The 120,642-nt window shown below is 35.8% G+C and overlaps 7 protein-coding genes, 1 long non-coding RNA gene and 2 pseudogenes across 12 annotated transcripts; 8 read left to right on the top strand and 2 right to left on the bottom strand.

The window, feature by feature from the left end:
- Positions 1-21,124: 21,124 nt before the first annotated feature.
- LOC148692469 (uncharacterized) lies at positions 21,125-22,127 on the bottom strand (the record flags this gene model as incomplete). Its single annotated transcript, XM_088680950.1, has 1 exon — positions 21,125-22,127. A coding segment is annotated over one exon (657 nt), but the record flags the coding sequence as incomplete, so codon positions are not given.
- A 20,536-nt stretch (positions 22,128-42,663) lies between these two features.
- On the top strand, positions 42,664-45,260 carry LOC137744520 (uncharacterized). Its single transcript, XM_088680994.1, has 7 exons — positions 42,664-43,613; positions 43,733-43,952; positions 44,026-44,102; positions 44,202-44,241; positions 44,396-44,450; positions 44,584-44,653; positions 44,785-45,260. Exons 1-7 carry the CDS (start codon positions 43,011-43,013, stop codon positions 44,989-44,991), a joined length of 1,272 nt encoding a protein of 423 aa, XP_088537120.1. The 5' UTR covers positions 42,664-43,010; the 3' UTR covers positions 44,992-45,260.
- A 10,226-nt stretch (positions 45,261-55,486) lies between these two features.
- LOC137745957 (UBP1-associated protein 2C) lies at positions 55,487-59,992 on the top strand. 4 transcript variants are annotated; one of them, XM_068485987.2, is made up of 7 exons: positions 55,487-55,725; positions 55,962-56,082; positions 56,254-56,397; positions 58,088-58,284; positions 58,399-58,474; positions 59,320-59,612; positions 59,707-59,992. In XM_068485987.2, the coding sequence occupies exons 1-6, from the start codon at positions 55,589-55,591 to the stop codon at positions 59,587-59,589; spliced, it is 945 nt and encodes a 314-aa protein (XP_068342088.2). In that variant the 5' UTR covers positions 55,487-55,588; the 3' UTR covers positions 59,590-59,612; positions 59,707-59,992. The 4 variants fall into 4 exon arrangements, with proteins under 4 accessions (XP_068342088.2, XP_088536859.1, XP_068342089.2 ...); XM_068485988.2 differs by having other exon boundaries at positions 55,491-55,725; positions 59,320-59,623; XM_088680733.1 differs by lacking the exon at positions 55,962-56,082 and having other exon boundaries at positions 55,490-55,725; positions 56,262-56,397; positions 59,320-59,623.
- A 786-nt stretch (positions 59,993-60,778) lies between these two features.
- Positions 60,779-63,176, top strand: LOC137745912 (transcription termination factor MTEF18, mitochondrial). The gene has a single exon (XM_068485945.2). It carries the CDS (start codon positions 61,077-61,079, stop codon positions 62,817-62,819), a length of 1,743 nt encoding a protein of 580 aa, XP_068342046.2. The 5' UTR covers positions 60,779-61,076; the 3' UTR covers positions 62,820-63,176.
- Positions 63,177-64,790: 1,614 nt separating this feature from the next.
- On the top strand, positions 64,791-67,279 carry LOC137746152 (pentatricopeptide repeat-containing protein At2g29760, chloroplastic pseudogene; annotated as a pseudogene). Its single transcript, XR_015954555.1, has one exon. The product of XR_015954555.1 is annotated as a pentatricopeptide repeat-containing protein At2g29760, chloroplastic pseudogene (transcript).
- Positions 67,280-72,335: 5,056 nt separating this feature from the next.
- On the top strand, positions 72,336-75,250 carry LOC148692468 (uncharacterized). Its single transcript, XR_015954272.1, has 2 exons — positions 72,336-72,521; positions 74,967-75,250. It is a non-coding gene; the product is annotated as an uncharacterized LOC148692468 (long non-coding RNA).
- Positions 72,521-74,433, top strand: LOC137746137 (transcription termination factor MTEF18, mitochondrial). Its single transcript, XM_068486217.2, has one exon. The coding sequence runs from the start codon at positions 72,627-72,629 to the stop codon at positions 74,427-74,429; it is 1,803 nt and encodes a 600-aa protein (XP_068342318.2). The 5' UTR covers positions 72,521-72,626; the 3' UTR covers positions 74,430-74,433.
- Positions 75,251-76,627: 1,377 nt separating the features above from the next.
- LOC137745799 (uncharacterized) lies at positions 76,628-78,510 on the top strand. The gene is made up of 2 exons (XM_068485812.2): positions 76,628-76,767; positions 77,704-78,510. Exon 2 carries the CDS (start codon positions 77,818-77,820, stop codon positions 78,229-78,231), a length of 414 nt encoding a protein of 137 aa, XP_068341913.1. The 5' UTR covers positions 76,628-76,767; positions 77,704-77,817; the 3' UTR covers positions 78,232-78,510.
- Positions 78,511-84,218: 5,708 nt separating this feature from the next.
- LOC148692467 (uncharacterized) lies at positions 84,219-84,928 on the bottom strand (annotated as a pseudogene).
- Positions 84,929-116,254: 31,326 nt separating this feature from the next.
- LOC137745607 (squamosa promoter-binding-like protein 9) lies at positions 116,255-118,987 on the top strand. Its single transcript, XM_068485582.2, has 3 exons — positions 116,255-116,868; positions 117,898-118,034; positions 118,173-118,987. Exons 1-3 carry the CDS (start codon positions 116,492-116,494, stop codon positions 118,796-118,798), a joined length of 1,140 nt encoding a protein of 379 aa, XP_068341683.2. The 5' UTR covers positions 116,255-116,491; the 3' UTR covers positions 118,799-118,987.
- Positions 118,988-120,642: the final 1,655 nt, after the last annotated feature.

Raw genomic sequence — 120,642 nt, 5'->3', positions numbered from 1 at the left:
TGTTTATGGGTTAGGTTTATTGGGGTTTGGGTTTTTGTCTCTCCTTGATCAAACTAGTGGAGTTCTATGAAATGTATTTTGTGTTTTTGTCTGTATAGGTGAAGCTCTCTTTTGAAAGTTCATCTAAATAAAACATAAATAAATTGAAAATGGGAAAGATTAGGACGGTTAGGGACATGTTTAAAATGATTTTTGTTTTTCAAATACAGAAATAGACCTTCAAAAGGATCGAATCAACATTTTTTTTTCTTGTTAAAAAGAAGACCAGCTGGTGGTTTCGCCACGGCTGTTCGCTTTTTCGGGACCGAAAAGACTCACAGAGGCTATCAAGATCCATTGGTTGTTGAATAATAAGCGCATTCAAATTATTGGATCTATCATTGAATTTAATAGGCATCAGATTAAATGGTTTATGCCCAAATGCGCAAGAGTTTCTCCCATGTTCATTTTGATGCAATATTTAAGGTATACTTATCATATTAATTTTTTTAGTTTAATTTAAGGATAAAGTTTATTGTTTCTCACTATTCTTTTATTTCTGTGACAACGCACTATAGAGTCCAATAAATATATATAACTTACGTAATCTAAAGAATTTAGGTTGATGAGACTATTCTCCAATATCTACTCATAAAATTTTACTTCAATTAGCTTTTACGGCTACTACTACTAACATATTCTAGATGCCAGTAGCGGAGGGAAGGTGGAGATGGGGTTAAGGATTCAGATTCTCTTCCGTCTTATCTCTCTCCTTGATTGCCCTCCTTTCATTTTGGTCGTTGAAAATTTTTAATTCCCTTTAGGAAACAAGAATTCTACCACCTGTTTAAAGCACAAAATGACGTTAGTTATATGTCGATTTTCTCTTTGATCCTGTATGGAGTTGCTAGTTTCTCCCTGAATTTTAATTTTAGCTGATTATCTTTGCACTTTTATATTTGGCCAATTTCCCTTTTATGTTAGATTTTGGTAATTTTCATCCAATTTTTCATTCATCTTGGTCACCTGCATGACACATGACAATTGTCTGACGACAAAAAGGTTTTTATCCTAATGTGGAAAACATATTATTATTTTTTTTGGCTTAAATGGTAAAATGGTCCTTGTGTTTTAACCATGGGTCAATTTAGTCCCTGTGTTTTCAATTTGGCCAATTTGATCATTGTGTTTATCTTTGTTAATCAATTAAGAACATTTTCATCTAATTTCTATAAAAAATATAAATTATTATAAAATTATTTATTTGATTTAAAATGTTTAAAAATGAAATAAAATTGAAAATTAAAAGAAAAATTATTCTCCTCCTAACTCCCTGACCTCCTCCCTAACATTACCCCCTCTCTTTTGTATGTCACAACCTTGGACATTTTTTAGATTGGAGGCTTTATCTCTTATATGTGTTATTTCTCATTGATTTGCATTTTTCTGTAAAGAAAAAGGGTAATTATATCTCATATAATTTTTCTTATGAATTTTTAAAAATAGATTGAATTAATGTCCTTAATTGGCTAACAGTGCCAAACACGATGACTAAATAAGCCAAATCGAAAACACATGGACTAAATTGGCCATATGGCTATAACACAGGAACCATTTTGACATTTAAGCCTATTTTTTTCTTTGTCTCTTCTGCTAACCCACTCCATACACTTGTTATTTGAATTAGCCATAAAAATCTAATTACCAACTACAAAGTATTGGCTCTGCGCCTAATTTACCAAAACAAAATCGACGATTCTTGCGATAATCAGTTTTGCACTTCGGGTGCCTTAATAAAGTTAACAAAATACACAAAGATATGCAACAGTCTTATACCTAGAGTGCCAAAATCAAAGAAACCTATCAATTCATGGTTCTGCAGCATAATCCTATTAAAAAACTACTTAATCTCAACATCAAAGCCCTTCATTAATAGCAAGCAAGAAAGCCCTCCAACACATCATAGTTAAACTCTCCATGATCTTGCCTTTTTTAGCAACATGTCGGTATTGTGATGCCATTTCATTAGTATTCCTTGTGACTTGATTCACATGACCGTCCCGATTCACAAATTCAAATAAGAAAAGTACGTAATTACTCATCTCAACAAATTCATCACTAGAACTACATTCATATTTCAGCACACTCAAGCATAACTAACTATTCAAAATAAGTGATTGATTTTTTTTTCTTTCCAAATTCAGTCACAATAGCATGATAAAAAAAAATCCCATACACATAATTAGCCCAATAAAGGACACATAGGAGCTCACTCAAATGTTAGCAAACCCAAAGCAACAAATATTAACCTAAATACCAGATTTATTTTTTTAAGACTGATTCTTGTTATTACGTATAGTTTAGAATTTCTTTGTTGCCTAGTTTGAGATGGAGCAGCTCCAGAGTGGTGAGGCGTACCAGTTTTCTACACCAAAATCATTTTTACAGTTACCCTTGCATTTGAACTCGAACCTCTTGCTTTTGAGCTAGACCCTCTAGATGCTCTTGTCCCAACTGTTTGTCCATGACCCTGCATTATTTATGTTCACTTAGCAACTATATATGATAGGTGGAAGAAATATAAGAAGACAGGATCGTTTTGTTTTTGGTTCACGGTCATCATTGTTATTGGTTTAAAGAGGTTTGGGGGTTGTTTTTGCTAACGTGGCATAATCTTTATCTTCGAATCGGTCTGGAAATATTTTGAACGACTATGGATGAAAGGAGGGCAATGGAAATGAAGAGAATAAGAGGAAAGAGAATCTGAATCTGGGGTTAATGGGATCACTTAGTCTCAATAATTCTATACTACATGTAATTTTTATTACTGACCCAATTTCCAATAAGAACTTCAATCAGTTTGGTTCGATTTAGGGTTTTTGTCTTCATGCGTTGCTTTTCTTCTTTAATTTCCATATTTTTCATCCACTATTTTGAAATTAGTGTGTTGTGTTGCTAAATCTAGATGGATGCGAACTACTACTTATTTCTCTAGCTTTTGACATGGATAAATTAGTTACACTTAGGTCTGGTTTGGTACTGAGGTGATTCTGAAAAAAACTGGTATAAAAAAAGCTGGGAGCTGTTTTTGTGTTTGGTAAACATCCAGCTTAAACTTTTTTTTACAGTTTTGGGTGAAAAAAGCCAAAAACAAGAAGTTGCAAAACCCAGCTTTGAAAAACCGGTTTTTTTTCACATTTGTTTTACATAAAAGTTTACCAACACTATAATATTGCTTTTTTTTTCAAAAGCACTTTTACAAAAAAGTTTACCAAACACTCTGCTGCTTTATTTTATAGCTGCTTGTTCTCACAGTACAGCATAAACATCTTTTTTTCAAAGCACAACAATACCAAACCAGCCCTTAATTACCAGTTACAATTATGGAAAGAGTCTCATGTTGTGATTTGTGAACATCAATATATAGTTAAAAAGGATAATTTGGTTGTGTACATTTAGAAAACTAATCTAAATAGATAAAGATGTTATATTTTCAAATAAGAACTCGTTGTAGACAATTATAATGAAATCTATATCTTTATAACGAGCTCATTGTGGTTAAGTCTTGAATCCGGCACTGCTCTTTCTACTGTTGAATTCGATCCATCTATGTGTTTCATACTTGGCCTCTATTTTTAAACCTATTTAGAGAAGAACCGAGTTAATTGATCAGTCGAAAATAAATTAATATACGAAGAATCGTATGGAATCAATCAAAAGAATTTCAAATCTTCCTGACAATCCAGCTAAGGAAAAGCTAGTTAGCTAAAAAAAATAAAAAAATAAAAAAAGACATGCATTTTTATAATTAGGCTTATAGGGTTGGCACTAGGCAGATGATATTCTTAGCCAAATCTAGGATTTTTTCAGGTTCTCACTAGAGGGAGTTGGTTTACATGGGAGAATTCAGCAATATGGCTTAATTAATTGCCCAGTACTTATAATGTTAATTAGTTAACATGAACAAAAAGATCATGAAAGAAATCACAAACTACTGATTTTGTCACCGATTAATGATTGATTTGGAATCATTGTGTGGAATCATTGTGTTGAGTCACATGAGAGTCTAGTTTAATCTTTCTTGCTCTGCAACAATGTCAGAAAACAGTAATAGTCAATTCACCATCACATGCTTAGCGGCTTCTAAGTTCCAACGAAATCTGGAGAAGTTTTTAATGACTATATATTTAAGGGTGTTGCTACAATGTTAAGTAAGTAACATTAGTGCTACGAGTGTTTTAATTATTAGATTAACAATATATTTAACGTTATGTGAGATTTTTAATCTCAGTCATTCATTTCTCATGTACCACTCAATAATAACTACTAAAAATATGTCTATTTTAATGTATTTTTGAAACAACTGTAAGTTTATAACTATTAGAGGTTTTAAGTTTGAATTTTCTTCCTACTATGAAAAAAAATTCTTTAACTGAAAAAATTGTGGAGGGTCACACTAGCCACAAGTCCCGTACTAACTAGAAATTAATATATTTACAGGAATCTTGACTGAAAATTCAAGGTCTAAAATATCCAGCTATATATGTCTCTCCCTTTCAACTTTGGGGTCATATGACCATGTGAGATGTACGTAGTTCCATTTGCCTATCTTTAATTTAATCTGGCTCCGGCAGAAAGTGCCATCAACTAAGAGTTAACCCAAAAGACACTACCACCTATTTACATTGGCTTATTTTTCTTTCATCCATACGTTACCAAAGAAAAAAAAAAAGACAGAAAAGCTTTTACGTATTTAAGCCCCTTTATTTTTGGAGAGAGAGCCCTTAAGCTTTGAAAATTCGTAAACGCACTCTCAGTTTAATGTCTTTTTCTGGGCAAAAAATAGCTTTTACAATCATGGAGAGATTGTTTACTTGGTCAATGTAGCTTTCGGTCATACACAGGCAATGGATTGTAGGCAGAAAGTTTAAATAAATTAAGCAAAAAGTTTTGACAAACCACGTGAAGTAGGCATGTTGCATGCCCTTTTGATATAAACCTACTCCCACACGTTCACTACTTTTAACAAGTACCAATGTATATATATAGTTTCCATATCTCTACTTCACTTGAACAAGTAACTCAATTATGAAGATCGCTTCTCTCTTTGCTTTGATACTCATTGAAATCTTGCTGTGCTCCTCTTTTTGTCTCTGCCATGAAGTACAGATCTTTCCCAGAAGAGAAAAAGAAACCCTATCAAGAAAGCTGCTGTTAATTCCAATGGCTTCTGTTTCTACAAGACCTACTGCTACTCTAAACAATTTGAGTAGCAGTGGAGCCATGAAAGAGACCAAGAAAGCTGTGGAGTCTAGTATGAGGAGGAAGCCACCAAGTGGCTCAAATCCCATCCAGAACAGGTAGCAAAGCATCAGATGCAAATCCAAACAGAGATCTCAAGATGTACAAGAAAAATGGAGAAGTCCATTTTTTTTTTGTTTCATATCATTTATATAATATGTTGAAATTAGTTTGTTAATTTCATGGTACTATTTTTGAAAAATTATGTTTTGTACTGTGTGGTTATGAAGTTTCATTTTAGTATTTAGCTAGCTAGGAGAATTAGAGCAAGAGAGGACAATGTAAGGACTTGTATTGTACATAAACACCTCAGTTAATTAATAGTTTTTGTGTTTGGAACTTACTTCAGGAAGATAAAATCATTAAAGCCTAAAATTCAGTTTTTCTTTGCTTAATTGATTATCCATGATGAACTTTTATTGTGTGCTCCTTTCTTATTACATTTTACAGGAAAATAAAAGTTTCTTTATGTTCTAATATTGCAATTTTCTTCCATGATACGTATCATTGAGTGGTCCGAAAAATAAATGCTTAAATCTTGCATATAAGGATATGATGAATCTTTATTGCAATCGTTAGATCTTGAATAAAACCGGACTGAGTGGGACGTAGTATTGTTTGTTAGGCGCCTAATATTGACCCATAAATAGCAACAAGCATAAACAATAAGAAATTTACCTATTTCTTGAATTATGACGCTTTTGAAATTCTGCAGAAGTGAAGAGATCTCGAAAACCCTATAGAAAGCCAAAACCACAAACGCCCCTCCCCTCTCATATTTTTTGATATTCGTCTTAGTGAATGAAAAATCTTGTGTGAATCAGTCTGAATCATGCTCAGATGTAGGCACTCTGTCACTTCTTTGCTCATCTCACATATCAACCCTTCAATACTCTCCCTCTAGAACCATTTATTTCGACACGAATCAATTGAAATGGAGAGATGATGAACCACATGAACCCTTATTTTCTTGCAGCCCGTTTGAACTATTGAATTTTTGGGATTAAACGCGGTGTTGCCTTGTGGCTTGAAGGCAATGGCAATGCCAATCATTCATTTTGTTATAAGACAACCAGAATGTGAAAAGTAGTGCACGTTGCATTGTCAACTAGCACAATGTTTTTGTGAGCTTGTGCTTGGTCCTTCTAGCCTTTTAGCTACATGCACGTCTTTACAACCCAAAAGTTTTGTGCACACACATGATGTATGGTAAACCATCCATCATCTTTCTAAAATACTTATTGTCTTTACTTTAAAAAAAAAAAATAATAAATAAATAAAAAAAAATCCTTGTCGACCACTAGCTAGAAAGATGAAATGTATATTACTAGATCCGTTTAGAACTTTTTTTTTCCTTTTGATACAACGATCATGCTAGGCCACATAATGAACCCATTACAGAATTATCAAAGAGACGAGCTAAATACCTACTTCCAACGATACCGATACTGTCTCCCATTTGATAATTATTATCTGCACAATCCATCAGGTGTGTAATTTTATCACAAAAGACCTCAGTATTAGTTGAAGTGAGATTATGATATTTAAACGAATAACTAGGTGATCCACCGATTATAGAAGTAGGATCTTTGGCAATTCTTTTCTTTCTTTCTCTTGCGGACGTGGGATTTCAACACCCACCATAATAAGATATCAAATTTAACACCAATATATTATGGGAAATTATGGAATTTCTCTCACTTCAGCTCCTAATAAATCTCACTTATGTGAGTCCCTATTTTGGACTTTGGGGGCGTGGTTGATTTCGTTTATGATTTTACTTTTCTACTACTGTATTTGAGAGATTGTTGACAATATTCATGTATCAATGACGTGGAGATAGCTTAGAGCCGACACAACTGCAGGTAACGGGTGACATTGCAGATTATTCCAGGATTTCATGTTGCATGGAAATTAATATTGATTATGGGGAGAGAGAGAGAGAGAGAGAGAGAGTTTTTAGGGCACATGTGTAAATTAGAAAAATTCTATCCACGTCCAATTCAGACACTCATGTTTTTTCGGACACCCACTTTTTTTCACCTTTTTTTAGACACCTAAAATAATTTGTTAATTTCTCAATTTCTCAAGAATGTCGTTTTACTTAATCAAATTGTTTTCTCTGCACCCCCCATTTTCTGTATTTTATATCATCTCTTTTTTATCCTAGACTTAATCATTTAAAAACTTACATAAGATTTTATGATAGACTACAATTTAGCGGGCCATCATCAGTATGTATGGTGTGCGATTGGTTAGAAGAAATTTACTTCGAATGCAAACAAATTCATCACTTAATGGCATCAGATGCACGTCAATCAGGTCTTCAAGGAAAAGAATAAAAAACTCCATACCAAAAATACTAACATGTTAATTTACAGTTCATGAGAAAAAAGTGACTTGAAAACTCACATACCAGGAACTTTAAATTAACAAAACACATAAATTTTAGGAAGTTTTAACGAAACACTCCCGGTACTGTTCACTTTTAACGAAAATGACATTTTTGCTCTAAAAAGTCAATCATAGTATTATTCATTTACAACACATTTTTGTCATTTTGATTAAAACTCAAAGTTTTCAAACCTTTTTAAATAGTTTTCCTTAAATTTTATACAAGTGCTTGTCATGGGCAATAAAGAACCTCTTATATATATAACGTTTGTTAAAAATTGTGTAAAAAAATGAATCACGGATCACCATCTTTTACTTAATGGGTGCAAGTGTTATTTAACCTTGAGCAAAATTGATGGGTGTCCACATATAAAAACTGGGTGATAACTTTTCCGTCAATTGTGATTGATGCTAAATTAATGAATCACATATAGGCCCATTAGGGGAGACAAGAAAATGACTTTGTTTTTTTAATTCAGGCCCATTAAGGGCAGCAAGAAAAAGAGGTTTTTGTTGTGGGCCATTAGAGTTTTGTTGTATATGTTAAGGAAGTGTTAGTTTTGCCAATTTATACTACGATCTAGTAGTATTATTATTCACTTATAAGTGAGAGGTTTTAGGTTCAATTCACCAAAGGTGAATTTGAACTACATTATTATGGCTAGCCATTGCGAGGCTTAGCCCACTCCCCCACTCCCTTAGTGTAGGTAACAACATCGCAACCCCTCATACAAGGGTTTTCGGAGCATCTGACTAAAGATTAAGTCTAAATGAACCAGCCACTCATAACTATGGTTTAGTGGTATTTTTCTTCACTTGGAAGTAAAAGGTTTTAGGTTCGAATCTTGTGAATGGCAAATTCGATACCAAATTAGATTACCCATTGTGTGACTTAGCCGAACTCTCCAATTACGTGATTTGTGGTTGGCAGCTTTTGTTTAGCCTTTGTGGTACATTTGGTACTTCAGAAACCAAGCTCGGCATGACAGAGTTAGAAGTTAGAACTAATGTCGATTATGTTTTTAAGCTTATTGTTGATCAAACCCATTTTCTATCAGAATTGGGGTCTGGTGGTATGAATAATGAAGTTTGAGATTTGTCTGTGTTGAAGATGTTTGGTGCTACATGTAGGCCTCGTAGAGCTCACATTATTTTGGAGGTGCGGTGGCTTCCTCCTATCATGGTTGGTTAATTTGGAGGGGCGTTGGCATCCTTCTATCATGGTTGGGTAAAATATTGATGATGCTTGGAAGCAGAGTTCTGTCGTGTCGGTTATGGTGGTGAGTTTCGAGATTTCAAAGGCCAGTTCCTTGACGCTTTTTCCCAAATCCATTTCGGTCTTCTCATCTCACAATTACAGGGAAGGGAATCAAGTAGCTGATACTCTTGCGAACCATGGATCCTCTTCTACTGATTTTTGTTTGGTGGGACTCTCCTTCTACTTTAATTTTACCGTATTTTCATCGAGACTATGTGGGTCTTCCAAGCTACCCCTTTCGATACATTTTCTTCTATTGTTTGTTATTTTATACTGGTTGTTGAGGTTGGTGTTTTCTTTCCCTCATAGTTTTCAATCCCTTTGTGGGTTTGTACGTTTTCTTTTGACATGAATGTTTACATCTTGCATTATATATAAAATTGTTTGTTGGCCAGACGTCGTTTAATTCTAAAACACGCATCTATTAAATATTTTATGTATGTAAATTATATAACATTCAAACTGACACAGATTTGTAGAACACAACACTGTGTATTCTATTTATATTGTTGGGACATATATATTATTTACAACTTGCTAGGGGAGACTAATTAATCATTTCTTTTGGATAAATATATTTAGATTACTGGTTTGAATCTTCTTGCTAGCCACAAGATCTTCTACTCAAATAATATTAATTATTTGTGAGCAGACTGTGTATCTCATTCACACTCTCAAAATATCTAAAGCATGCATGTATGGAACCTTACTCTCATTCACAAATGTTTTTCTTCCAACAATATGATAGAATGTTGTGTTGTTAAATGGTCAATCAATTTTTTTTTTCCAACCGCGTCTAAATAATAACCAAAAATTAAATTTCAAACACGGGAAATGGTGTTTAAATTAATTTATCCCGTTCAAAGCCTAACTATATAGTTAATTAGGTTACACAACATGTTTTTTGTCTGTAATTTACTACTACTAGTTGAACACTATATACTCTAATTATACCTTAAAATCGAGCCATTTGCTAAGGATGCTTACTCTGTACAAATTTACATTAGAAAGGGGAGACAGACCTTTTATATCACACCCTAATTAAAATTTTACTGTTGATCACTTGGACCGCATCAAAATAATTCTAGGAGATAAATGAATGTGCATGCAAATTGCAAGGAGACTTCCGAAGGTTTTTATATTGAATTCCATGACTGATATAAGAATGGATGGAAGCATACAACACAAGAACCAACTCATCTTTGATCTCTCATCTACAACTGTTCTTCATTGCTCTGCCAGTTTATCAAAAGCAATATAGAGATAAGCGAACAACGCATGTAATCTTGAGTCTCCCCTTGAATTAAGTTTCACATTTTCTTCGTACTCTTATCATGTATCTTAAATGTTTCTTTATTCATCATATTCTTGATGGGATAAAAACTTTTTATTCTCATAAATCTAATTTGATGTACCTCAAATACATATTGTTGTAAAAATCATTTCATTTTCGTTTTAGGCCTCAATTTTCATTGGAACGACTATGCAATTTGTGTGTATATATATTATATTCTTAACCTCTTTTTATACTCATAAATCTAATTTGATGTACCTCAAATGAATATTGTTGTAAAAATTAATCATTTCATTTTAGTTTTAGGCCTCAATTTTCATTGGAACGACTATGCAGTTTGTATATATATTCTTAACCTCTTTTTGTTGTTGATCATTATTAGAAAATAGAGTCTAAGTGATTAAAATCCCCAAGAAGTTCCAGGCATTCACTTTTATGTAAAGGCTAAAAGGACCAATGCAATGGTCCTCCCAGAGTTTATTTTCTCTCTCTCTCTCTCTAGATCTTTTCAAATAAACAACAGCAAAGGGGGTTTTGGAATAAAGAAACAACGAATATATAGACTAAAGAGGCATCAATATTGATGCCTTATAAAAACAAATGTCTATGCCAAAAAAAAGCGCATCCAAGTTTGACTGTCTAATCTCACATGGCTTATCTCTTCGTCTACTATTCCGTTAGTACGTAGTTAACAGTAATGCATGTCAACTAATTCATATTAATCTGTGATTCTCCAATGTAGTGTGCATCTCTCTCTCTCAGTATATAAGATAAGATTCAAACTGATTAGGTCATGTACCTATTAATTAATTATCTTATATAATTAATCAAGCAAGACAAACCTAAATAATGTTACACTCAATCCATGTGCCATGAACATATGTAGAACCTAACATATCACCGAAATTCAGATTCGTCATCAGATTTTAAAATAGTACGTGTGCCCTTCTGGAATTTGTTCAATCTAACTAATTTTTCGTTGTCTGATTCAAGGGCTTGATGGAAAAACCAAGCGAAGTGACCCGGCCATTGAGTAACAATATCAGTGATTTGTTTTTAGTTTTCATATATTTTTAATGAAAATCTATCTAAAATTTGAAAACTCTCAAAAGTTACTTTCATTTTAATGAAAAATGAAAACATTCACCACAACTAGCTTCCAACTTTCAGTATTTTTTAAAAAATTGAAAAGTGACAACAAAATAGTAACTAAATGGCCCTTAATTACTAAGTTTGACAACATTCTTTTGGTCCCAATTTACTCTTTAGTGGGTGACTAGCTTTGGACAAAGAAAGGATCTAAGAATTACATAGGTAATTAACTTTGGACAAAGAAAGGATCTAAGAATTACATAGGTAATTAACTTTGTAAGAATTGTAGCAAACATAGTCGACTGTATTGAACTATCAGACTATATGTAACCTCAAAACCTAATTAAATGATTGTGTGAAGAGACTCATATGTATATTGATAGTGATTGGCTGGTATATGGTATCAATCTATGACCACTGCTATATTCTCGATATTTGATTGATAGTTTATAAATTTGAAAATATGACTTTAGCCCTTAAAACTTAATTTTCTCTACATAAAATCTGACATAAGTTTTTTTCTTGAATAAAACTCATTGATTGGATTCCACATCAGCAAATTCATTAATTATGTTTGACTTCACACATTAAAAAAATTTCGAATGCCTAAAATGCCCATATTTTTTTTGTTTTTTTTATAAACCCTATTTGAATGTTTGATGTACATAATTAATGTCATGAGGATGGATGGTAAGGGTGTCACATCCCAGCCCGGGCCCCCACCACAACCTGGGCTCGACTTCACTGTAGCACGTACGATATTGTCCGCTTTGGGCCTCGACTACGCCCTCACGGTTTTGTTTTTGGGAACTCACATGAGAACTTCCCGATGGGTCACCCATCCTGGGAATGCTCTCGCGCGCTACTCGCTTAACTTCGGAGTTCTGATGGAACCCGAAGCCAGTGAGCTCCCAAAAGGCCTCGTGCTAGATAAAGATGAGAATATACATATAAGGATCACTCCCCTGGGCGATGTGGGATGTCACAAAGGGAGACTTAATGATTTTACAAAAAAAAAAAAAAAAAAAAAACAATAATGTTATAAATTCATTGCCTAATGTATAATAGCATAAAACATGTCTAATATATGTTATTATACATGCTTAATTAAGTCAATAAAATTATATTTTACATATTAATGTAAGTAAATTATTTCACACACACACGCGCGCGCGCGCGCACACACACACACACATATATATATATATATATATATATATATATATATATATATATAAATGCCTGATATATGTAAAATTCATGCAAAATAACTTACCTACAAAAAAAACATTTGATTCAAATAGTGCACCTACTTAAAAAAAGAAAAATAATATACCCAATATATGTAAAATACATGAAAATGTACCTGGATAATAACAAACCCATATATGCAAAATACATAAAAACTAATTTACCTTATAAATTCATTGTTTAATTTTTAAAAGAAACAATGTTTCTACTAGTTTTTTTATTTTTTTCCCAAAAATAAAGTACCTATTATTTAATTTTTACAAAAATTGTGTACCTATTGTGTAATTAAAAAAAAAAAAATTTACATATTGTTTAATTTTTTTTATGAAAATAATGTAACTATTGTTTAGTTTTTGCAAGAAACAATGTATCTACTAGTTTATTTTTACCTTTTTTTATTTTATTTTTAATTTTCACAAGTTAATGTATCTACTTTTTCAATAGAATGTATATTGAACTAATTATATTTGGATTAGGCGATTTCAAAAATAACTTTTTTTTTATATTTTTTTTATATAAATTAAAAGCAAAAAAAAACTTAAACTAATTGAATGTTGTTGACAAACAAAAGACAATAAATTAAAAATCTAAAAAAAAAAACCGTAATAGCCATATTAATGTTGGTGGCATAGTGTTGTAAATAAATTTAAATGTATGGACATCTTTTATCTTACATGGCATCAAATTCAAAATTTGAATTTTATTTAGATGTTTTAATATAGATGAGTTTATGTCTAGAGTTCAACAGTTGTAAGGGTCTAATCTAAAGCACCCTTTATAAATATTACGAGTTGACACAATAACATGTATCACGTGTTGTAGATTGATACTTAATGGCAAACACCTTAATTTCCTTAGTTGTCTCTAGCCTTTTGGTCTTTCATGTGATTTGCTACCGACTTATTATCTTTTCATCCAACCAAATATTGGACTTTTTTTAACACTCCTGTTTATGCGAAATTATTTTCTAGATACATATGATGTGAATAAATAGTTCCTCTTTTGAATGACTAGAAATTTGTAAGTGTGCTTTGCTAAAGCGGGTTAAACTTAACGACTCTGATACAATGATGATCAATTGCCTAACCCAAAAACTTTCAACTCTATAACCTAAAAATTTATCTGGTTAGTGGAGATTATCAGTATTAACAATTAGTTATTATAGGATAGTGTTATTCACACACTCAATTTTATTTCCCGCACACCCTTATTAATTTTTTTGCTATTGATCTTCTTTAATTCATTCGATCTGACAACTGTAAATTGAGAAGGATGTGTGAGAAGTAAAATACGTGTGTGGAAATCACAACCTTAATATATTCATGAGAATCATTGTCACTTTTACAAATGCATAGATGTCAGTTAAGAAATGACTTAGAGAATTTCTAATGGTGTAGGCAAACATAACATGCACAAATATAGTATAATGGTTGACGTGTCAAGTTACCTATACTCAATTGCCTCATGGAAAAAATGTGTCACACTAATGGAATAGGCAAACCATGCAGGCAAAATTTTAGCCCCTAAAATTGATTTTTTTTATTATTTATTTTAATTTTTAATAAAACCCAACATAGTTTTTTACTTGATTAAAATTCAATTAATAGGCTCCACATAAACAAATCTATTAATTATTTTTGACTTAATGTATCTTATAATTTTTGGATACCATAAATTACCCCGAATTACATTTTTGGCGTATATTAATGTCATAAAATTCTTTAATGTTATATAAGTTCAACGCATAGTAATAACAAGAAAAAATTACCCACAAAGTACATTTTTAATACTTTATTTTATATTGAGACAACACTTTTTAAACATTTGAAAAAGATACAAAAGTTAATACATGTTGAAGATGACATCATTCCTTTTTTTTTTTTTGAGTTTAAATTACAAAAATACCCTTTATAGTGGTAAAGTCTTTTCGTACTTCTACCTCATCCATCTTTTATTCCCTTTCTCTTCCATAGGCCCGATTTTTCCTTCTCTCTCCTCTCTCTACTCATCTGATACCCCACTTCTACGTTTTAGCACCAGAAAATATTTTCAACAAATTTATATTAGAATACCTAGAAAGGAAAAAAAGATAGAGCTTCGTTAGCATTAAAAAGAAGAATGCACATGAAGAGTTATTGAAGCAAGTTGATAACTGGGTTATTAATGTTGAGAAACTACAAGGAAAGAAGAAAATTCCCTTCCCTTCCCTTTCCTTACTGTTGTTGCTGTTGAACAATTTTATCTCTCATTGCCCCTACTTCTTTCTTACATAGCCTTTTTGTTTTTCTTTCTCTTTAAAAAAAAAAAATAAAATTCAAACAAAGGAAGGTGGTGGAACACCCCAGATAGCAGGAAGCAACAACTCTAAGGACCTCCAGATTTTTTTTAGAGGTTGAATTGATTGAATTTTAAATTTGGTGTGTAGGTTTTTCACATCTTCATTCTGTAATAGAGAAACTGTTATCTTTTATGTGGAATGAATGATATATGCATATACAAGTTGAAGTCATTTTCATCTTTATAAAGCACCTTAAGTAGTTAAAGAACCTTAGTAGAAAAAAAAAAAACTTTAACCACTTGCTCTAATAACAGGTAAAATGATACCAGTCACGTGAGTTTATAGTTATTTTCAAGAAAAAGGACCCAATGTACCTTAAGTTTGTTAGAATCACAACGCGAGGCAATAAACCCTCTCCTGACATTTTCCCTCTCCAAATCATATGGTATTATGTTGTTATAAATTGATTCTACCAAAAAAAAAAAAAATGGTATACAAAATTGATTCTACATGTATTTGAAACTGATTCTGCAAAAATGGTCGAAGTGAGTTGAATTGATTCTACAAAAATGGTTAATGACTGATTGAACTGATTCTGCAAAATTGTCGAATATGGGTTGAACGGATTCTGCAAAAATGGTCGATGACGGATTGAACTGATTCTGCAAAAATAGTCGAGGACTGATTGAACTGATTTTGCAAAAATAGTCGAAAGACGGGTTGAACCGATTCAAAGATGGTCGAGGACGGGTTAAACGATTCGATAAAAATATTCAATGACTAATTGAATGAGTATGTAAATATGGTTGAGGACGAGTTGAACTGATTCTAGTAATAAAGGATACAAACTGATTCTACATATAGTTTCAAAACTGATTGTACAAGAATAATCGAGGATGAGTTGAGCTTGTGGTACATATTAATTTTGTTGGAGTTGTGAAGGCTAGGTTCTATTAATAGCCCTAAAAGCCTTAAGGGTATCACTGGTATTTTAAAATATTGTTTCCATGTTTTTGGGCTGGGCTTTATTTTTTTGTACAATGCTTTAGTTGCTTGTATCTTTCATTGACATGTTTAACTAATGGAGTCCCTTAAAATATAATGAAAGTTTTTGTCTCTATATGTAAACTTCCAATATTATTCAAAAGGTAGGACCACGTATCATGTCTTGCATTATATATAAAATTGTTTACCACACATCGTTTAATTTTAAAACACGCTACATATTTTTGTGTACATAAATTATATAACATCTATTTGATTTGTTGAACATTTATAGCACTATGACTTCTATATGTATAACACTAATTAATCATTTGTTTTGGACATATATATTGGGATTTCTTGTTTGAGTCTTGTTGCCAGCTACAAGATAAGATCTACTCAAATAATATTATTTACCATCTATCTCATTCACACTCTCAAAGTGATCTAGTGCATGCATGGGACCTATAATATTATTTACCAACTATCTCATTCACACTCTCAAAGTGATCTAATGCATGCATGGGACCTTACTCTCATCCACAAAGGTTTTTCTCCCAACAATACGATATATATGTTGTGTTGTTCAACAATCAATCTCCAATTTTTTTTTTATATCCCAACCACGTCTAAATTAATAACCAAAAATCAAATTTCAAATACCTGAAATTGTGTTTAAATTAATTTATCCTGTTTCAAAGCCTAATATATCATTAAATAGGTTACATCACATGTTTTTTTGCCTGTTAATTACTAATACTAGTTGAACACTATTAACTTTAATTATACCTTAAAATCGAACCACTTGCAAAGGATGCATACTCTGTACATATTTACATTAGAAGGGGGAGACAAATCTTTTTATATTTTGAAGACTAAAACTAACGGTAGTAATTTTCATTTTAATGAAAATGTAAACATTCACCAAAATTAGTTTTTAATTGTTAAAAAAAATGAAAACTGACAACAAAATGATAATTAAACGGCCCTAGGGTTTGATAACATTATTTTGGTTCCCAATTTACTCTTTAGTGGGTGATTAGCTTTGGACAAACAGAGGATCTACGAACATTAACATAGGTAATTAACTTTGTGACAATTGTAGCAAACATAGTTGACTGTATTGAACTATCAAGACTATAAGTAACCTAAAACCTAATTAAATGATTCTGTGAAGAGACCCATGCAGTGCATATTGGTAGTGATTGGTTGATATATGATATCAATCTATGAGCACTGATATATTCTCGGTATTTGATTGACATTTTATAGATATTACAAAATGAAACAATAGCAACAAAATCTTAGCCAAATATATCGCAATGTGTCGTATGTTGTAGATTGATACTTAATGGCAAGCATTCCTTAATTTCCTTAGGTGTCTCTAGCTTTTTTGTCTTTCAAGTGATTTGCTACCCACTCATTAGGTTTTTTATTTAATTCAACCAAATATTGAGCTCTTCTTAACACTTCCGTTACATGAAATCATTTCCAGATACATGTGATGTGAATAAATAGATATCTTATGGATGATTTGAAATTTTGAAATGTGCTTTATTAAGGCGAGCTAAACTTACCGACTCTGATACCATGATAACTTTCTAAGCCAAAAATTTCAACTGTATTACTAAAAACTTTATTTGGTTGGCGGAGATTATCAATATGTAACAATTACTATATTCATGAGAATCTTTATCACTTTTACCAATGCATACATATCAGTTAAGAAATGACTTAGAAGCCAAATTTCATCTGCTTTTGAATGTTCGAAGGCGTGGTTTCAGGCGGCCGCGGAGCTCACAATTCACATGCTGTTGTGCAGTGCGCGGAAGGTTCTTGATCGTATATTGGTGCATTGGCTGCTGCATTAGTAATTAATTTCATTTCTTTTGGTATTTAATTAATTTCTTTTGTAAATTGTCATATGATTATTATTTATTTGTTGAAGGTTGCCATCTGCCTATGACCTCATTGACTCTATAGATGACTCTCGTCGTCATGTGCAAATGCTCGATGGTTGCATGAGATTATTAAGATTCCCCTTTTTGATGAAATAGGGAAAGATAGCTTGCAACCGATGGGAGTCTCTTGATGTAACTTTGTGCAATTCAACTTTAAAACACTTACAAGAATAAGAATTGATTCATATAGCAACGGTCATCAAAAGCTGAGTTAGTCACAATGACATTGGCAGCTACTAGTTGCAGCAATTTATTACGAATTGTCGTATATGTTGATACAGTGCGAAGTCAGAATTTAGTCACAAAAGAAGAGGAGTTTCTTCTATTTACTTTTTTTATTTCACTCTCAACACACCGATTAAAGTGAAAACGTTCTTGATTCAAGTTTGCATATTTTAGTGAATTTGCTGTCTTTGCACAAGTTTTTTGTTGGTTAAAATTTTGATTCTACGATAGTACGTATCACTTATTGGTAAAAGTTTTATGCAAGATTTAATAGTTGCAGAGATTCATATTCCTATACAAAATCTGACTATTGCAAAAAATTCATATTTCTATTTACAAAATTTAACCATCAATTTTTCAAATCACATAAGTAGTACTGTACGCATCATGAAACAAAACTTTTGTCTTTACTACAGGTTCTTACTAGAAAACTATTCTATATGAAAATATAATAAGACATGACACTGAAAAGATTAAACAAGAAGTTGGGATCCAACAACCGCGCGCTTATGTCTGTTGACAGGGAAGGGGAGAGAGAACAACAAAGACAGGAAACAGACAGGTAATTTAGCAGTGAGGCTGTTGACCCAGTCCAGTCTTAATTTCAAGAAAATCATAATTACTAAAATCACCAACTGATGTTATTTTTAAACAAATAAGCCGTATCTCCGTATTTATATTTGTGCTTGTATAGAGTGGGTAGAAATTTTGGTTAATTAGGGAGGAAATTAATTCAGATATCTGGAAAATGGACGGTTAAATTTTTAATGAAGTGGGTAATTAGCATAAAAACAAAGATATCGGCAGGGCACGTATTTCTGTTTTGGTTCATGCTAGGTCTTTCACAAAAAGAGAACCATCTAAGCACATTTTCCCCCGAGATCTAGGATAAGCTGTCCCCAAATTTTAAACAAGATAAGGATACTAGAAGAAAGAAATAATTCAAAAGATTTGGGGACTTGGAGGTTTGTGTAAATAGCTTTGCATCTACAGAACCTTTTCACATAAAATTATACAAATTAGATATAGGAAGCCTTTCAAAATGACCCTTAATTAACTACTCTGGCCCTTTATTCAAAGAGATTTCCATTTTATGGCAGAAACGGAGACTAATTAATTGAGGACCTATTCTACATCGGACTATAATGAGCCGAATTGTCTATTTTTTAAGTTGCAATTTATAGATCATGTTTGCAAAATATTAGTCAAATCCGAAATATTTGACGAATCTAATTGAGTTCAAAGGAATTGACGAACACTATGTTTTAAGAAATATTAAATTTCATCATGACAATCAAATGTATAAATGCTTTCAGATTGAATTGATTTTTTTTTCTTTTCAAATATGATCTATGAATGAAGATTTAAAAAATAAACGGTTTGGATCGTTGAAGTTTGATGTAAATGAGCCCCTCAACTAGTCCTCTTTTTACCAAAATATGGGAATCCTTTTGGATAAGGGCTCTGATTAACTACTTATGTTTGGTCATAAATGAAAATAAGGCTTGTTATGGGCCTATCTATTTCTATTTACGCAAAAGTCGCACGTCTCCGCCCCACTAATTTCCAAGCTTAAAATTGGAGCTCGGACGACCATCTCATTTCACTCTAACTTGTTCGACGGCTCGAACAAGTTACTCTCCGAAGCACGTACAACCATAGAAGCGACTAGAGCCTGAGAATATCTTGCCCCCTTAAATGCCTAAGCACCCGTCATTCAACATGCTAATGTCATTGTGCTAACCACCTCAAGACATAACTGAAAGTCACTTATCAGGAATTACAGTCACTATCAATGCCAAATGACCAATCTCTCCCTACTCTAGCTCGATATGATCGAGGTTGCTCCTTCTCCCCTGCCTATAAATAGAGTTAGAGGCCTTCAAGTTCAGGACCTTCATCAAATTCAATCTCTACGATTAAACAAACCTTGAGTGATCCCTCAATCAACCTAACTGCTTTCAACACAAACCCAATTGCTCTTCAGCAAAAACTCTTTTAGCTCTTAGATCATCTCCATTGGAGATGTCAAATTACATTTTATAGCTGAAGTGGCATAATAACATTTGTAAAGTCTCATATTTCAATCGAGATGTCAAATTAAAATGGTTTTTGGAGAAAATGATCAAAAAGTGAAGAAAATAAAGAACTATGTGCGCCCAACATTAAATAAAAAGAAAATTTGACGTTTCCTTCAAAACAGTCCGCGTAGGATTTTTGACATCTCATTTGGAGATGATTTTAAGCTACAATCTTAAAGCCTTCCTTCAAAGCAAATATTGTCTATGATCCTTAAGATCCAAAACTTTTATAGCTTTTCTACCCCATTGTTTGATTTAGTTGATGCGCAAACACTGCCTACAATTCCCAAATTTTTTACTAAGTCCAATCCGACACCAGTGTTCTCGATGGCCTCCTCTAGTATTATCTTGCCTTCAAGGCCTAAATATTGCTAGAGTTTTACTGCTTTTATTTACTTATTATTATATATATTTTCAATCAATTTACATTTCAAGTTATGTAGCTTGACCCATCGACATAGACTTTACTGTTGTGAACGTTTGTAATCTTGACTCCATCATGAAATGATTACATTCTCTTTCTCATTTTAGTTTATGTTTCGCTTTTATTTACTTAATTTTTAGGCAAGCATACACGAAGTTATATTGAATTTTAAGTCCTTGTTCGCTTGAGGCACATAAAAGAACTTAACTGAACCAACATCCAACTTGGTGCACAATCATTTGATTAACAAGTCAGATTAATGTGCAACTTTCACACATGCAACACAAACACTATTTGTTGGCAGCGTCCAACAGTTGCGCGTCTATTCTCTCTTCCTATCGAGCCATCTCGTGGCACTCAAACCAAAAACAACACTTAAAAGAAATACGTGTTGAACCCAGTTCAGACTCCCTCTGAATTTTGACACCAACTTAGCTAGTAAAAAATAAAAGGACAAAAAGCATAGAATATTCATACATCATTAATTTTTGAGAATTATCAGATGGCTTCCCATGATTAGTAAGTCGATCGTGCAATTTGCGTAAAAAGAGCGCACGCACACACACACGCTACAAAATAATGTGAAAAAAAAGAAGAAAGGATTTTATAAGCACACAATTCTATCGCTTTATACTTGCAAATTAAGTACTAATTAACAATTAACCACAATCAGGATCTTCAACTCTATCACCATTTCAAGAAAAGAATTGCACAAATACCCACAACCATCATGTACAATTCTCTATTTCCCACCCCACCATTATCAAAAGACATAAGCTAATCAAGTAACTAAATTTAAAGAAAAAAAAGAAGAGAAAAAGGAAAAAAAAAAAGAAAAAACTCAATCCATCCTAACTACTACACTTTCCTCACTCCGAAGATGTTACATTGAGGAATGACAAAGGTAAAAAAAAGGCAATTCACACACCTTAACCACTTAACAATATCTCACATGCTTCTGGCAAGCATTTCTTGAAATCTCCTGTAGGACTCCTGCTTCTCCAATATGAACTGCTCATGGCTTTTAGCAATGAACAAATCAGCTAGCTTATCGATCTCATTAGCATCAGTCTGATCATCGGACATGGAATTATTATTATTATTATTATCACGGACCTTCTTCTCCTCAAGCCATTGGAGGTACCCAGAGAGCTGTGATTCAGCACCATGATTATCCTCACATTGCTGACCATCAGTTGAAAGTACTGAATTCCATGTAGAATCATAGTACAAATGTGTTGCCGTTAATCCATCGTAGACATGCGCAGGCACGGGCAACACATGCGTAGACCAGTTGTAGTGCAGTCTAAACGAGCCGAAGAATATCTTCTTGGTCTTGTTCTTGTTCTTGGTTTTTTTGGTAGGGTAGATGAGCTGCATGGGTTGGCTATTTCTGAGAACCTGAATGAGAATTGATAAGGCTTTGGACCTGGCTTTGTTGAGGCACCGAATTACGCGGCACATGCGTGAGAAAACGAGGGTGTGGACCAGGGTTTTGATCTTCATGGTAGAGCTTAAGGCAGAAGATGGTGGTGGTGGTAAGGTGGATAAAACTTGAAGAGGGTGGGGGGTTTTTAGATTGGAGGAGGGTCCAACTCTAACCTTTTATGTATGTGCAAAGTGTGTGCCTAAGTGGCTGTGGGGTTAATTGGCTGAAGGGCCTAATGGAAAGAGATTTATAAAGAATCTTCGTTCCATGTTTGCCCCTTGACCTTTTTGTTATTTAAAAGATGTGCCATTCAACTTTGTGACCTAGGAGATATGGCCTTTGAACCTTTAAGGATTTGCTAATTTTCAGAAGACCTCAAATTTGAAAGCTGGAATAAAAGGTTCCAAACTTGGAGCCCTGCTGATATAAGTCGCGGTTAGATTGTTTGAAATGGTGGCAACCTTAGTAATTTGACGTTATGTTGGGGTTGTTTGGGAAGAAGGTTTGGATAGGTAAAGTGACAACGTGGTGACGTTTATTGCTGGCGCTAGGATCCCATAGAGAATACATTTAAAAATGTAGTAAGCAGCTCGAGAACAACAATTGAGGCTTAAGCTTTGCAGAAATTACGAGCACAAGAAATATTATAATGTATTTGGCACTTTGAAATAAAGTTAAGCTTCTACCATAAACCCAATTGATTATAATTCGGAGTAGCTCAATTTCCTTCTTCCCATTTGTATAAGATTCATTTTGAACATACAGTACTAGAATTTCCAGCCTACGATTGATACAATCAATTAACTTCAAGTTGTGTGCCCGTGTGAAACACTTCAATATATTTAGTTAATATGAATAGAGATTCTTTGTAGTGTTTCAGTAGAGCACTTTTAGTGTTTGAATAATTCATGAGCAATATTCTTGCAGTACATTTTATAGGAAAATGCTAGGAATAACATATTTTGTAAACCACATAATATGATCGTGATGTTTGAATTCTTTTTTTTGTTTTATTAAGAATTTAAAAAAAGAATTCAACTATCAACCTCCACATTATGTGATCTACAAAATATGATTCAAGTAAATAATCTCTCTAGCATTCTTTTCTTACAAAATTGAGTTTAATAAATTCTTATGACTTTTAAAGTCGCGCATCCAAACAGAGTAAGAAACAAACCGCCTTAAGTACCACTCTTCATTATACTAAAAAATGACACTTCTCTGTTTGACCAATGGATTCCATACATTTGCAGCTCATAAAGAATATTGTTGAATTATGTATTTCTTGCTTATTTTGTTGCATTATTGCTGATTATATTGCTTATCAAGTGTGAGAGATGTGAAATATACTTGTGCAACTTGTGATGACTTGTGAGAGATGTGAATAGTATATGGTAACTATATAACCATTCTGACTAAAAAAAAAGGTAGATAAATATGATGCAAATAACATAATCCCTATGAAGAAAACAAATCACCATGAAATATAAGATCTATTATTCAAGATATTTAGCATATATTAGAGCAGATATTGCAATTTTCGGTTAAGCATATTTTTCGTGAACTGTATATGGTGGTTGATATGCTAGACAATCGAATTTTGTACAATACAGGGTCTAGAATAATCGATTTTATCTTTTTATTTTTATTTTTAGATCAACAATAATGTCAAATCCACTTTAATATTACTATGATGCAAAAACAATGTTGTGAATTATAGATTTATTGAATAGAGAAATACAAACAAATAGCGGAAGGGCAAGAATCTTACCCCCTCATAGAAAAATAGAGCTCATTGAGCCATTACAGCCTACGAGACCATACAATAAAATACATGTAGAAAAGAAATTGACAAGCAGAAGCTAAAGTCAATGAAGGAGAAAACCATACCTTTTTCGCTCCACACAAAGAAAACAAAACATCAAGGACCAAACTAGCAAAACTTAAAATTAGGTTGTGAAGAAAGGTTATGAATGTACGTAGAAGTTGCACAAGGAGGACAAGAATCTGAATATAAGCTTCCATAATGATCTATACTGAAATTAGTCAAACAATCAATAACTACATTACCCTCTCGAAAAATATGAGTAACACAAATGTTCTGGGAGAATAATCAATTTTATCATGATGTAACATAATTAATTTAACTCTGCCCTAATAAGTCGCAAAATATAAAACCAATCTTAATGTGGTGTTTGTTAAAGGGTTTAGAAAGTAGCATGGACTTACTGCGCAGAGAAGAAAACATCTCATTAGGGGATGAAACTTTCTATATTATCTTGATCGACAAATGTTTTGTTTGAGACAAAGGAAATGATGACAATAATACAGAGTTTTAAAGGACAGATATTCCTATTGTTATAAAAAAATGGAATTTAGTTGTGCGAGTCACACCATAGCGAACTTTAACGATCCAAATCGTTTATTTTTCAAGTTACACCTCACAGATCATTCTTGCAAAATATGAGCTAAATAAAAAATATTTGAGACATTTAATTGAATTCAAAGAAATTGACGAATACTATTTTCTAAGAAACATTGAAATTTCATCGTGACAATTAAATGAACAAATGGTTTTAGATAAAATTGAACTTTTGCATAGATGATCTATGAATCAAGACTTACAAAATAGATAGTTCAGATCGTTGAAGTTCGATGTGGAACGAGTCCTACCACTAATCCCTATTTTTTTTTTTTCAAAAAATAAGGATCCCTTCCTTTAAAGGGTCTGAACAATAATAATCAGACATGGTCCCCTAATCCTAGGGTTTAAAAAAAATTTGGTCATCCACCGTTCAATCTAAATCCAATGTAGGTGGTCATCTAATTTTTGGTTATACATTTTTCTTTACCTTTGTATTAAGATCGAATGTGGTGGGAGAAGGGAGAGGAGGTGACTGCATTTTTCTTGGACCTGAAGTCTAGGAAAACAATGCTCTAATAATATAGAGGATTTCTTGTGGATTTTGGATGCATGTAATTAAACATTGACTTTGCGCATAAGAGACCAAAAAAAGATGATGCATGGCAATCAACTATGAGAAATTGCCAACATATTCAACTGAAGAGCCTTGGGCTGAACAATTGTCATTTTTGTCAAGAGCAGATTTAATTAGTTCCTAATAATCGCTTGGTCAGATCTCATGTCATACTATCTTAATGATTCTCAATTTCCAGTAAGTTGCAGTGAAATGATATATCTTAAGTCACTTGCAATTCTTAAATGGAATTCAAATGAGACACTGACACCGACCGGCTTTGCTGGTCATGAGAAAGACAAATTTCTACAGTTTCTTTGAAATTGCAGGGTTTTGAATCTGGTCTTCGTGTTTGGTAGTGACCCATAATATTTTTGCAAGAAATAATAATAAATTTATTTCATGTTAATCCTAAGGTGTATATGGCGTGGAAGCTAACCATGGTATTTAACCACTTGAACAATTTTCCAAATTACAATTAGTCTTTGGATTGCATCAGTTAATATTAAGTCTGTTATCTTCTTTTGGATTGATTGATCCCCGTAATCTGTATATTCTATTATTTTCTGGGTAGGTAAAAAGTTCATGCCAAACATTATCCTGTAAAACAGTTGGTTCCAGCTTCAGATATTTTCCCCCTTTCTAATGTGGGAATTAATATTTAATAATTCTGATTTTGCATGACAATAGTTACACGTTGGACTTGAGAATGCAATGACTTCAAGTTTGCCATTGTCATTACCTTTAATTACATAGTGCAGGGAACACATGGATTAGAAATATCGGTGTATTGATTCACAATAGATTAATAATAATTAGATATAATTACAAAAACATACAAAAGTTGTTTCAAATATGATCTTATTATAGCAAGAAAACATATAAAAGTTTGTTTGATAACCATTTCTTTTGTCAATTAACTTTTTCGTCTTTTGATTTTATTCTCTTTGCATTATTAGACATTATTTCTATATTCCTCCCACCATCCTAAATCCAAAATTTTCATCTCTCTTATTCACATGTATCTTCTTCAATTTGCCTAATACATAAATAAATAAAGTAAAAATTTAAAACAAAGATAAACTGACCTTTAAATATGACCTGAATGAACACGTAACATATTTCTATGTAAATACACAGCTCATGCTAATAGAACACAAATTTAAGGAAGAAAGCACGAAACTTTTCAGATGGTATAAGATTTGTATGTGAGAGTTTGACATTAACCTTTTCATTGGATTAAAGGCATAAGAATACCAACCGATCATGTCCAATAGTGAATACTATATATGCTCTAAAAGCAGGATTAAATAATTCAATCAGTTGTTGGTTATAAATCAAATCCTTCCAATGAATCACGAAGAAGTACATGGTAAGATTGTTGTGTGTTTCTCCTGACAATAGCAGGTGCATTGAGAATCTGAGGAACATCAACAAAAGAGAAGGGAAAAAACAAAGAGGAAGTAGTTGCAGTAATGGAGGAAATGTTAGGCCCCCAAACGACTTTAGTCTGTACCAAAAGATACATTCAGTCACATTGAAGATTGGTATGCATCACGCTTCCTTTAATATATTCCCTCAGAATCACTTGTCACCATCAAGGAAAGTCCAATGCAATTCAACATTTCAACTTTATATGTTCTGAGCAATTTCTGAGTTCTTTTTCATTTGGTTTATCTTATCTGTTTTTAGTACATATATAAAAAAAACAACTCTTTCATCAGACTCTACTTCACTTGGTACAATTTATAAAGATGACCCACAATCAACATCTAGCTAGGTCTAGGGTTAGATATTATACTTGATAAACAATTAATTTGTTTCAATTTTCACTGCTAATTAAGTCTATTACCCCAGAATTCTTCTGGAGATCCACGAAAGTCCAAAAGGAACAAAATGAAAAGTAAACTATTAGTCATTTGCATTTTAAAAACAAAACCTGTCAATCCCTTTCACCTTCAATCAATACGTACAATCTAAGTTGTCTGATAAATTAAAGTTTGGAGAAATATATGGTATAAGATTGTTGTTTGTTTGTTTGTTTGTTTGTAATTTGGAGAAATACTTCACTAACATGTATGGATTTTTTTCTTTTTTCTGCAGGAGGTGGTCCAATGAACTTGGTGACAACTTGAGCTTTTGAATGTTTTGGTATTCCTAATTGCTTTTTTTTTTCAAGAGTAAACTCATTTCAAATGATACAGTATTTACAGTTTTTTTTATGTTTTATTCTACCCTAAATTATTCTAAAATACGCACATTGGGGAGTGATTATTCGAACTTGAGTGCAAAGAGGGAGCATATTGTTATAACCAACGTAGCTAATCCTAGATATGCATTGCTTTCGTCCCCCTCCTAGATTCCTTAAATTCTTGAATCTTGATCACCTGATAATTAAGTTGGATAAGAATCAAGTTTCCCCATTGGTTCAAATAAATTCACACTCATTCTTCAAATCCAGTTACTGAAGGACAAATTTAGAGGAATTACGTTTTTTGACTTCAGACATAAAAATCATAATAGTAATTAAGCACGCAATAATAGAACAAATCAAATGAGTTTGTTCTGAGATCACTCACAGCAATAACTTGCATACCAAGACAAGATCTTGGGGTAAAGAGGCTGGATCCTCAAACAGCTTTCCTTCTCCGATATTCGAAATTCAGCACACACGTAAGTAGCTGTATGATGATCAAAAGGCACTTATACTAGTCTCCCATGCAATACATTAGGAAATTTAGCCGCAGACGGTAAGTTTTCAAATCAATGTGCCAATGACTTCACCTTCAACAATGATTTGCACATGGGAAGGTTAAAGGCAAAGCTTGCATGATACCATCAAAATCCCCCATCATTTTCAGCCACTGATTTCATTGGTTCATGCACACATGAATGGGTTATTAGTGTGGTCAGGTATGTGCATCAGCAACTCACCACATTATTTTTGCCTTGGAGAAGCAGCTAAAACATTTCAAATTTCAAGCAATAATTGATTAGTCGTCACAGATGTAGCGACTTTTTATTCAATTGGTCATTACTGAAGCTCAAAGGCATATATGTAATTTCGAACCAAAAGCAAAAGATTATGACAAATTTCTACTTTAAACTTCAACCATGCCCTCACCAATTCCGAACGGGGATACAATGAACAAACCATGCATTACTGAAGTTTATTGAATCAAATCTAGTTGTGGCTCTTATAACAAACAAACGTGTTCATGCCTTACTATGCTTATCTTCAGCTCCAAGAAATTAAACGGAAGCAGGAATCTTCAGTTAGAAGGCCAAACTCGTTATTATGAAAATCTATAATTGTGAAAAAGGAATTAAATCTGTTAGAGGTTTTCTAAAACTCAAAGGTTTACACGAAATCCCATTTATCATATAAGTTATATTCAAATGCTTAAGAAACATTTAAGATAACCCTGTTGAGAGTGAATCCCAAGTCGAGGAAATGAGGAACCTTTCATGTGCTTATAAGAGAATGGATTACTTCATATTACTAATTGGTTTTATAATAGAACTCCAACTTTCTTCAAAACACCAACCCTAAAATTGTGATTGCTCATGGCTGTTCAAAAGAGTTTTCCAAGTTCTGGTAATTAATTTTTCATAATAAAAAACATCAAAAGCTATAAATATCAAACATTGGACCATCCCAACCCAAAAGTGCTAAAAGCCCAAATTTTGTAACCCCAAAATCAAATTTTATTTCTTCCCAATTAAATTTACAACCCAACTACGTTAATTGTCGAACAATTGTTTAGACTCAATATATATTTTTTTTACTTAAACAATTAAAATTTTGGACTAAGCATTCGTGTGTTTAGTTCTTAAGCTCCCATGGCCAAACTAATGTATATGTAACCATCAAATGAATTCTGTATATAAAAAAAAAAAATTCATAATCCACCACCCATATGCATGGTTACTACCATTCTTTGAGTCTTAGGGGAGATGCATGATTTGTTAAAGCCCATAATGCTCTATGAAATTACTCCAAATTGATTAAAATCCCATTTTAAAATTCTTTAATATCAAACCGTTATTGAATATACCTGTCCTTTATAGACTTCTTTCAATTTATGATTTAATACCTCTGAATATTCATAAATTCATTTAAAATTCGGATTTAACACCCTTAATTTTTAACCTTTTAAAAATCATTTAAAATCTTATTTGAGTATAATTGTCAGTTTACTGATCAAATTTTCAATTGTAAAATTAGAAATCCAAGTCACTCAGTACTATGGTCTGGTGGTATTCATCTTCACTTGTAAGTGAGAGGTCTTAGTTTCGAATCTCGTAGATGGCGAATTCGATACCAAATTAGGTTGCCATTGTGTGTTTAGCCAAACTCCCCCCTCCCATTGTAACAAAAAAATAAAAATAAATTAGAAATCCAAATGTTTGTGGTGCATTCAAAAGTTAACTACCTTGGTCATATCTGAATTTTCGATGAAGCTGTTTTAGGGTGGGGTGAGGTAGGAACACATCTATTTAAGTTGAGGATTGGAATGAGATTGGGCTTAGGGTTGTTCACTTAATTGAGATTACTCAAACCTTAAACAAGGCTTAGCCTCTGAGAGAAGTGTAATTCTAGGTCCAACCCAACCAGCCATACTTAACTGGATCAAACGAATTTCATTTTCTGCTGAAAATGGAGTGACTTTTTCCATTCAGGCTTAACGCAAATGGATTTGAGGCTTCACTATTTCTCTAAGGGAATAATGGCAAAAGAATTTTTTATGAATTCGAATATATACTTATAGCGCACCTTGGATGGATGGTATTTTATAAACGGCATTTCCATGCTTCATGGAAGAACAATTCCTTAAAAAGAAAGGTTGATAATCACCCTTGTAGGTTCTTCGTTGATTTGTAAATGTGCGTTGAATGTTATATTAACAAACACTATTATATGATGGAATTGATGGAATATTATAATAGAAATACATGTATACGACGGAATTGTCTTTGACAAAAAAAAAATTAAAAAAATTAAAAAAGATGGAATTGTTTGCTTTCTAGTTTGCCAATTTGCATCCATACCTTAAGAAATATAGCTGAACGTAAATTTAATATATACATAGGGACGGATTCATGTTGTCACATTTTTTACACACGTTTTTATGGGGTTCAATTCGTAATGTATTTTTAATGATCCGAACTATTTATTTTTAAGTCTTTCTTTAAAAATCATGTTTACTAAAAATCACCCAAATAAATCGATTAGGAGTGAATTTGTACAGACACACAAATTGTGTAAAATCCCTATTTGACAACCAAAAGCAAAACCGTACAATCTGCAGTAGTACAAATTATGTCACAAATGGAAGACGCAGCAGACTATATTAGCACACATATTGAACATTGTTGAATAGCGAGGCCACATAAAGTCATCGTTAAAAGACGAGACCACATAACTCATTGCTCACAAGCAAAGGCCACATACAATCACCAGAAAAGCACGACTACAACTGTGGAGCCAAAAATAATCCAAAAAATTATCGAGGTAACACGTAGACTTTTGGGTAAAAAGACAAGATTACCCTTGAGACACATCGAGATTCCTCTCATCACTCCTCATCAATCCCTTATTGATTTTATTCAAAAGGTAACTTCCAAAACTTCCTATTTAAATTAGGAATAATTGCCATGTTAATTGCAATATATTATTTCACATAATATCTTGCAATTATTCTCCAATTACCACCAGATATGGCCGGCCACATACCACCCAAAGAGTCGGACACCGTCCTATAAATAACTCTCTTATCCCACTAAAATGCTAAGTCATTTACTACCCATAAACTCATAAATACATTCTTTTCAGAATTCTAATTTTGACATCGAAGATTTTTTGGCCACAACCCCCAATTCGTCATGGGCACGTGGGGCTTTTGGCTATAATCAAATGTGCTATTATTTTGCAAATGCATTTTTCGTCAAAAGAAGAGACGGTAGAAATTTGCATCCACAACACCATTCTCTAAGCGAGATAAAAAAAAAAAAAAACTACATTAATCTGAGGACAGAATCGCCGGTTGGCTAATCACTGTGGATGACACTCTATCCAACACCATCCTACAACAACATTGCCTAATGACATCCACAGCTTCCACGGGTCAAGGTAAAGCTGCCAGTTCTAGGCAGTGGAAATGGAAGAACTTGGCGCATAAGGCAGCAGAGTTGTCAGATCTAGGCATATCAGTCGGAGCAGCCACAAAATTGGTGGAGGAAAATATTACCACCATGGATTCAAGTTCACGGAGATGGATCTGACCCACCAACAACTATGAATTCCAAACAAATCTAACCTTAAATCAAGAGAAAGACCTTGAGATGAGGCATGGCTCAAGTCTAGTAGAAGGCACCAAAGCCAAGGGATAGGTTGCTCACAAAAATGGTGGCAGAGAAGCCATGAAAGGATGTGCGGATAAATGGGTGCAGCCATGCAAGCCGAGAGAGGGGCGGCGGCGGCGTAGAGGGGGTGTGTTGTGGGAAGAAAAGAACGAGAAGGACGTGGTGGGGGAGGGAAGGGGAGGAAGCCGGACCATAAGGGAGAGGGAGAGGAGAAGGCTACTAGTTTAACAATCGGAATCGTATTTAGTTTAGGTCTTCTTCAAGTTAGTTCAACAAAAAATCATCCAAATCAAAATTGTTTGGTCTCTAAATTGTGAAAAATAAAAAATAAAATAAAAAAATTGAAACAAAAATGTAGATAATAAAAAAGTTAAACTATTTAATAACCTTTTCATATTTTACTAGTAAAATGATTACACTCAAAAATATGAAATGTCATCGTTAGTTCTTTGCAAAATAGAATCTATGATGGGCTTACTTTCTTGTGAAAGAATGTTCAGTAATCCCACTTACAACTCTCAAGTATTGCCAAAATCGCACTTTATTACACTTACTTTTTTCTTCTCATTTTCATACTTAAATTTTTTATTTTTCTATCACTTTGATATTTTCGTTAGCATAACCGTTAACTAATGATGTGGTAGGATCATATTCCACTAATTTTCACTTTACTACACTCAAATATTATGAAATTCGCACTATACTACCCTTAGTTTTTTCGTCTTTCATACATAAAGCTACGTTTTACTCTCATTTCATACTTCTGTTAGCCAGAGCATTGAGGGCTCTGTTAAAGTATAACGTGACGCTTGACTAGATGATGACTGTGCAAAAATGTGGCACTGTGTGCCAAACGTCATGTCATACTTTGATTGAACGATGATTGTGCAGAAACGTAGTATTGTGGGCTCCGCAAGTTGTACAAATGGTTCAAGCAGAGATTTTGAAATAAGTTCCTGCCAAATTAAAAAATTTCAAAAACTTAAGCAGCATGTGCTGCTACGTGGAAAAAATCCTTATTCCCATAAAAAATTTGACATTTTTAATCTTCTTATTTTGCCAATAATTTTTTTTTATAATTTTTTTAATTGTTTCATATGTCCACATGGAGCCACCATGCACACACATTCACAGAGCTTCTGATGCCTAGGCTAACAGAAATATGAATCTGGGAGCAAAATATCACTTTAGGTATGAAAGAGATGAAAAAAACTAAGGGTAACAAAATACGACTTTCACAATACTTGAGAATAGTAAAGTGAGAATTAGTGAGCCAAGATTCTACCACGTCGTTAATTAATAACTAGGCTAATGGAGTATCAAAGTGGCAGAAAAATTAAAATTTTAAGTGTGAAAATAGGAAAAAAAAAAAAAAAAAAAAAGATAAAAAATAAGTATATATTCTAAATGTTTTACCTTTGAATCTCCAATATGCCTATATGGGCAAAGGAAATTGTCCAAAACATATATCGCTATAGCCTGTAGCTGTAGGAACATTCCCTTTTTTTTTTTTTTCTTCCTAACGGATGTAAACATTCTTTAGAGCTAGGTGGCTTAGGCCATAGAGATTCTTTTGACGACAATTGATATTTTACATATTTTGATCAAGATAATACTTGCATCTCATCTTACGAATAATGTATCTTCACCGTATAAATTTTATAATCAGAACTTTTTATTCTCTTAATTTTCATTTTAAGATCATCTTTACCAAAAATCATTTGATTTGTATCGTTTAATCATATAGTTAAATTCCTAGTTTGTGGTTTTCCAAGCTGTATTAACAATCCAAACTTTCGACTTGATCGAGGTGACCTTCAATGTTGAAATATTCTACATCGACCGTATCTCTAAGAAAATAAGAGTTTAAATATCTCAACCATACTCTAACTAATACCGAAGCATTTTGTGATAAAACCCCACACCTATTGTACTGTGCATGTGGTAATTACTAAGTTGGGGACAATGTCAGTGTTGTTGGAAGTGGGTCTTTGGCCCGTCTTTCTGATAATTTCGACATGGTATCAGAGTCAAGGAGCAAGCTCGTAATGTACTGTTACGTGATGGGTAGGTCCCCTCGGCCCTGCACCATGATGGTGGGTCATTTGGCCCCGCGTGTAGGGTGAGTCTCCTTGGCTCCACATGGTTGTCGATATTTGAATTTCTCACGTGTGACTTGCTAATTGGGTCCCACATGAGGGGACATGTTTAAATATCTCACATGGGCTGTATTTATGAGAAAATAAGAGTTGAAATATTCTAACTCCATTTCAATTAATATCGAGGTATTTTGTAATAAAATCCCACGCCTGTTGTACTGTGCAGGTTGTAATTATCAAATTATGGACAATATTAGTGTTGTTGGAATGGACCTTTGGCCCTCCTTTCTATTAATTTCGACATCAATTGCACCAAACTTATCCCGCCCTTTCCAAATTCAGTTAAGACGACTGGGCGTATAACATCGAGCCTTAGAGCTTGCCAGGGTTGGGTTCTTTTGTGTAATGGATGCATGAGACAGCAGTATACTGTGCATTTGAAAAAAAACAACTACATGAGACAGTGTCGTGAGTTGTATGTGTCTAATGTACGATGATAAATGAGATAGCCTCATAAAATATTTTTAGGATCGTCAAGTACAAAAAGTTTTCAGCACGTATAGATTCACAGAGGAACATAGAGGAATATGCAAGTTAGCAACCAGTGAAGCCATTGGGAGGTCGTCCCTTCAGATTTTGAAGAGTCACTTTGTACATTGCTAATGCATCCAACTGTCTTAAGAAGGAATTGAGTGTTTGTTTTTTATTCAACTCAAACACTATGCATTACTGTCCTTTTATTATAACAAATACGCGTTACCTTCTTGGTTGGTGTACTTATCTTTTAATTGTTTTCTCTTTAATATAGTTTAATGGTTATCTAGTTGTAATTTCTTGTTAATTAATCAAACATTTGACTCTTTAATCTTTTCTTTTTGGAGGCCTAATGGGACGCGAAGAATCGTGAGCCAGCTGCTGCATTTATTGTATTCAGCTTGTTCAATAGAAAGCCTACACAGACACAGATTGTTTAAGAATTTCTTCTTCTATTTTTTTTTTTTGGTAAAAAAATTGTTAAGAAATAAACATTTTAATCCATGTCACTTAGAAAAACATTTCAAATCTGGTTATGCTTTTTTTAAGTGCATCGTACCTAGTAATTTTATTGTTCCTTCAACCAAAAAGAACTGACGTACTGTTGTTCAGTACTTCCCAGGTAAACATTTTTTATTTTCTTTTAAGACTAAATTATAGGAATGGTTTATGAATTATATCACGAGTTTAGTTTTGATCTCTGAACAGTAATAATAATTGCTTAAATTTCTCGAAATATGTCAATTGCACTAATAGTCCATTTCGTTAATTCTGTCTATTTTACTATTAAATTGACGGGTAAAGTAGACATTGCACAAAAATAAATATGAAAAAAGCAGAAAGTATATATATCGTTTAAAATAAAGTTTTAAGTTTATCTATAATTATTTTTCTCTGGGATAGTGAATTTCATTCTTTATAATTACATTACATATTAAGGGGATATTTCACAATAAACTGTTCATTCTTGAGATTATGAAGTGAGGTTTCAATTGAGATTTTAAATGATTTCAAAAGAGTTATGAATCGTTTGAATTATATCAAGCTCATTTTCAAAGATCATCCTACATAAAAAAGAATGTGAAAATGGGAACCGATTAAACATGAAGCTATTCATAACCAAAGGAATGAACACATTATTTCAAATATAAAATTGAAATTATCACCGTAATCAAATGACTAATCTATTTTTATTTAGCTTTTTTTTTTTTAGGAAAACTAATAAAAAGAGCTCGAAAACTTTGAGTTTTAACGAAAATGACAAAATAAAGGGTAAAGTGAATAGTATCAGGATTAACTTTTTAGTGTAAAAATGTGATTTTTCGTTAAAGTGAACAGTACCACGAGCTTTTCGTTAAAGTTCCTTTTTTTTTTTTTTTTTTTTGCATTATATTTTTGGAGACAAACCTATATAATGGAGATGGATGAATTGAATCATAAAATCAAATTGTAGAGCGGATTCAACAATATGGTTTGAACATTTCTCTTCATATTGGTGAAAAAATATCTTAATTGTACAATTCTTTACTCTTCCAGATCCACTTTTATCTCACATCATCAAATGTTTTTTTTTTTTTGAAGAGACATACATCAGCTGATCATCATCTTTGTTTTTGTTAACAGCAGTTTAACCTAAAAATAAAACTTGACGTTTGTCCATAAATTTATTGGTGATCACGGCATTGTCATATCTGGTCATTTAACGTATAAAATATTTTGATGGCATGCAACATTCGATGATCACACCTAGTTGTGACATCCCACATCGCTCAGGGAAATGATCCTTATATGTATATTCCTATCCTTACCTAGCACGAGGCCTTTTGGGAGCTCACTAATAGTCCATTTCGTTAATTCTGTCTATTTTACTATTAAATTGACGGGTAAAGTAGACATTGCACAAAAATAAATATGAAAAAAGCAGAAAGTATATATATCGTTTAAAATAAAGTTTTAAGTTTATCTATAATTATTTTTCTCTGGGATAGTGAATTTCATTCTTTATAATTACATTACATATTAAGGGGATATTTCACAATAAACTGTTCATTCTTGAGATTATGAAGTGAGGTTTCAATTGAGATTTTAAATGATTTCAAAAGAGTTATGAATCGTTTGAATTATATCAAGCTCATTTTCAAAGATCATCCTACATAAAAAAGAATGTGAAAATGGGAACCGATTAAACATGAAGCTATTCATAACCAAAGGAATGAACACATTATTTCAAATATAAAATTGAAATTATCACCGTAATCAAATGACTAATCTATTTTTATTTAGCTTTTTTTTTTTTAGGAAAACTAATAAAAAGAGCTCGAAAACTTTGAGTTTTAACGAAAATGACAAAATAAAGGGTAAAGTGAATAGTATCATGATTAACTTTTTAGTGTAAAAATGTGATTTTTCGTTAAAGTGAACAGTACCACGAGCTTTTCGTTAAAGTTCTTTTTTTTTTTTTTTTTTTTTGCATTATATTTTTGGAGACAAACCTATATAATGGAGATGGATGAATTGAATCATAAAATCAAATTGTAGAGCGGATTCAACAATATGGTTTGAACATTTCTCTTCATATTGGTGAAAAAATATCTTAATTGTACAATTCTTTACTCTTCCAGATCCACTTTTATCTCACATCATCAAATGTTTTTTTTTTTTTGAAGAGACATACATCAGCTGATCATCATCTTTGTTTTTGTTAACAGCAGTTTAACCTAAAAATAAAACTTGACGTTTGTCCATAAATTTATTGGTGATCACGGCATTGTCATATCTGGTCATTTAACGTATAAAATATTTTGATGGCATGCAACATTCGATGATCACACCTAGTTGTGACATCCCACATCGCTCAGGGAAATGATCCTTATATGTATATTCCTATCCTTACCTAGCACGAGGCCTTTTGGGAGCTCACTGGCTTCGGGTTCCATGGGAACTCCAAAGTTAAGCGAGAAAAGGGCTAGAGCAATCCCATGATGGGTGACCCACTGGGAAGTTACTCGTGAGTTCCCAAAAATAAAACCGTGAGGGAATGGTAAGCCCAAAGCGGACAATATCGTGCTACGGTGGAGGAGCGGGCCCGGGAAGTGATCCGTCCCGGGCCGGGATGTGACAATTGGTATCAGAGCCAATCCCTGGCCGGAAATGTGCCGACGAGGATGTCGGGCCCCTAAAGGGGGTGGATTGTGACATCCCACATCGCCCAGGGGAATGATCTTTATATGTATATTCTCATCCTTACCTAGCACGAGGCCTTTTGGGAGCTCACTGGCTTCGGGTTCCATGGGAACTCCGAAGTTAAGCGAGAAGAGGGCTAAAGCAATCCCATGATGGGTGACCCACTGGAAAGTTGCTCGTGAGTTCCCAAAAACAAAACCGTGAGGGAATGGTAAGCCCAAAGCGGACAATATCGTGCATACGGTGGTGGAACGGATCCAGAAAGTGATCCGCTCCGAGCCGGAATGTGACATAGTCATCTAACTAGCTCCTGATCTACAGCTAGCACTGACCCATAAACTAAATAAAATGTCTCAAAGGCAACAGGGCAGGATTTTGTCTCAAGTCTCGAATGTTATTCAAGCATATTCCCATGAACTTCTACTAGCTTCGCTAGGGACGCTCTTTATATCCACCACTAAGGATAACCATCTCGGGTTTTTTTTTTTTTTTTTTTTTTTTTCATCTTGAGAGAGGTTATTGATATTGTAAAGTTGTTATTTTATACTCTAAAGTTTCTACATTTAAAAATAAAAATACACTTATTAGAAGTGCAAAATGACTTTTTGAGGGTGTCAATAACATCTTCCCTGATTTTTTTTTTTTTTTGTGTGTTATTATTATTAATAGAGGAAAAATAGTGGAAGAAGAATGATGCAAGCTTGTAGAAGAAATATACAAGGAAAGACACAAAGTAAATCCAAAAAATTATTAAGTTGTTTTCATTTTTCCTTATTATTTCTTTTGTTGTCTCCCATCACCATTCCTTTCCCTCACAAACCTTCCTCTTATTTCAAACATGAAAAATAAAAATAAAAAATGAAATAATTATTAAACGATTCTAAATTAAAATTGAAATTGGACGGAAGGGAATAATTATCCCAAGATTGGCATGAGTACCTATATTTATAGATATAGATCCTGCACCTTCAGAAAGTGCTTCCGCTTTCCACTAACCTTGAATTCTGTTCTGATTAAGACAGAGAACAAGGTTCTAGGTTCTCAACACTCAAGTGGGTTTGGTCTATTTCTAGCTAGTTTGCCAAACATTTGGAGTTCGGCCGCCTATATTATACATATACGTTCACACTCACTCGAATTAAGTTGAGTGCTGTCTCTCTAAGAAATTAATTAGTAAAAACTCTAGGTGCTCTGGAGTATATTTTGAGAATTTATCGTTGAATTTTAGTTTTTTGTGTTTTTAACTAAAAATTTAATTTGAAGTATTCGATATTTTGAAAGCATCACAAGAAATTGCAAAAGTTAGATAGTCGATCACTTTTCTTTTAAGCAAATTATAAAATGCTTTTTAAGTTTTGACTGATCGAGCAGGGGCAGATTAATGTGCGCCTCAGAGTCATTTGTCATAATCAATATGCTTAACCACTCGGCGAGGAATCCTGCTTTCCGACTTGTAACAATATCAATAATCATCACTAATACGCATTTGATTCTCCCCAAGTGTGTTTTTGTCGACGATAATGACACATGCAATTGTATAGAAATATTTCAAAAATTCTGTCAACAATAAAAAATCACTCATCTTGATGGTGAAAGAGGCCAGTCGGAGAGTCCTAAGCATAAATCGATTGGCAAAATTTATGACCTTGTCAATATGCACGTTTACTACAATGGATATCTTGCTTGCATCTGTTGAAAAATTTGATTGCAAGTGAGAAATTCTATTTTCAATTAATAGCGTATTGAGAGGGAGAAGTCAAACCTTAAGGTCTCGTGTCATGGTTAAATGTTTCGAACTACTTGTACTCTAGTTATAAATTCCTTACAAATGAGAAATTTCTTACAATTATAGATGAGAGATTATATAATATAAGAGACAGATATATAACTGTTAATTAGTCATTTTTCCATATATATGTAACTTTGATATAAATTCAATTTTGTAAGTCATTCTTGAGTTTAGTCCAATTTGTTGGATTAGGTACACTTACTAATTGTCCACACCATCTTATTTCTATTAAATTGTGGCCAATATTATTCTTTATTTATATGATTATATTAGCCATTTCCGGCTCTAGTCGGGGTAGGTGGTTAGTATTGAGATATGTAATTGCGTTCAAATCAGGCTACATGCTGACAAAAAAGGAAGAGGAATTCTTGTAGAAGGGACTCGACTGGAAGGAAAAGGGAATCGACATAAGGGAGAGAGATCTTTTTCTAGTTAGACTTCTATTAGTGCAATGAAAGAACCATCCCTTCCTATTTGTTTGCCCTGTCAAATATCCCAAAACCCCTCAACGACTAGACTTTTAGTCTTTTAGCCAACTCACTTAACAATCTCTCTTTGAGATGACACGCACAAAAAGTCCCATGTTTTTCTTAGTTGGACCATTTTTTGAGAGAGAGCAGATGAATCTTATCCCTTATATCGAACACTAAATCTTGTCTATTGGTAGAAAGATCTTCATCAAATAACTTATTTTAGGAATTTCTCATATCCAAGACAACTTACCAAGTTAAGAGCATACTCGCGAATGAGCAGGTCAACATGCCAATCAGTTCTTCAGGGGAGATCCTACTCCGCTAATGCTATAATCCAATCAAGGCGAATGGATGTACTAAAGGTACGCCCACCACTTCACTTTCACCTAGGCCCGGGCCAAGTTAGTGGGGGGACCCTGTTGGGCTCCCCTCCCCCCCAAAAAAAACTTAGTTATTTCACAGCATTCCGATCAATACCAGTAAAAGGATACCCGATCGAATAAAAAATTGTAGAGTTAGGGAGACTTCCTCACTTAGCTCGTGAAATAGTAGCGAAGCTTAAGTGGTGATGCAAGTGCACGGTGAGCGTAGTAGCCCCCTCAGGCATGTTCCTTGTATAACCAAGAGAAAACATAGTGAGAGCCGGAATGGAACATTCCAGCATGTATTATTAGCTTCTGAAGGACACTAAAAAGTAGAAGTAGTATGGATTTTGAAATGGTAGTCATAAACTTCTTCCAATAATTTTGTTTTCCTCTTCATTTTCCATGTTAAGGGCTCAGAAGAAGCCCATGTTGGAAAGCAAGCATGTGCAAGAACCAATCAGGATACAAAACTGGAAGAGAGAGAGAGAGAGAAAAGCATGTCAATCCCAATCCTTGAAGCTTGCAAAAAGAACAAGTGAAGGCAAAAGATTTTAGGGTTTAAAATCCGTTCTGCGATTCAGGTAGCTCGATTAGTTGTCCTCATGGTCCCACCCAATAGGCCGAAAAATGTTGCAATAAATTGCCTTCTTGTAGCATTCAGAAGCTTAATCTTATGGGCACAGTCTGTCTTCTTGGATATAGAAGTTGTAGTAAACAATTAAATTCCTTTTCTTCTACCTCTATGACAAATTAATTGTCTTAACTAATGCCCCATCGCTGCCGACACGTCACTTCCCACCCGAACAACCTTAGCAGCTTCCTACCATCATATGGTGTAGGTACTAAACCACTAAAACAACCTTAGCAGCTGCTTACCACCATCGATGCCGAAACGTTGCTTCCCACCCGTCTGAAACCAATGCCCCCAACAAAACATCTAAAATCAAGCCATACGACGAGTATGACGAGCACGACATAGATTGCCATTGCACGTCAAAAGAAGCCAGCGAGAATAAACTCATTAGCAACAATGCCATCAAAGGCAAGTCGAAGAAAGGAAATGGTGTGAACACTCAAATTGGAGGTCTACACACCTTCCAAAGCAGGAGGGTTTGGAGGAAAGGGACAAACGGCCAAAGGGCAGGGGAAAACAGAGGTTAAGGGATAAGTAAAGAAAAAGAAAGGAAAAAAAAAAGAGAAAGGAGGAGAAAAATGATTGCCGCCGACCTTAGCCATAGCTAGAGCTGGTGGCTACGAGAAAAAGTAAGCGAAGGAAAGTCACTCACAATCTGATGAGAAAAACTTTCACACCAATGAGAAAAACTCTCTCACCAAACGGGAGAGAAAGTTGACCGATAACTTTAATAGTTTAGTCAATAAAATTGATATCTTTTGATAAATTATAAAAAATCTAATTTACTTTTACTGCCGACCAACGTTGGTTTTTTTTTTTTTTTTTTTTTTTGTAATTGTAATTTGTTCATTTTATTCATGCAGGGGGTTAAGAACACGTATTGGGAATCTTTATTGTCAAAAAAGTTTATTGTACTTCTAGCTTTAGATTAATGTGCCGGTTACATAAATTTTTCTAGTAATGTATAGAGTAAATTGTAGCAATGGTCCTTTAATTTTAATTAAATTGGAGCAATGATTCCTCAACTAAAAATTCATTACTATTGATCTCTTGACTCATCAACATGTGTAGCTATGGTTATTTTCATCAACTTCGTTAGAATTTTGTCAAAATAAATTATGTTGGAATGACCATTACTACAATTGGGGTCCCTTAACTTATCAAAATATGTATCTATGTTCATTTTCGTCAACTTCGTTAGAATTTTTTCAAAATGAGTTATGTTGGAAGGACCATTGCTTTAATTGGGTTAAAGTTGAGGGACCATTGCTCCAATTTGGTTATTTTTAGTTGAGAGACCATAGATGCACGTTTTGATGAGTTGAGGGACCAATAGTAATGGATTTTTAGTTGAGAGACCATTACTCTAATTGAGTTAAAGTGAAGAGACCATTGTTACAATTTACGCTAATTTATGGGATCCTATTTTTTTTTTTTTTAACAAACGATATTATTTACACTAGCCACTTAGTACTATGGTATAGTGATATTTCTCTTCGCTTATAAGTGAGAGGTCTTAGGTTTGATTTCCACCAAAGACGAATTTGAACCACATTATTGCAAGCCTACTGTGAGGCTTAGACCATCCTCCCCTTTAGTGTAAATAATATCCTTTTCTTTTTAACAAACGTATTATCTACACTAAGAGGGTAGAGAAGGGGGCTAAACCTCACAATAGGTTAGCAATAACGTGGTTTAAGTTCGCATTTGACAAGAATCGAACTTATACCTCTTACTTATAAATGAAGAAAAATACCACTAGACCGTAGTACTAAGTGGCTTCTGGGATCATAATTTTAGATACCCACAATTACATGATGCATTTTCTCTTGGAATCTTTTTAGCTTGACTAGAACATTGGATTATTAACTTACATTTCTTTTGAGATAAAATATGGGCACATTTTATTTAGTTTCGTCTTTCAGGGGTGGCTAAAAAGTGATTTTCAATTTTCATTCGTATCCATGGCAATAACAATAACCATAGATCTGATTTGTGAATTTATGCCAGTATCTCATATAGTTAAGAGTAGACAGAGATGCCGTCTTAAAATTATTCTCCAATTCCAAATCTTAACGACAAAATAGTAACATATACATTGGGAATCATTACCTTTGTCTTCTAAGACCCTTTATCCAGTTGGTTTTTTTTGAGGTTTTCTGGTTTTATTCTTCTGGTGATTGATTGAGACACAGCAAGCATGATAATTTGACGTGTCCAAAAAAAAAAAAATGATAATTCTAAGCTCCCCCTATTAGGACATATAGTTTATACACACATTTATTTATGATGGGATGAATTGTTTTTTTTTCCTGAATGTTTTTCTACCTTGATTATATCAATTAGCATTGGTCGTACCTATCCTTTTTAGAATAAGTCGAAGGACTAAAATACTACTGTGTGTGTATATATTTATATTCAAATCTTACACTTGAAGCCTTGTGGAATAAATGTTGTTATTTGTATTCCATAAATCTGCATTTAACATTGCTCTTTTTTTTTTCCTGAAAAAAATTGTATTTTGATAGGGTTTCTGATGTTGGGCAAGAACACTGAGCACAAGTAGTAGTATTTCTAGTTCTTGTTCTTGCAAACGGTGTTTCGAAATCCAGAGATTTCAGTTTCTTTTCTTTTGTAAATGAATGGGAAGAAGATTGATTGCCAAGAAAGAAATCAACAAAGCCATGAATTAATCGGTGAGTACGGTTTTGAACTTGGTAATCAGTCTTGTCAAATTTTTGGTCAGCAGCAACAGCAGGCTTGGAACAATATGGGAATTTGGGTTCAGCAACCCACCATGGATCATGAAGTGTCACTGCTTCAAAATCTTGGGCCTCCTAATACTCCCAGCAGCATTATCAGCCGCTTCGAATCGCCGGTTTCAGCTTTCTACGCAACTGAACTCTATATGGGGGGGTTTCCACAGTATGACTCTCAAGCTGGTCAGAATCCTCAGTTCCCTTCAGGCCAATCTAATAATGAAAGCTATAGCTCCATGAATTCATCTGAGCAAGATCCGAATTTCGACATCAGAAACACCCTGCAATCAATTGTGAAATCTCAACCCAGCAGCTATCAATACCATAAATCCTCAGAGAAGTGTAATCAAATCCCAGAAAGCGATTTGTCAGGCAGTAAGCTGTTTGCACATCAATCAAATAAGTTGCATGGAGATCATAATACTACTACAGTTAGAAGACCCTCCTTTTCCCTTCCTTCTAAAGAAAATCAGGATCAAGTAGTATGTATATTCTATCTGAGAAATTCAGCTTTTTTTGTTGTTGCTTTTTTGTGCATTGATTTTTCAAATGCCCCACCACTCCGTCAAGATATGAATACGGGCTAGTTTCTTGTTCACAGGGTTATTGTAATTCGTTCACTACTTCTCCGGTTACACAACTGAGCTTCTTTTCTGGGCAAGGAAAGCAGCCTCCAAGAATTTCCTCCAGACATGTTTCCGATTGTTATGGCGATTCTCCTTCATCCAGCCCTGTACTCTCGAGTAAAACACGAATTCGTTGGAATCAAGATCTTCATGAGAAGTTCGTTGAGTGCGTAAATCGTCTTGGGGGTGCTGACAGTAAGTAACATGTCTAATTTACTATGTAAAAACAGTTGATGTCTGTATGTTGACTCATCTGTTGGTTTTGTAGAAGCAACACCGAAGGCAATATTGACGATGATGGGTTTGGACGGATTAACCATCTTTCATGTCAAAAGTCATCTGCAGGTATAAAGGAATCCATTAGAAAAATTATTTCTCCTTGGCATTTTTCCTTTCCAAAAGCGTGATTTGTTTTCCTCCCTCTCCTTTTTATTCTTCTTGTAGAAATATCGAATTGCGAAATACCTACCAGACCCAGCAGAAGGTAAATATTGAATCGTTAATATCATACACCCGTTCCTTGTGAATAAGTCTTTTCCTTCATGTTACAAACTACAAGTGTCTATAAAATTTAATGGTCAATTGGCTTAGCTTGTTTTACCAATAGTTCTGATCTGAGTACTTTTCTTGTGTTACAGGAAAATCTGAGAAAAGAACTACTTTGAATGTTGAACCCCAGCTCAATGTGAAAGCGTAACCTATCTTATTACCCTGATTGTTGTTTTGGTTTTTAGTTTACCGTTACGATTCTAAATGAACATGTTTTCCTTTTTACTGCTTTGTCCACCAGCCTCTTACAAACCTATGATGTGAATATTTATCGCAGTTGCTTGCAAATTAAAGAGGCACTCCAACTGCAATTAGATGTCCAGCGACGTCTTCACGAACAATTGGAGGTACATTCATGAGATCCAATTTAGTGATGTCTCAAGTTATATATACGATTGTCAAATAGTTTTCTTAGTAGTAAATCATATTAATACTCCAATTTTCATTACAAAATTTATTCAACTATTTCTATATGCAGACTCAACGAAAGTTACAGTTACGAATTGAAGAAGAAGGGAAGCGGCTCAGGAAGATGTTTGATCTGCAACAACAAACAAGTAGTAACCCGTTGAAGGCTCAGAACTCGGATGTCAGATGCCATGAAGCTTCCCCATCAAATAGTCTCGACGATACTGATCAGCTTTCAACTCCTGAAGGTTCTAGTTTTCCCTCCAAGATAAGTTAGCCCTGAAAAGATAATTAGTTTGTCATTCTTCACACAACGGAACTCATGCGGTTTCTAAGTCCTCAAAAAGTTCAGTCCCTTAGCAGAATCAAGAACTTCAAATAATACTACTGGTAAAGTAAGAAAGAAAGCAAAAATTGGAAGATGATAGTGAAGACTACAATTAATTGACTGGCAGTCATACATTGATCATATGCCATTTTGAGGATATGATCCTATAGAACGACTCTTTTTTATTGTTTCATAAAGTTTGTGTGGCAGTACTGTAACAATGGCTTACTGTGAACCTTTTTTTTTTGTGTGTGGAATCGATAGGGACATATTTAGACACAGCGTCCGTCAAGCTTTTGGTCCAATGGAAGAGTCAACAGGATAATGTTTTACCAGTTCCGTTATCCTCCCGCTCCTCTTAATAATAATAATAATTTTGTAATTTGGTAAAGACTTAAGAAGATTATTGCACGCTATTTTATTAACGGAAAACTAATGAAAAAAATTTGAAAACTTTGAGTTTTAACGATAAGAACAAAATAAAAGGTAAAGTGAATAGTACCAAGTTTAACTTTTTAGTATAAAAAAGTGATTTTTCATTAAAGTGAACAGTACCGCGAACTTTCCGTTAAAACTTCCATTTATTAATCCTGCTTCCGCTACGTTCGTGAAATTTGCAATCTATACTTTTCCTTTTCGCACTTCACCGGCAGTTCCAAGAAACAAAACACAAATTTATAATGTTTTGTAGTGTCGGGGTAATGGATACTAACTATTGCAGATTTGATGGAATTATATCTCTCTCTTTTCCATCGTCATAACTGGAGTTCCCAAGGTTGCATGTGTAGTTTGGGAAATAGACAAAGCCATATTACATTTTAGTCCTTGTAGTTTACTACAATTTTCACTTTCGTCCTAGTTGTTTTCTTATTACATTTTCTTCCTTGTAGTTTCATTTTTCTTTTACTTTAGTCTAATCCGTCAACAAAGTAGATATCTCTCTACCCATGTTTGTGCACGTCTACTCATTGAATACTCCAAGTTAGAAATTGTTTTTTTGCCACATTTGAAATGTTTGAGTAATGATGGTAACAAAATAATGAAAGGACAAAATATAACAAAAGACTTTTTTAGCCAAAATGGTCTCTGAGATTTGCATTACACATTATTTTGATCCCTAAGATTGAAAATCAATAGAAATGTTCCCTGAGATTGTCCACCATCCATTATTTTGGTCATTCCATTAAAAACTCCGTTAAGTGTCCCGGAGCTCGTGGCCTGAAGTTTAGGCAATTTTCAAAGCTTCGTAACTCAATCGTTTGTTAACCAAATTCGACCCATATATATCAAAATGAAGACAGGAAAGTGTAGAACAAGATTATACCTATGTGAAAGACCAATGGTTGCCGGAGATGGCCAGAAAATAGTCTAAAAAGTGATTGGTTTAGGGGAATACTGGAAAACTCGCCGAAAACTGGGTAAACTTTAAACGTTCATAACTTTTTCAATACTCAACGAAATTGGGTGATTCAAAAACGAAAATCATACTTCTCGACGAGATGAAGAGAATGGTACTTTTTTGATGACTAAATCTCTGTGGTTTGGCCAGAAAACGGCTCGAAAGTTGTTGTCTTGGTCTCAAGTTAGCCAATTTCGATCCATTTTCTGGCGAAAACATGGAGAATTAACCATCGATAAAGGTACCATTTTCTTCATCTCATTGAGAAGTATGATTTTAGTTTTTGAATCACTCGATTTCGTTAAGTATTGAAGAAGTTATGAACGTTTAAAGTTTACCCAGTTTTTAGCGAGTTTTCTAGTTTTCTTGCCGATCAGTCACCTTTTAGGCTATTTTCCGGCAATCTCCGGAAACCATTGGGCTTACAAATAGATATAATCTTGTTCTACACTTTCCTATCTTCATTTTGATAAATTATGGATCGAATTTGGTTAAGAAACGATTAAGTTACGAAACTTTGAAAATTGCCTGAACTTCAGGCTAAGAGCTCCTCAACATTAACGGAGTTTTTAACGAAATGACCAAAATAATGGATGGTGGACAATCTTAGAGACCATTTCTATTGATTTTCAATCTCAGGAACCAAAGTGATATGTTATGCAAATCTCAGAAAGATAACAGCTTTTCGTTTAAAGGGAGTATTAAATATTTCTTTTTGGTGGGATTGATTTCAAAAGACTCGAAAAGAAGAAGGAAAAAAAATTATTCAATCTTAACGTAGATGAACAAAGTTATTGTCAGTGAATGTATGAGTCTCCATTTGAATATGATTTGTAATTCTTAAGAACGGAAAACATTATTATTAAAGAAAAATAAGTGAAGAAAAAATTACTTGATGATCCGGTATGCCAAGAAAAGATAGAGGAAGATATTGAAGAAAACGAAATCGTTATACCTGTTGAAAGTCCTACTTTGATTGGTGTAGATGTTCTGAAAGCAGAAGCTTTACAAGTTGTTGCAATTGGGAACCCAAAAGAAGATGAATTACAAACGACCAAGGAAGAGGCATCTCAAATAAAAGAGAAGTCGAGGTCAAGTTTTTCTTAAGTGGTAGAGAATATGAGAAAAGAGAATAATGATGAGAAAGAAATTTTGCAAGCGATTTCCCATGAGCTCCAAAAGGTTGAAGACCCACTTATGAACAACAAAATTCAAAGTATCGATTCTTTTGAAACCTCTATTGACATGGTTGTAGGTGACAAAGCCAATTTGAAAAATTTACAATCAACCAAGGTGAAGTTAAAAGTCAAAGTTGACTGTTCAGGCGAGTTTGTAATGCAAAAAGGAAATTATGCCGTTTATACTGTGAGTATCAAGATGCTAGTACTAAACTCATTTAAGGTATATAGTTCATGATCGTTCAGTCAAGGTATAATGTGTTGGAGTATGCCCGAAAAGAAATTAATGTGGCAACGCGTAACTAGTTATACGTGGCAACCCAATGTCGGATTGTCAACAATAAAAGGTAAGTGATAACATCCATCAATCGAGCGCATGATCCAATAACGGATAAGGAAGGTTCATTATTGAATGGGATGAGTCCAAGGAATAACTTAAGTAGTAGGGATGGGATTGAAAAGTCGTTTCAATCATGAGATACGTATCCTACAGGTTTTAAGTCCTAAATTATCTTCCTAGCCATAGGATGATCAAAAGGACTATCGAACATTCGCAAAGACCGATTTATGTCGTATTCAGTAGTATGTCTCAGACTACACGTGTAGTGACATGCAATTGACATAAAGGTGCTCTTCTATGAAATCGAGTTCATTGAACAATGACTAACTATAGAAGTGTATGAATAGAAGATTACCTACTTATCAATCGTACAACACTTCTAAGTTATGGAAGTAAATAGTTCTTAAACTGAAGCGTCACTAGTTATCTTGTGTTATGAATGTGATCCTTAGTCTGGCATCAAAACTCTCAAACAATAGTGGAGCATTATAATGTGAGGTTTGAGATCATGTGCATCAATATGGAGATACATGAATGCACAATAAGGAATCTGTCACCTTCTAGGTAATCATGAAGGTTTATATTCCAGAAGCCCCTTGACGATCTATCTCTAGAAGTCTTTAGTCAAAGCAACATATAAGAGATACATCATGACAATCATATTCATGCTTAATTAGAGTTTGAAAAATGTTCCATGATCTAAAATATATGAGCAGAATATAGTAGACAGAGGAACTGAATTGCATTGTAACCATAACTAAGGTTCTCAATATATGTTGTATGAATTCAAACATATTTTGATTAATTTGGATAGTTGAAAGTCATTACTAGATGTTACTATTCGGTTTGTGGATAATCCTACAAGGTTGAATTAGAATGGTTTCTAATTATGTAAACTTAAATTAATTTGATTAATCGAATTATCCACTGCCAGCTTTAGTTAGAACCAACAAGGTCACACACAATAAAATGATATCGAAGGATAAAATTGGTGAATGTTGATTTTGATATAAATGGTTTATATTACATGTTTAATTTTTTATTAATTAGTTTGGGCCTTCTATTTATTTTTGGTTAATGAACTAAAATAAAATAAGAAAGCCTAGTCTGAAAGGAAAAATCGAATTAATTAAACAAATAAAATAAGGAGTGAAACGGTGTCACATCTGCCCCGGGCCCCCACCACATTCCGGGCTCAACTCCACCATAACACGATATTGTCTGCTTTGGGCCCTGACCACTCCCTCATGGTTTTGTTTCTGTGAACTCACACAAGAACTTCTCAGTGGGTCACCCATCCTGGGATTGCTCTCGCGTGAACTCGCTTAATTTCGGAGTTCCAATAGAACCCGAAGCCAGTGAGCTCCCAAAAGGCCTCGTGCTAGGTAGAGATGAGAATATACATATAAGGTTTACAGGATTCACTCCTCTGGGCGATGTGGGATGTTACAATCCACCCCCCTTAGGGGCCCGACGTCCTCGTCAGCACGTCTTGATTTCGGTCGGGGTGTGCGGTAAGCCCAAATGAAATGGCTCCTATGTATGGGGCACACATGTGAAAAAAAAAGGATTAAATTATAATTGTATTGACTTATGGAATTGTTCTATACATAAGTCTAAAGGGTCTTTAGACCTAAGGGGTGGGTTTTACATATTGCGAAATCAAATTCAGAGAGAAGAGAATTAGGTTTTTCAATTTAGAGAAATTGAAAAACAAAACACCACACAATCACTTATTGGAAGAGAAGAACCTAACGGTACAAACATAGGAGCCATGCTTCATTTCATTAACGGTACACACAATCACCTATTCGATTAATCATTTTGCTAAATTATTTGAAGACATGCTTCAAAGAAACTAAGATTTTGGGTACAAACATATCGTATTGGATATAAAACTAAAAGTAATGAAGCCTTTGTATACATATAACTACCAAGCATTGTTTCTTGAAAGCATGTGCGGATTGACGATGCCATGTTAATATTCCAATACTTGTACATACAAGTGTCGACAATTGCCAAATTAGGATTCGGACTAACATGTTATAATATTTGTGGACAAATGCCACTACTGTATTGAATATGACACATAAATTTACAACAAATTATTAGTCTAATATTTGTATTTAGCTACTTTGTTGGGTTAGGTCATTATTCGCTTTAGTCCATTTTGTTGGGTTAGGTCCCTAATTATCCACATTAGCTTATTTTTATTATCCTTTTATTTAATTGTGATAAATGTTCTCTCTTATTTAGAGGACTATTTTTTAGTTACTTTCATATATTCTACCTCCATCACATGTTGAATGTATTTAATCAACTTATGGTATAGGTATCATGTCTAATGACATATAAATTTTCTTTTAACTATTTTTCCAAATAGTGGTTAGATTTTCATATTTAAATATTCAAAAAAAAAATGTGAATAAAGATGCATAAATCAAGAAGTTTAATTAAAATAGAAAAGTAGGACACTGGATTAAGGGCCAGTTTGGGATTGTTGTGCTTTTTTAATAAATTACTTATCTTGTGCTTTAAGAATAATCAGTTAAAAAATAAAATAAAGCAGTTGAATGTTTGATAAACTGTATTTTGAAAAGTGTTGTGAGTATAAAAAACAGTGTAAAAGCAATATCTAGGAGGATAAATAATGTAATTGTTTAAAATTAATGATCTTATTACATGATTTAAAAAGTATTCTAAAGGCTCAACTCCACTTTTTATTAAAGCGGCTTTTAAAAGCAACCTATAGGCTGCTTTTAAAAGCTGTTGTCTGGAGACTATTACTTTTAAAATAAGCAGTATATTTTATTTTTACCAAACATTTTTTTACTGTTTAACTTTAAAGTGAAGCAGTTTTGAGAGAAAAAAAGCAATACCAAACTGAGCCTAAATCCAATAACAGTCGAATTTTTGAGCCTACATCAAAGTACCCCCTTTTTTTATTAGATAAAAGTATTACTCAGTTTACAAGAAAAATATATGAACTATTTTGGCTTTAGATTAATACAATCTTACATGAACCTTTCTGGTAATTTCAAGGATCTTAATTTCTAATTTTTCTTTAATAGTTTGGAACTACTAAGTTGTTCGAAAAATGAACAATGAAAAACATGATGATTCTAAACTTTGTTATTGGGACAATACCAAAGTTGAAAAACGTCATGATTCTAAATTCTTCTTATTCGCACATTTGTTTATAATGGGAAAAGTTGTTATTTTCTCAATTTTTTTTCAACTTCGGTTATATCAATAAGCATTGGTCGTATCTATATATTCTTTTAAGAATAATCAAATGGACTACAATACAACTATGTATATTTATATTCAAATCTTACACTTGGAGTCTTGTGGAATAAACGGTGGTATTTGTATTCTGAAAAAAAATTGTATATTTATAGGGTTTTCTGTTGTTGGGCAAGAACATTAAGTACAAGGACTCCAATTGCTACTTGTTATTTTTATTAAGGTTTTTGAATCTTCTGATTTCAACTTCTTTCCCTTGAAAATGAATGAGCAGAAGATTGATTTCCAAGAAAGAATTCAACAAAGCCATGACTATATCAGTGAATTTGTTTCCACTACTTATGGTTATTCCCCTTCAGGTAGACATGTACTCTCGAGTAAAACACGAATTCGATGGACTCAAGATCTTCACCAAAAATTCGTTGAGTGTGTGAATTGTCTTGGGGGTGCTTACAGTAAGTAACTTGGTATGGTCTTGTGTAATTTACTATGAAATGACAATTGATGTATAAATGTTGAATTATCTGTTGATTCATTGTAGAAGCACCACCCAAGTCAATACTAAAGTTGATGAATGTAGATGGATTAACCATCTTTCATGTCAAAAGTCATTTGCAGGTATTAAGCAATTCCTAATATCTTTTATTTCTTGTTCTTATTTTAAGCTCTCCAAAAGTGTGATTCATCTTTCTCTTTTCCTTTTGATTCATCTTGTAGAAATTCCGAAATGCAGCATTCCCACCCGGCTCTGCAAAAGGTAAATATCAGATCATTAAAATTTAGGTTTAGTGTTTGTTTTACCATTAGTTAGGGTTTAGGTTGTTTTACCATTAGTTATGATCTATGTGACACTTTTTGTATATTGCAGGAAAATCTGAGAAAAGAACTACTTCGAATGTTGAACCCCAACTCGATGTTGAAACGTAATGCTAAACCTGATTGTTATTTTGTTCTTCAATTCACGTTGTTACGTTCGCTAGCTTCTTATAAACCTGTACATGATGTGAACTGTTTTGATAGTGGCTTGCATATCAAAAAGGCAATCCAACTTGAATTAGATGTCCAACAACATCTTCACGAACAGTTAGAGGTACATTCATGTGATCTTTTTTAGTGTCTTCTCAAATTATATATACATACATATATATATATATATATATATATATATAATTCTGAAAGAAAATTGTTAATTGTATAACAATCTAACATTAACTAACTTTTTCTGTATGTAGATTCAACGAAATTTACAATTGCAAATTGAAGAACAAGGGAAACAACTCAATAATATAAGTGAGCTGCTAATTGACCTGCAACTCAAGAACTCGGACACCACCTTCTACGAAGGTGCCCCATTAAGTAGTCTTGATGACGAGTTTATTGGTTTGTGTATTAATACATAATTGGGAATAAGCTAAGTCTTCAGACGTGAATGGATTCTGTTGTGATATTATTTATAGCACATGTGATTATGTAAATCACTAGTAAATTGTATTTAGGATACTAGAAGAGCCTATCCCTTTATGATTGTATACTTGCAAGAAAAGTGCAAGACAAGGAATCATATCCTGTTTATTATAAATAAAGGCACAAGGCATGAGGTATAACATACAAAATTCTTTAAACCCTTCTCCATCTCTCTCTGCCTTGCCATCTCTCCTTTCGTAAAATAGGCCACAACAGATTCATATATCTTACTTAATATTTTAGTCTGTTCATACTTAGTATTTTAGTCTTTACATAAAGTTTGTGTGACAATAATATTGCAACAATGACTTATTTGTACTGCAATTTTTTTTTTTTGGTGTGAAATCGATTAAGACTATTTGACACAAATTCGAGCTTTTGGTGCGATAAAAGACTCATTAAGATGATTCAACTTTTATGAGACTGACACTTGCGATCTTGTGCACACATTACACATTGCCATCTTTTTAATCCCTTTCAATCAAATTCACTTCCTTGCAAATTAGATTATCTTTGTATAAAAATAAAAAAAAATAAAGCAGTGACCAACTAATTATAGTAATGCATCATATGATTACGATCACAACTAATTCTCAAACCACTTGAAGTACTACTCATAATATTATAAGAGCTCATGCCGCAACCAGAAATGAGAGAGAAGCAAACGAAATTCGCAGTTCTTACAACTTTCATAGGATGAGGAATAATGTTGTTATGTTGCTATTTACATGCTAAGTAAAAATACTTTTGCTTGAAGCTTTAAATTATGTCCACATTCCACATCACTTCACGTCGGATTTTTCCCTTTGATCAGTAGCAAGTAACGTTTTTACTCTACAATTATAGATTTAGAAAATAATAATTGAATAAATGAAGAAAATAATTTTTTTTTAATTAATAAATATTCATTTATCGATATACTAAAAATATCTTAAATTTTTTTTGGTGTTGCCATGCCCACCCATTGTTTTATTTACCCATCACTTGAATGCGAATTTTTATTTTATTTTATTTTTTTTGACAAATTTAATCTCATGCAAAATGACCTGTAAGATCTAAACAAAACAAGATACTAAAAATTAGTAAGTGATATAAGAGAACTCTTAACGTCACTAGCCAGTACTCACTCAACCATTTTTGTTGGCAAGGCGACCAAAGAACACTCAATGACACCAAGAAATATCCAATCGCCCAAGTAAACTGCAATCGTGCACCAGATTCCTCCTTCCCACTATTCCAGACTTGAACTTTTCGTGCAAATCTCCTTGATTTCGACGACACAGTCATCACAGAGCAACCGGGGGAAGGAGACCTCGTGAGGACAAAGACGAGGCACCGTCTATGTGCGATTGTTCTTGGTAAAAATCATTATGCATGCAACAGAGACGAGGGGAAGGCAATAGAGAGAGAGTAGAAAGAGAATTTGAATCCCCCTCGTCCGGAACTTAGGAGAAAAGAGGGTGTTTGTCATCGCCGCGCAAGGTAGCAGATACAGATGCTAGGTTTTTTGAGATTACCTTCAGTTTTTTGTTTTATTTTATTTGTTTTGTATCAAAGACAAAGTGCATCAAGGTTATTTTAGGAATTAGGTGCGTGAGAAAAGAGCATTTTTATTTTTTAACTTTTAGTTGTGAGTGAGAATATAAGATGGTGTGCGGAAATAAGACTATAGTTTGACATTAGCAGCACTTTTTTTTTGTTTTAGTACAAAAATATATTTCATATTAAAGGGAGGGGAAGTTCGGTTAAGCCACACAATAGGGCAGCTTAATTTAGTATCGAATTTGCCATTCACAAGATTCGAACCTAAAACCTCTCTTTTACAAGTAAAGAAGAATACCACCATATAGGGCTAGGCACGGGCGGGGCCGGACCTGGTGGAAAATAAAACGAGGCGAGTCGAGCCAGAGAACAGAAAAATGAAAGTTGGAACCGGACCTAACCCAACCCGTTTAAAACGGGCTGGTTCCTAGGGATCCTCAGGTCATTCCTGCTTGTTGTGCTTCTCTTGACCTGCAACAAACAACGAACAAATGAAGCTATGAAACTTCATGAAATTTCAAGTTTCCAGCGTCCTACCTGTATGTTTCAGCTCAAATTCTTGCAAATAACACCAACCCATATAAAAAAACATACATAATAATGCAATTTTCAACCCAAATAAATAAAAAAAAACAATTTTGATCTAAGTGAGCTTCATACAACAGCAGGTATTACACGCTGAAAATTTCAAGATGGGTTGTCATGTGGTGGTCGAAGTTGAGAGGAGTTGAGAAGGGAGCTCAACTATCTAGAATTCAATCAGTCCGGGAGTCGGTCAGTCTGGTAGAGAGAGATCGAGAGGGAGGAGAGTCTCCTTGTTTAAGAATTGACGAAGACGATCTGGGAGAGAGAGATCAAGAGGGAGGAGAGTCCTTGAGTTTAAGAATCAATGAAGACGATTTGGGAGAGAGGGATCGAGAGGAAGGAAAGTCTCTGAGTTTAAGAATCGACGAAGACATCGAGATTCAACGAAGACAATCTGAGGAGAAACGGAGAAACCGAGAAAGGAATTTGTAGAGAGACCCCTGTGGGTGTTAGAGAAGAATTGAATACATGTGCAAATGGTCCGTGGCGTGGGCCCGTGTAATCAGAAATTGGACTAGTCCCGCCTCACCATTTATTTAGATCCACCTCGCTCCGTTTCGTGTATGAAATATAAGGCCCTGCCCTGAATCTGTCTTGCAACCGTCCTGAACCGCCCCGATCTGCGGGTCCAGCCCGTTTACCCAGCCCTTCTAAGTTACAGCACTCATCTTTTTATTCCGTAATTATATTGTTTTTTATAACCAAACGTCTAATTTTACAAGTACAAACCGCAGGCGCTCGTAGCGGCTCCGTTGCCGCGATACACAGAGAGAGAAAAGAAGCAAAGTAAAAATGGAGGACGTAAAGAAGAGAAAGCTCGAAGATGCTTCGGGCAACGATGACGATATCTCAAGAAATTCGGAGGACCACCTTCGCTCCTTGCTCGAACCTCTTGCCAAACCCCAGCTCGTTGATCTCCTCGCTAAACTGTGCGTTAGGCATTTTAATTTTTGAATTGTCTGAATTGGGTTTTCATTAATTTCTGTGAATTTTCCAAATTTTACCCCTTTCCTGTTGATTTTGAATAATGGGTTCTTGAATTTGAATCTTGAACTCCATATTGCATGTGAGAATGCTTTGTATGGTGTACAATGGGTGTTCCCTGAGGGAATTGTGTGGCTGTGATTGACTCTCTGCATGTGGTGTTTGATTGCATGTTATATAGAGGTTCCCAATATCCTTCAATTGCAGAAGAAATTAAGGGTGTTGCTAGTGCAGATCCTGTTCATAGAAAGCTTTTCGTTCGTGGGTTGGCCTGGAACACCTCTTCCGAAACCTTGCGTGCTGTGAGTGCATTGCCTGTTGTGTTTCGCATGTCATGTTTGTCTCATAATCGCATATGGTATTGACTTAGAGATACCCAATTCGTAAAACGATTATGTAAATGTATAATGAGCACAAACCGTTGTTGCATTGTGCTGAACATTCATTGAAAGGCCATGTTTGTTGTTGTTCAGGCATTTAGTGAGCATGGAGAGATTGAGGAAGGGGCTGTCATCTATGAAAAAGCAAATGGGAAATCGCGTGGCTATGGTTTTATTACTTACAAGCACATGGAGTCTACTCAGTGTGCGCTCAGAGCACCTAGCAAGTTGATTGATGTAAGCATGTAACACATTGGAAGTCTAATTTCGTTTCTTCATTGAGTTTTTCTGTCCGTGAATAGTGAATATAAAGTAGAGTCTTGATCAGTTCAGTAGGCACGTTGACCGGATATTCTCATGGTGCGTGTGGTAGACCCACTTACGACCAAAGTAGAGACATAAGGGTAAAATGGTTTTAAAGTCTTTCGGTCTATTTTTTAACCCTTGAACTTGATTTTCTTTCTTTTGAAACTGGAGGATAATTTTTTAGAATAAGGAATGGAATTAATTCAAATGCTTTGAATTATAGAATCTGGCTGCGGTAGCTGGTACTTGTGCAGTTGAGTACTTGTCAAACATTAGCAGTTTTTTTTTTCTAATTTAAAGATAATTAGTGTTAAAATAAACAAAAACAGTGTTATTGCAATTATTTTGTGGTTGGAATAAAATGTCTTTTGTTGTTGTTTGTAGGCATTTATTAGAGGATATTGGCTTAGTATGTTTTTTACAGTTCAAATTTAAGCAGTTTTTTGCTGTATGAATTTTACGGTTAGAAGGTCTTTTGTTGTTACTTGTAGGCATTTGTTTAGTAGGAAGTATTGATTTGATAGAATTTTTAAATCTTAAACATATAAGGTTATTTAAATAAATGCTAATTACAAAAACTGTAATTACATATATGTTTCTAAGTAAATAGAGAGTATTATACACCAATAACAAACAAGAGATGTCTCCTAGCCATCTTTAAATGGGAGAGCTTTCTATAAAACAAAAGGAAAAATAAACTGGAAAACATCGTAGTTTCAGAAAAACAAAGGTACAAGTGTTCTAACACATCAAGTTATACATATATAAGAGTGTGTATAAGGACACATACCATATGTTAAGTTGTTTAACAGAACCTAACAGTGAATATGATAAAGTTTAGTTTTTGTAAGTATTAAACGGGTTGATTACCAACTAACAACAATTTTTGGTTGGCCTGTTGCTATGCGTCCGTACATTTTTTAGCCCTGCTTTGCTGTCTTATTTGTTTAGTCTAGCTTGCATCTTCTAGCTAAAGTGGACTACTTGTCCCCTGTTTATTTTGTTTTTTCCAATGAAATTTTGTTTCCTATAAAAGTAGAAATAAAATTAGGCATTGCCTATATTACTCTGTGTCAACAACTAGAAGCAACGCATTTTACTTCAGATTGGTACTTCTTAAGTTAAGTTTATCTAGCCATCACTTACCCTTCGAGGAACAATCTGAAGTTAGATATATGAGATAAGCATTACATTGACCTTTTTTACGTTTCCAGGAAAAATACACAAGTTATCGTACCCTGTTACTACTTTTTAATTTTTATTAGTTCTGGTTTCATCTTGTTTCATGACCACTTTTGTGAGCTCGAGCATTGCTAAAAGAAATTTGTTGGGGGTGGGCCAAGGCTAAGTTGAGAACTGAGTGGGATGTGAGTTGAGAACTGAGTGATGGGATGGGTGATGGCCCTAATTGGGGCTAAGTGCTGCTCATTTGGATATGTCAAATGTATGTAAATTTAGTTTTTAACATGTAATTTATCGTTATTTAAAGAAAGACTTGGCTGGCTATAGTCTACTAGGCCTAGCTGGTCCAACTAATAGTTCTCCTTCTTGTTGTACCATAAGGGTTTTGTTTTCACTTCTATATTCTTTCAGCTAAAATGACTTTTTTTTTTTCTTTTAGGGTCGCCTTGCTGTTTGTAATCTAGCAGCTGAGGGGTTAAGTGGGACACCTGCTACACTTGATCTTACCCAGAGGAAACTCTACATTGGGGGCTTGTCTCCAAATGTCACAAGTGAGATGCTTCTCCACTTTTTTGGCAGGCATGGTGATATAGAAGAAGGTTCAGTTGCATATGATAAAGATTCAAATGAGTCACGGTATAATTAAATTTATTTTCATATTATGTTAAAAAACTTGTGTATTTTGTCCTTGTCCTTGCCACAATATGCTGCAAACTGTGCAATGTTATTGTGTTTTTCTTTTCTTTGTAGTGGGTTTGGCTTTGTTACATACAGGACGGTGGAGGCTGCAAAGAAGGCCATAGATGATCCACAAAAGACCCTTGGGGTTAGTGATGATAAGCCTTATGCGTATTGATAGCATTTACTTCTGTTTCCTAAAAGCATGACCCTTTGATTATAGAGGTCCTGAATCAGCTTATGCCCAGAATAGTTTTCTTTTGTTGGACTTGCAATATATCTTATGGTGAAAATTGTTTTCTTTGATTATAACGGTCCTGAATTTAAATTTTGAATGTACTTTCTTTTCTTAACATGGTGTTTATCTTTTTTCTCTTATGGGTTACACCAAATCCAGTATGGTACCCGTCACTCTTTAAGAACCATTTTAGATTGTGTTACCTGTAGTGCCCCTATCATGAGGGGAAATTGTCGGAATAGTTGTGGAAGTAACAACCACATTGTGTAGGGTTGGGGTTCCAGCTCGAACACATACCTTTATAGTTTCATCAGAATGAACCTCTAAATACCCTTTGGAGTTTGAGTGTTTCTTTATGAGTTCTAAACTAATGGTAACCTACTCGAATATGTGAAGAAAATAGGAAGGAAATGGATGTTAGTTGGTAGGAGCAGATTGGACACTCCTGTAGTTCAATTCTTCTCGATTGGAACTGATGGTGTTTTAATTGTAATGTGTTGCCTATAAGTTTATTGGTTCCTATGCTTCGCATACCTTATTCAGGTTTTTTAATTTATTGTTTTCATCCTTAATATGAAACCTGATTTATCAGATTCAGTTGACATAGCTTAGTTTAATACTTTCAATGTATTTTCTATTGTGGTTATATTAGAAAGTTTTGAGATCATGCCACTCATAAGATTTCTAGTCGCTCGCAATCAAATTCCTATAAGCACGGGGAAGCAATCTTCTAAAGTATTGTATGGTGGTTGCAGGGGAGAAATATCATTGTGAAGCTTGCAGATTCACACAAGGGCAGAACAGTACAAACACAGCTACCCCCAGCAATGGTTCCGATGGCCTTACCTCTAGCGCCGCCTGGATATCCCCAGCCTGGAAAAGCACATGCTGGCACCACCCCTGTCGGTTACGGCTATCCTCAAACTATAGCGGCATACCCCGATTCTTCTTACCCAATTCCTCCCCAACCACCATACCCGGCACAGTCACAAATTCCCTACCCATATTACATTGGCAAACAATGATTTACGACAATTTTCAGAAGATGGTAATATTCAGGTCCGCTTTCGTTTCATTTCCGATAATACAAATACCGCAGTTGTGGTTGCATTTCTCATTCGTGGGACATCATTGGTTTGCAGGCATCTGATCTAGCTTTGCACTTGTGGAAATTGTGCGGTGAGAATGCGTTTCGGGAATCGACGGCATAGAAGCTATGGTTCTGGAATGGTGGTGTCTTACTAGAAATGTTGCTTCTTCTTGTAATGTATAGTTGAAAACCTTTCATTTTTCAACTAGAATTGTTGCTTCTTGCATAGTTTTTTTACATGTGTTGATGGAGTTTAAATTTAAACAATGAAATTTAATCGTAATGGAAATTGAAATTTTCAGAAGTTAAATAAAGGGAAGATATTTGTATTTCAAAAATTGGAGTTTTTAAATTCTCTCTCATTGTTTTTCACTTTCTCAATGAGTAAACATCGATGCAACCTTCAAAACCAATCTATGAAAGTCGGAGGTATTGAATCAGGATTTTAAGAAGTTTATATAAGTCATGGGTCGATAGAAAACTGGGTGTGTACAATCATGACTTTAAAAGAGTTTATAAATTTTTATGTATATTTAATTAGGGTTTTGATTTTATAGGATTTTGTCGGATTTTGAGGACTTGCATAGTATTGTCTTTGAAAATTTGAAAGAATTCGCCTAAATTAATACAGAGTCTACAAATTATAAATATATCGATTGTATAAAAACAAAAAAACAAAAATACTTTTTATTCAAAATGGTTATTAAGATTGACATAGCTTCTTACGTTAGTTCTTGATAATGAAAAACGATAGAAGTGGTCCTTGAGTTTCTTTTGTAAATCATTTTGGTCATTCCGTGAAAAATCTTTTAATATCCTCGTTAAATTGTCACATAAACGACCACGTAACCACGTTTTTAAAGGTATTTTTGTCAAACCAACCTCTTCACTTAACGAGAATAATGGAAATTTTTTTACAGAATGACCAAAATAATTTAGGTGAACAAACTCAGAAACCATTTTTTTTAATCAAATTTTATTGTCGGGACCAAAATGAAGAGTTATGTCAATTTCAGTAACTATTACGATTAAAAAGTGAAAAATAAATATAAATGTGTCACCAAGTGGATCGTACAACTCACAAGATAGGGATCAAATTGTTATTGATTTTAAATTACATGGGTAGAAGGTGTAATTAACCTCAAACTCAACACCTTCTCATACGGGGTTTTCCTTGTTCTGCATTTGGATGACAACCAAAGTTCAAAAACCCTTCCCGGCGGCGATTCAAACAGAACTGAATTGGGATTACAGTTTGAATGAAGCCACTCATCAGCTTCAGTGCAGCAAACTCTGCAGCCGAAGCTCCCAAGGTAACCCTTTCGTTCCGAAAGACTTGATATTTCCATTTCATTCAGCAGAAAGTCTTGGCATTTGAGCTTCTGTAGTAATCACTAGGCTTGGAATCTCATCAAACTGGTGATGACCCATTTGAAAAAATTCAGAACAGCATCCGTTCTCAAATGGGTTTCTTCCAATTTTGATGAAAACCACCTTAGATCAACAACCCCACTTCACCCAATTGGGTATTACTTTTTCCTCAATGTTCAAAACCCTAGGTTTTACAGCACCAAAAGGGCTCCTCGTGTGACTGAAAGTCGCGAAAACCTGGATAAAGCTTTGATTGGCAATGGAAAACAGTTAAAAGAAGCGCAAGCTGCATTGCTGGATTACTTGTATTGTACTAGAAGCTTACAGTTTGGGGATGCTGAGAATATGAGTAAAAACTCCCCACATTTTCTCAGGAAGCTTCTTAACTGCGTTGATAATGAAACGGAAGTTGGTCCTTCAATTGCCCGGTTCTTGCGTTACCACCCTATCAATGAGTTTGAACCTTTCTTTGAGAGCCTGGGCTTGAATCCTTCCGAGTATGTTTCTTATCTTCCGCGGAATTTGATGTTCTTGACTGATGATGGTTTGTTGCTTCATAATTACACGGTTCTGTGGCGTTATGGAATTGCACGCAATAAGATCGGAAAGATATATAGAGAAGCAGCAGAAGTCTTTCGATATGATTTTGAGGTTTTGGAATCGAAACTTCAGGCTTATGAAGAACTAGGTATCAGCCAATCTGCTTTGATTAAGTTCATTGTTGCTAGTCCTTATCTTTTAATTGGGGATGTGAATGCGGCATTTGTTGAGGTATTGGAAAGATTGAAGAGTTCTGGATTTGAAACCAGTTGGATTGTGGAGAATTTATTGGAAGAACATTCTTATAACTGGAGTCGGATGCTTGAAGTTCTACATTTGTTTAGTGAGATGGGCTGCAGCAATGAGCAATTGGGTCAACTAATTGGTGGGCACGCAGATATTTTATTTGAGGCTTCAGGGGAAACAACATTTTCATTAATTGGGTTCTTACTGAAATTTGGATCCACAATGAGCGAGATATATTCAGTGTTTCTACGGTTTCCAGAAATTCAAGTTACGAAATTTTTCTTGAATTTGAGAAAATGCATTTTGGTCTTTAATGAGATTGAGATGGAGGCTGCAGATATTGGGAAGATTATCCGTTCTCATCCCCTGTTACTGGGTTCATGTTCTATGAAAAGAACTAACAGCTTACTTGCTTACTTGAAAGTCGGAAAGAAGCGCCTGTCGAGGTACATACAGGAGAATCCAGAAGAATTAAAAAATTGGGTTTTGGGTAGAAGAGTTGTGCCACTTCCAAATGTCAGAGGGGACAACGCTCAGAAGACTCAGTTCTTGTTAGACATAGGCTTTGTAGAGAACTCAGACAAAATGAAGAACGCACTAAAGGTATTTCGAGGAAAAGGAACGGAGCTCAAAGAAAGATTCGATTGCATTGTCAATGCTGGTTTGACAAGCGAGGATGTCTGTGAAATGATTAAGGTATCCCCGCAAATACTTAACCAGAGAAAGGATGTGTTAGAAATGAAGATTGATTTTCTTGTAAATCATTTGGGTTATCCTGTATCATCTTTGGTGGACTTTCCGTCTTTTCTTGCCTACAGAATTGAAAGGGTCAATCTTAGGGTATCGATGTACAATTGGCTCAAGGCTCAAGGAACAGCAGACTCTAAGCTTGCCTTGGGCACCATTATTGCAATGTCAGATGCTAAGTTTTTAAGGTTATATGTAAATCCTCATCCTACTGGTCCGAAAGTTTGGGAAGATTTCAAGAGTAAAATTTATTCCTCATAATAAAAAAGTCTTTTCTTCTACTATTAAGGTTCTGGAATCTGCATTGCTTCGCGATCCCAACTCAGCGCTAAGGTACTAACATACTTGTTCCTTTTTCTTTTACGTGTGAGATTTTTATTGAGCATTAACAGTACTCAGGTTATATGATTTTTTGTATTAGTCATCCGTGTTTTAAGTGTAATGCGAAATGTTTTAAAGTTGCATCGGACCAAAACCAATTTGGAAAGGGTAGAGTTCCAACGATTTTATGTATATCTAAGGCAAGGTCGTGGATAAATTGTTATTGGGGTGCAATGTTAAACCCTAAGTAGGTTACAGAAAACTGATTGGCAGTAAGTGTATATGTTCAGCATTTTATACATGTTCTGTTTAGATGACCTATGAGAATATTAAATCGAATCCATCATGTCTGCACTTTGCGGTGATGTAATGGTTTATAATATCATCTTCAGTATAATGGTATTCTTCTTTTCGATTTGGTTAAGTTTTGAGTATCAATTTATCTCCGAAGAAGAAGACGACGAAGATGACTGATACCTCCTCACTGCTTTTGTCGTCTTCTTTTTCGATATTAATTGAATCCATCATGTCTGCACTTTGCGGCAACGAAATGGTTTATAATATCATCTATAGCATAATGGTATTCGTCTTTTTGTTTTGGTTAAGTTTTGAGTATCAAGTTTCTCCGAAGAAGAAGAAGACGGCGATGAAGACTGATACATCACTGCTTTCATACTCTTGTTGTAACAAAGGATGGAGGACGTACTCCCCTACATTACATAATATGTACAGCCAAATTGTTTTCTTAGCTTTGCAGGGATGACGCCTGGGCATGCGGTGCCGCGTCTCTTTTCTTGTAAACCCCTGCAAGGCTTGTCTTGCTTATGCTTGCTGTTTACCTTGTGTTGGCTTTCTGTTTGTTTGGCTTCTTAGCCCTGGCTCTGTTGTACCAGTTTTCCAAAAAAAAAAAAAAAAAAAAAAACTACTATGGAACAATTGAACTAAAGAAGACCAAGTCACAATAAACAATTAAACAATTATGCATAGATAATCATGATTTAAACAAAATAAATAAACTAATAATATGACCTAGTGCTATAATTCTTTATTTGTAAATGAAAGATCTCATATTCAACTTACATAAACGGCGAGAAAAATTGATCTTTTCCGAGAAATGACGTCGAAACAACTTTTTGACTTTCCTTCTCTATAATCTTGTGTTTGATAAATAGAGTATTTTTGTTAAATTCTTAAGCCCAAAATTTTGGATTCTCAAGATCCAAATAGATGTCATTTTTTAGTACAATACAAAGCGATAATCTGCACTAGCTTGCACTAAAGAGGATGGAGTTTGAACTCAGGGCTCAGTGAGTTGATGATAAAAACTCTAACCATCAAGACAATTCATCACTTGCCGAATCAATGTTATACACAAGCATAAGATCAACACCGAAAGACTAACAGATGATCATGTTCCCTAAACCACCAAAGTAATCCATCACTTGCCAAATCAATGCATACACAAGCATAAGATCAACACCAAAAGACTAACAGATGATCATGTTCCTTAAATGCTGAAAATCATGAAAGTTCAACAATAAAATGACATTATTTTCTTACCCAAAACACCTGAATTATGTTGCTAGACCATTTGATGAGAAAAACTTATGCAAGTTTGGAAAGAAGAGATCCAAAAAGTTCTTCTTCCTTACTTATATAATACCGTTTTCATACAGTAGACAAAACTTAACCGTTGATGCATTGTGAGTCTCACATGCATCAACGGTCAGAAATTTATACAATTCAGCGTAACATATATTTTATCACAAGTTACACACTCTCATACATTAAAAACTTAAAAGAATAATTATTAATAACTAAAATGTGTGACAAGAAAAATAATATATATATATATATATATATATATATATATTTTTTTTTATCATCATATGGTATAACAAAAGAAAACTCTCAAGCAAATGTGCTTATGCAAGTGTGACCATAAAAGAGATGGCAACTCTGAGCACCCCACTCATCTCTCTGCCACGTCACCCAAACCCTTCGTCCCCCACAACGGTCAATAACGACCTTCGCTCCTCAAGCCACACAGCAGTTATACCACAAATTGAGCAATGCACCAACATAGCTCAGCTGAAGCAAGTCCATGCCCAGATGCTCCGTACAGGCCTATTCTTCGACCCCTACTCGACCAGCAAGCTCATCAGCGCCTGCTCTCTCTCCTCGTTCTCGAGCATCGACTATGCTCGCCAAGTGTTCGATCAAATTCCCCACCCAAATCTCTACACTTGGAACACCCTCATTCGGGCTTACGCGTCGAGCGCAGACCCGGTTGAGAGCATTTTCGTATTTCTGGACATGCTTTATGGGTGTTCGGAGTGTCCTAATAAGTATACTTACCCTTTTGTGATTAAGGCGGCTTCGGAGCTACGAGCTTTGCTTACCGGAAGAGCTGTTCATGGAATGGCGATAAAGTCATCGCTTGGTTTGGATATTTACATTCTTAATTCGCTTGTGCATTTTTATGGAACTTGCGGGGATTTGGATTTGGCGCGTAGGGTTTTTGTGAAGACTCCAAAGAAAGATGTTGTGTCTTGGAATTCTGTCATCACGGTTTTTGCGCAGGGGAATTGTCCTGAGGAGGCGTTGGAGTTGTTTAAGGAAATGGAGGCAGAGAATGTGGAGCCCAATGATGTGACAATGGTTGGCGTGTTGTCGGCTTGTGGGCAGAAGGTGGATTTGGAGTTTGGGAGGTGGGTTTGTTTGTATATTGCAAGGAATGGAATTACTGAGAACTTGACTTTGAATAATGCTGTGCTTGATATGTATGTGAAATGCGGGAGTGTTGAAGAGGCAAAAATATTGTTTGATAGGATGCCAGAAAAGGATATTGTCTCATGGACTACTATGCTTGATGGGTATGCTCAGTCGGGGAATTATGATAAGGCTTGGCAGATTTTTGATGCGATGCCTAGTCAAGATATTGCTGCGTGGAATGTACTCATCTCTTCTTATGAACAAAGTGGTAAGCCGAAGGAGGCTTTGGCTGTTTTCAATGAGTTGCAGAAAAGCAAGAGTCCGATACCTGATGGAGTCACTCTAGTTAATACTCTAGCAGCCTGTTCTCAACTGGGAGCGATTGATCTTGGTGGGCGGATACATGTTTACATGAAGAAGCAGGGAATTAAGATGAATTGTCACCTCACAACATCACTTATTGACATGTATGCAAAGTGTGGGGATCTAGATAAGGCACTTGAGGTATTTAATTCGGTTGAGAGGAGAGATGTGTTCGTTTGGAGTGCCATGATTTCTGGTTTTGCGATGCATGGGCAAGGGAGGGATGCACTGGATATTTTCTCAAAAATGCTAGAAGCGAAGGTGAACCCAAATGCTGTGACATTTACCAACCTCTTATGCGCTTGTAGCCACGCAGGTTTGGTGGACGAGGGTAGAATGTTTTTCTATCAAATGGAGCCAGCTTACGGTGTTGTGCCTGGAGTAAAGCACTATGCCTGCATGGTCGATATTCTTGGTCGTTCAGGCAATCTGGAGGAAGCTGTAGAACTGATAGAGAAAATGAAAATACCTCCTACTGCTTCTGTATGGGGTGCTCTTCTTGGGGCCTGTGGACGTAATGGGAGTTTTGAGCTTGCTGAAAAGGCTTGTAGCCATATGCTTGAGCTGGATCCCAGAAACCATGGACATTATGTTCTCTTATCAAATATATATGCTAAAACAGGGAAATGGGAAGAAGTGTCCGGGTTAAGGAAGCTTGTGCGAGATTTGGGAATAAAGAAAGAACGAGGCTGTAGCTCAATCGAAGCCAACGGTAGTGTTCATGAATTTCTTGTTGGTGATAACTTTCACCCTATGTGCAAAGAAATCTATTCAAAGTTGGATGAGATAGCAGGGAGATTGAAGTTGGTGGGGTATGTGCCAAACAAATCACATCTACTACATTTTTGGGAGGAAGAAGACATGAAGGATCATGCCCTAATCCTTCACAGTGAGAAATTAGCAATCGCCTTTGGGCTTATTAGCTTGAGTCCTTCTCAACCAATTCAGGTTGTCAAGAATCTTTGTGTTTGTGGAGACTGCCACACAGTTGCTAAGCTCATATCAAAGCTTTATGGTAGGGTGATATTGCTGAGAGATCGATATCGTTTTCATCATTTCAAAGATGGGCACTGCTCATGTAATGACTACTGGTGAAAATGTAAGGTTTTTGCTAAACGCTAAACCCCATAACCCCACAAAACGATCTAAATCGTTTATTCTGTGGCTCTATTATTTGCATAGACCTAGCAACATATTGTAATTCGTATAATCACAGAGCCATCATATAAGTAGAAGTGTCATTTTGTTGACCAGACCCTCCACTCTATTGTACTTAAACAATTTCCCCCTTGTTTGCTTATTAACTTATTATTTTTCAACCATTGAAGATTTCAAACAATAGTGTTATAGCAAAACATAATAATAGATATCAAACTGGTTAGCTATGACTGCATCACTTGGACATTGCAAATTTTACCTTGACATTCATTGTGGAAGGATAAACCTCATAAACTATCCTCATTGCTCTGAAAACTTATCTCCTCATTTCGACATCTGTCTAGCTTGGGTTTCAGTGTTGTTTGTGGTTGTGGCAATTTTCCCAGAGTCTCTTTGATTATGTTTTGCTGCAGGAGGATAACTTTTTGAGATACTGAAACTTTGAATGAGCTATTATCAGGTAAAATTACTTTCCAACTATTTCCTTTCTATTATTGAAACTGGTGGCCTTTAATTGCCAAAATAAATTGAAGAGTTCGTAATAAAACTGATATTAAACTTTTGAAAGGTGAATACTTCTTCAGATTCCTTGTGTGCATTGCTCGTTGTGTTTTGCACGTCATGCTTGTCTCACAATTGCATACCAAGTTGATTCAAGAAACCCAATTCGTCAAACAAGTATATGGCCACGAAGCCTTGTTGTATTGCACTCGGCGTTCATTGTGTGCACTTGCAGTGATATTACCAGAGTCGTTTTAGTTAGGTTTTTCTGCATGAGGTTAACTATAGAAGTAACGTGTAAGTTTGAATGATTTTGATCTGTTATCAGTTTACAACTCATTTTATTATTGAAACTCTTGGCCTTTAACTGCCCTCGTGAAACCGACATGAAACTGATGACAAGGTGAAACAGGAACCTGCATAAGTGGCTTGTGTCATGCTTGATATAACTTGCCAGGATATAATGGTTTGATTGATGGTCTCTGCATAAAACCAAGAACCCAATCTATTTATAAAGTATGGATGAAGGATAATCGTAACTAGGATTTCTTTTATAATGATAATCATGATTATGTTAGATACACTGATGTTGTGTTTGGATTGATTGGTGTCTTATCTGAAATTGTTTAGTAACAGTTTACGGATGTCAGCATCGTATGCTATTGAAGTTCAGATAATATGATTATTGAAAGGGTGTATTTTGTTTCCATTTTACGAAGATCTCCTAAACTTAATCAAAATTACAATATTGCTAAGTTCCGAGAACTTGAAAGCAAATCTATGGAATACAGGTGCAGTCTTTCATGGTTTGAATGACAAATTGAAACCCTAGTGCTTTGGTATGAAGCTGGAGGAGTTCTTGTTCCTGCACAGCTCGAAATCCTTGTACAGCGCGACAACATTCATGTAAGTTTGTGACAAAACAAGCTCTCCGGAAAAGTCCAGTTGTTGGTTTGTTGCTTATCAGTATCTCTGGTTTTGTGACTGAAAATACATACCAGGACCGCTCGAGGAATTCGAATCCAATGTGTTATTAATTCTCTTTTCTTTTTATTATCTAATGAATTCCATGATTTCTTATGAATAAAATAAAATCGTTCGAGATCTTGACTCGAGAAAAAAAGAAGGAAAATAAAATTTGTTTTTAAACTTGGTGCATTGGTTTGGAAGATGTGGATCATATGTGGGATGGGGTTTGTAGTTTTGGAATATGAAAATTGTTGTACTTCTCAGAATCAGTAGTAGCAGTCCACCCGTTAGGACAGAAGGATTTTTCAAATGACGGTAATCCCAGCCTGCTGGGCTCCGCCATTGTTTTCCGTTGCAAGGAGAATCCTGCCGATGACACAAAGCCCGTAGTGGGCCTCCTCGGCACGGGCTGTAGCCACCGCAAGCCCAACCACAACTGCCAACGACTTCCGCATTGTTGCTTCGGTTGTGGGTCTCATGGGGCATGGGAGAAGTTTATATAGGACTGATATTGATTACCAACTTTCCACATATTTATTTTTTTATTTTTTATTTTTGTCAAATGATAGATTTTGTAATTAGATGTTAGATTAAACACTATCGTGGTTTTAACCCACACTGTCATGTAAGGGCTTAATGCATTTTCACCAGTGTGGTAAAGGGCAACTTGCCCACATATTTAATTCGCACATATTTAATTCACAAATGAAACATATGAATGCTATTCAGATCTCTTCTCACGTTATGATGTGGATTATTAAAAAGATATGGTTTACTACGTTTTTGTTAATTCGATTAATTAATTGCATAATCTAAACCATGACCATGAGGAAAGGTTTCGAACCCAAGATGTAGTGCAATGACATGGGAGGTCCTATCTACCTAGACAATTTTCCACTTGCAATATACTTGTATTCATAAGTAAAGAGGCCTGTGACTAAATATTTACAGTAGGATATTTGTCGGTAGACAGTAGTAATAACAATAGAAGAATTTATGTTTTTGTTAAAAAGAAAAAAGGGATTAGCTAGTGGTTTCGACACAGCAGTCCATCCTTTCAAAGGCCGAGAAGACTCATAGAGGCATTTCAGTCTTCCCTTGGTCACCGTAATAGAATTTATGTTGATGGTAACAAATTCGTTAGTTTCTGCCATGAGTTATTATATACGTACAATTACCTCTGCAATTAAACTTTTGTGATTTTCTTTCTCATCGTAATATTTTTTATACATATATAAATTATTATTTTTTAGTCATCATTAAGTTACTAACATGTGACGCACACTTAGAATGACGATAATCCTAAATTGGGGTGCTTATAAGAATGAAAATGCTAGAGAGATCACATCTAAACTATTGCACTAATAAAGGTGAGACCTACTTTAATTGGGGACCCCACTTCTATTAGAGAGATGACTTCGATTGAACAACAAAATGTGGATTCTCTAGCATCATCGTTATAAGAAAGAGAAGCAATTTTCACACATACACTTTTTCACTTATTGCACACCCCACCTTTGTAGCCACCGAATTAAATAAACTAGACAAAATCTATGTTTAAAATTAAAAAAGATGTATCTTATAAATAAAGCCAACAACCCAATGAACAATATTTTTTTGGGTCACAAGCTTCACTAAAAAAAATCTTATATATAAAGCCAACAGCCCAATGAACAGTATTTTTTTGGATAGAAATGCCTCTCAAACAAAAAACTTCAAAAGCAATCCAAAATAATGCAGGGGTATTTTCGTCATATAAACAGTGTTTTTTTAAATAATTAATTCTTTTTGTACAATATTTTTGGTACAGTTTTTTTTTAAATCTTTATTTTATATTATTTTTTGTATAATTAGTACTCCACAATGGGTTAGTAATAATGTAATTTAATCAATTATTTATTAAATATTATTTTCTCTATTTTTAAACATGTTCAAAACATCTTAAGAGGCACGTAGTGCCGGTTATAAAAACAAAGTATTTCGCACGAGCATAATAATGTGATTCAATTAGTTGTCAAATGATTGTTTTTTTTTCTTTTTTTCGAACAAATGATATTATCTACACTAAGGGAGAGGGGGGTGAACTTAGCCTCACAATGGGCTACCAATATTATGATTTAAACAGTTGTTTATTAAATATTATTTTCTCTATTTTGAATACGTTCAAAACATCTTAAGAAACGCGTAGTGTCGGTGATAAAACATGTTGTTCACATGTGCATAATAATGTGATTCAATTAGTTGTCAAATGATTTTTTTTTCTTCGAACAAACGATATTATCTACACTAAGTGAAAGAGGGTGGGCTTAGCCTCACAATGGGCTATCAATAATATGATTCAATTAGTTGTTTATTAAATATTATTTTCTCTATTTTTAGTACTGATTTGGTACTGAGGTGTTTTTATAAAAAGTGGGTATAAAAAAAAAAGAAACTTTAACGAAAAGTTATTGGTATTGTTCACTTTAACGAAAAACCACATTTTTACACTAAAAAAATCCTGGTACTATTCACTTTACCCTTTATTTTGTTCTTATCGTTAAAACTCAAAGTTTTCAAGCCCTTTTCATTAGTTTTCCTTAAAAAAAAAAAAAACTAAGCTAAAAAAGGTGTTTGGTAAACACTTAAAAACAACTTATTTTCACAGTTTTGGGTGAAAAAAAGCTGAAAACGTGAAACAGCAAAAATGAGATTATTCTCACAGCACAGCAGAAGCAATTTTTTTTTTTTTTTCAAAGCACAACAATACAAAACCAACCCTTAAACACGTTCAAAATATCTTAAGAGGAGAATAGTGCTGGTTATAAAAAAAAGGTTTTTCGCACGAGCAAAATAATATGATTCGATTAGTTGTCGAATGATTGTTTTTTTTTTATTCGAACAAATGATATTATTTGCACTAAGAAGAAGGGGGTGGCCTTAGTCTTACATTGGGTTAGCAATATTGTAATTCAATCAGTTGTTTATTAAATATTATTTTCTCTATTTTTAAACACATCCAAAACATCTTAAGAGCCGCGTACCGCCGGTGATAAAAAAGGTCTTTCACCGCGCACAATAACGTGATTCAATCAGTTGTATTCTTTTTAAACACTTAAAAGGCACGCAGTACCAATTATTAAAAAAAAAAAAAATGCCTTTCAACGTGCATAATAATGTGATTCAATTAGTTGTCAAATGGTCATTTTTTTATTTTTTATTTTGAACAAACGATGTTTTCTATACTAAAAGAGAGGGGTGGGCTTAACCTCACAATGGTTTAACAATAATGTAATTCAATCAATTGTTCATTAAATACTATTTTTTGTATTCTTAATATAAATTCAATAGAATGTAGATGGAGATTGAAAGATCGATTTTATTATGTGGATTCAACTGCTTTGATTGGTTTATGAGCGGTTTCTTCTAGTATGGTCGAATATTATTCATTTTTTTTCAAATATTTGACTTTTTTTTGTCATAAAAAAAATTATTGAAGCAATTCAGCATATAAATACATTTAAAACATTTAAGTCAAGTATAACACGTTGTGGTTCAAAAAATATCTTCAGCACTCGCTCTAGTAAGACATAAAATTGTGTATAAAAATCACCATAAAGAAATTTATCCGCCTTTTGAGTGGGCTTAAAAGGTAATTGGGCCCCCAGTTTTAAAAACAAAAGTGCACCCACTATGATTTGGCCCAAAACTTCGTAGAGGTAACGGGAGAGGGTAGGAAAACACCTGAGATTTGGTTCTCAGACAGACCCCCAAAATATTTCCTTCGAGTGGGCACGTTCAGTTCTAAAACCCTACTGACCCCTGACCCCGCAACAAAAAAGTGCAAAAACCCTTCGGGCAGAGTCAGAGAACAACTCAATCGGCATCGGTACCAGAAGCTCCTGCAAAATCTCGCCGAGTATTGGTCCCATGCCTGATGTTCGTCAAAAGCCCAAGGTAATACTTCGTACGGAGACTCCATATTTATTTGTGTTAACCTGAAAATCTGGGCGTTTTAGGCACATATAGTAATTACTAGGTTGGAATCTCTTCAAATTTGTCATGACCCATTTGCAGAAACTCAGATTAGCATCTGTTCGCAAATGGGTTTCGTTGAATTGTTGCGAAAACCGTGTTAGATCACCTCTAATCCCATTTCAGCCAATTGGGTATTTCTGCAATCCCCCAACCTTTAGAACGTACAGTACCAATGGAGCTTCTGCAAATGAGAATTCCGAAGGTTCGGATAAAACTTCGAGTGGTAAGGGAAGAAATGCTGTTCGAATTTCTTATTCCATTCGAAAAGAAGCGGAAGCTGCATTGTTGGATTATTTGCATGGTACTAGAGGGTTGCAGTTCACGGATGCAGAGAATATGAGTAAAAACTCGCCTTGCTTTCTCGACAAGCTTCTGAGACAGGTTGATATTGAAAAAGAAATTCTTGCAAAGAAGAATAATCAGAAAGATATTGGGCGGGCAATTGCGCGGTTCTTGCGGTACCATCCTATTAACGAATTTGAGCCTTTCTTTGAGAGCTTGGGTTTGAATCCTTCTGAGTATTCTCCGCTTCTTCCACGCAGTTTGACGTTTTTGACTGATGATAAGTTATTAGTGCACAATTATACTGTACTATGTGATTATGGAATTGCACGCAGTAAGATAGGAAAGATTTACAAGGAATGGACAGAAGTCTTTCAATATGACTTTGAGGTTTTAACATCGAAACTTAAAGCTTATGAGGAACTAGGTCTTAGCCAATCTACTTTTGGTAAGTTTATGGTTGCTACTCCTTGTCTTTTAATTGGGGATGTAAATGTTGAATTTGTTAAGGTTTTGGAAAAATTGCAGAGTTTTGGATTTAAAACCATTTGGATTGAAGGTAATTTGTCAGCAGATAGTTCTCATAATTGGAGCCGGATGCTTGAAGTTCTTAGTTTGTTTAGTGAGATGGGTTGCAGTACCGAACAGTTGGGTCAATTGATTGGTCAGCACCCAGATATTTTGTTTGATGGTTCTGGTGAAAGGACGCTTTCATTAATTGGGTTCTTACTGAAATTTGGATCCACAAAAAGCCAGCTGTGTTCAATATTTCTGCAATTTCCACAGATTCCAGTTGTGAAATTTGTTTCAAATTTAAGACAATGCATTTTGTTCCTGAATGAGATTGACATGAATGTTGCAGAGATTGGGAAGATTGTCCATTCCCACCCCCTGCTTCTCGGTTCTTGTTCTTTGAAAAAAACCGTCAGTTTACTCTCAAACTTGAACGCTGGGAAGAAAAGATTGTGTACATGCATCCAGAAGAACCCACAAGTATTGAAGAATTGGGTTTTGGGTAAAAGAGTTGAGCGAATTCCAGACTCGGGAGACGACCTTAGATCAAAGATACAAAAGATTAAGTTTTTGTTGGATGCAGGATTTGTAGACAACTCAGACAATATTAAAGAAGCACTGAAAGCATTTCGCGGCAAGGGAATGGAGCTTCAGGAAAGATTTGATTGTATTGTTAAAGCTGGTTTAAGTCCAGAGGATGTCTGTACAATGATTAAACTAAGCCCTCAAATTCTTAACCAGACAAAGGATATCATTGAAGAGAAGATTGATTTTCTTGTAAATCAATTGGGTTACCCCATTTCGACTTTGGTGACCTTCCCAAGATATCTTTCCTATAAGATTGAAAGGGTCCAGCTTAGGACATTGACGTACAATTGGCTCAAGGATCATGGAACAGCTGATCCTCGGCTTAACCTTAGCACTATTATTTGTTGCTCAGATAAATGTTTTGTTAGTTCTTATGTAAATCGTCATCCTAGTGGTCCTCAAGTGTGGGAGGATTTGAAGAATGAAATTTATTCCAAGAATTAAGCTATTTATTGCCTCTACTGTTATGGTTCTTTCTGCATTGTTGGTTTCCTTAAGTTGATACTAACATACCTCTTTCTGTTTTCTTTTACTTGGGGGGAATTTTTGTTAGTGTTAACAGGCAAGATGGCACATATGGGTAAATATAAGCAAAGATTCTTTAGCACCGGATTAGCGTAACTTGTAAGTTTATGTGCACTCGAGTAATTGTTCATGTTCTGCATAGATGCTAAATTAGTTTATTAAGTGATATAATAATTTTCCCTATAATCTAATGATTTTTCTATTCATTGCCTTTTTCTCGTGATGTGAAAATTTCTCTTGATCTTGTTGGTTATGAATTCATTAGTGCGTCTCCACTCTACCTTTACACAACCATTGCCATTTCCAAGTCCGTAGTAGTCCAGTTTAAAATGGCTTATCGTCGTGAGCCTGAAAGCTTCTCAGTTTGACTCCTGTTATCGGACTTTAAGCTGTATCTGCCTCAACCGAGGTTTTACTGTTCTAAACAAATTTGAAATTCTTGTGTGTGCGTTTCAGAAAAGGGATGAAAGGTAAACTATGGTGGCTCATGCTTGTTGAAACTTACTGGGCCATATGAAGAGTTATGCATTCGCCGGTTTCTTCTGATTTTGTTTAAGTTTGGAAGTACATATCGCTTCACTTGATGGGATAAGGCTTTGTTGTTGTTGTTTGAAGTACATATCGCACTCATGAGGGTGTACAGGATTTTGGAACTGGCGTGCTGGTAGTTCAGTTACTGCTCAACAGATTTTGTTCATGTCTTAAAGCATTTTAAAGCATTCATAAACATTTTCACTGTTTCAGTTCGAGAAATCGGAGTTATCTTGTTGAATGACTAAGAGCAATTAAAACCAGCGTCGGGCGTGCAGGTAACTCTGTCTTTGATCCCAGGCTTGACGCACCGCGAAGTTCTATGAAATAGTTGCAGATCAAACATTGCTTGATCCTACATTTTGGAATTTTTAGTATGCCTTCGAGAAGTTGAAGGGTGCTTTAGTTTTTCGTTCACTTTTTGCTCATCTAGTTCTTAAGAAATTAGGGCTCGTTTAGAATGGTTTTTAAATGATTGCAAACGTTTTTGATGAAAAGTTTTTGAAATCAATTCGAGTAGATCCTTCAAAAGCATTGTAAGTGCTTCCTGCAAGAATCACATATTTGGTGTTTCTTTTACAAAGCACTTAAAGTGATTTTGGAATACAAAAACAATTTCATCAAAAGTGTTTGCAATCATTTTAAAAGCACTTCCAAATAAGTCATTAATATCTTGTTTAGGTGCTTTTGTTTTGGTACTAAAGCAAGAAACCTTTGGTAACGAAAATGGTGCTATATATTTACTAATTTTTATATTTATAAAAGATGGCGCGAATTAGTGTCTCTAATATTAGATTGGAACAAATAAATAGAGAAAAAAAGATGTAACACATCAAATTTAATTTACATCTCGTACTGGACATGCTCTAAAGAGATCATGTTAATGTTAATTTATCTAATACCCGTAAATAAATTACTTAAGAATTAATTAGTACTCACCAAGAGAATATTGACTATTTCATAGGAAATTTGTGCTATTACTAAACACATCGATATTCTTTTCACTTGCAGTTTCCTTTACGAGATGTAAATTTGTGCTACTGCTAAAAACATTAATGTTGATTTTCAACATTGATGCTTTGGAAATTTGTGCTAGTACTCATCAAGAGAATGTTGACTATTTCATTGAAAATTTGTACAGCATGGCATGCGTGTTGATTTTCAACATTAACAGTTTCTCGTCGTATTAAAAAATATAAATTTGCTTAAGAAAGGGGGAAAAGTGCAAAGTGATACCCAACTGGATTCGACTGTGACCTAAGCAGTAAGCATCGCTGCATCAGTACCGGATACATAAAACCTGCTGAATATTTAATGACACTTGGACTAGGAAGAGCACGACAAAAAAGCACTCGCTACTTTCTCACCAGTTTCCCCTCTCCCCTTTCTCTATTCAACTTCTTTCCCTCTGCCTCCTTCCTCCCTTTAAAAGCTCTCAAAATCTTATTGCTTTTGATTAATCCCTTCAGCATCCAATATTTCTGCTAACCTTTCTCTCTAATCGCATCGTTTTCTGATCTGGGTATTCTTTACTTGTTTCTTCGGATCAAAGTTTTCAATTTTAATTGGATATTTCTGCTAACTTCATCACTGTTGGAAAACCATTCATACAAAAAACAAGCCTGTTTTGGTTGATGGGTTTTTGTTAGTTTCTTGATTGGTGTAATCAGATTCTGAGAAATGGATTTTTGTGAATGAGATGCAGAAAGTGGATATTTTCTTTCAGGTAAGCTCTTCCTTCTTCTCTCTTCTCCATGTTGCAAATATATATATATATATATATATATATATATATTTTTTTTTATTTTCTCATATGAATGCTTTTGCGTTGTTATGTGAAAATAAATGGTAGTGAAAAGAAAATAAATTGCTTTTGATATCGTGGATTTCTAATAGTTTGAGACCTGAAAATTTTGAAAGTGAAAATTTTGAAGATGGGTGGAATTAGTTCATCATAATCTGAAACTGAAAGCATAAGTCTTAAGGTTCAAATCTATGGATCCTTTCTTGCATATTTTTTTCTGCAGCCAAAGTTGGGATTAGGATTTGGATTGTTATACTTAAGATTGAAGCCAGAATGTTTGCTTTGCCATTGGTTTTTGATCCAAAAAGGATTGGTCTTTCTTGTTGATCTGCAGTTACTAGTAAATAAGTTGTTCGGGTTGAATTTCACAACGGGTTTAGCTGTTTTGTGATACATACCTACCGTTTTCTAGTGTTTCCGTATGTTTCCCCTTCGATTTCTCTATGCTAAGATGATTAAACTGAGTCAGTACAGTCGCTCGATGTTGGAACCTGTTGGCTGGATCAAGATACATTTTTGGTTTTGGATATTTGAAATTATCGAGATCAAGGATTTGATCCGGCATTTTCCTTTCTTCTTAATTGAATTCAAGAGAAACCAAAGAGAGTGCTAGGAATTAAGCGGTCGCTGATTTGCATGGTCGACTTGAAGTTTCTGATTTTGTTTGTAGTTCCTTATGATGTTAGTAAAGGTTTGGGAAATGTCCTGTCCCTTAAAGGTGTCAGTTTTGACTCAATTTTTTTTATCTAAACTGGTTCATTATTAACTTTATCATTGGCGGATTTCCTTCAGTCGTCTTCTACTTGTGGATGGCTTTTGTTTGGCTTATGTTTGCATTCTGTCAAACAAACTTTGCAGGTTGATAGGTGGAGTTCATTCAGCTACACAGTTTAGTTTTTGCTTCTAAGATCATCAGTTTGCATTTGCAGAAATTCCTTTAGTTTGGAAATTTCATCACAAGGGTTTTTGGCTATGGGTAGAGGGAGAGGAAAAGCAAAGAAACAAAATGTTATTGCTGCTCGTGAGGATACTGGAAGTGGTGAAGAGGAAAGGATTCTACCAAGCAGGAGAAGAGGAAGGCCACAAAAGACATTGAAGGACGATATTGTAGAAGGAGAAGAGGCTCTGAAGACAGAAGATGGCGAGGATGCAAAAAGTCATGTTTTGAGCAAAGACATGAAAGGCCAATCTGCCATAGAGAATGGAAGGAAAAGGAAGAGGTCAGCTCAGGTCAAAGAAACTGTAAAATCAGTCAAAGATGATAAAATGATTGAAACAAAATCAAGTCTCGATGACCCGAAAAAGTCTGTTGGATTCCGACAAAATGGGAGTAGGCGGAAAAATAAGCCTCACCGAGCTGCTGAAGCTGGTGTTGAGTGCCAATGAGTTCAGTTCTGCTGTTGTGATGGCTGCCCACCTTCTTTGCTCACCTCCTTGTTGGTTCACATATCATTCCTTATACTGCCTTCGTTATATGTTTTTCTGAGTTCCTTCTTTGCTAGCAGATGATTTTGATTGTGAGATTCCGATAACAATGTTTGTTTGTTCCATGCTTTTTGCTTCTGTTACTGGCCAGAGACATGCTTTATGTTAGCTGTAAAAAGAATTATCTCTGACCAACTTCATTTTTTGAAATTAGATGAAATGCATTTGTTTTTCTGCGTATATTCCTTTTTTAGCAGATGTTCAATGTTGACACTTGTTGCAATTGATAGCTGAGGATACTCAAATACTGAACAAAGGAAAATCAGGTGAGTTTAAGGGTTAACAGATTTTATTTTAATTTTATTAAGTCTATGTTATTGTATGTTCCCGTTAAGTCATGGATGTCGTTCCCTTGAAGCTTGATAACATTGTCATAGCTATGTGAATATATGTTGTTGTCCATTTTACTTATCGCAGCAAAAAAATTGCTGGTTACTTAGTTTGTTTTCTTCCGGCGTGTTCATATTCCCAAACACTCCCGCACACACACACGTATACACATTCTGGTATGCTGGCAAACAACGAAAAACAACATTTTCAAAATAGAAGGGTTCTATGCTTCTCCTCTCTGGTTCCTATTTTCGGAATATATTGTTTGAGATGCCAACAAGCCAAGTTAGCCAACTGAACACGTGCCTCTGATTGATAAGAAGCAAAATTACTTCGCATACACAAGATTTAAATCTACAACTTAGAAGCATTTTGTTACTTCTTCCCAACTTTTGGCATACCACGGACTTCTGCTCGAAGTCCCACACTGGTCATTGAACGGCCTAGAGACCAATGAAAGATGAATTGGCCTTCAGGTAGGAGTCAGTAGTCTAAACCAGTATCATGGATGACAATTATAAGTTCGCAGATGAGGATGAAAGTTTGGCAGTGTTGTATCACTCCATTTTTCATGTCAATTGTTTCCTAGACCAAATGCATTTCTCATTACTTTTGAGATGGAGTTTCTTCTGTGTAATACTAATCGATAGGGCCTCATTGGTAAGTGCAACAAGATCTTGTACATCGGAATCCATGGTTGGGACCCGATTCATGGAATCTTCTTTACCTCATCCTCGGCCTCGACTTCGTCCATGGTTGTTGACACCACCATGTCGGGAATTCCTTTGGCCACAACCACCTTTTGGTTTTCAAAGATTTAGATTTGACGCCAAAGCTTGCTCTAGTTGTTTGTTTTGTTGCAGTTTGTTATATTGTTCTGTATGTCTGATCTCATCGTAAAAATCAAATAAATACATACATACATACATACATACATACATATATGTAATCTGAATAATCTTGGCATATATGTAACTAAAATTAATTAAACATAATACAAATTCATTTATAATCAATCCGAATATAATAAATTCAACTTTTAGCTAGTACAAATTAATTTACTACTTTTACATTCCTAATCAAACTACCTGAGGAATTTTCTCCTGCATTTGAGATCCATGTAAACGACCACGGTAGAAAAAATATGAAACCACAAACACTAAAACAACAAGACCGGTAACAGCCGACCCAATCATCAAAAGATCAAGAATTAGAGCCATCATCTGGGTTGAGCTTGGTGGCATTGCTTCAAAAGGAGAACCGGATGGTGATAATGGAGAAGGAGAGGGTCTTGGACTTGAGATCGAGTTTTCTAGTTCAGCAGCATTGATCTTGATTTTAATCTTTTGCCCGGCTTCACAGTGACCCGGTTCACCGCAAATAACATAGTAGGTGCCTGGTTTATTAAAAGTTAAGGTGGTCAAGCCACCGTAATCAGATAGGGCAAGTGATGGTGAAATGCAATGGTCATAATCTACTTCAGTTACTAACATCACAAAATCATCTTCATGTTTGTAATTAAATATGAATTCATCGCCGACATGAAATAATTTTGACGAAGTCCACTCATTATAATCGACTGCGCCACTGGAAGTCCACCCTTCATCGCCGCCAACCGTATAAACAGTAGCGGAACAAGCACCAAAGGAAACGATCATGACGATGCAACTCACGGGAACAATGTTTCTCAGAGCCATGACTAAAGAGAAAATAAGCAAGTAGTAGACAAATAGAAAAAGAGTAATTAAAACACGAATTTGGACTTGGGAGTGAGTGAGGAAAGTTGAGAACAAAAAAGGGTATGAAATTTCTGGGTAAATACCGAACGCCACCGCCTCCTTCCCCTATCTTCCCCTATCGGTAATGCGGCCAACATGGTGCACCCTCGGCTCCAATTCCTTTCCTTTTTTTGTTTCCTTTTCTATAGTTGGAATCAGGTTTATATTCCTTGTCTTTTTGTATTAATTCTTGCACACCAAGGAACTTTATTTGTCTGAAACCCTATGAATAAAAGAGAGTTGCAGAGGCTATTCCAAGGCTCAATAAATTGACTAATATCTAATGGATAAGTTCCGGAATGGACTTGACGGGAATGACAAAAGTATCTCCAAGATTCCCATTAGGAACAAATTTTACTACTCAACAATGTTTTGACCGAGTGCCAGATGCTAGCGAGAAAACATGGTTTCAAGTTTCAACTCTCCAGAGGAGATACCATAAACAGAATCAGGAGGGAGTTAAACAAGATCAAGAACAGATAAAAAGAGATCATCCCATGGAAATATCGCTCCACAACCTAATAATGGCCAAGCAAGCTCACAGGACAGAGAGCTTTTGAGGTGGACTACTCGTCCAGTACATGCTTCCAATGTTCATGGATTTGATGATGATGTGATTTCAATGAAAAAGTTGCTTGTTTTTTCCATGCTTTTTGCTTCTGTAACTGGCCAGAGACATGCTTTCTGTTAGCTGCAATGTATTAAAAGGCGAAGGCCTCTCATGGATAGCCCCGCCTAGGAGTGAGGCGTGAGGTGAAATCTTACGCTACCTAAAATTTTAATATATATTACATATATAATTATATTTTAGGGGTATGCTATCCACACACCCCTTTTTACTTCTCACACTCCTCTTGTTGATTTATGTTCCTTGATTTTCTTCAATTCATCCGATTCGATGGCCGAAAACTAAAAGGGTGTGTGAAGAGTAAAAATGGGTGTGTGAATATCACACTCCATATTTTATAGATATAATACTTTGTAAAACAAATATAATTATAACTAAATCACGGATAATATCATCTTCTTCATTACTAAGTCTAGTTGTACTTAGAAACTATGTCATAAAGTCTTAAAATGTTGTAATTATTTATTTTATAGTAAGCAATTATAGAGAACTTTAAGAGAAATAAGGGTGAGTGGCCACAATTCAAGGGAATTTCAAGGAAAATAAAGGCTGAATGTCACAATTATAGGGAAATTCAAAAGGAAATAAAGGTTGTTTAGAGAAATTATAGGGAATTTAAATGACATAAAGGCTAAGCAGAGAAATTATATTGGAATTTAAAAGGAAATAAAGGTTTAGTGGAGCAATTATTATGAGGAATTTAAAGGAAAATAAAGGAAGAGTTAGAGTTGGAGTTAGACTTTGTCATTTGGAGAGAGAAACTCTCTCTTCCTTCTTCGTTTAAACTAGAACAGCCTCCTGTATTTTAGAAAAAGACATTAATTTTGAAGGGAAAAACGTCCAAGTTGAACGCCTGGGAGCGTCTCAGCCTCCTAGGCACGTACCGACGCCACCCTACGCCCGCCCCCACAAAACCGAGGCAAAAATCCAGCCGTCCAGCCTTCAAGGCCACTTAGGCGCACCCCAAGGCTAGTTTTTTAGGACAGAATAGCACTATTTAGTGACTAGGAGCCGAGAGCCCATTGCGCGTCTATATCAAAACGTCCCAAAAGAATAGCTCTGACCAACTTCATTTTCTGAAATTAGATGAAATGCCTTCATTTCTCTCCGTGTATTCCTTTTTTGCCTGAAAAGGAAAATAAAAATGGGCATATGTATGTGATGAATGTGAACATAAGCTACTCAAAATAACGAAAAATGGAAACTTATAGCTGGAGATAGATCTGTAGACCCGAAGTCTTGAATAAAGATATGTCCTTTGTGATGGATTACAAGTCTTGAATGGATTTGTTGCACATTCCTTGGACATGTGAACCAGAGATGCGACCCTCGTGATGGTTTTCCATGAACTCTCTAACAGCAAATGAATAACATCGTACTCTGACTTCTTATGAACATGTTAACAGATGTTCAATGTTGATACTTGTCGCAATTGATAGCTGCTGAACAAAGGAAAATCAGATGAGTTTAAGGGTTAACAGATTTTATTTTGATTTTCTTATGTCTGTCATTATATGTTCCCGTTAAGTCATGGATGTCTTTCCCTTGAAGCTTGATAACAGTCATCTCTATGTGAATATATTGTTTATTTTCTTCTGGCATGCTTTATGGTCCTTGATGAAGTGTACTCGTATTCAAAAACTCGCTCGCGCACGCATGCTTATACACATTCTGATGTTGGCAAATATATTGGTTGGGGTGCCCAAATGAAATTTTTATCCGCATGCCCTTTCAAATTTCAATGCATCTAAAGAAAAACCCAAACCCTGATGTACAAGTTCCCAATTTTTTTCTTTTCTTGCCAGTTATCGTTACAATTTTGAGTAAATAAAAGAGGGTTGCAGAGGTTATTCCAATGGCTCAAGAAACTGAACATTATCTAATGGATAAGTTCCGGAATGGACTTGATGGGAAAGACAAAAGTATCTCCAAGATTCCCCGGTACAATCAATTTCAAGAAATAAAGACTTTGCTTGAAGAAATTTTCAGCTCAGACTTGCCTGTAGAATCATCCACCAGGGACAAACTTTACTACCTCAACAATTTTTTAAACCGAGTGCCAGATGCTCGAGAAAACACGATTTCAACTCCCCTCAGGAGCTACTGACCATAAACAGAATCAGGGGGGAGTTAAGCAAGATCAAGAGGGAGCTCAAGGTTATAACACAGAAAAGAGATCATCCTAAGCAAGATCAAGAGGGAGCTCAAGGTTATAACACATAAAAGAGATCATCCCATGGAAATTTTGCTCCACAACCTAATAATGGCCAAGCAAGCTCACAGGACAGAGAGCTTTTGAGGTGGACTACTCGTTCAGTTGCTGCTTCCAAGGTTTATGGATTTGATGAGGATGTGATTTCAATGAAAAAGTTGCTTTTCCAGCAAGGAAGTGATGACCGGTTCAGGGAAGTAGGCTTTGTTGGTGGGGACGGTATGGGAAAAACAACACTTTTCCAGCTCTTATTTGACAAAAAAGAAGTGAATTCCTCCCAACATGTGTTTCTTTTATTGTTGATCTGCATTGTTTTTCTTCTAAAACTTCGATGAAACAATGATATTGTTAAATGAGTGTGAAATTTGGAGTACGTAATAACTAGTTATAAGAATATAGCTAACGGTTCTGAAACAATAAACTTTGTATGCTTTTTGTAGATCCCCTGTTGTAATAAGTCAAGGTGGCAACAGATAGGAGCACATTCGATGTCGTTAAAATGAGCCCAGGCTGCATTGTTCGTGTCGTCTAGATTCAGGTATGCAAGTTTCGAGAGACGACACTGTTGAGCCACTAAAGCCTGTCAAAATGTTAATCTTCAGGCAACCATTTTCACAAGAAAAAAAAATTCGACTCTACAGAGAGCATAGCACATGGATCAAATGGTCTAGTTATCTAAAGTTATCAGATTGTAAGTGGTATAGGTCTACATACTACTACTGGTAAGATCCTTCGGCATAAGGGACTACATTTCGGGCACTAAATTTTTTGAATTTTTTAGATTGACATCAAGAATTATTTTCTCTATGATTTATGGCTAACGAAGGATCGACATCTGCTAGAACTTATAACTGTTTCATGGGTAAGAAAACCTTGGACTCGAAATGAAATTTAATTTGAAACCAGAATGAATAAATTCAATAAGCGAAACGGCATTTTCTTATTCTTCTTTGGAGACTAGAGAATTACAGTTTCCTTCGCGGTGAATACTTATATCACACTCCGCTCATTCAAACACCAAACCTTCACAAGGTTCTCCACACAATTGACAATCAAGAATGCTCTCTCGTTTATCAAAAGGAATGGCACTCTTTCTCTTATCAACAACAGTAACTGGGTGTGGATGAGCATTATGCTTGTAACTGCTCCCTAACTTGACTTGCGGATACCTCCCCAGAAGGCAATGAGGATGGCAATCAAAGTCGCAATCTGTTGAGGAGTAGAACCAATGTGTAGGATCTCGTTCTCCTTCACATATTTCGCAATAATACTCACCTAGTTCGTTTGGAACCGGATGATAGGTGAGGTTGAGAGTAAGATTGAGGTATTTGTACCTTGCAGTAGGAGGTAGTTTAACACATGCAACACAACAATGGAAGTTACACTTGATACAACTGAAGCGTACGTCCGTAAGAGAAATACCACAACCCTTGCACTCTTCTTTGTTCGGATGAAAGTTGAAGAAGAGCGGCACATATGACACTTAAAGACTCTGTCAAATGAAGAAGCTGCCGAGAGGAGTGTGATCTGGTGTCGATGAAGTGGGTGAAGCCTTGTTCTAGGTAAATGAGCACAGGTTTGGTGTAGATAGAAACGGCATTGTTCTTCTTCGGCGCAACAACTATAAAAGGCACCGGAGCTCATGGTGATGGGTTGGGGTTGTCAATTCTAACCGTTAAACCCGTTAACCGTGGATAATCGTCCGAATGGATTGGATTTGGATATGAAAATTCGGGTATAGTTTGGATATGGGGAAAAACCGTTAATTTTATTCAGTTATGGTTTTGGATATGGTTATAGAGGTACCCAATTCATATCCGTACCCGAATCCGATCCGAATATTATATATATATATATATATATATATATATAATTTTATTCAATTATGCCTTTTGAAGTCTTGGAATCATGCCCACAACGTATTCAATTATTCCTATCCCTATAGTACTAATTCATTATGCATGCATTAAACCCTATACTACCTTTATTATGCACCAAACATCATACATGGGGCATACCAACAACCTCATCAATTCAATACTCTTATTGTTATACTCAACTAAATTATATCAATTATCAAATGTTCCAAGTTTATCAGATTCATCTCTCTTTAAGAGTCTCACTATCAAGAAATTGGTGCATGTTGTAAGCTCAATAGGTAATCTTTCATTCTTTTTCATGTTATTTGATTCATGCAAATTATCAATTAGCGTCAGTTTTGCAGTTTATTACATATGTTATGAGCCCATATAATTATGCAAAATTAAATCAATAATTGTCTTCTTGTTTGTTGTCATATATTTAGTTTACATGTTTTATCTTCCCTTCGTATTTATTTTTGTCATCTTTTTCTTTTTTATTGGACCAATTTATCATATTGGCTTATCATGAACAACTTCAAATATATATTGTTATGTTTTTTGTAATTGGATGTGGCTATTTAATGGCAAAATTAGTATCTACTAAAATTTATAGTGCGTCAATTGGATGAGTATAATTTTTTTTTTTTTTGACGAAGATGGATATAACCAATAACTGATTGAAAATCCGTTACCCATGGGTATGGTACTAGATAATCCCCGATGGTTATTTTGCGGTTATGAGTATGATTAATTTTCATGGTTATGGGGATGAATATAGCATTTCCGTCCCCAAACCGAACCGTTGCCATCTCTAGGTTGCATGCAACCGTCACAAGTAATTGTACCATCAAGATCTCTAACTGCATCGCTGAGGACTAACAAATGTTGATCATGACTAAAATGCTTGATCTGTTGTGCCGCCGCTGATTCTCTTTGGTCATCCGCCGTGCTCCACTGCTCTTGACCAGGTATAAGATCACCATCGTCGTCGGCATTGTCATCATCAAAGGTGTCGGTTATTTCCCCGAAGGTACATAGAGTGTCAGCAACGTAACCACACCGACGACAGTAATAAACAGCGCGGTAACTATCAGTGTTTGTATAGCAGATTTTACAAAACTGGTCCCTCGGGTAGGCATCCTCAAGGTACCAAATAAGTGTGAGGCGGTGTTCGTGCGCACTGATCCTAATGCGGTGTGGTAACGTATGAGCACATGCTTTGTCGACCAAGAGGTGGAACAAAGATACGAGACATGATCCCATGTTCCGCCGTAGATATCACAATCGAATGGATTTTTCTTCCGGAGGACAGTGAACTGATGCACGTGTAGGCGATCCTCAAGAATGAGGCGCCAATTCGAGGCACATTTGACGTCGAGGTTGAGCTCGCAATCAGAACAAGTGTAGGCTATTCGGCAAGGCTGGTCGCAGGAGTCACAAGTGTAAACTGTGAAAGGATCTTTGTAACATTGGAGCTTAAGGGGGTGTTTGCGGTGGATAGGGTGGCGGATCTCACGGGGTAGCTCCGCACATGTTTTGTGGAGGTTGTGTTTATACAAATGATATATTTTCTTTTCTATTCTGTTGTAATGACAGTTAGATGTTTTATATACATCTTACACACACACACACATGCAATAAACTAAAGCTGGCGTGCTTGCTGCCCATGCTGCAACACATCAGAGCACATGAGGTCTGCTGTCAAGGAATATTGCAGCCACGTGCAGTATTCCTTCTGTCCAGGTTGTATCCCAATTGTGCAGTTGATGGAGCAGTCCTTCTGTCCAGGTTGTATCCCAATTGTGCAGTTGATGGAGCAGATTCCTTAACACGCCCCCGCAAGACGGTGGCACCATCGGAGACACCGATCTTGGAACGAAGGAGATGGAAACGTGGACGTGGCAAGGATTGGGTTAGAGCGTCTGCAAGCTGATCAGTAGTGGAGACATGAGAGACTTGAAGAAGACCACGAGTGACACGATCCCGTACAAACTGAAAATCAATATCGATATGCTTCATACGGGAATGGAGAACCGGATTAGCACAATAGAACATGGCTCCAATGTTATCACAAGAAACAGCCGGTGTTGTGGGGAGAGAAATGCCAAGTTCACACAGTAAGGACTGAATCCATATGAGTTCAGCAGTGGTGGCAGCAATGGCCCGATATTCGGCTTCGGTAGAGGAGCGAGAGACAGACCGCTGCTTTCGGGAGCTCCAAGAGATGAGATTGCCACCAAGATAGACAACATAGCCAGTCGTAGATTTGCGATCATCACGATCACCAGCCCAGTCAGCATCGGAAAAGGCATAGAGACGATGAGAGGGGCGACGACAAAGATGAAGGCCAAAGGAAAGGGTACCCTTCAAGTAGCGGAAAAGACGCTTGAGTGCCTGCCAGTGAGTCTCGGAAGGAGAATGCATGAATTGAGAGAGCTTATTGACTGTGAAGGAGATGTCAGGGCGTGTAAGGCTGAGGTATTGAAGTCCACCAACAAGACGACGGTAGGGAGTGGGATCCGTTGGGGAGGAGCCATCATGGAGCATGAGTGAGTGAGTGGTGGAGAGAGGCGTACTGACAGCCTTTGCACCATCCATCTTGGCATTGACAAGAAGATCATGAATGTACTTGTGCTGAGAGAGAAATAGGCCAGTGGCTGTGGGAAGGACTTCAACACCAAGAAAGTAATGTAAGGAGCCCAGGTCTTTGACGGAGAACCGAGTTGCCAACAGGTGAATGAACTTTGCTACAAGTGAGGAATCGTTTCCTGTAATAAGAAGATCATCAACATAAACCAAAAAATAAATTACAGCAGTCCCTTTTTTCAAGAGAAAGAGTGAGGCATCAGAGATGGCATTGACAAAGCCATGGGAGAGCAGAAATGAGTGTAATTCCTTGTACCATGCCCGGGGAGCCTGTTTGAGGCCATAGAGGGCTTTCCTCAATTTACACACATGAGATGGATGATTAGAGTCAACAAAACCAGGTGGTTGGACCATATGACATTTTCACGGAGTGTGCCATGAAGGAAAGCATTGTTGACGTCCAACTGACGAATTGGCCACTTATGAGTCACGGCAAGATGCAAAACAATGCGTATAGTAGTAGGTTTGATCACCGAACTGAAAGTATCTAAAAAATCAACACCAGGACGTTGGTGAAAGCCCTTGGCAACTAAGCGTGCCTTGTACCTGTCAATAGTGCCATCAGGATGCCGTTTGATACGAAACACCCACTTACAACCAATAAGATTTTGAGAGGGAAGGGAAGGAACGAGCTCCCATGTACCATTGCGAATTAACGCATTGAACTCATTGGACATTGCTTGTCGCCAAAGGGGATCCTTAACAGCCTGAGAGACACATGTCGGTTCAACTGAGGAGAGAATGGGATGTTTAGTAGCAGTCATAGCATACCGAGGATTGGGTTTGTGGATACCAGCTTTGGCACGGGTGATCATGGAGTGATCGGGGAGCACAGGAGGTACGGGGGGGTTGGGGGAGGTTGGGTTAGAGGATAGAAAGGTGACAACAGTCCTATGAGGGTTTCTAGTGTATGTACGAACGGAGTTGTTGGGAGGAGGTGGCTGGACGTGATCAGTTTGGGTTGGAAAATATGGTGGGGTGAATATAGGTGCGGTAGAGGTAGGGACCAATGCTTGGCGATTGGGTGACGGTAAGAGAGAAGGGATAGCAGCAGCAATAGGGATCGGGGCAGCGGATGGTGACGGTTCTGAGACAGGGGCAGATTCTGATGATGATGATGTGACGTGTGGTGGCAGCGAAGAAGAAACAACCGACTCAACAGGCCTGGTGGGTAAGTGGACAGGAACATGAGTAACTGGAGAAAGAGAAGAGACCCAAGTGTGATAGTTATCAACCATGACATGGGGAGTGGAGGAAGGGAGGTTAGCAAGAGGAAAAGTGGACTCATCGAATTGAACATGGCGAGAGATAAAAAGTTTGTGGGAGGAAAGATCAAGACACTGAAACGCACTTTGATTAGATGAGTAACCAAGGAAGAGACATGGGCGGGAACAAGGGAGTAATTTATTGGAATTGTAAGGACGTAACCAAGGAAAACACAAGCACCCAAATGTACGAAGACGGGAGTAGTTGGGTTGTTCATCAAATAGTTGAGTGAATGGGGAGAGATTATTAAGAATCGGAGTGGGCATACGGTTGATAAGATAGGTAGCTGTTTTAAAGGCATAAGACCAATAGGTGAGAGGTAAAGAAGCTTGATGAAGAAGTGTGAGACCAGTTTCAACAATATGACGATGTCGTCGTTCGGCGACTCCATTGTGTTGAGGAGTGTGAGGTGGTGTAAGAAGATGGGTGATGCCATTGGATGAGAGAAAATGTTGGAGTTTGATAAATTCGCCCCCACCATCAGTGTATAACCTACTGATTTTTCTTTTGAAGTAATTTTCAACAAGTGCTTTGAAGGTGACAAAAGTGGAAAACACATCAGATTTCTTTTTGAGAGGGTAGAGCCATATATATTTTGTAAAATGATCAACAAAGATAACATAGTAAGAAAAACCATCAATTGAAGAGTATGGAGCAGGACCCCAAACATCACTATAAACGAGGTCTAATGCACCATGACTGGTGAGAGACGAAGTTCCAAACGGGAGACGATGGCTTTTATTACATAGACATGAATGACAAACAGACTTGAACAACTTGGAAGACACATTAATGGAAGACATACGAAGGACTTGTTGGAGAGTTTGATGACTGGGGTGACCAAGACGACGATGCCAGAGGTTGGGAGAGACCACCACACCCACCATAGCTTGTGGTTGATGAAATAATTTAGGAGACCACTCGTACACATCATCCTTATTCGGGCCTCGAAGAAGAACCGCCCCCGTGCTCAGATCCTTGACATGAAAGAAATCAGGAAAAAGTTCAATAGAGGTATTATTTTGTTTATTAAATTTAGAGATAGAAATAATGTCTTTTTTCATAGAAGGAACACATAGAACGTTTGATAAGCTGAAAGATTGGGAGGATGAGGAGGGTAAAGTGGTTGAACCGACATGTGTGATACCCAAACCTGAACCATTACCAATAATTATTTCATCAGGACCATCATATATGGCTGCACCAGAGAGAGTGTTGACATTGGAGGTAACATGGTGAGAGGCACCAGAATCAAGCAACCATGTTGGAGAAGAGGTGGACCGGCCATGGGTGGTAGGATTGGCCACGAGCGGACTGGAAGGTCCAGATTGGAGTTGAGGGCAGCGTTTGGCACTATGACCTTGAGTGCCACACCATTAACAGAAACCACGATAACCTGTGTTATTCATATTGGTAGAGCGGCGACCATTGTCGGTGAAGGATTGTTGGATGGGCTTGTAGGAACCACGAGAATTGGTGGCAATGGAAGATGTGTGGGGGTGCTCAAAGGAACTACGAGAAGGATTGCGAGAGAGAAAGGACCCACGGTTGGAGTTGGAGTTGTGAGAGCGAAAGCCACGATTTGAGGTGTGGAAGCGAGATGTCTGAGTGACATTGGCAGTGATCACTGGGGGTACAACAATGGTATCATCACGCTTGAGAACAGCTTCATGTTCAACCAGTTTGTCATGCAGGTTTTCAAAAGAGATTGAGGTGTCGCGGGAGCGAACTACCGCAGCAATTTCCTTGAAGTCCGAGCCAACACCATTAAGAATGTAGAGGAGGAGATCATCATCAGAGAGGGGGACATCAATGATGGCTAGCTCGTCTGCAATAATGCGGACTTCTTGTAGATACTCAGAGACAGGCTTGTTCTCACGACGCAGGAGAGTAAGGCATTCTTTGAGACCAAGAACGCGGGCACGGACTTTGCTAGCAAAGAGATGAAGAAGCTTGTCCCAAGCCTCCTTGGATGTCTTGGCAGAGGCAATAAGGGAGATGACCTGCGGGGAGACGGAAGCAAGAATCGCATGAAGGAGGAGTTGATCTTGCCGAATCCAAAAGGTGCGAAGCACAGTTTGAGTGGTTGATGGGCAGAGATGAGAACCATCCACATAACCCATGAGATCGTAGCTGTAAAGAAGGGCGTTAAACTGAGCACGCCAGGATGGGTAATTGGTGGGTGTGAGTTTCACAGGTAATTGGGCTGTAGCGTTTATGGTGATCAAGGTGGGAGTAGTGGAGTTGAGGTCTGGTAGAGGGTTGGTTGTAGCGGCGTCAGTGGCCATGGATGAAGACAGGAAAGAGAGGGATCAGAAAAAAATTGCTCGTTGGAGTTTTTGGGCTCGTGATACCATATACAAATGATATATTTTCTTTTCTATTCTGTTGTAATGACAGTTAGATGTTTTATATACATCTTACACACACACACATGCAATAAACTAAAGCTGGCGTGCTTGCTGCCCATGCTGCAACACATCAGAGCACATGAGGTCTGCTGTCAAGGAATATTGCAGCCACGTGCAGTATTCCTTCTGTCTAGGTTGTATCCCAATTGTGCAGTTGATGGAGCAGTCCTTCTGTCCAGGTTGTATCCCAATTGTGCAGTTGATGGAGCAGATTCCTTAACAGTGTTGTCGTGAGGAATAAGGAATGTAGGGATATTTTGGGTATGAGATTATGTAATTGATATCCTAGTATATTTAGGATACTTATTTTACAGTTTGTAGGAGATTTGTATAAGCTTATATATATATATATATATATATATATATATATTCCTCTATGTGAGAAGAATAATATTCAGATCAATATTCATAAAAACCCTAGAATTCTATCATGGTATCAAGAGCAGGTTAGGCCTGCCTTCGACAGCCAACAAACTCACAGTAAACTCTCTCACAGTCTGAGCTCTAGATTGTGTTAGAAACAACAAAATCGAATTCCAGCCTTTGTAAACATCAAGGCTGCGAGAAACCTAATCAAACCCATCCAAGTGACTTGTTACGATGGCTGGAGAACAGAAGGCAGAGTTGATTCCCGTGCACACCGTGTCCAACCCAGGGCTCGGCAAGCTAGGGTATCCAGCAGGGACGGCACCGAGTGGAGGAGGCCAAGTTGGGCCCAAAGTCCAACAAGACAAACCTGATAGCAGTAGGGGTATTGTAGCTGTTGCAGCGGGCCAGCCTAGGCCCAGTTTGTCCCACCTTGTCACGGCAGAAGCCCAGTCAGTGAGGCAGGCCTTGGAGATAGCATCCAAGAGTGATGAAACCGGTCCATTACTGTCTCTCATCAATCAGATTTCAATGAATGAAAACTCGGAAGACTCAAGTAAAATTGGTATTGTTTTAATATCGTCCACCAAAAAAGATACTGGGTGGATAATTGACTCTGGAGCTACGAATCATATGACTTACGATGCATCAATATTTTATCACATGACTCCACCATCTAAAGATAATGTCATCACAGCCGATGGTGATGTTGCTTCTGTAACAGGAGCTGGTTCTATTTCCCTTACTCCATCTTTGTCCATTCACAACGCACTACTTGTTCCGTCGTTGTCCAATCATTTACTATCTGTTCGTCAAGTTACTGAGGAATTAGATTGTGTTGTGTCAATGTTTCCCACTTTCTGCCTACTTCAGAATATCCAGACTCGGGCGATCATTGGGCGTGATACTAAGAGGAGAGGATTATACTACACGGATGATGTGTCGGAAAGCAAAGTGAATCAAGTGCGCAGTAGTTAGCCAAATAGGAATAAGACAATCTGGTTATGACATTGTCGATTGGGGTATGCATCTTTTGGTTATTTGAAAAAATTACTTTCGTCTTTATTTTGTGGCATTTCAGACTCTGATTTTCAGTGTAATGATTGCATTCTGGTGAAGAGCCATCGTGCTTCTTATTATTTGAGTTCCAATACAAGAACAATGTCGTTTGAGTTAGTCCATTCTGATGTGTGGAGGATTTCTCCGGTTACTATTATTCACAACGTCCGTTGGTTTATTATTTTTGTAGATGATTGCACTAGAATGACTTGGCTTTAAAAATTTTCAACAATTTTATCACATGGTTGAAAATCAGTACTCTTTTTCCCTTAAGGTTCTCCACTCAGATAATGGTGGCGAATATCTCAGTACAAAACTCTCTCAATTTTTCCAGGAGCGTAGCATTCGTCATGAGACTACTTGCCCGCAACCCCATAACAAAATGGGGTTACTTAACGCAAAAATAGACATATTTTGGAAATCACTTGAGCACTTCTCATTTGTGCTCATGCCTCTCACCTATATTGGGCGGATGCCGTCAGATATTCTGTTTATCTAATGAACCGAATGTCCACCAAAGTACACAATTTTTGAACTCCTATAGAGGTTTGTTGACCATGTGACATTACTATTTTCTCTTCAATTGTCACCACATATTTTTGGGTGTGTGGCCTATGTACATCTCCACAAGAATCAACGCAATAAGTTGGATTCATGTGCAGTTCGATATATTTTTTTGGGATTTAATGGTCAACAAAAAGGGTACAGGTGTTACCACCTACCAACCAAACATACATATGTCACCATGGATGTGACGTTTTCCGAGCATGAGATGTTCTTTGTCACTGATCAAACCAACTATAACCTTCAGGGGGAGACAAGTACGCAAGAAGATTACAGTTGGATTGATCTTCCAACTGGGCAGGAAGATGGCTACTATGTAACCCAGCAGTACGACACCTGCCAGCATGATATCTACCATGGTGACAGCATCTACCAGCCGGGCCGACAGTTGCCATCAGTTCCAATTGAGGAGCTTGAGCCCAATCTGGGCTTGACCAATTTTGAAACTCGTGAAGCAACACATTAGCTCCGATCCAGAAATAGACTCGAAGGCATGACATAAAGAGAACAGGTTGGTGCACAGCCTAGTGCATGGCCTAATGCACGAGATCATGGTAGTAGTGAGCTGCGACCATTGCTTCAAAATCTGGATGACCAAGGCACTTCCAATAATAACCCTCATCTTGTTGTACCCGTCCATGTGCCCGAGGATATTCATGAGGTAAGTTTATCCCAACCTAATGAAGCTCGTAATTTGACTAATATTGAAAGTACATATACGTTGCCATCTAGACAAAATCGCGGGAAACCACCTGACAAGTATTCACCTGATAGAAAAGTCAGATATGCTATTGCAAAGTATGTCTCTACGCATTGATTGTCCTTTACATACCAAGCCATGGTAAATACAATGAATGGAATCAAAATCCCAACAAGAGTGGAAGAAGCTTTGCGAGATCCCCGATGGACAAAAGCAATGGAAGTTGAAATGAAGGCTCTATAGAAAAATTAGACTTGGAGCATGGAGTCACTACCACAAGGGAAAAGACCAATGGGATGCAAATGGGTATTCACCATAAAACACAATGCAGACGAAACCATTGACAGACAAGGCAAGGTTGGTTGCTAAGGGGTATACACAGACTTTTGGAGTAGACTATCAAGAAACATTTGCCCCAGTAGCAAAGATGAACATTATTCGAGTTCTTTTGTCTTTAGCTGCTAACTTTGATTGGCCATTAAAGCAATTTGATGTAAAAATATGCCTTTCTACATGGAGACCTGGAAGAAGAAGTTTACATGGAGCTTCCACCCAGGTTTGAAGTACCGAACAGAACAGGTAAAGTGTGTAGGTTGCAAAGCTCTTTATGGACTCAAGCAGTCGCCGAGGGCGTGGTTTGGAAGATTCACTGATGCAATGAAGAAATATGGTTACCAACAAGGGAATGCGGATCACACTTTGTTTATCAAACGCAGGGAAGGAAACGTCACCTTGTTAATAATTTATGTGGACGATATGGTGGTTACTAGTGATGATACTAAAGAGATGAAAAGATTATAGGAGTATCTCTCTTCGAAGTTTGAGATGAAAGATTTAGGAGGCTTGAAGTACTTCTTGGGAATTGAAGTTGCTCATTCCTGTAAGGGTATTTACTTGTCATAGCGGAAGTATGTTCTGGATCTTTTGTCTGAGACAGGGATGTTAACATGTAAACCAGCAGAAACACCTATAGTTCATAATCATCATCTAGCGATTTATCCTAACCAAGTTTCGGCAAACAGGGAAAGATACCAGAGGCTAGTGGGAAGGTTGATCTACTTGTCTCTCACGAGACCAGATATTGCATATGCTGTAAGTGTGGTAAGTCAATTCATGCACTCTCCTAGTGATGATCACATAGCTGTAGTAATGCGAATTTTGAGTTATTTGAAAGGTGCACCTGGAAAAATGGTTGATTTTCAGGAAACATAGGCATCTAGAGGTAAAAGGGTGCACATATGCTAATTGGGCTGAGAATATTACTGATAAACGCTCTACATCAGGATAGTTTACATTTGTTGTAGGTAATCTTGTAACGTGGATGAGCAAGAAACAAAATGTGTTTGCTAGGTCCACTGCAGAGGGCGAATACCGTGGTATGACACATGGAATTTGTGAATTGTTGTGGCTAAGGATCCTTTTAATCGAGATTAGGTTCAAGCCACATGGAGCTATGATGCTGTATTGTGATAATCAAGCTGTGAGAGAAATAGCTAATAATCTAGTTCAGCATGATCGCACAAAACATGTTAAGGTGGATAGACATTTTATTAAAGAAAAGTTAGATGTCAAGTTGATTGATATTCCATATATGAAATTTGAAGATCAGTTGGCTGATGAACTTATGTCATGTCGTCAAAAGTGTTTCAGGACTCACTTGACAAGTTGGGCCTAGGTGATATCTACGCACCAACTTGAGGGGGAGTGTTGTTGTGAGGAATAAGGAATGTAGGGATATTTTGGGTATGAGATTATGTAATTGATATCCTAGTATATTTAGGATACTTATTTCCTAGTTTGTCGGAGATTTGTATAATCTTATATATATATTCCTCTATGTGAGAAGAATAATATTCAGATCAATATTCATATAAACCCTAGAATTCTATCAGGTTGTAGGGGAAATAAGGATCGACACATTGGTTGCAAGTGTAGCAAGGGCCAACCACGGCCTCCTCCCACCCATTGCAAATAAAGAATCAACCATCCTTTCTCCGCTCTTTTATGTACGTCAATGGACGTCTGTGACTGAAATGTTCAATCTCCATTTTCTTGATCTCTGGTAGAAAATTACTAATGCACTAATTTGAGTGTTTTGTTACAGTGGAACAAAAATATACCTTGCTTGAGATTGACCCATTGAAAAATGCTGGAGGACCTACCTCTTTTTCTTTTTCTTTTTCTTTTTCTTTTTTACCCCAATCCTAAAGCAATCTGTCGATGGTTTTCTTGTTTAGTAAGTCAGTAACTTTTCTTCTGTGTAATGTTTCCTTTGAAGCTTTTGGCATATAGGATTGCACTTTTTTTACAAAGTATTCAAAAATCTAAACCACATCGGAAATTATGTCAAAAACATAAGATGGTGAAGAGTTCACAAAAAAATTTATTTTTTTGAGAGAATCTCTTTAGCATTTCCTTCCAATGTATGTATGACAGTATGAGGGAGGTTTTAATGGGATTTTCTTTTATGTGCAAATTAGTATCGTCTTTTAAGGTTTGCATAGATTGATATTCTTAAATATGTTTCATCTCACGGCCAGCCACTGAAAAAGGTTGCCAAGTGCCAACTAAAGATACAAGTGGGACTATGAGAAATGGAAGCAAATACAAAATACTATAAGCAATGGCGAAGTCAAAATTTTTAATAGGGTTGTGTTGAGTCTACAAACAACTTAACCTACAATTGAATTCGGAGCATGCCAACTTGACGACTGTACTCAGTCGATGAGTGAATGAATGTGTTAGTGGTGGTGTCGAACGTGCTAAACTTCTATATCTTGCGATTGCGACCAAGGAAAGAACTCGTCTTGATCTCTGGATTTTAGAGCCTGAAGGCAAGGTTGGTAGTTACTTTGAAGTTTACGAATCACCTACACAGACTCGGCTGCTTCAATTATGTTTGTCCAAATATAAGTGCGCCAAATTAGTACCAAACTATATGGACACAAATACTCAAAGGAGATAAGTGTCTTGGTTGTAGATGTGGTTCGGCTGTTGAAATGTCGAACTCTGAAATGTACTTGTGAATATCTAGCTGAAATGTACTTGTGAATCCAATCATAAAATAAGTTCGGCTTTCAATGTGCCGAACAATATAACCTGAGCCGAGAAAGATGAAGTGACCTCTTCCAACAAGATCTCCAAGAATTCTTGTTGATAAAGACTTGGATAGGTAGAGTAATATTATCCAATACAAACTGGAAAATGCTCTACATTTGTCTGACTCTACGGTGTCAATGTTGTTCAATACAAACTGTAAGATATCGCTGATTGTCAAGCACAGTGTTGTTTGTAAGATATGTTTGACAATATTAGAAAAGTTAAGATTTTTCTCAAAGATAAAAGAGTTTTACGTAAATCGAAAAATTACACCGAACAAATTTATGTGTTGAGCTGAAGTTCTTTCATTCTTCTAGCTTGTATTTACAGAAGTCACATTCTTGCTTGGCACGGCCTGATGTAGAATTCAACTGCAACTCAAACTTTAGGAAGGAAGACTGATCCGTGTGCCATAGGGGCTAAAGTCAAGCCTTCAGATGACTATCCGCACTTTTCAAACAAATCGAAAGCCTATTTAGGCTTTATCACATCACCACCAAAATCGTAGCCCATCTAGGCTTCTTATCTCATCAATAGTTCCATCTCATGTATGCATCTCACCAAGCCACGTACATGGCAACATTTACCCATCATTATTATCGCCAACCTTTAAATGGATAAATAATTAATATCTCCACCATATCACCTCACCAATCAAATCTCCTTTTTTTATGTCTTAGTCATCAACAAATACCACGTGCGCCTTATGTAGCCAAAGTCCAATTCCGAGTCGACATCACATACTCAATTCAAAGCATGCAACAACACAACTGACTAGCGGCTATATTATCTCATGCTTATTGGGATATTATTGTGATAACATCAATAAAGAGATAATATCAAAACAGTCTCCATTCTCCTCAGGTAAAAGTTAAGCCACGAAATTGGAAGATGATTTTCCAATTGATGGATAAACTCATGTGTCGCCATTAAATCATTAAATTGTAATAGAAGTCTCCAACGGATAAATGATCTTCATGGTGTTTGTATAATTCCAATTGCATAAATAATTTTGATCTTTGATTTTTTTCTCATCCAACAATTTAGAATTCTGCTCACTCAACTGCTTCAATTGCTTTATCTAACGGTACAAAATAGAGTATAAAAGGTTGCTACCAAATTTTGTTGGTAACGCCTAGCGGGATCGACTGTAAAATGTGAGTTTAGTACAATTAGGTTTAGTTTGGTGGGCAACAAGGATCAGTTTGAGTGACCAATATTCAACATAAGCAAAACTACATTTAGGAATGTTTTCTTCCCTAGAAGCTACTTGTGTTATAGCCCATGGTAGTATTGTATATGGCTCCGCTATTAATTATAACTGAATATCCTCACTTACTTGAGCTTTAGTCTACTACAATTATAACATTCTTAAAATGTTATGAAAAACCACTTTCGGTATATTATACTAGTTAGTACGTAGGTTTTATATTTACACTAAGGATACGTGGGGAAATTGAGTTGCAATATTATTCATTAAATAACGCTAAGCAGTTACTCAATTAGTAACTTAATATGATGTTAACCACTTGTCTAAATCAGCTTTACAATATTTTTCATAATCTGAACTAATTATTTTTTATGTTATTACTGAAAGATCGACTATGCAAAAATGCACTTAAATCGGAAATTATTAAGTTGTCTTTAACTTTATAGATGGACACACAAAGTGTTACTGATAGATAGTGATACGTTCACCATAATAATCGTAAAGCTAAATAGTTTTAGATTTGAGCGAATGTTTGCAAGAATAACCTATAAAAAAATAAAAACTTAAAAGCGAACGATTTTGGTCATAAAATTATTTTATATAGTAAGTCCAAACAAATAAATTGCGCTGTATTTAACTTATTGACTATCAATTTGAGTGCTCCTACATAATAAGTTTCTCACTGTTTTTTTTTTCTCCCCCATGTGACACATGATATGCAGTAATGCACAGAAAATCATTGCATTTCTAATTTTCTTACGAGAAATGACAACAACAATGTTGTGGTGCCTACTGACAATGCTTTGTAAAGTGAGCGACAACAAAAGTAAAACTATATGGCATGCACTTTAGGTTTTAAGAAAATAATAATTATATACTATATGTGATGCTTTTAAGAGAAGGGATCTCAATTTTATGGGACTAACTACATAAAATTTTAACGATGTGAATTGTTTATTTTTTAAATTACACCTTTTAGATTGTATTTGTAAAATATTAATCAAATCAGAAATATTTGAAACATCTAATTGAGTAAAAAGAATTTGACGAATGCTTTATTCTATAAGAAACAATAAAATTTTATTGTAATAATTAAATAGGCATATGATTTCGAATTGAATTGAATTTTTGCAACGATAATCTATGAATCGAGGCTTACTACCAAATAGACATTCGGATCGTTAAAGTTTGATGTAAGGTTGATCCCACAACTAATTCTCTTTTCACTTAAAAGATCTATATATATATTTTTTTTCCTACACACATTTAATTAATATTTGATTTATTCAATTTGATAATTTAAAATAAAGAGTAGTACATAAGAGTTAAAAAATGTGTGCAGGTATAGTTTTCTATATATTTGGTTGTCATTGGTCAAAATGCTATATTATTACTTGATTGTTATTCCTAGATGCAAGTAATCACAGTATTTTGCTTTGTAATAATTTGTCCTCGAAAAGTGTGACCAACCTGCAAAGAAAAATATTCTTACATAATCAAACCGTATTATTCCTTCAAGAGGAAAGAGAACCAGTTCAGTGAGTCTTTTTTTTTTTTTTTTTTTTTTGTAAATTACTGTATGAAAAGATGGTTTCTTTTGGAAATCAGCAAGATAAAAGCATTTTGTCCCCTTAAAAAACAAAACAATTATGCCAAACATAGCAAGAGAAACGAGAGTAACCCACTTTAAGATTCCCCCAAGGAGGAAGCAATTCTTCTGGGATTAATGATAACTTGTTAGGGTCCTTGGCCTCTTAAGAACAACTTTAATAGTTGGGCTAAAAATCAAATTTTTTAATCCGAAAAATTTAACTTTTAATCCAGAAATAGTTTTTCTGCTCCAACTCTTATGGCCTAAAATTTTAGCCTGGGATTATTAAAGAATAAACTTAGGCTATTTTTTTTCTTAAATTAAATTAAAAAATATATATATGTAGACTATCGTAAATTAATTTTATGAACATTTTAATCTAAAAATATTTAAATTCCGATAAATATTGAAAATTACTAAATTTTTCACAAAGCAAGCCTTCAACTTAATACAACCAATAATTCATAAACCACATAATTAATAAACTACATAAACTTAATACAAATGACAATTAATAAACTTAATTAATAAAGCACATAATTCATACACTACATAAACTTAATAATTATATCCACTATCTTCACTTGGTGATGGACTTCGTGATTGAATTGGGAGATAGGGTTCAGAGGATTCATCATCTTGAAACATACTCCTTGAGGCAAACTTTCGCAAAATTTCCTTTTGCTTACCACATAAGAACTTCTTCCTCTCTATAGTGTATTTGCTGAGGTCATCCATCATCAAATTAACTTCAAACCTCTCTTGCTCCCTATCTAAGATTTCCTTCATTTGCAAATGCATTCGAGTCGTTTCTTCTTGGCGAGCGCTATGGGTTTCGTTCAATTTTGCAATTCCGGTAGCAAAGTGTCCACTCATCGGATCTTGGGACTTCACTTTTCTCTTTGCTTCTTTTTGCTTATCTCTTCCCAGGGTCCTTGCAAAAGAAGGAGATAGGGTCATTTCATCGACACCTTCATCTCCGACATGTGCCTGTGCGCCTTCACGTTGAAATAATCTTCCCCATTGTTGGTCCGCATTGGTTCCCCACCTCTGACAATCCTTGAGGATGTCCCAAGTATGTTGCAACTTAAAAACTTGATTTTTTTGGTGGTACTCTTGTCTTGTAAATTTCCATTGCTTTGTCACCATATGCAAAAAAATACATAAAAATAATTAGTTGCAAACTAATATTATGTACATGACAAATAAAATATCAAGAACAAAACTCACAATTTCTATGGCACTCATTCCACTAGGCATGCCAACCACGACTCTCTCCAAGCTTCCCTTCCATAAAGTGCATGCTTTGTTAATAGTCTTCCACCAATCATAAAAACCATCACCGTCCCGCTCGCCGCCGTTGCAGTTTTCTTGAAACTTTACAATGATTTTATCCTACAAAACTTTTTTATTTTGATTTGTGCCAACTGCACCATCTTCGCTAACAAAAACTCATGCCAAGTATAAAGCAACATCTTCCTCACAGATCCAATTACGACCTCTAATATGCTTTCTTGCCATGTTGAACAATTTGGAAATGGAAAGAAATGGTAGAAAGATAAATTGAAAGAATTGTAGGAGAAAATTGAGTTTTGTGTGGATGTTTGAACAAATACATAGGTATTTATAGAGTTTTTGGGTGAATTTTGAGTTAAATTTTTTTTTTAATTATTTTAGCCGTTAGATTTAAATTTGGGCCGTTAGATCTTTTTTTTTTTTTTTTTTTACTGTTAGATTTGATTATATTCAATCTTAGCTGTTGGATTCAATGTATTTTAAAATAACATATTATAAAAAAAATGAAATTTGAATCTGGACCATTGGATCAACCAACGGTCCTTTAATCACAACCCTTGGATGTAATTATAGCCGTTGGGAGCTCAAGTGGATGGCCGACACACGGCTTGACAGAGGGGCCCACCCTGTCGGGAAACCCTTGCAAGTGCACGCGTGGGGCGTGTTGGAGCGTGGACAGGCCGAGACTGCCCAATTGCCAGCAAGTCCATTCACACATGGGGGAATTTTTTTGTGAGGGGGGTATTTGGCCCAACTTTAGCATTTGGCTTTTAGCCCAATGTTTTAGCTTGGGTTGGAGAGTTTTTTTTGGGGTGGGGGGTGGGGGGAAATTTGGCATTAAGTCCACGATTGGAGTCCAACTCACACATGCCAGGTGGTGTTCCCCATCAATAAGAATTAGATACCTGCATATTTTTTTCTAACTTGTTAGGGTCCTTGGCCTCCTAAAGGATGAGAAATTTTTCAGAGTTCCCGAAACTCCAACTCACATATGCGAGGTGGTGTTCCCCATCAATAAGAATTAGATACCTGGATAGTTTTTTTCTTTCTCCTTTAATTAAAATAAGTTCTTAAAAGCTGAAGTGCAACCGTCAAACACAAGCTAACGGAGGTTTACTTTGAAACCCCAAGGGTGCCGCTGACAACATTGTTCTAAGGGCTTCTGCAAATTGCTTTCAAACTACCATCTAAAAAGAGAGGATGGAATAGAGGCAACGTAGCGACATGAACGGAGAATACGATTCTCTCTCTCTTTCTCCATGGGAACCAACCCAAGCAAACAAGTGCGATTACACAGTGTGGCCTGGCATTCTCTCCAACGTTGACGTATTGCCTCTTCCGACCACCGGCTTTGCCCTCACATAGGGCGAAACAAAAATAAACTCTGCACCCACATCCTGGGGCGGCTGATTCTGGGGTCAAACCCTCTCTCCCAAGACTCCGCCGAATTTTTTTTTTTTTGCCTCACTATCGATTGCAGCTTTGGAAAACTAGAATGCTTTGGCAACAGTGCCACCCAGGTAGCCACTCTCGCTGAGTTCACGTTCGACAAGGCTAGCGATGGAAAGTATAACTCTGTGAAATTGTTTTTGTTTTTTCCGTTGACAGATCAACATCTCGGTTAAAAAAATAAAAAAACAAAAAAAAGATCCAGATGTCTAATTCTTGTTGGCGCGGAACACCACCTTGCATATGTGAGTTGGAGTTCTGGGAACTTCGAAAAATTTCTCGATGGTATGGTAGGTGACTGTCCTTTAGGAAAATTTTTTTAGAGTTCCAAGAACTCCAACTCACATATGCAAGGTGGTGTTCCCTGCCAACAAGAATTAGACACCTGGATTTTTTTTTTTTTAAACTAAGATGCTGATCTATTAACGGAAAAAAAAAAAAACAATTTCACGGAGTTATACTTTCCATCGTTGGCCCCATAAAACGTGAACTCAGCGAGAGTGGCTACCTGGGCGGCACCGTTGCCAGAGTATTCTAGCTTGCCAGAGCTGCAATCGATAGTGAGGCAAAAAAAAATTCTTGCGAAGTCTTGGGAAAGAGGGTTCAACCCCAGAATCAGCCGCCTTAGGATGTCGGTGCATAGTTTATTTTGGTTTCACCCTATGCGAGGGCGAAGTTGGAGGTCGGAAAAGGTGAGACGTCGATGTTGGAAAGAATGTCAGGCCACACTGTGTAATCGCACTTGTTTTCCACCATCGTTAGTCGTTACTCATCCTGCAAGCTTTGCTTGCTTGGGTGGGTTCCCATGGGGGGAGAGAGAGAGAGAGAGAGAGAGTCGTGTTCTCCATTCACGTCGCTACGTTGCCTCTATTCCATCCTCTCTTTTAAGATGGTAGGTTGAAAGAAATTTGCAGAAGCCCCTAAAACAATGATGGCGGCGCCTTTGGGGTTTCGAAGTAAACCTCTGCTAATTTTTGCTTGACGATTGCACTTCAGCTTTTAAGAATTTATTTGAATTAAAGGAGAAAGAAAAAAAAAATCCAGTATCTAATTCTCATTGGTGAGGAACACCACCTGGCATATGTGAGTTGGCGTTCCGGGAACTCTGAAAATTTTCTCCACACCATCAAGGACTACTCACCGTTTTTTGTTATTCTATGGTCGTCCGAATGTTAAATGCAAAACGAGATCCTTTTTTGTCTTAAAAGCAATGCGAAAGAGGCTATGGAACTAGAAGTTCCTTACCTTAGTGCAATTGATGCATTATTGTATATAGGTGAATGCATTACTTCTCCTTTGTTGTTAATCTTTTAGCGACATATAGCAATGTACCTACAAGCAGACATTGGACAAATGTTAAAGACATATTCCGTTATCTCAAAATTACGACGAATTTGGGTTTGTTCTATCCCTATGAATCCTCGAGCAAAGATGCTGCACCTCGATTCTCGGATTGATTCCCGCCTTGTAGTTTATGCTAACGCTAGGTACTTATCTAACCTGCACAAGGCGTGTTCTTAATGAGGTACAACTTTATCATTGGAGACACCACAATATCTTGAAGGTCAACCAAACAAACCTTAGTTACGGCTTTTTCGAACCATCAATTGCATAGCCATGTTAAGGACTACCCTAGGCTATAGCCCAGGTCGCTTTCCATAGAAAATGAAAAATTTACATATAATTTTTATTGATTTTCGAATGTAGCCCATCATATATTTAGTCACTAATCATAATTCTCTTGGTTTAATTATATAAAATTGTATAATACAATTTACAAACCATGTTTTTTTTTTTAACATCATTTTTCTCATCACTTCTCACCTTGTGAAATTTTCTTAAGCTAGAAGATATTGTGAAAAATACAATATCAAGTTTGTTTGTTTATAAAGATTTAAATCTTTAAGCTAGCCCACCCAATGAAAATTTTCTAGCTTCGCCAGTGCGAACCATGTTGAGATATTTGCCCTATATGAAGCCAGTCAAGAGTGGTTTTTGTTGAGAACATTTATGGAACATATTTGAAGTACTTGCAGACTTTCTTCCCTTGACATCCCTACAACAAGCTAAGAAAATAACACATCATATATCAAACAACTTAAGAAGGGATACATGAAAGATGACAACACCAAAGTTCTTTTTCTCTCATCAGCAACATGAACATCAGATCATTGAAGTTAAGAAAATTCGGTAATAGGACAACCTGGCTGATCTTTGCACCAAGTCATTGCCAAAGTCTACCTTCCATAAGCTTGTTCAAGGAATTGGTATGCGTACTTTATGAGTTATAACATCTTTAGTTTTCTTTGGAATTATGTCAAACTCAAGGGGAGTATCCCGAAGTATACTCACTTGGCCTTAATGTACTATTTTCTCTCTACATTTGGAGCAATTTTCCCCCTTGGGGTTTTTGCTTCTGCCTAGGTTTTAACGAGCACCCATCCCAAGCCAGTCATATTCTTGTGTACGTTCCGTAGGTGTTTAATTGGCTTTGCATCAAACACACCGTTTTCCTTAGATTATGGATTTTTGTCCCATATTGGGTTTTACTATTGTAGGGTTTTGTGAGACTTGTTTCCATATGCAAGTTCCTTTGTTTGAGACTAGCGTGTTCCTATATCAGTGCTGACAAGTCAACTTCCTCAACTTTTCCGAACCTAATGTTGCATTTACTTGAGTATATACACACACTAAAGAGGTAGTGTTATGAATATTATTTAACATGTGATTGTGTAAATCCTAATTAGATTTGAATTCCAGATTATCCATTATTCTAGTGATTCTTTCCTTTTAGGATTGTACTTACTTGGAGGACAAGCTAATCCTCTTATCTTGGTTTACTATAAATAAAGGCACTGACATAGGGAGAATCGCACAATTACTAAGCATGTTACAATTTCTCCACTATCTCTATTGCTGCAGCATTGTTTCTCTCCCTCAAATAAGCTTCAGTTTCTTACAATTATAATATTCTTTAAATGTTATGAAAAACCACTTTGTGATGTATTTTCCTAGTTAGTACGTAGTTTTTATATTCACACCAAGGATAAGTGGAGAAATTAAGTTACAATATTATCTGTTAGGTAACGCTAAACAGTTAGTAATTTAATACTATGTTAACCGCTTGTCTCATAATATTAACCGGTCATTTTTCATGTTATCATTGAAAAATCAACTATGCAAAAATTCACTCGAATCGGAAATTGTTAAGTTATTTAGGACTTTATAGATAGACGCATAAAGTGTTAGTGATTGATAGTGATATGTTCATAATAATAATCGAAGAGCTAAATAATTTTCTATTTGGGTAGATTTTTTGCAAGAATAACCTATGAATGAGGACCTAAGTGAACCGTTTTGATCATGAATTACTTCACAGAGTAAGTCCAAACAAATAATTAGCATCATATTAACTTATTGATTATTGAACACTTGAGCGCTCCTATATATAATAAGTTTCTAGCTATTTTTTTTCCAACCCCATGTGACACATGATATGCACATAAAGTCATTGCATTTTTCTTTTCATAAGAGAAATTCATAAGAGAAAAGACAACAACAACAATATTGTAGTTCCTATTGGCAATGCGTTTTAAAGTAATCGACAAAAAATTTAAAATTGTATAGCATTGTCCATGCACTTTATGTTTTAAGAAAATGATAGTTATCTACCTTTTTTTACTACACAGATTTGTTTAATTTGTTCATAGAATATATTTGATTTATTCGATGGTCTAAAATAAAGAGTAGTATGTAAGACCTGCTCTAATCCTTGAGTTAGAATCTAAAATTTAGATTTTATTTAGATTCTAAACCGCCGCCTCCCCCCCCCCCCCCCAAAAAAAAAAAAAAAAAAAAAAAAAACTTACTGTAATCATTGGGCCAAAAATCAATTTTGGGTTAATTAATTTTTGGGGCAAATTTAACACAAGAAACTAGCTAAGGTAAAGGCCTAGCCCACCCCTAAGCATGGACGCGTAAAAAAAAAAAAAAAAGAGACCCAAGGCCCACTGATGAGCCCCAAAAGCCATACATACGTTAGGCATGCAACGCTCAACAATGGTGTGACCCACTGTTAAGGTAAGTGTCAGGCACCAGCTGGAGCGCAATGGCTCTTTTTGAGATCCAACAATCGAGATTACTGGATCATTGGTTAATCCAACAATCCAGATTCAATTCTTTTTAATTTTTAAATCTAATTTATTAATTCATTAAATCTAAATCTAGCGGTAAAAAAAAAAAAAAAAAAAAAACAATCTAACTACCCAAACTTAGATCCAATTGCTAAAACAGTTAAAAAAATTTGTTTAAATCCAAAGTCACCCAAAAACTCTATAAATACATATGTATTTGTTCAAACATCCACACAAAATTCACTTTTCTCCTACAATTCTTCCAATTTGTTCACTTTTCTCCTACAATTCTTCCATATTGTTATTGTTTCCTCAAAATCATCACTCTCACATCAATGGGTGACAAAAGAAGACGAAGCTTGGCAATGCAGATAACACAATTCCAAGCACTTGCTATAGTTGACGAACAAGAAATCAACAACGAAGAAGCCGAATTTGGAAACGTACTTATGCAATATGCGCACCATGCTGAATCTAGCTTTTGTGGTTCTGTCCCACGACATGAATTCATGCAATGTGGCACAGAAGAGTGCCATGATAGGATAATGAAAGACTATTTAATTGAATGTCCGAAATATCCTCCTTATGATTTTCGGAGGCAATATTGGATGAGGATAGAGCTTTTTGAAAACATCTTGAATGCAGTTGTCCACCAGAACAACTACTTTGCAAGGAAGTAAGATGTTGTAGGCCGACTGAGTCTATCACTGCATTAGAAGCTCACATCTGCATTTTAGATACTAGCCAATGTGTGATCTGCAGACACAACTGACTAATATTGTAGACTTGCAGAGATCATTGCTATTAAAAAGGGCAAGCAGTTCTATAAGGCAATTGAGGCCAAATATGGGCAGGCATACCTTCGAAAGCCAAATTGTGAAGACTTGAAGATGTTTCAGGCTTCTACATAAAGTGGACAAAAGAGGCTTTCTTGGCATGATAAGAAGTCTTGATTGTATGCATTGGGTTGGAAGAATTGTCCTACTGCTTGGGTTGGTCAATTTAAAGGTTGTCACAACAAGCCAACCATCATTCTCGAGACTATGGCATCTTACGACACATGGATTTGGCATGCATTTTTTGACGTTCCTAGATCAAACAATGATATCAATGTTCTTCGGTTTTCTCCCATGTTCGATGATGTCGTTAATGGATGGGGGCTCGAATAGAGGTACAAGATAAATTAAGGCTGGAAAAAAATCCCGAATTTCCCAACCTCAACCGAAAGATCTTGAACCCGAAACCGAAAAATCCCAAACAATTCAGTAACCCATACCGAACTGAAATCAAAACCTTCAATGAGAGTTTTGGTCATTTGTTCGGGAATCTCGAACTTAACCAAACAATTTTTATATATAATTAAATATATAGTTTTAATTATTATAGGTCATTGAATTTGGTTGAGAATTAATCTCAACCGTTCATTTATAATTAACCCTAACCTTTCTCGACCCCACTCTTACTGCCTCTCTCTCTCTCGATTTCTCTTCCCTAATTTTTCGTCGATCGATCTCTCCTCCTCCTTTATTCTCCACCTCTATTAGTCCTCGTCTCTAATTCTCCATCGATCGACCTCGAACCCATCCCACCACCAACTCTCCGTTGGTCGATCTCGAACCCAACCATTACCACCACTCCATCGATGGATCTTGAACCTAGCCACCACCATCTTCTTCGAGTCTTAACTCCGACTACCACACCATACCCTCTTATCTCGCTCCACCCACCATACAACCAACAAGAAAATCACGTTCATCAGATCTAGCAAGCAGGAAGGAGGAGGAAAAATATGGCCTTAAGCACAAACTCACTAGTATCAGAATTAGAAGTAGCATCAGATTGGTTCGAACTAATTTTCTTTGGTTGATGCAATTTTGTTTCGAATTAAGATTAGAATTCTAGGGTGTGTGAAAATTGGGTTCTAGGATTTGGATTTGGTTTCTGCAACTAAGGTTTGTTCTAGGATTTTATTTTTGCAATTGGGGTTTCTGTAATTAGGATTTTTACAATTTGGATTTGATTTTTGCAATTGATTTTTGGAATTTGGATTTCTGCAATTGTCCTGAACTACACCGAGTTCCTGAAAATTATTCGGGAATCCTATAATTGCAGTTCGGTTTCGGTTCTAGGCTATGAGTTTCGGTATAAATAGTAATAACATGTGCTAGATTACTAATTAATTGATGATATTTATCATAGTTGGTCTACATTTGTGAAAAGTTATTCCCATCTTGATAGTGCAAAGAAGAAATTGTTTTTACATAAACAAAAGTTGTATAGGAAAGATGTGGATAGAGCGTTCGAAATCTTACAAGCTTGATGGACCATTGTTAGAGGGAGGTTTTGCACGATTCTAGAATATAGACGACCTACATTCAATCATGATGATGCATAAATTTGCACAATATGATTGTTGAAGATGAGTACAGAGAAATTGAAAGAATTTTGACGAGATGTGGATGAGGACGTGGAATATCTAGATGCAAGCACATACGATACTTGACAAGATAGGTCACACTTAATGAGTACATGAGACGTCTTCATAGGATTCAAGCTCTAGAAGGCGATGACACCCTTTGAAAATATTTGGTTGAGCATATATGCCACTGAGAAAGAGCAAGGGCATGCTAGTGTGTTGGTCTTTTCTTGTAATAAAATTAAGTGTGCTAGTGTGTTGTTCTTTCTTCTTAATAAAATTTGTAAATTTTCAATATTTATTGAAATTTAAAAAATTTTAAGTTAAAATGTTCATAAAATTAAATTAGAATAGTCTAAGTAATTTTATTTTATAAAAAATTTACCTTAAATAAATTAGTCTAAACTCATTCTTTAATAATTTCAAACTAAAAATTTAACCCAGAAGGGTTGGAGGTGAAAAACTGTTTTTCAATTAAAACTTAAATTTTTAGATTTTAATCCGAGAGTTGAAGATGGTCTAAGTGCAGAAAAAAAGTATGTAGTTATAATTCCCCAATAAGGGTTGGAGTTGGTCAAAATGTCATATGATTACTTGATAGTTATTTTTATTTACAAGAAATGCTAAGAAAACTCTTTTAAATATAGAACTCTTTATGAATTCTTTGTCATGTCATGTTTTGATACAATGTTTTATAATATTAGCACATGAATTGACATTAAACTGTGAGGTGATAGAAAATTTATTAACAGTTCCGATTTGTGAAAGGATCCTTAGTACTTCTGTATCTTGCTTTGCTTTGTACTAATTAGTCCTTGGAAAGTGTGACCAACCTGCAAAGAAAATATTCCTACATGGTCATATACCATATTCTTCCTTTAAGAGGAAAGAAAACCGGCTCAGTGATAGTTTTTTCTTTTGTGAATTACTGTATGGAGAGATGGTTTCTTATGGCAGTCAGCAAGATAAAAGCATTTTGTCCCTAAAAAAAAAACAACAATTTATACCAAACATAGCAAGAGAAAAAAGAATCGTAATAGGAAACCAACCCACTTTAAGATTCCCCAATGAGGAAGCAATGCTTCTGGGATTAATGATAACCGACCGTTCAACTACTGTTAACTTGTTAGGGTCCTCGGCCTCCAAAAGGACAGTCACCTGCCACACCGTCATGGATTACTCACCATTTTTTGGTCTAAATAATCTAATTATTATTCTACGGTTTTAGTGAATATGAGCAAGGAAAAAAATTGAGATTTTACTATAAATTTAATTAGTAATATGAAAAGTCGTTTAATTACTTATAAGCATATGTAAAATTCTTCTTTTTATTAATGTTGAATTTATTCTCAACATGCTCATTCACATGTGGTTAACACAATTCTGGTGACGTGAAGTTATTAGGCTTTATACGTTAGACAATCTGCTCTGATACTATAAAAAAAAAGTTAGGATTTCATTATAAAATCAATTAGCAATATGAAAAGTAGAGTAACTCAATTACTTACAAACACATGCAAAATTTCTCTTCTCATTAATGTAGAATTCATTCTCAATAAACGACGAGATATATCTGTCCTAAAAAATTGAAGTTGGTCATTTGCCATGATTGATTCTAATAGAGGTTTAGTTGGCTTTTATAAGCAGGTTGGCTAGTTGAAGTGTGTATCCAGTTAGATATTGATCCTTCAGAAAAGTCATCTGTTGGCAAGAGTGTCTTTCTCAATTATGTTTGTATAAAAGATAGAGTGTAGGATTAACTTTTGTAGAGTACTGATAATACCTTAGTTGACAATAATGGGATCGAGGGAAAGACTTTAGTAGGGTAGATGTTCGTCTTCTAGCTTTACTCACTCACTCTCACGAACACTACACAAACTCTTTTTTTCAGATGACGCGACAAGCTTAGCTACGTGATATCCCTACTGAAGGAGGGCAGCTCATATAGAAACAAGTTTAATATCACTTGACATTTTAATCTAATAATACAATGTTATGTGCTGACGCATGCTATTATTTTATTAAAATAGAATTCTACAATAACAATAAGTTCGTTTCATGTAAATTTTTCTCCCACCAAATATTCTTTTTCATTCAATAGATAGCCTTCATGAAAGGAAAAAGAATAATTCATTGAAGCCCAACCAAATTGTAACCAAAACTAAACTAACAAACTGAAACCCTAGTTACCAACCTCGACTCCTTTAGGCCATCAAGTATCCCATTTTCCAAACACAGCTCTGATCTCAAGTAGTTCCACTGGAAATGGAAAAGAAAAGTAGTCCGACACCTCACACACTCACAGGGTTCAGAATTCAGAGTGAGATTCTAGCCAAGATATCTGCAGAGCAGTCTAGGATATCAAAAAAAGAATCAAAGTACAATCTCTCAGAGTCTCTCATGGCAACATCCCCAGAAAATGTCACATCCTTATTATTTTCCAACAAAAAAATTTGTCGCTTTCTAGCTATTATTTATCAAACAAAAAAAAAAAAAAAAAAAATCAAAGTACAATCTCTCAGAGTCTCGCATGGCAACATCCCCAGAAAATGTCACATCCTTATTATTTTCCAACAAAAATATTTGTCGCTTTCTAGCTATTATTTATCAAACGAAAAAAAAAAAACCTAACAGGATCCTCTCCGGATAAGGTTACTGCCTTCTCCTCCAGCAGAAATCTTCAAACTCCAATTGATATCAAGTTTGAAATGGAACAACTCAAGGCTGAGTGGATTGTGACCTGTACAAGAGCACGAGACAAATCTTCACATCTTTTTAACATTGGTTTTCTCGTTAGAACAATAAGATACATATGAGCCTTGGTAGCAGGAAACTAACGGGGCATTCAAGGCTAATTGCTGGATTTTGACTATTTGCTTAATACCAAGTGACAGTTTGTACCCTTCTTTAGTTCCTTTGGTTTACCCTTGGAATAAGATTTAAGAAAATTCTACAATGTAGCGGTGTATAAAATATATACTGATGTATTAAATGATTGAATTTTAACTTATTCAATCTAGCGGTTCAACATCAATATAACTCATATACTAATGTATCGTAAAATAACAACTTATTTATATACGTGAGCTTTATAACAATAGTAAGTCATGCTTTCAACAAATTCTAACTAGTAGTGTAATTATGGGTGAATTAATGGTGACAGGGACGTAAGTTGATTACAACACGAAGTAGCTGTAGACCCACCTGATTGAAAGAGAACCTTTAATAGTTGAGAACTTATATTGTACAGATTCATCATCACAATGATATTATCGTTTAATAATACAAATTTTATTCACATAATTTGCATTATTGAATTACGCTATATAACGATAAACCTGTTACATACAATTTATTATTTATTTGTTACTGGACGAAAAAGAATAAAGTTGGTAAAAATGATAAGAGAGGATAGAAAGAGAATGAGATATGAACCATTACAAGTAAATTATTGGCCTAGCTGACATGTCATGTTAGCGTGACAAGCAGAGGCGTGGACGAGGGTGTGCCATATATAGGAGCAAAAACATAGGACCCCCAAATATTCGACCCTTCAAAATATTCATGCCACAAGTGATTACACAAAGATGTTTCAAAGTTTTTGTTGATATGGTTATTGAAATTGAACTGGTTGTTGTTCAATGTTCGATAGTGGTCAGAAGAGATTAAAATGCCTTTCTGAGTCTTCTTAACTTCTAAAAGAGTTAATTATTGTAGCAAAGTCACAAACTTGACATATCTTGGCCTATGTCGATGCATGTTGCCCGACACCTGGAAGATGACGTAGTCAAAAATGTAAATGACTGGTAAAAATATGAATAAATTATCGAGACCGATCAGGGTGTGTCACAACTGGTCCCTTTAAAAAAAAAAAATTGAAAATGAATTGTAGTTTTAAAGTTTACTTTTGTTTTAGTTATAGGTTTCCTTTCTAATATCTGTGTATTGTTAAAAATTTATTTTAGTATTTTCTTGAAAGATTATGTCAAGGAGGGTGTCGTTTATAGTTTTACAGGACCTCTAATATTTCAACCACGAACGTAATTTGAATGTAAATCATGTCCATAATCTAACCTTTTAAACATTAAACAGTATGAAATCCATGTTGTGATCTTACAAAGTTGGGGATTATCTACATGACTGTCCCTCATGGACGAACTGAAACAGTGTGAAATATTCGCACATAATATAGCTCATTGAAGAAGGAAGTAGAGATTTTTTTAGTATATTTCAATTTTTCAAGGTATTTTTTATACCTAAAATCCAATGGTAAAGTTTAATGATTAAAATTTCAGAAGTATAAAATACTCTAAAAACACTACAGAATTTTTTTGACACAATGTTCATATTCAAACCAATAAAGTTTATAATTAAATAAGAAATTTTTAAATGTGTTCGGAATACTAGCCGGATCATATGCCATAATATAAGTGAAGTAACACTAAAAATATACTTTTTGCTATTTATATTATAACATACAATATACAAACTTGGGTTCATAGTACATGAAAAATCTCTCAATGTGAAAGGTGAAGACTATCATTCTCCCAAGTGCTCTTTATTTTAAATAATTAAACTAACTGCACTGGGTTACATATTTAATTAACTTTATTTTTTCTAATTAACTAAGCTAACTGCAGTACAAGGTTGATATATTGGTGACTGGGGAAGGTCCTACTGCATCTGCAAGTACATGTAAATTAATTTGTGACCCTTTTTAGAAACAGTTGGCCCCCAAAAAAACCTAGTAACAACTAACAACTAACCTGCCATTACTATTAAAGTATGGACAATATGTTTTGTTTACTTTTATTAACCAACAAACTTGTCACAACCAACTATTGTACTTGCACCTGAGACAAGAAAAAAAATAATGAACAAGAATTGTCTGTCCTTCTATTTTCGGTGTCCTTTTGTGTCCTCTTGTTTGTGTGATTACGGTTAAGCCACGTTAATATTTTATATTACTATTCATTTTTGTCTTATTATCTCTATAAAAAAAACGATATAAAATGTTGACGTGGCTTAATCATGATTACACAAAACAGAAGGGCACAAGAGGACACTGGAAGTGAGAGAGCAGACAATCCTTGTCCAAAAATAATAACTCTTTATTGCCTTTTTCTGATTTAAATACATTTTTATATGCTTGAGAATTGATATTAAAATATTTTTATTTATTATAATGTGATTATAGAAATTAGTCGATTTCTTGAATTTCTATGCGTTTAGTAGTATGTACATAGAAGTATAAGTTTCAAACTAAAATTAATTTAAATCATATTATTACTAGCTCATTATGATGTTTAGCTCACTCTCTCACACCATTAGAATAGATAAATATCATTTGTTAAAAAAATATTTGTAAAATCAAGAATAAGCTAAACTAAAGGGCTAATCAGTTTCATACTTACTCCTTTCCCCTTCTCGATTCATGACTTCCCGTGTACAAAAGTATCTCATTAAGATCATAAAACACAAAGTCTTTGCATGTATGTTAAATTGTAATTTATCTGCAATGGAAAATAACTCCTTAGGCCTTCCAATATAAATGAAAATGAGTTTCATTCCCATAAGTAAATTTTTCTACACACAGCATATGGCGCTTTATTGCAATGGCAGAACACAATCATACTTATACACTCGAGTGTTGATTCAATCCCCACCAACTTTCCTCCCCTTAACAACTAACTGTTTAATCCACTAACGGTATCACTCAACTAAAAAAAGATAAGAATTTTTTTACACACATATCAAATTGTAATTTGTAGCAATGAAAAATGACTCGTTAGGCTTTTCACACTGGCCATGTTAATTGAGTTTGATTCTAATTTTATAGGACTCAAACTTCTATACTGAGTAGGAAAATTTGAGGTACAAGAGAGTGATTCCAATTAGTGAGTTTAATATATTGAAAAAAAAAAAAAACTTTCCTCAATTTATATAAAGACATATAAAATACCACCTTATATTCGAGGCATATTAAAAATTTCTCATAAATTAGGAAGTAGACTTGTTATTTCTATTAAACTCACACTACCAAAATAATTGTTGTATGTTGTCTAAGAATCAAAGTTAAAATTCAAATTCATATGTATCGAAATCATATTCAATTTGATTATTGTGTGTGAAAGACATGACATGACATGTACGTAGCCAAGAATCATAAAACACTACTCGACTGCTGTAAATTCATTTGTAGCTCTTGTTTCTACTCAATTACAGATAAAAACTCGTCCAAATAAATAAAACTATAAATACATATTAAACACATGTTCATTTGTAATTAGATAAAGTAGTAGGAGTTGCTACTAAATTTATAGTAACCAAATAATGTTCAAAATCATATTAATTAGATAAAAGCAGGAATTGCAATTCGCACTATCCAAGTTATGTTTAGGAGGGTGTAGAATTGACTTAATAAAATATAAAGGAAAAGTGAAAGCACGAGGGGATTTGATTATTGGGAAAAAAATATCTACTCAAATCACTGTAAAAGCACAATCATCAAGAGAACAGGGGCAAATTAGACCTTTGACACCAACTTAAGGCAAAAATGATGGGCCCCATGCATCGTCATGCACATGGGCACCCATATCCCAGCAAAAAAGAAAGCAAAAGGCTTAAAAATCTTTAGAGAGAGAGAGAGAGAGAGATTTGTAAGATCTGTAAAAACGACAGTTGTGAGTTTGTGTAGTAGTAATTATCAAGCGCGCAAAAGGAGCTTCTCGTAAAGCTGATTGATGATTCGGTGCCTCTTCATCAGAGAGAGAGAGTGAAAGCTCCATAAAGTACATACTCTCTCTCTCCTCTCTTTCTCTCTCTTCTATTCTGCACTTTACTGTTGCTGCATTATTTTTGTACAGTCACCATAGACTCCCAGACAATGTGTACCACTTCCCTCTCTCACTCACACAATTTGCACCAACAGACTCTCTCTCTCTCTCTCCGCCCCTTCTTTGGCTCAGAGCTGGCATGGGTCACTGTCAGGTGTGTGCTTTTCACTACCCCTCCACATTCACCAACTTTATCACTCTCTCACTACCACTCCATTAGAGAGAGAAGCAAACCAAACTACCCCTTATCTCTCTATCAGTTGATGACCCTCCCAAAGTAGTATTATGAAGGGGCTGTAGAGGACAATAATGGATATGGGCTCGAGCTCTATGACCGAGTCAGGGAGCTCTTCCTCCTCTTCGCCGCCCAACTCCTCCGCTGAGTCACTCAACGGCTTGAAATTCGGCCGGAAAATCTACTTTGAGGATGGGGGTTGTGGAGCTCTGCACAAATCATCATCAGGGTCTGCTGCTGGGTCTTCCTCCGCCGGGGCTACGCCGCCCAAGAAGCAAAGGGGCGGCGGAAATTTGGGTCAGCCGCCGCGGTGTCAGGTGGAGGGCTGCGAGGTAGATCTGAGTGGTGCCAAACCTTACTATTCCAGGCACAAAGTCTGTGGCTTGCACTCTAAAACCCCCACTGTTATTGTTGCTGGTCTTGAACAGAGGTTTTGCCAACAGTGTAGCAGGTCAATCAAATTTTCAAATTTCATTGCTGGCTATTTTATTTACTTATTTGCAGAGGAACCCCAATTGCACATTACATTTTACAGTTTCAAGTTTTTGGTGGGTGCTTGGTGGGGTTCTTTGTGTTTTAGCTGTGATTGTTTCCCATTTGACTTTTGTTTGAGTGAGTGTATTGTGTTATATATGTGTGTGTGTATCTTGTTCTTTGGATAATGTTTTTCTGTGTGTTAGCTGCTTTGGACCTTGATGGGGGGCTTTGCGTTTACTTTCATGGAGCTGTACCATTTAACATATTACTCATCCCAGATAAATTATGACTCATGACTGCTTGCAGCAATAGCGATTTGAGTAACACCTTGGGTTGAAACAAATGATTAATTCTTTTTCATTGTTGTGCCACTTCTTAGAGTTATAAAAGTCCTTGTGATTGATTTGATAACCACGGTATCCACGACGTTCTTTACAAATCTTCTGTTCAAGTACAAGTTGAAATTTAGCATTTGATGTATTTACCTGTGGTAGTAGATGGTTTTCTGGATCATTTAGTCTCTATGATGGTTCTTTTATATTTTGGTCCCCTAAAATCCTCTTGAGTGTGATATTTTTGGAGAGTTCACAATCTGTTACTGGATCCATGTGATGGTAGGTCTGCTGTTAACAAACAAAATATTACGTGCCTATTGAAGGAGAGCATGTATATTTCCTTCACCTATGCTGTTATACTATTTGCTAGATATGTCATGTAAATACTTTGCTTCAGCATTTACTGCTGTGGAGCGGCAGCAAGCTTGTAAACGGTATTGTCACTTGATTTTGTTTTTGTCGGTACTTCAGCTAGGATGTTCTTAAATGTATGTTTTCTAATGCCTTTTTCGCTGAGGGCAGTTCTTCTGATTAGATTTGTATTAGAACATTAAAAAGAAATAACCCTAGTTACCGTCTACTTTTGCTTTTGTTAGTTTACAAATTTCAAGTCTTTAGCTCAGTCCCTACGTTAATGATAAACAATATTCTTACCTTGCATTTCTCAGGTTTCATTTACTACCTGAATTTGACCAAGGAAAACGTAGTTGTCGTAGACGGTTGGCTGGGCATAATGAGCGTCGTAGAAAGCCACAACCAGGATCCATACTGTCTGCGCGTGGCAGACTTTCGTCGTCTCTCTACGGTTAGACGTCATCATATCATTTGTTGAGCTCTTTTTATTTATTGGTTGAATCATAAGTTGCACTCTGTACCTGTCAAATGTGCGTATCCTCTTACACTACTTATAAACTGCTACAAAATCTTCTACTTGAAATGATAGAAAACAGCAACAGAGTTGGAAGCTTTCTGATGGACTTCACTGCATACCCAAGGCTTTCTGGGAGGGATGAATGGACGACAACGAGAACTTCTGAGCGAGCACCTGTTAATCAAAATGCCAATGACGCAGGGAAGTTTCTACAACAGCCGTGGCAGAGCAACTCTGAGATTTCTACATCCGGCTTTTACCTACAAGGTTCAGCAGGCGGGACTAGTTATCCTGGTCCTGGAATTCCTCCAGGAGAATGCGTCACAGTAGTCACTGACTCAAGCTGTGCTCTCTCTCTTCTGTCAAATCAGCCATGGGGCTCTCGAAACCGAGTATCGGGTGCTGGGATGAATTCCTTGATGAACACTCAAGGGGTACCTGTGGCTCAAACAGTCCCTCATTCTGCAACCTCCAATCACTTTCCGACCACTTCGTGGGGTTTCAAGGGAAATGAAAATGGTAGCAGCTCACTCGGGATGCTTCCGGATCTGGGTCTCGGTCAGATCTCGCAGCCGCTTAGCAGTCAGTACTCTGGTGTGCTGGAGCTGTCTCAACAGGGTAGGAGGCAGCAACACATGGAACTCGGACACACCAGGGGCTATGACTCCACCAGTCAGCAGATGCACTGGTCGCTTTAAAACCATGGAATCTGCTTTGCAGGTTTTATGCCTTTTATGGGAGAACCGTAAACTGAGCTTATTTTGTTTAAAAGCTTAACTAAGAAGGTTTTATGCCTTTTATGGTTGAACCCTGAACTGACTGTGCATAGTTCGCCTTCAAGGCTTGATCTTCCTAACTAGCAATAAAACTACTATTTGGATGTTGAATATGCATTAGTGGTTTGTGTTTTTATTTATTTAGTGACGGGTTTGAAGTGGACTAACAAATTTTCCAAGGGAGAAGTGATTTTCACAATCCCGTTCTCTCATTTGCAGATTTTTTTTCTTTGAATTCGTAGATTCACTTTTCAATAGTCTACGTGTCTCGATTTGATTAGTCAGTACCAATGTTTTAAAAGACGTGCTCCGAGGTTCGCCTAGACGGCTTTGGAGGCAGGGCGGGAGTGATAACGCCTCTACCTAGTGGGAGTGGACGAAAACTTGCCGAGGTGTGGTCGAGGCGAGACTAGGTGGCCGAGGCGTGCCTAAAGGCAGTTGGCGGGCATTCCTAGATCCATCTGCGACCCAAAATCGAAGTAGAATGCTTTGTTTTCAGGCTCTGCCATCTGGGTTTAGGGTTGCAGGTGTGCGGCGTCTTCACGAGGAAGACTACCGCGAAGAAGAAGGAATTTTTTTTTTTTTTTTAAAGACTTGGTCCAAAACGACGTCGTTTTGGCTAAGTCTTTAATTTTTTTAAAATGACTTGGCCCAAAACGACGTCGTTTTGGCCAAGTCTGTTTTTCTTTTATTTTTAAAATCCCAAGAGTCTCTGTTTGATTTGTTTTTCTCACCCGTTTCCTCTATTTTTCTCACATGTCCCCTATTATTTAAGGTCTCGTAAGGCTTCGCCTCACGCCTAGGTCGGGCTATCATTCGGACGCCTCGCCCACGCCTTACGCTTTTAATACATTGGTTAGTACCACCATTTGGCATTGCCACATGGTAGTATTGTACTAAAGGGAACGGAGAGTGCGGAATCACTTGCTACAAATTGTGCTACAAAGATTCGTTGTTAGCCCTAGGGCTTTGGGAAAAAGATGTGCGGATGGATGGAGTGCTTGTCTGTTGATATTAAAGTGAAGGGAAATCCGCCGAGCCCGCATGGACCAGTTTCTTCTAAATAAATTTTGAAGAAACTAGTAGAAGGATGAACATGTTAACAATTTTTTTCCCTTCTGTTTTTTCCGTCAAAGAATTTAACAATAACAACCACCAAAACATCAAAATTTAGTAAAGGAGATCATCTGCATGACCACACACAAGATAGAATTATCCCCACCTAGACTGGAACAAGGCTCTCCACATAATTCACTCCTGTCCGAAATTTGTTCATTTCTCCATGACTGAGAATCTCTCTTTTGTGTTACTTCTAGGGTCATACACAATCAAGTTTTCTGACAGCTGACTATCATTATATGTCGATCCTTCCAAACACCTACAAACCGGGATCCTGAATATATTTTGGATCTACTTCTAAGCTGTTCAGCCCAAGCTGGCTTTTAGCAGTACTAGCAGTACTACTACTAAGCACCCAGAGGGCCTCGATGAAATATTCTCCGTCTGATGAAGACTTGCTAGAATTGCAGCAATAATGGTATCCTGTAAGCATACTCGTGTCCATCCTCAGGACAACACAATTCTTTTGGTGGAGGCCTCACATGGAAAACCTCACCATGTAAGCTGAACGACACAAGACAGTACACGCCCCTATCTGCTGTACCAACCAATAAAACACTCCATTTGAGGTAGTCGCGAAACATGTTATACAAGTTTTACATGATAGGCAGCTCTAATTTGTTTTTGGCTTCTGTCCACGAATTTGT

Source organism: Pyrus communis, chromosome 12, assembly GCF_041283825.1.
Source record: "Pyrus communis isolate YQ-2024b chromosome 12, ASM4128382v1, whole genome shotgun sequence".
In the NCBI taxonomy this organism is placed as follows: Eukaryota; Viridiplantae; Streptophyta; class Magnoliopsida; order Rosales; family Rosaceae; genus Pyrus; species Pyrus communis.
The sequence above is the reverse complement of the archived record's forward strand: the minus strand, read 5'-3'. Positions and strand labels throughout refer to the sequence as shown.

What these genes read in the sequence shown, in the direction of transcription:
- LOC137744520 (XM_088680994.1), top strand. Translation starts at nt 43,011, where the DNA reads ATGAATGGGAAGAAGATTGATTGCCAAGAAAGAAATCAACAAAGCCAT. An exon ending in ATGTCAAAAGTCATCTGCAG is followed by an intron (nt 44,103 to 44,201) that starts GTATAAAGGAAT and finishes TTCTTCTTGTAG; the next exon opens with AAATATCGAATTGCGAAATA. An exon ending in GTCTTCACGAACAATTGGAG is followed by an intron (nt 44,654 to 44,784) that starts GTACATTCATGA and finishes TTCTATATGCAG; the next exon opens with ACTCAACGAAAGTTACAGTT.
- LOC137746137 (XM_068486217.2), top strand. Translation starts at nt 72,627, where the DNA reads ATGACCCATTTGCAGAAACTCAGATTAGCATCTGTTCGCAAATGGGTT.
- LOC137745607 (XM_068485582.2), top strand. Translation starts at nt 116,492, where the DNA reads ATGGATATGGGCTCGAGCTCTATGACCGAGTCAGGGAGCTCTTCCTCC. An exon ending in TTTTGCCAACAGTGTAGCAG is followed by an intron (nt 116,869 to 117,897) that starts GTCAATCAAATT and finishes TGCATTTCTCAG; the next exon opens with GTTTCATTTACTACCTGAAT. An exon ending in ACTTTCGTCGTCTCTCTACG is followed by an intron (nt 118,035 to 118,172) that starts GTTAGACGTCAT and finishes TTGAAATGATAG; the next exon opens with AAAACAGCAACAGAGTTGGA.
- LOC137745799 (XM_068485812.2), top strand. Translation starts at nt 77,818, where the DNA reads ATGGGTAGAGGGAGAGGAAAAGCAAAGAAACAAAATGTTATTGCTGCT.
- LOC137745957 (XM_068485987.2), top strand. Translation starts at nt 55,589, where the DNA reads ATGGAGGACGTAAAGAAGAGAAAGCTCGAAGATGCTTCGGGCAACGAT. An exon ending in CTTCCGAAACCTTGCGTGCT is followed by an intron (nt 56,083 to 56,253) that starts GTGAGTGCATTG and finishes GTTGTTGTTCAG; the next exon opens with GCATTTAGTGAGCATGGAGA. An exon ending in CACCTAGCAAGTTGATTGAT is followed by an intron (nt 56,398 to 58,087) that starts GTAAGCATGTAA and finishes TTTTTCTTTTAG; the next exon opens with GGTCGCCTTGCTGTTTGTAA.
- LOC137745912 (XM_068485945.2), top strand. Translation starts at nt 61,077, where the DNA reads ATGACCCATTTGAAAAAATTCAGAACAGCATCCGTTCTCAAATGGGTT.